The sequence below is a fragment of the Pithys albifrons genome, chromosome 2, assembly GCF_047495875.1.
Source record: "Pithys albifrons albifrons isolate INPA30051 chromosome 2, PitAlb_v1, whole genome shotgun sequence".
NCBI lineage: Eukaryota > Metazoa > Chordata > Aves > Passeriformes > Thamnophilidae > Pithys > Pithys albifrons.
Window position 1 is genome coordinate 107,399,953 of NC_092459.1, and position 143,479 is coordinate 107,543,431.

Consider the following 143,479-nt stretch of genomic DNA (forward strand, 5'->3'; position numbering starts at 1 on the left):
TGACCTTGCATAGGAGGTACCTGCACTCTCCTTGGTACAGGGCTGGTTCTGCGCCTTGGTCCTGGGAGGCACCACATGTTGCATCTGCCTCTGTGCTCAGCTGGGCACTGGGTCTCCACCAGTCCTATCATGAATTTATGTTGTGCATCTTGAAACATCCTTGGGAAAGAAAAGCATTTTTGTTCACTACTTTTTTAACACTTTTAAGTGTTGTTCATACTGTGTATGGCAAATCCAAACCTTGAAGCCAGTTTAAGAGAGACATGCAGTCTCATGAGTTAGATGTTTTTTAGATGGTGCAATAATGTTAAAGATTTTTTTAGTCTCTTTTCATCTGTATAAAAGCACTTTCGTTATCTGGATATTTCTAAGTAATGTTTTTCTCCCTTGTCCCTTACTGAGTGTTTATTACACATGCATAAATGGAAGTGAAGTGAATCTCTATTTTTCACATAGTTTAGACCTTTATTTCAGGTGTGGTCAGATGTGAGCAGATCTAGCAAAGGTTCACATCCCAGACTAGCTCAAGTACTCTGCTCCTTCAAACGTGCTGTAGTTCTCGTTGCTTTGGACCCAAGGTCGATGCTGATCTCTGCCACTGCGTTAAAGGGGTACCTGAACAACTGCATTTTAGCTTTATTTCATCCCTGGTCTAAACATCCCTCTGAACCTGCTCTTATGCAGATTGAGCTGAACGGGTTCATGTTCCTTCTGGAACAGCCACCTGGGAACATGTCCAATTTTATCTGCAGACAAAAGTGTAGCTGAAAATGATCAAAAGACTTTATTAAAATCTGGGTGACTTGTGACTTGGGAGGATTTCTAACACAGACCTCTGTGTTCATAGCTCTAGAGTGGTGTTTTTGCACTGGCCCTGATTTTCTTTATGTAGTCAGATATCAACTCTATGTACACCATGTAGGAAGAGTATTGCAAAGAACAGTTAGGACCACAACAGTGATAACCAAGTGGCAGCCATGGATTTCCCCACCTCTTCCTTCTTCTTTTTAGGTCATTAAGGGAAAAATAGCGGGATGAGCAATTGAGAAACATAACTCTTGTCAAATAGAGACAAATTGATAGAAAGGGTAGCTGTGCCTTAGAGAGGGGCACAAGCAGAAATCCCTGAAATTCTCTTTTCCCCCAGTGGCACAGGGCTGGTGCTCTCCACACTATCACACCAGAGAGTGCAAGAGATGTTCTGTGGGAAAAGTGCAACATGAGCCCATAGAGACTTACTGTGGCATGGAGGCTGTGGATGGGATCAACGTGCCTCCTGTAGTCCCAGCTCTAACCAAGACAGCTTCAGCTAAAGGCTGATGCTTCAAACTGTCTCCAGCAGACCAGGGACAGATGTGGAAAAGTCAGCCAGGCTTGCTAGGATGCTGGGTTCTCTTTAACCTGGCAGGGATGAAAATCTGGTGCCTGAGGGCTTCCAGCCAAAGGCCACCATCTTGCAAACATCCATATCTGTGCTCAGCTTTGTGCTGGCACTTTTAGGGCTTGTACAAAAAATAGAATAATGCTAGTATATGTGGACAGAAATCAAAGATGAGGCAAATAAATAACTGCTGGAAGCAGTTAAGAATAGGAGAAGAAAGATGTGTAAAGTTGGGACTTTTTCTGTTTGTTTTGTTTTGGATTTTTTTTTTTTGCTACAGCTCTATCAGCAGACATCTGCAGCCAAACTCACCCCCTACTCAGACTGCTACTGACTTTGTTCATGATACCAGCACAGAAGACCCTTAATACAGTTCAACAGCTGCAGCTATTCAACAGTTGAGCCTGTTACCTGCTAAAATCTTTTTCAGGCCAGTGAGGTTGCCTGGCTGGTCTGGGAGATTTTGCCTGGGGACTTTGCTGCAGCAAGGAAAGACTTCTTCTGCCCTGGCAGCCACAAGCCTTTGGAAACTGCTTCAGAGAGGCAGACTTCTCCAGAGCTGGTAACACCACCATTGCCATTTGGACTCTGTAATGCCAGGAGGGCTCTAAGAATTGAGACACAATGAGCACAGGAACCAACCGTATAACCTGTGTACACCAGCCTTTACTGGCATACTCAAGCTCCAAACTTAAGAATGAGAACTGTTGTAATCCCCCTTGGTTCTCAAAAAGTCAACAACCTGATGCCAGCCTTCACTGCCAGAAAGCTATAGCTAGGACAAGTAGGCCTTGCAAAATCTCAAGGACTCTTTTCCCCTCTCCTCATCTCTTTTGGAGGCAAGAAAGGAGATTTGGGGTTGTGTTTGTTCTGCTCAGCAACCTAGCTGAATGGGGTAATCAGGTGGCTTCTAGGCCGTATTTGAGTTGTGTTACTCCTGGCCATGGCTTTCTTTGAGGATAAAGGCAGTCAAAATTTGAGGGTGGGGTTGTTGTGGTGAATCATGAGCAAATTAAAACTGGGTCATGGAAAAGGATAATCAGACTTATGTGGAAGAAAAGCAGAGAAGGGCACCATTCCCAGAAGATTTCAAGGTCTGCAAATGCAGCAGCTAGGCTTTAAGGCCAAAGAATTTAAATTCATGCTTTATTTTTTTGACAACTTATTTGCTTGTTTTGTGAAAATCTGAGATCCTGAAAGGAGTGGGATTTGCCTATAAGTCTTTGATAGAAAACTTTTGAGTAATCCTTAAGCAAATCAAGTGAAAGTTGTAGTGCTCTCCATGCTCCTGTCTGGCACCAGGTGGCACACGTGCTGCTGCTTGGAATTTACGGCTTGCGCAAACTGAAAGAGGTATTCAAAACACAAGGAAGGAATATCGAACTACAGCAGCAATGCACTAACGCCAGCTTTACGAGGAAGAGTGTATTTATTCCTGTTTGTTACGTATAAAACACAGCTGAAAAGTTCAGAAGTGCCTGATAAACTCTGTATTATTAACCAAGCTAAAGTATCTGGTGAAATTTCTAGAACAGAAAAAAAAATTAGAAAACACTATTTATCTCTACCACTGCCAGAAGAAGCTTCATGGCATGTAGAGTAACTTCAAGTTTTTAATCTAACGTGAGGTGTTTTGTCTACCCAAACTCTGGGAAGTGAACAGTGAAACAGGCTCATTATATTGTAACTTACCTAGGGAATATAATGGGACCTGGCTTAGCACGACGATTACTTAGCAGGATGCAAAAACCTTTAGAAAAACACGATGTGCTAATTGGTATGCTGTAATCAGGAAATCTGGTCTTGCTTTGGTCTTATCCAAAGATCAAAGATAAGAAAAAACAAGAGAGCTGGTTTTTTTTCTTATTTTAAGCAAGATAAGACAGACACTGGCGTGCTCTATCAGTAAAACCATGAATCCACAAAAATGTGAAGTCATAAAATGCAATTTAAAGCATGTCTTGCGACCGGGCAATTAACCACGGAATGTATGGTACCCTTAGCGAAATTCACTATGTAAGCTGGCCGAAATTTTACTTCTACGAAGTTGCATTTGAAGGGTGGAGACTCACTGGTGTTAATAAAGGTACTTTGGCTTACATTCTGGCTGCGGGTCGATTCCTTTCAATCAGTAGAGTTGGTGCTCAGTTTGGCACTTCTTAAGGATGCCCAGACCTTGCCCTATAACAGGAGTTTTCAAACTGTGCTGGGAGGCTGCACCAAAGTGCCTAAAAGATTCTTCAAACCAGCAAAGAGCATGTCCCTGCTATGCACAGAGAATAAGCTCTGTGTTACTTGCTGTAAAATCTCACTACTCATTGTTGAGGGTTTGCACCACGAAGTACTGGTTAAATCTGGTTCTTAAAAGTTAATACGGAGGCAGAAGTGATACCAAAACTAGTAGCTCCACGTTGTGGTTACGACGGTGCTCGCAAGGCTGCCAAGCAAAGAGTGGATGTATACCGACTTAGAGTCATCTGATTTTGGGCAAAGAGGGGACAGGGGTGCTACACCTGTGTGTTTGGTGGTGCACGAGGACCCACACGGGTGCAGGGTGGCCCTGGGAGCACTGTGCTCTCAGTGGTGCGGGGTGCCTGGGGGTGCGGCGATCGCGGGGCCGCCCCGCCGGGGCAGCCCCACCCCGCAGGCGGTCTCACGCTCTCTCTCTCTCTCTCTCTCTCTCTCTCCCCGTCCCGGAGGGCCGGGACTGTTCGCCAGCCGGGCGCGGACGGGGCTCCTCGGGGCCTGGCGCGGTGCGGCCCCGACGGCGGCGCAGTACTGAGCCCATGACGCTGGCGGCTGCCCGAGCGCGGGTGCTGCGCGCCCTCAGCCCTCTGCACCCTCTGGGATGGGTCTCGGTCGCAGCCTGGCGCCGCTGCAGCCAGGCGGGGCCCCCCGCTGCGCTGCCACACGGAGGGTACCGGGCCTGGCAGGAGCAGGCGGCCCGCGACCCCGCCGGGTTCTGGGCGGACGTGGCGCGGGGGTGGCTGCGCTGGGACAGCCCTTTCCACACGGCCTGCCAGCCCGGCCGGCCCGCCGGCCCAGCCCGCTGGTTCCTCGGTGGCCGCCTCAACGTCTCGGGTAAGGCGTCCCTGGCGTCCACCCGCTGCTGCCGTCGGGCTGGCCGGGAGGCGACCCCCGGGCCAGGTTTCGGCAGCGCCTCTCTTTGCGGGGCGAGGGAGGGGGGCGGGAAACGAGTATTTCGTTCGGGCGGCTCTGGGAGGAAACCAGTGGGGAGTTGCGAAATGCTGGAAGCGGGAAGAAAATCCGAAGCCGGAATAAACCTGGCTAAGCCTCTTGCTCTGGCGCTGCCTTAGCGGCGGCCACCCTCCGATCTGCTTCTTTACTGTGGGGGACGGTGCGAATCCCAGTCTTTTGTGGCGGAACCCGCAGGGTGTTTTCTCTTTTAAACGAAGATCTTGTTCTTTTCCTCCGACTTCACCCTGTAACATGAAGCAAGAGTAAAATTTTCCATAACTGTCCTGACTACCCTTGAGTTTCCTCCTGGCCATATCTGCCTTGAAGTCTCTTCCGTGCCGTGGCCATGCCCAGTGGGAGTGAGCCACAGTCCCATCTAGGGTACAACTCAATAGTGAAGCCTTTTAATGGGGTTGTTGGTTTCTGGCTTAAGCTTAGCCAGTGGAGCCAAGGTGAGCTGAATCAGTGATGGCCTCTCATGGGGATGCCATCTCTAAAGAAGCTGTGCCAATTAAGTATAGTGTTTGTTGTGTAGCTTTACCCTACCCAACTGATGTTTCATCTTCTGCTAGCTTGACCAAGTTAAGTTTACAGAGAACTTGCATATGATCAAGCTTTGTTTAAACCTTTGGTTTTTTTACAGTAAACTGCTTGGATCAACATGTTGAAAAGTCTCCAAACAGAGTGGCTTTGATTTGGGAGAGAGATGAGCCTGGCACTGCAGTGCACGTCACGTACAGGTATGGCACTGTCTCAAGATGCTTTATGATGCCTGGCAGTGTGGGGGAGCAGGAAATTGGAACTGTGTGAAACTCTGCTTTCTTCCAGGGTACTCCAGCACAAAGAACATGGAACCACAGTGTTGTGTCTAGGTTATTGTGTCATGATGAGATAGCTCCTGAAAAGCAAAACCATGTTCCCACTGACAAATTATATTCTTCCCTTGGGTTCCTCATGGGGAGGGTTCCCTGATTTTAGACTCCTATATATAGTTATTATGCTGGTTCAAAGGTAAAGCGGCAGAAGAAATGAACACAACTCAAGTGAGATTACAAGTTAGAGTTACAGTTTACTTGAAAAGATTGCTATACATAAATGATACAGAGGAAAAGATTGGTTTTAACCCACAAAACCCAGATGTATAACTCAGCACCCTGTGCTGAGCCCCTGTGCTGAGTGCCACATGGTCCCACTGAGTCCAAAGTAAAAGGAAAGGAAAACCTGATGGTTGAGAGTGGCAGCTCAGTCCTGTTGAGGGTCTGGTTCTCCACTGGATCCATCATGTGGTACCAGAAGTCCCAAAACCCAAAGATTATATATGCTTAGGTTCAGATGAGAATGCCCAGGGTGGTGAGCTTCATAATGGCTGGTTTAACTGTGTGAGTCATGGGATATTTCTGGAATCTTTGATGGTCTAGGTCCTTGCAACTGCCTATTGTGCCAGTACCTAACAGTCCATTAGCAGACATGACCCCGCTGGCTGGGTGTAAAGGTGCCAACCCCTCCCCGGAGGGGAGTTACCACAGCTGAGTTGCTGGTGTGAAGACAGAAATGTTCCCATGCCTCAAAAGGTTCTTTAACACTCAGCTTGTAGCCTGAGGTGTCAGGTATGCCATGGACAGCTGCTGCAAACATCAGAAATTACACAGAGGGAGTGGAATACACAGTTTTGGTTACACCCACGAAGTGATAAACTGGTCCCAGCCCCTGTAAGTAGGAAAATTGTACAGGTTCAGAGGTAAGATGGATGTAAGTTAGTGACAGGTACTGAAAATTTCAGATTGAGATCTGGCATCATCTAGTTATGACCTTGATCAGGCCATCCTGTAGATTTCCACTTTCTTCAAGTGGTGGCTTTTAGAAGAGAAAGGCTTGGGGTTTTTTTACTTCAGGCTTATGTTCTCACCTTCCAATTTTCTTTTTGCTTGTTAGAGATATTCATGGGAAAATTTCTGTGAGCAGCTTTTAGTTTCAGCACAGCAGCACATGTCTTGGTGCAAACATCTTGTGTTGATGGTCAACAGCATGATACTGGCTGCTGGCTGGAGAGGATTTTAAGCTTCCTGTGTCCCATCTTTAGTGCAGTTTAGAGCAACCTTGAGGCTGGTCTGAGTGACACTGACTTGTAATTCCTGCTATAGATTGTAGGGTTTGGTAGAATATGGCAGTTTCCAAGTGTATTTCTCTTCTCCTTCCTATGTGCCTTCATTTAGGAGACAGTCCTGCCAGCAAAAATGCCTTTTATGTCATGTGTCTATCTACTGAGAGTTAAAGGTTTCCCAGATCTATGTTTCTCAGTGCATGTTTTAGGGAGCCAAATGTTTGACCTACTGAATATCAGGGAGTCAGATATTTGATATGATGGATCAGAAAGCAAAGGAGATGTAGAAAGTCCTGGTATCAGACCTTTACAGAATGTTTTCTGGAGCTTCTTGGGACTCCTAGAGGTCCTTAAATCTGAATAGGTTCTGGTGGTCTGGTTCACCTCCAGAGTTATTAAAGCACCTGAAAACATTATTCATGGGAGTGAGGAAGCTGGTCACGAGGGAGGAGTGACTGTACAAACAACTTTGAGAGGTTAGTGCTGTGTGGAACAGAAATAAACACTATCTCATATGAAGCTGTGGAAGAACTGCATTGGTTTTAATCTTGGTATTGTTATTTGACAGGGTGTTTAGCCATGTTATGATGTACCTATGTTGTAATGAACTGGGTATCTCGGCTAAATACTTTGAGTTTTGCTTTTGCTATTCTGGTGATGAAAAAGCTGATGGAACCAAAGGTTTTTCTCTTTAATTGTTAATGTATGGTGTGTTTTTCTTCCAGGTTTATGTACTTTTATCTCTCACTTTATGCTTCAGGCATGAAAATTGGGGGTAGGTCAAAGGTGTCAACTGTGCTCAGATAAGGAAAGCAGCCCAACAAACAGCACAGCCTCATTCAAGGCAACTCTAGCCTCTCCCTTAGACTGTGTTGCTTGAAATGGGCTGAGCTGTTCCAGACACTCAAACCATTTTCCCAAGGTCTCTGGAGATATCAAAAGGCCTTTCTTAACAGCAACAGAACTGGATTTTTTCCTGGCCATGCTAAAATGCTTTTGGAAGAAAGTGTGTTTTCAGCCTGTGGGTTTGTGCTTGCTGTGACGTGAAGATAAGTAACCCATGTCTAAACTCGTCTTCGTGCAGCCTTACAAAGATAGAGTAACTAGTACCAGAAAGGAGACTATCCAAGTGAAAGACAAGTTGGCAACCTCTATTTCCAAACTTCTGCCTGTGTTTGAGAGCCATGTTCCTGTTTCTGCCTGATGCTCTGGAGGAGATGTAACTGCATTTGAGTTTCTCAAGAGACTTTGGTCCTACCATGTGGTAAAACAGATCACTTGGTTCTCTTCTTTTCTCATTAAGCTAGGAATAGCATTGTTGAGAACAATCATATTGTATGGGTATTTACACAAGAAGAGAATAAAAAAACTTACATTTTATGTGATCATTGAGCTGCATTTTTACAGATTTGAAATGGCACAATAAGGTTTATCGCAGGAGTGTTGGCACTTACCTGCCTTTGATGTTGCAAAATTCTTGCAATAGTGCTTTATTTGAGCTAGAAATTTTGTGAGGGAAAACATATCAGAGAAAGAAGTTGCCCAGAAGCTGGGATGCTGGTGGAGTAGTTCCTCTGTGAGCCTTCTGTAGCAGGCTAGTCTCTGCACACCAGCCTCAATGTAAAGAGAGAATGAGAGGGTTGCTGGGCACCTGTCTGTGGTAGAGAAGGTATGCTCTTCTCATTAGGATCTGAATGTGCTGTTAATGGGATAGCAGCATTAGAGCAGCACTCTAGAAAGTGAAAGATTTTAATTTGGGCACTGCTTTATGAACTAGGTTTGGATAAGGTCTTCGAACCTCAGTTGGGAGAGGACTATTCAGGGCTTACGTGCAGAGTAGTGCATGGCACCATTTTTTTACATTATCTACTTTGCAAAGCCTGCTGCTTTGAGCTGCTTCTTGTTATGGATAAGCCCTGGGTGCAGCTTTTGACACAGGCACTCTGCCTACTTTGCAGAGTTGTTAGGGGCATAAAAACAGCTGAGTGCTGGCCCTGTTCCCATCTCAGCCTGCAAAGGAAGTAGGTGGCTATGCAGGAAAACGGCTGAAACAGGATCTCTCCTCCCCAAGGAAGGGGAAAGCCTCCATCAGTGGGATCTCCTCCATGCATTGGCAAGAAACACAGCTGCACTGGAAAGTGCTATCCCAGCTTGCTTATCCTTGGAAGAAATAAGAGCCTCCATTTGCCTCTGCTGCTGCACTAACTGCCTCACTTGCAGCAGGCAAAGAGCAGCTGGGCTGTGCCATGAGTCAGCCTACATCCCTGTGCAAACTTATCAGCAAGATGGGTTGTGTTTGTGCAGCACAGTTCAAGTGCTCTGTGCTAAGAGAAGAATCCAAACATCTCCTGACTGGCAAAAATACACAAAGCCATAGGTGAAACATTTCATTTTAGCATGAATAGTTGAGTATTGCCCTTACAAGCTCAGTTGTGATGATCTTTTTCACTGCTGAGTTTTGTCCTGTCTCTCTAGCTGATGGAACTCGGCCTTTCAGGAAAGAAGTTCCCAGGCCCGGCTTGCTTTTTCGTCCTTCTGGGTTTTATTTCAGTAAAGTGGAAATTTGACTAATTTTCAAATTATCTATGGTTTGAATGGGAAGGCAGAGGACTTGATTTTTTACTGCTTTATGACAAAAGGGAATACAACTTTCCAGGGATTTGGTGGCTACAGTCAGCAAAGTGAGGACAGAGCATGCCAGTCAGTTCTCAAAATGTCTGGCTCTCCAGAGGCTAAACCACCAAAAACTCATTGGTAAGGCAGTGGCTAAGTACCAGGACTGTGCTACTGTGAAATGAGAGCTGAATTTATTGGCAGAAAGGTCCAGCCAGGCTGGGAGTGTTTTGTCCTGCTCTGTGGATATTGCCAGGGCCCAGGGGCTTTGAAACCTTGCCGAGGAACTACCCAGCACATGTCTGAGCCTAGGTTTTAAAAGGAACTGTGCCTTATATAAGCAGGTGGAGTTGATGGCTGGAGCTGTTGTATTGCAGCCTTTGAAAGTTCAGACAGGGGATGTTAAAGACAGCAGGTAAAGTTATGCCCCTGTCCAACATGGGGTTATTAGTTCTGTCTGGTGGTCCCTGATTTACCACGGTCTCAAAACTTAATCCACTTGTGAGCCAGTGTATCCTAGCACTGCAAAATCCTAGAGCTATTGTCAATGGGAGCTGTGTGAAGTGGACAGCAGTATGCAGTAGCTAACATGTTTTTCAAAAGTGTTGCAAGCTGAGTCTCAGCAGAAGGATTTTAATTTACAAAGGAGTTCACTCTGGTGCAGAAAATGTTGTTGCCTGAGGGGATGTTCAAACTGCAAAATGGAAAGTAAGGAGAGGAAAACTGAAGGACCAGAAATTAGGGTCTTAGGTAGGCTAGAGAGAAGCGGTTGGATATCTTCATGAGCCACATGACAGCTATGCCTTTAGAACGCTAATGGATTCCTCAACCTGAGCTGAAATAATTGAACTTGTGTTAGAGATCACTGTGAATACTGCAGTTGGAAGCCATGTTGGTACTTACCATTGACAACAAACTCTTTTCTGTCTTTTCAGTGTTGGTTTTGTAAGTTGAAGTTTCAAGTAAATCTTGCCCAGGCTTCAGCTTTCCCCATTCAAGGCAGCTCATGGATTTTTCACTTTCTCACCTGAAAAAGGTTGCAAGAGATTTCCCTTGCCTTGAGTTCAGGAAGGCTGAGTGGTTGTGCTCAAATGCTACACAATTCTGTGGGGCAGCAATTCTGCAGGGTGCTTAGTCCTCCCCAAGATGTGCCTGAGTTAAGAACTGGCAATATATAACAATATTGACATGTACTAGTTGCCTGCCTGTTAGATAGCAAAGTGTGTTTGAAGGATTGAAGGAGTCAAGGAAAGGATTCCTGACACAGCATTTCTGTCAACTCCCTGTCTTGAACTGGAGGGGAAGCATGAGTTGTTGCTCAGGAGCCAGAAGACACACTTGATGCTTGGGGACTTGTGGATTTCTTTGTTGAAGTTCTTGGCTTCACCTCTTTGCCTTTGTGCCTTTTCCTCCGTGTGCTGAACCACCAAGGAACATTCAAGGCCTTCCTATCTTGGCATTTCAGACTACAAAGGAGAAGGCAAAGTGAATAGATGCATGGGTAAAGACTGCTCTGTATTCTCTATTAACTTGCTCATACACTCTCATTAAGCCAACATTAAATTGTAGTTAATAATAAAAAACAATGAGAGCTTCTGCCATCATGGTTACCAAATAAGCAAGTGAAACATGAAGTTGCTCAGAAAATACACCTTAGCCAGAGATACTCTGGCATTTTTGCTCAGGAGAAAGAGTCTGCAGCTCTGAAAGCGTTTGAATATTTTCCATTGCAGGTAAGTAGTTTTTATTTTACTTTCTCACAACTGCCTGTCTGGTGCTTGTTTCTCTTCCTCTGCTCTGCAGTTGAGCAGCAGCTTAGTTTTGTTTTGACTCTTTATTATTTATCCACATTGAGATTTTTCTCTATTGCAGCATCAGATAAATTCCAGACCAGAAAATGTGACCTTTTGGGACAAGGCACCAACCCAAACATTGGGTGGGAAATCATTATTGCGCAGAGTTGCTCAGTTCATGAACTCAGTAAAAGTAAGCAAAATAATAAATCTAATAGACTGTGCACTTATGTAGACAGTAGGAACATGCATGGTCATGAGGGGCTTGGGAAAGGGTATTGAATGTTTTGCTTTCGATTTAAGGCTGATCTCTAACTGTAAGGGATTAGGGGGAAATTCAGTCTGGGGTGCAGCCACTCTGTATCTGCTTTCTGCAGGATTGTGGTCTCTCTGCAATGGCACCTGTTGCCAGCTGCTGCCAGAGAACAGGCTCTTGAGCATGTCTGGCCACTTTTCTGAGTGCCTGTCCAGGAATGGACTATTTACTTGATACTACAGGAATAGTCTTTAAATAAATAATATAAAGTGCTGTGCCTTGGATTTGAGGCTTGTTTTCCTTGTCTTCTAAAAGATGGGAGGGAAGTGGTATTCATCCAGCCATCACTGGATCTGTCTTCAATGGCTGTGTTGCTTCATGCCCTCACAGTGCAGATGGAGTTTTATCTTATGGAAGTAATATGCCAAGTTATTGTAAGCCCATAGTTTTGATATGACATTTCCAAAGCAGAGCACTTGGACTTTCCCTATTTCCAACTTGCACTGGTTTAAAAAAAGGATCAAAACAATTCTTGATGAATGAGAAACAATTCTTCATTTTATTTGCAACTTAGCCACCAGCTGAAAATTGGTTTTGTTTGTCTTTTTCACAGCTATGGTCAGTTCTGTGAGAAGAGGTTACATGAGCTTATGGAATGCAGTCCCCCAAAACTAATTTGTTTGTTAACAGTTATAGGGGTCCCTGGTGACATAGCTTACAACCCCCTGAGAGTTCAGAGGTGACAGGTTGAAGATGAATTTCCTAGGGACTAGAAGATATCTCTCTCCTCTGGGTCTCAGTACTCAGAGAGTCTGTGAACCCAGAGGACAGTTTTCATTTTGGGTGGACCTGCCAGTTTCCTCCTCTGAGCTGATGATTGGTACAGAAGAAGTGCTCTGCTACCCTTCCTGAGGGTCACCTTCTTCTGAGACCATGAGACCACTTCTCACCTCGTACAGTATCTCTCATTCCTGAAGCCCTTCCACTGCAGTCATAGAGAGCTGTTCAGTTCATAACAGCATCTTGGACCCAGGTGTATCTGTAATCAACTTATGCTCTGTGCAGAATAAGTGTATGTGCAAGCCCTAGCCCACAAACTGCTTTTTCATTCCTTAGAGGAACGGTTTTGCTATTAAGTCAGCTTGTTGCAGTGGTGAGCCCCATGAAAAGAGCCTTTGTTCCTGTTCTCAGTGTTCCCAAGTTTCTCTGTACAAGAGTGGCTGCAGTTTTATTCAGAGCAGTACTTCTGTTCTGCAAGGCTGTTGCGCTCTGTGGCATGGCAGGGTGAAGTGACAACAGAGGAAGTTGGGCTGCAGTGATCCAGCTTTGATGAGAGTCTTGTAAAATCTACCCCTCACACTAGTGTCTTGGGACTTCTCCTTTTCTTTCTTGTTTATCCTTGCAATTGCAGGAGAATCTACTAGTTTTGGAGCACTTCCATCAGTTGCCCAACTTAAACAGTGTTTGGAGAACACTTCCATTTCACCTTGTGTTTATCCCACATGTGTTCCCAGTAGCTTCTGACTGAGCCTTGTGGATAAAAAAGTTATCAAGGATGGCCAAAATGGACACTGACTTCCGGAGGAAGCAGGACAGCTATGGGTTTGCTGGCTGCTCTACCCACATCACAGCCTGGAAGATCCAGGCAGTGCCTCTGCAGCTCTCTCTCACTCATCCTTGTGCAACAAGCACTGCTCTCTGCCCCTTTTTGTCCTCTCCAAAATGGCAGGAGCAGTCTGACTCTCACCATGCCCCAGGCCACTTTCTTTAAGTACTGCTGAGGTGAGGTCCAGAGGTGATCATGATACCTCGCTCATACACAATGAAAAGTTCATATTTTCTTCATTTACCCTGAATAAAATAGGTTGTGCAGTCAAATGACAACATTGCTTCTGTGCTGCAGGGAACTTCTGGATCTGACTTGCCGTCTTGCCAACACCCTGAAGAAATATGGGATACAGAAAGGAGACAAAGTGGCCATCTATATGCCTGTGTCTCCCTTGTCAGTGGCAGGCATGCTGGCTTGTGCCAGAATTGGTGCTGTTCATACTGTGGTTTTTGCTGGATTCAGCGCGGAGTCCTTAGCTGGGAGAATCATGGACTGTAAGTAGATGCAGACTGGGGAACAGACTCCTCTGGGACAGTGCTCCAAAACATATCCCAGTTTTGTGTTCAGTTCACTCTGGTCTGCAGAGTGCATTGGAAAACCTTTTCCTTAGTGAGAGATGCAGTAAAGTACTGGCCTTAAAGTACTTTATGAATTGATTAAGATTCAGTGTGCTTTGGATTACTGCCAGCCAGCAATAAAGCTGGAAGGAAAACCAGAGCTTAGGGATGGGGCCCAATTTATTCTTTTGCAGTGTAATTGCAGTGGTTTTTTCATACTGTTGCACAATACTAATTCTGCATTCTCTATTGTAATCCTGTGATTTATGTATTGTACTGGAAGTGTTGTCAGCCTGCACCTGCTCTGTGAGTCTTTGTACCAGCAGACAGAGCTGTTCTCAGCCCAAAGCACTTGAGTGATTAGGTAAAAAGTAATGCAAAAAATGCTGACAGAAGAGCAAAATAGCAAGTAGCTCATGTCCTAGCAGTCACATCAGTTTCATTATGCCTAACATGAGGGAATAAATCTTACAGAAATCTTCATGGTTTTCAACTCTTTTTAATAGAGTTAATCTATAGAGAGCAATATATGTTTTAGTTATCTCTTACTTTTGGCGTCTTGTGTGGAGGTGACGGAGTAAGAAGCCATTTCTCTGCAGCCACAGCTCTGTAACAGTGTGGTGCAATTTGAAGTGCTCTGCTAGAGTGCTTCTGTGTGCTGTGGCTTCCTGGAAGTACAGATGAGTTTCAAAAGGTTTCAGGTCTCTTAGAGCAGGGTAACACCTTCAAGAGGCTGCTGAGTTTTGTGCTGTCCATGTCAGTTTGTAATGAATGTTTACATGTAGCCTCAGAGAGAGGGGCAAAGGTGCTTGTTCACACAGGTCATAGAAAGTCCCACCCGGGTTTCGGTGCGTGAGCTGTTAGCCTAAAGCAGTAGCATTCACTGGAATACAGGTAACTGAGAGGAAGCTGTTCTGCATGTCAGCTTTGCTAGGCAGGAATGGAAGATTTAATTTGCAGTGAGTGATAGATACTTAGGGTAGATGTTGGGAAAGATTTTCTCCTATTCATGATAGGCATTGGAGTGGACTGGTGGGGAGAGGGTAGAATAGGTGCCATCGGAGCATTTTAGCATTTAGTTGTCAGAAGTGGTTTAACTGGAGTGGACCCTGCCTTGGGGTGAGGGAGATGGGCGAGATAACCTATAGAGTTTCCAGCTACTTATGATCTCTGTTGGTGGCTTTTGATGGATAGTGGTTCTGAGAATTTGTCACACATGTTGTCCTATACATCATCCTCAAAAGTAATGGAAGTAGGGTGTGCATACTAGCCTGGAAGGCAGGCTGGTATGTCTGCTAATTCTTTTTCTTCATAGCTGGATGCAAAGCAGTTATCACCTACAACCAGGGAGTCAGGGGAGGCCGAATCCTAGAGCTGAAGACGACTGTGGATGAAGCTGTAAAGAACTGTCCAAGCATCAAACATGTCTTTGTGGCTCAGAGGACAGATAACAAAGTCCATATGAGTGACTGTGATATTCCCCTTGAGGAGGTATGTGTTGTTGGTAAACCTTCCCTGTATTCCTGATGTTTTTTGAAGTATATGATGTTTACTGTGCCAGGGGAGAGAAATATAGTGAATTAATAAATGCAACAACCAGCTACCACAGGCATCTCTGAGAGGGCTGATGCAGGGTTGTTCAGAACATGTGTGGCAGTCTTCCTGAATGTGTAGATCATGTACACTGTTTAGCGTTGGTCTTTGTCTCATCTTTCCTGGCTGCCATTTCCTAGTGTAGCCTACAGCAGATCAGTCTCCATACTTTCCTTGAGTTGTGTGTGCTGAGCTTAAAAGCCTATGAAGCAGCTTGGCACTCTAGTGTAGCCATACCAGGCCTGACAGGGATGTCTGGCCTTTCTGCTGCCTCTGGAGCAGGTTTTTGGTGTGCTGTTTTTCCTGTGCTGCCACGGTATGCCAGTAGGTTAATGAGTACAACTCTGTTGGGGCGGTCCCGTGGTGTAATGGTGAGCACTCTGGACCCTGATCACAAAGTCGTAAGTTCGAGTCTCAGTGGAGACCGTACTGGGCAGTTCAATGCCTCCCTGCCATCCGATCCCGTCAGATCAAATCTCGGATGCTCAGCAGGGTCAGCCCCGGTTAGTACCCGGTGCTGTGACAGTCCTGAGGACTTCACTGTCACTGTCCAAGCTTGCTTGGCTGTGGCAGATGGACCTCGGGACTGAAACGGTGGGGGCCAGTTCTGCGCACGCTGTAAAAAATCCAGTGCGCAGGCTCAAAGGGCACACCCCCACCTGGGGAGTGCCCTTCCCAAATCTTCGTTTGCGAAGTTTGGCCATATACACATACATACACATTCACAACTCTGTTGCAGTCACTGTATGTCCTTGCTTTCACCTAGCTCTGCAGACGCTCACTGGCACTCCAGATTAACTTCTTTTAGGTCTGAGTGTTGGCTGGGGTAACCTTTCTCTCTGTCTGTGCCTTTTGGACTTGAGTTCTGCTCCTTATATCTTCTGAATCTTCATCCTCAAATGGATTGGCTGTATTTAGTCTCTTAGGATTGTAAGGTGAAGCAGCTCAATGTATGTCTGGTTTATCTCAGCATGGGCAGGTGTTATTCTGCTCCATTTTAGTAGTCTGGCATACAGTGCTTAGATTTAAGGAATGAATGTTTCCAGAGACTCAGAGGACACTGAGACCATTGTTGCTGTTTTTATTAGACTGTGTTCAGGCACTGTTATGGTTTGCATGTGCACTTGGATTGGATACTGTTGAAAGGCAGTGCAGAAATAATCAAGTTCCTAGAGAGGCTTAATACAGCCTTATGAACAGTATTGCCTCACAATGTGAGGACAGTGATGGCTTGGGAATATTTAGAACCTGTGCTTCCTGGTGAAGAAAACAGTTGTTATTTTTATGTGTATATCAGAAGTAGATTCATTTACCAGCTGCAGTTGACAGAAACTCCTTGTTCTAATAATATGTGGAAATCATCCATCTGCAGGCAAGATAATTGCTCAAGGGTCTGTGCTGGTCACATGAGATAAGTTAAACAGAGAAGGCAAGTTTTATTCAGAAATTGTCTTACTTGTTACCCTGTAAAGGACATTTTTGATGATTTTCCTTAGTCTGCCAGCAGCCTGAAGTGCTTTAGTGATATAAGACCTGAGCTCAGTCTGTTGTCAGTTGTAGGGTCTGAAACAAAATGATAATGAAACAGTTAATTCTGTTAACTCTGTTGCTACTTATCTTTACAGCAGTTGTGCTCCAGCTCCTGTGCAATGCCTTACTGCAAAATTTAAGCAGATGTTGTAATGGAACATTATGAGGACTCTGTTTCAAAAACTGACAAGTCAGCCTTAATTGGTAGTGCTGAAATGTCACAATAAATACCTGAGATGAGGAGCAGTGCTGTTAACTCAGAGGCTCAGAATTACACCAGACCATTAGCTCTTCATATTTTACTAAACTTTGTTTGTCAGACTGGACCTGCTGATAGTAGTGTTTGCTTGTGAATGCAGTGTATCTACAATGTATACTTGTAAAAAGACAGTACTTACAGAAATTCCTACAAGGAACCTCATAATAACCCTAGCAGGAATCATTCATCTAGGACAGTACAGGGCTCAAAAGACAAAAGCCAGCTGTGGTTGTTTTTTTTACAGCCATATGTTGAGCATTTGGAACACACATTGATTATTGCAAGTTTGTACATGGATAAGAAAAAAGTTCAGTCTCATCCAGAAAAATCTACAGCCTGGGTAAACAAGTCCTCTGCTGCTAAAATGTTTGGTGACCACTAGTATCTCTTTCAAAGCACATTATTTTCTGTTACTCTGCTGGACCAAAAGTTTGCTCTGATGTAGGAAGACGTTGCATTCTTCCCACCTGTGATTCTGACTGTAGGGGAAAGCAGAGGATCTCACCCAGCTGACCATGTGGAGTATGAACAGAGTGAAAGAGGCAGGAGAGTAAAGCATTCTCATCCTGGATAGAAGAAATTAGAATCTGAGGATGAAATGGACAGGACAGTCATCCACTGCTGGGGCCAGGGAAGGGAGATGATGCACAGTTTAAGTTTAGGACTGCATTTTTAAAAGGAAAAGGAAGGTCCTAAACAGTACCTCATCAGCCTTGCTGCTGCTGTCAAGTGTGATTCATGTTTGTGCTCACACTTTGGTTTTCTACCAGCAGCTTGTAAAGCCTTGAAATGTAAGTAGCTACGACACACCTTTTTTTTTTCTGAAATGTTATTTGGCCAGTTCTTCTTGACTTTTCCACCTAGCAGGGGTACTGGTGAAAAGGTTAGATGCTATGCATCCACAGGAACTTATTGTGGGGGTGAGTGTAAGTGCATCCCTTAAGGAAAGCTGTTTTGGAGTTCTACCTTAAAGAGAACAGAGCTACTTGGAGTATGTATGGTGGCTTGTGACCAATGAGAGGCTGTGGTGTATACAAAGTGAATTGGTTAACCAATTATGTGTTGGCATGTTGGATATGAGAGTGCTTAAAAGGTGTGGTTATTACTGCGTGAGAAAGAGATTTACTAGGATGTGAGAGTGAGTCAGATCTAGATCTACTGATGTAATAGGAACTAACTTCTACTATGAGCTTTGAGAACTGTCTGTTAACCTATCTGAATAAACTCCCTAAGTTGTGAGCCTTCTGATCAAGCCCTCTGATGTCTGCTGTGCCAGAGCTCTTCTGACCACCAGTCCACAACCCAGCTTAGTGTAGGGAGCTCCCCCTATAACTTTTCCACTAGGTGAGCCCATATAACCCATGATATATCCATGGCCATTTGTGAGAGGACAACAGCAATGGTGCTTCTTGTCTCTGGACACTGCTGATATGCTTACAGAGGGCATAATGGTTGGTTCCATATCTTTCTGGCATTACTACTTTTTATTCCTTAGGAGATGACCAAGGCAGCTTCTGTATGCACTCCAGAGAGCATGGACAGTGAAGATATGCTTTTCATGCTGTATACCTCAGGCAGCACTGGGAAACCCAAAGGAATCGTTCACACTCAGGCTGGATACCTGCTGTACGCTGCTTTCACACACAAGGTAACTCAGGTGCATCCTCTGGAACAAGTTCACTTACCTTTCAACAGTGCTAAAGAGAGAGACTTGGATTGATGAGGAGTGCTATGTTCTCTATTTGCTGCCCAGTTGGTTTATTCGGTGTAAACAGGCTGAAAAATATCTGAAACTGTGTAATTAATCTTCAGGATTTGTTCCTGGAGAATAAGATACTATGCAAACCTCGAACTAGAGTAATGAAAGTAAGGAAACGGCAGTGCTGGTTTTGCATTTAAAATGTGCCAGTGTTGGCTGGCCAGAATTTGTGGCTGAGGAGATACTGGTAAGTATGTTACTGGTATTGGTAGTGTGGATATTACTGTAGCATTTTGCGGTGAGGTGCTGGCCTTTTTTATTCCAGAGAGGATCTAGCCTCTTGAAACAGCCTCTTTGCATAGTACTTGTGTGAAGAACAAAATTGCATATCTACTCTAGTGGTTGCACCTCTGCACTGCTTTTCTTGGTGATCTAGACAAAATGTTTTAACCTCCCTTCTCTTGAAAAGGGTCAAGGCATGGCTTCATGAAGCTTCTGGTCTGAGCTCTGCATATTAAAAGATAATAGTGAAATGAGGAAGGGAGTGTGGTGAAAGATCTCCATCTGGCTTTAGTGATATTACCCTGTTTGTAATCACAGCAATTCAAGTGGAGGAGTTCTTTCTTTAGGCTGACACAGTTGAATTTTTAGAAGATTTGACTGTTCAAGTGTCAGACTTCTCTCATATCAAGGGCATTTGTTACATCAGCTTTTCTAAGTGGCAAAGTAATCTCAAAAGCAACTCTTTCTTAGTGCATAAGGCAGAACTTACCACCCTGGTGCATTTTCTCCACCTGCAGAGTGCCTGAGAGGAAAAGGCACTTGGAGAAGTTAGGTGAGAGCTGGCTTTCCTAGGTAGAGGGATCAGCTGACCTGTGTGTTCTCTGTGGTCTTTGCACACTCACATGTAACACTCTTGTCACACATTAATGGGTTTTTCTGTTAGTTCCAGTCTATAATGCTGACTTTGCCTTATGAATCAGGACCTCTTCACGATACAGTAGAGGTGTTTGTTTGACAGTGGGAAGCATTTTCCATAACCAAGACAAGATAATGAGGTTTTTTTGCAAAAGTAGTCAGGAGCCAGTAAGTCTTCTAGTTCCTCTGACTTGCTTCCTCACCTTGGACTGATCTTTGTGTTGCTGTGTCCTACTTGGTTGGCTCCACTTGCCCTGTGCGCTTTCTTTCTCCCATTTGGATGTCGAGTCCAGCACCTTACATTTAAGCTCTTTGCACCTACCAGCAGAAAGTCAGATGGCCTTACATTTATCTTTGCAGTATGTATTTGACTACCAGCAAAGCGATGTTTTTGGCTGTGTGGCTGACATTGGCTGGATCACAGGACACAGCTATGTTGTGTATGGACCACTCTGCAATGGAGCCACCTCTGTCCTCTTTGAAAGCACTCCAGTGTACCCTGACCCAGGTGAGAAAATGGTGAAAAAAGGTTTGGCTAGACATGGCAATGTAACAGAAGAGATTTAGAAACCTATCCAGTGTAACCTGCCTGCTCAGTAGAGGTAATCTCCATTTCTTTGGAACATGTGTCTGCAACACTGAGAAACATCTGTGCATCCAGAGTGGGGGGGAAAAAAAGTTATCATTGCTTTCGCTCTGTACTCACAGTAGTCACAGCTTCAGCTTTGGCTGTTAACCTTTCAGCTGAGCATCTGTAGCAGGATGTCAGTGCTATATGAATAAAAAGCCTGTTTGTGATTTTGCAGGTCGTTACTGGGAAGTGGTACAAAGGTTGAAAATTAATCAGTTTTATGCAGCACCTACTGCTATACGCTTGCTGCTGAATTATGGAGAAGAGTGGGTGAAGAAGTATGACAGATCTTCCTTGAAGACTTTGGGTTCAGGTAATGGATATGGAATCTTTATCTGAAAAAGACATTCTGCTTGTAGATCATTCATTCAGCTTATTGTGCATCAGAAGGGAGAAGGAACTGCCTGGAACCTCTTGAGTCTCAGGCCACTTTCTTGTTTTGGTCTAGTGGGAGAACCCATCAACAAGGAAGCTTGGCAGTGGTTCTACCAGGTGGTGGGAGAAGGGCGCTGCACCCTTGTGGACACGTGGTGGCAGACAGGTAAAAGGCATCCTTGGGGAGCAGGGGACCCTATTCATGGACAGATTGCTGGTGGTTAGAGAAGGATTAATGCATTTCAATTTGTTCCAACATGTCTCAAAAAAACCCTTCTGGCATTTTGATCAGCTTTTGAAAGTCATTGAGGAGTTTTAGAACATAATAGCAATGTAACAACATATAAAATCAGTAGCAATGTTTTTTGTTTTCCTTTGCCCTATAAATGTTCCTTTGTATTCTGAGTGCCAGAAAATATGAGTTGGTGCTAGAAACCTGAAGTAGAGATTGAATTTCTGATCAAAGCTGGCTGTAATCAACTTGAATTGCAAAACTCAATTATTTATCCAACTATGCAGACCTTGTGATGGTCTTGTCATGTTATGCAAAGGCATTTAAGGTACCATGTCTGTACTTAGATGCACTTTGTTTTCCTTCATGGGAATGGTCAGAGGAGGACAAAAAACTGAGCTGTGTAGTCAAAAGGACCTTGTGCAACTGCTTTGGCAGATTGGAAAGGAGTGAGTGGAGGTTTGCTGGCTGCCCATCAGGTGGCTTGAGCACAGTGGTTGTCAGCATGGCTGCTGGGGAGCACCTTCTCCAAGGAGTGAATTGGTATGCTGTAGTTGCTTTGGTCCTGAACCTTTGATGCTTCAAAAAGGATGCGCTTCTGTTTTGGAAACATGCTTGACCCAGCTGTGTGCATCTGTTAAGGCTTGTTTTCTGTTTACAGCCTGCTGGACAGACTGGCTGTCATTGATCCCAGCCTAGTTAGAGCCTCCTGGTCTCCCTGGCCAGCAGGGGTTGTGTTGCCAGGTGGGGTCCTCTGCTTGCAGGAGTCCTGCACCTCCTTCCTGGCTACTGCCTCAGCACCCAGTCTTTTCAGGGCATCAACATTCAGGAGTTGCTAAAGGTGTCTTGCAATATGTCTTTCTCAAGTTGTGAGATCCAGTTTGTCGTGGAGACAGCAGCACAGCTGCTGGCATTTTGCCTCTGCTGAAAAGTAGTCATCCCTACTCTGAAACTGCCATGGAACAGAATATTCATTCCCTTTCCAGTCAAGCTGCCCCTGATTTCATCCTTAGTCCTGCTAGCAGGCTCTCTGTCTCAATGTGATAAATTTTCTTTGGCACACAACCAAGTTCTATTTAATTCAGACAGACTTGCAGGCTCTCTTTCATTTTCAGTTTTGAAAAAACCACCTCAGGATTCAGAGAGCAATGTTAACTATTATCTACTTCAGTTAATGATCTCTTAAATCATCTGGGTCCCTAGACACTCAGCAGAAGGAAAGATGATTGGCCAGGTCTTTTCCTCATAACGTGTTTTCTTTCTCGCTGCTCTGAAAGAAAATACCATGGAGAAGCAGTTGGTTACTGTACATTGATATAATAGAGAAGAATCCATTTTAGTTGTAACATTTTTTTGGTTTGCTGTGTTAACAGTGTGCCTGCTGTGTCTTCTATTTCCTCCAAAGTACAGGGCTTGTATTAGACTGTATTTCTTCTGCAATTTTGAAGCAGGTGAGAGGTTAAAAATATTCACTGGACAGTTTGTTAGTGCAGAGTGCTTTGTCTTACCTTGAACCAGGCACAGTTTTTCAGGTAAACATTTACCAGCTCCTGGAAGCATAATATAGTGATAAATATTCATGAAACTGGTTTTGTTAGAAAGTAGAATCAATCTTTCTTCACAGGTGATGATTTTAATGAAAAGGAAGCCAAATTAGTCTTGGAAAGATTATATATGCCATTTGAAGTTAAATGTAGTGTGGAAAGAGATCACAGAAACAGTTTGATGGATGCTGCTTGTGGTCCTGCAGTGTCGCCTATCATATACAAGGTCAATATGTCTTGTTAATTATGTTGCTCTGTGCAGTGTCCTCTATGGTATGCTGTTCTCTGAAGCAGCAACCTGTTGCCAGCTAATAAAACCTGGTAGGCATAGAGATCAGCAGATGGTGTTTGAAGATTCCACTTGAAAGTCTTTGAATGAACAAATGAGTGAGACAGCAATTATTAGTAGCAATTTAAATAGTGTGGTGTGTGTAGATGAGACATGAAAAATTCTTATGGCTCTTACTGTTAAGACGTTAGTGTTGTGTTGTGATTGACTAATAAAACAGAATCAAAGCTGTGTTTGAGTTTTAGGTGTAGTTCTTCATGATGCAGAAAAGGCAGTCATTGATTTTATAAAAAAGTACAGCATGAACAAAAGCTGGTTTTGAAAGACATCTCTGAACAGGCCCTCAAAGCTTTTGTTGTTGGCATGGTCTTACAGCAGTTTAGGCTGAGCTGGTGCTTCTGAAACCCCAAAGTAGTCAGTCCAATCTATCTGTGGTGGCAGACAGCACATGCTCCATTCTGCTGCCAGACGGGATTTATCAATGGCTTCTGTGAATGCACCCCATCCTCTGCTCAGACAATGCTGGCCTTGCCTAAAGTTCAGGTGGATTTGCAGTATGTCCACAGTGTGGGCACAGGTAATGTGGACTCATGGCATTTCTCTGGCAGCTCTGCCTCTGAGGAGACCAACTTCATAAGGGCAGGATAGAGCCTAGAAGTCTTGCTAGCTGTCATCAGTCAGTGGCTAAAACTGGTACTTTTAAAACAATTGAAAATAGGTCTTCACCATGCAAATAATTTTTAAAGCACCCTGCTACCTGACAGCTCCTTTGGAATGTGACTGCTGCCTTATGTACAGCTGGCTGCAGGATGGGTAGGATATGTGTCCTAGTTCAGCAGGAGGGACCAGCTAACCCTGTGTGGGGGTGATCAAAGCTGTGTATTCTACCCCCTCTATTCATTCCCCAAGGTCAATGGGCCATTAGCAGCAGCTGCCCAGGGAGCCATTATCACTTCACACCCAGCCTGAGGGAGCGGAGCTGCTAATGGGCCATCAACAGCTTAACACCCCCTTGGCTCCCAGAGTTAATCACCCATTGTGTGAGTCCCCGCCCAGGGGGAGGGACTGAGAGCTCCCTGAGGGTACATAAGGGGTGGGTAAGAAGACCTCAGGAACCTCTCGTTGGATCCAGAGCAGCAGCAGGACCTTGACAGGAGGAGATCACCACTCTCGCCCAGACCACAGCCCTCGCCTGCACCAACAGGTTTTTCTTTTCCTTTTGCTCTGGACTTGGGGGAACCACTTGGGTCTCAGCACAAGGGCAAACAAACCCCCCTTGGGTTTGTGCCCCAGGACACTGGGTTATACTGCTGGGGTTTTGTGAGTTGAAAGCAATCTCCCTTGTGTGTTAGTGTTGTTATTGTAATACTATTATTAAATTTTAGGTCTGACTTATAATCTCTCTCGTGGTGAGTTCATTTCCCCTGCTGGTTCACCTTTAAACCAGCACATCTTTTGGCGCCCAACGTGGGGCCACGAGAGAGAAGTCAGAATTACAATTTCATTTTGTGTATTTGGATACAGAAACTCCCTGACTACCATGTTGCTTGATGTATTCATGTGGATGGTGTATCTGGGCCTGTTCATATTTCGACACATGGGGAACCATGTGCCTATTTTGATGCTCTCTTTAATACCAGGGAGAAGGATCAAAATTGCTTTATTAATATACTATGTTTATGTTGTCATAACATCAGAAGCAATGAATTTCATTGTGAATGTATATTCAGTCTGGTGTGCCTGTCCTGGTTTGGGTTGTTACCTCTGGGGTCTCATTAAAAATAGCACCCAGACTGTGGGGAAAACAGGCGGAGATGGTTACTTCCACCTTTTCACCTCTGCTACAACAATCATTGAAAATATTGAGCTTCCTTTTGATGTTAGGGACAGCATAATCCTACTGTTAGTGCTGTTAGTGTTGCTTTGAGTGGCACGGGAAGTGGGAAGATATGGGCCAGTATTTGGAGACCTTCTCTCCCCAAATGATCTGGAAATTCGCCCCAGAACAACTGCAGGACCCTGCCAAAATGCTAAGCTATGTGAAAGGAAGATGCTCTGGTAGTCCCAGAGAGGTGCAGCTCACAGCAACCTGCTGGGCCCTGGCCATTGCCTACCGCACACTGCTTGGGGTGGTACAGCATAATCAGGAGGAGGAGAAAAGGAGCAAATCCACAGGCACCATGTCCACCCAAACCACGGCTGAGTCAGAGAGGAAGAGAGATACATCAACCAGCAGCATGTCCACCCAGACCATGACTGAGCCAGAGAGGAGGAGAGATACATCAACCAGCACCATGTCCACCCAAACCATGGCCGAGTCAGAGAGAAGAGACACATCAACCAGCACCATGCCCACACAAACCACAGCTGAGCCAGAGAGAAAGGGAAACAAATCAACCAGCACCATGTCCACACAAACCATGGAGGAGCCAGAAGGACAACAGAAACCGATAGCAGTTGCCCCTGTCCAGAAAAGAAAATCAAAGACCAAATCAGTTCGTATAGCGCATGATGAGGAAGAGTCAGGACCTTCATCTCAAGCAGAAGAAATGGAGCCAGAAATAATCACCCGGTCCCTATCCCTGGGAGAGCTACGTGAGCTCCGGAGAGAGTTCACACGACAGGCAAATGAGTCCATCTTGACCTGGCTACTTCGAATCTGGGATGCTGCAGCCAATGATACAATTCTAGATGGGAGTGAGGCAAGGCAGCTGGGATCCCTTTCTTGAGATGTTGTCATTGATCAGGGCATTGGAAAGAGACAGGAAACTCTCAGCCTCTGGCGGCGACTGTTGTCAAGCGTGAGGGAGAGATATCTTTGTAAGGAGGACCTCCACGTACAGCAAGGACAGTGGAACACGATGGAACAAGGTATCCGGTGCTTAAGGGAATTAGCCGTACTGGAGATAATCTTTTCAGAGGATGAGAGATTCCCTAAAAGTCCAGATGGTGTCCAGTGCACATCCCAGATGTGGTTAAAATTTGCACGACTTGGGCCAGAAATGTATTCTCGCTACCTTGCAACATTGCAGTGGAGAGAGGGAGAAGACAAGGTGGGTACACTGGTCAGCAAACTCAGGATTTATGAAGACACTGTCACTGCTCCATTACGAGCCCATGTCTCAGCTGTGGAAACAAAACTGGCTGAACTGGAAGAGAAGATTAAGGACGGACTCTTTCATATCTCTCCAGAACAAACGAGAGTCTCTGCCATCAGAAGCAGGCGTCTTCCAGCTAAGGAGAAAGGGTACACTCCACGCGGCAATCTGTGGTTTTACCTCCATGAGCATGGAGAAGATATGAGGAAGTGGGATGGGAAACCCACCTCTTCCTTAGCAGCTCGGGTACGTGAATTGCAAAGAGGCACAACTAACACAGGGAATTCTTCAAGGTTGAAGGCTGCTCCGGTCTCTCGTGGGCAAGGCTCCAGACAGTATAGGAATGATGATGTTATGCCCGATCCTCTTGAAGGAACCTCCCGGTCATATTCACAGGGAGAGCGCAGTGAATACCATGACCAGAACTAGGGGGGCCCTGCCTCTAGCCAGGTAGAGGAGAGGGACAATCGGGTTTATTGGACTGTGTGGATTCGGTGGCCTGGCTCATCAGACCCACAGAAATACAAAGCTTTAGTGGACACTGGCGCACAATGCACGTTGATGCCATCAGGATACGTCGGGGCAGAATCCATCTCTATTTCTGGGGTAACAGGGGGATCCCAACAGCTGACTGTACTGGAAGCTGAAGTCAGCTTAACTGGGAAGGAATGGCATAGACACCCCATTGTGACTGGTCCAGAAGCCCCATGTATCCTTGGCATAGACTACCTGAGGAATGGATATTTCAAATACCCAAAGGGACTGCGTTGGGCCTTTGGCATAGCTGCTGTGGAGACAGAGGAAATCAGACAGCTGAGCACCTTGCCTGGCCTCTCAGAGGACCCTTCTGCTGTGGGACTGCTGAAAGTTGAAGAACAATTGGTACCGCTGGCCACAGCCACGGTGCACCGTCGGCAATACCGCACTGACCGAGACTCTGTGACCCCCATACACAAGATGATTCGTGAGCTGGAGAGCCACGGGGTGGTCAGCAAGACTCACTCACCCTTTAATAGCCCCATATGGCCAGTACGGAAGTCCAGTGGAGAGTGGAGGCTGACAGTGGATTACCGTGGTCTCAATGAGGTCACACCCCCCCTGAGTGCCGCTGTGCCGGACATGCTGGAGCTTCAGTATGAGCTGGAGTCCAAGGCAGCCAAGTGGTATGCCACCATTGACATTGCCAATGCCTTTTTCTCCATTCCGTTGGCAGCAGAGTGCAGGCCGCAGTTCGCTTTCACCTGGAAGGGGGTGCAGTACACCTGGAATCGACTGCCCCAGGGGTGGAAACAGAGTCCCACCATTTGCCATGGACTGATCCAGACTGCATTGGAAAAGGGTGAGGCTCCAGAACATCTACAGTACATCGATGACATCATTGTGTGGGGGAACACAGCAGGGGAGGTTTTTGAGAAAGGAAAGAAGATAATCCAGATTCTCCTAAGAGCTGGCTTTGCCATTAAACAAAGTAAGGTCAAGGGACCTGCTCAGGAAATTCAGTTCCTAGGAGTGAAGTGGCAAGACGGGCGTCGTCAGATTCCAACAGAGGTGATCTACAAAATAGCAGCTATGTCCCCACCGACCAGCAAGAAGGAAACTCAGGCTTTCCTAGGTGCCGTGGGCTTTTGGAGGATGCATATCCCAGAGTACAGTCAGATTGTAAGCCCTCTCTACCTTGTGACACGGAAGAAAAATGATTTCCAGTGGGGCCCTGAACAACAACAAGCCTTTGAGCAGATTAAACAGCAGATTACCCATGCAGTAGCCCTTGGGCCAGTCAGGACAGGACAGGATGTGAAGAATGTGCTCTACACTGCAGCCGGGGAGAATGGCCCATCCTGGAGCCTCTGGCAGAAAGTACCTGAGGAGACTCGAGGACGACCGCTGGGATTCTGGAGTCGGGGATACAAAGGATCTGAGGCCGGCTACACCCCAACTGAGAAAGAGATCCTGGCAGCTTATGAAGGAGTTCGAGCCGCCTCAGAAGTGATTGGCACTGAGGCACAGCTCATCCTGGCACCCCGACTACCAGTGTTGGGATGGATGTTCAAAGGAAAAGCTCCTTCTACCCATCACGCCACTGATGCCACATGGAGTAAGTGGATCGCTCTGATCACGCAGTAAACCCGGATAGGGAATCCTAATCGCCCTGGGATTTTGGAAATCATCACCAACTGGCCGGAAGGTGAGAGTTTCGGATTGTCCTCTGAAGAAGAAGAGGAGCAGGTGACACGAGCTGAGGAGGCCCCACCATATAACCAGCTACCAGAAGAGGAGAAGCGATATGCTCTCTTCACAGATGGCTCCTGCCGCATTGTAGGGACAAGCCGGAAATGGAAAGCAGCTGTATGGAGTCCTACACGTCGAGTTGCAGAAGCGACTGAAGGACAAGGTGGATCAAGTCAGGTTGCAGAGCTGAAAGCTGTTCAGCTGGCTTTGGATATCGCCGAACGAGAGAAGTGGCCAAGACTCTACCTTTACACTGACTTGTGGATGGTGGCCAATGCTCTGTGGGGATGGCTGGAGCGTTGGAGAAAGGCCGGCTGGCAGCGCAAAGGGAAACCCATCTGGGCGGCTGAGATGTGGCAGGACATCGCTGCCCGGGTAGAGAAGCTGAGTGTGAAGGTCCGTCACGTAGATGCTCATGTACCCAAGAGCCAGGCTAATGAGGAGCATCGTAACAACGAGCAGGTGGATCGAGCTGCCAGGATTGAAGTCTCTCAGGTAGATCTGGATTGGCAGCATAAAGGTGAATTGTTTCTTGCCCAATGGGCCCATGATGCCTCTGGTCATCAGGGCAGAGATGCGACATACAGGTGGGCTCGTGACTGAGGGGTGGATCTAACCATGGACAGTGTCTCACAGGTTATCCATGACTGTGACACATGTGCTGCCATCAAGCAGGCCAAGCGGGTGAAGCCTCTATGGTATGGTGGACGGTGGTCGAAATACAGGTATGGGGAAGCCTGGCAAGTTGACTACATCACACTTCCCCAAACACGCCAAGGCAAGCGCTACGTGCTGACCATGGTAGAGGCAACCACTGGATGGCTGGAGACATACCCCGTATCTCACGCCACTGCCCGGAATACCATCCTGGGCCTTGAGAAACAAGTCCTGTGGAGACACGGCACCCCAGAGAGAATAGAGTCTGACAACGGCACCCACTTCAAGAACAGCCTCATAGACACCTGGGCCAGAGAGCACGGCATTGAGTGGGTGTATCATATCCCCTACCATGCTCCAGCTGCTGGGAAAGTTGAGCGATGTAATGGACTACTGAAAACAACCTTGAAGGCGTTGGGTGGGGGAACTTTCAAACACTGGGAGCTGCATTTGGCAAAGGCCACCTGGTTGGTCAACACCCGGGGCTCCATCAATCGAGCTGGCCCTGCCCAATCAGAACTCTTGAATACTGTAGATGGAGATAAAGTCCCTGTGGTCCATATGAGAGGTATGTTAGAAAAGACTGTTTGGGTGAGTCCCACCTCAAACAAAGGCAAACCCATCCGAGGGATTGTCTTTGCTCAAGGACCTGGTTGCACTTGGTGGGTAATGCAAAAAGATGGAGAAACACGATGTGTACCACAAGGGGACCTAATTTTGAGCGAGAAGAGTTTGTAATGTTTCATCGTATATATGTGTATATATATGTATAGGTAAAAAGGGGATTAATTTGGGAATGACTAGATGGAGTAGAATAAGGGGTGGATAATGTCCTAGTTCAGCAGGAGGGACCAGCTAACCCTGTGTGGGGGTGATCAAAGCTGTGTATTCTACCCCCTCTATTCATTCCCCAAGGTCAATGGGCCATTAGCAGCAGCTGCCCAGGGAGCCATTATCACTTCACACCCAGCCTGAGGGAGCGGAGCTGCTAATGGGCCATCAACAGCTCAACACCCCCTGGCTCCCAGAGTTAATCACCCATTGTGTGAGTCCCCGCCCAGGGGGAGGGACTGAGAGCTCCCTGAGGGTACATAAGGGGTGGGTAAGAAGACCTCAGGAACCTCTCGTCGGATCCAGAGCAGCAGCAGGACCTTGACAGGAGGAGATCACCGCTCTCGCCCAGACCACAGCCCTCGCCTGCACCAACAGGTTTTTCTTTTCCTTTTGCTCTGGACTTGGGGGAACCACAGGGGTCTCAGCACAAGGGCAAACAAACCCCCTTGGGTTTGTGCCCTAGGACACTGGGTTATACTGCTGGGGTTTTGTGAGTTGAAAGCAATCTCCCTTGTGTGTCAGTGTTGTTATTGTAATATTATTATTAAATTTTAGGTCTGACTTATAATCTCTCTCGTGGTGAGTTCATTTCCCCTGCTGGTTCACCTTTAAACCAGCACAATATGGCAAACCTCATGTTGAAGCATAGCTTGCAGTGTTGTATTCAGGATGAGTGCTGGCTTAAGAAGAGTGACCTTCAGTTTAATCAGAGTTCCTGTTCTAATGCAGATTTATCTGTGCAAACAGAGAACACCAAGTTTCTGCGGTGCTTTTTCCTGAAAAAGTTCAAGTTCCCCTTTTCAAAATAAACAGAAACATGAAATGGATGCATGCCTATCAATGAAATGGGAAATAAGTCTATGTGTAAACTACATGTGAAACCCTTTGCTGCAGGTTTAAAGCTTTAGAGACCCTCAGAGAACCTTCCTCATAACTACATCAGGGCAGCTAGATGCAAATTCAGGGTCAAAGTCAGCCTTTCCAACCCCTGGTTTCAGTTTTCACAACCTCAGCAAAGCTGGTAGAAGAATGCACTCTCCATGTGGCAGAACATACCTTTATTTATGGAGTTGTGTTTTTAAAAGCCTCCTTTGGTTTAGTTTCTCTCTTGTGTTTCTGAACTAGTTTTAGAATAGTAAAGATCTCATTAAGGTTGGAATCTAATTTAATGTTCATCCCAGCAGGAATGAAAAAGGGTAGTTAAAAGGTTTAATTTTGACTAGACGATAAGCTCAATTTATGTGTAAGGGATTGGTTAATCTCATACTCTGTACTAATAGTAATTAGACTCCTGAAATGCTTTTCATAACCTTAGACAGCTGTAGAAACACTAATGGATGATAAATCCCATGATGTACTTATGCTTTCCCTGTAAAATCACTTCTGGTGTAGGAAATGGGGCTGGGTGAGTACAGCTCACACCAGGCCTGTGCTGCTTTCAGATTAGTGTGCTTCTTGGTGTTGCATAATTCCTTCCAAGTGGCTTTTTCCTTTGAGGTGACTTTGCTGTTTTCTTCTTGACCTAAGAACAGCCGGAATTTGCTTTCATCCAGCATTGGATGGACTACATATATTTTGTTCATTTGTATATCACTGGTCTTCCAGAAACTGGTGGCATCTGCATTGCCCCACGGCCTTCAGAAGAGAAAGCTGAGATCATTCCAGCTATGGCTATGAGACCTTTCTTTGGGATTGTACCTGTGCTGATGGATGAGAATGTGAGTTGAAGCTGTGCTGGGTACCCAAAAGAGAAGCTGGTATGTGTTTCTGCTTAATCACCTTTCGGATGGCAGAGGAACAGGATCCAGAAGGATGCTTGTTTCTCCATTGAAATGGTAGAATAGATGAGCAATTTGCATATATATATATATATAGCATATCTCAGTTGTCCATACAGATTTGCCATCTATGCATTGCAAGATCTCAGTGTTGTTTACATTTTCAACACCACTTTTATGATCTTGCACTACTTCCAATTAAGAGCTGCTGCCTCTATTTATGAGAGGAGTCAGAAGACTCACAGCTCCTGGGAACCAGGGGGCTGAACAGTTGGAACAGTGCATGCAACATTGACTGAGGTGACGGGACTGGAACAGCCAACGAGACCAGTGGAGTTTTCCAAGGAAAATGCAAGGCAGAAGGCATGTCTGTGAGAAAACTGGTGCTAGTCTGTGAAGCTGTGTGGAGTGACCCCCATCTGCACTCCAGTGCTCTGTTAAACAGTAAAGCATGACACTTCTTCCACATACAGTTTGGTAAGGGAATGTGGCAATTAGAAGAAGTGAAAGTTGAAGGCAGAGATCCATTTAATTCTCTGCTAGCCTCATCCCGGGCATCCTCTGGCTGCTTGGTACATCTTTGCTGGAATTGGCCTGAGGAGAATCACAAGAGTAACTTTTCTTTTAGTCTTATCTGCTGTACTGCTGGCCTCAAGGGCTGAGGAAGGCATGATACAGACAATGCAATGCATAATAGCTCCATGAGTGCATAAATTTTCTCCATCTGTGGCCTTCCACTGGCAGTCTGCAGTGAGCAATAGAGGGACTGACTCTTGCCAGATCAATGACACAGAAGCCCTTACTCTTTCTCTTTTGTTCACCTGATCATCCTTCCTGTGCTTGAACCTGCAGGGAAAGGTTATAGAGGGTAATGATGTGTCTGGGGCGCTCTGCATTGCCCAGCCGTGGCCTGGCATGGCAAGAACAATCTATAGAGATCACCAGCGATTTGTTGATGTCTATTTCAAAGCCTACCCAGGTAAGGAAAGTGCCAAGGGAAGGCAGTTTGTGCTGCAGTGTAAGCACACTATATTTTCAGCAGTACTTTGATATTTCTGTACTATCCTGATCATGGTGGCTTGGGGTATGTGTCACATGTTGCAAGGATGCACTGATGGTTTACGTAGTGTTGACCTTGCTAACTGTCAAAAGGACATGCATTTTTTAGAAAATTTTAATGCCTAAGCTTTTAAGTCCAAATAATTTTGTGTCCCACTTGGAAATAGGCATATTTGATGCGAAAGTACCTTCTGCATCACTAAATATTACACCTACTGTCACAGGCTGCATTACATTGTTCCTTTTTGAAATGTGGTCAAATTGTTCCTGGAAGTAATTAGAAGTTGCAGGGGAACATTTTTTGTGGGGGATTGAACAAAAGAGACCACTATCTTCACTCAGGAGGACAACTGAAATGGGTTTGAAAACTGTGGGGTAGGCAATAATTAGAGAGGCAATCCTAAAAATTGTACAAAATTGCTTGGATAATAAAAATGGAAATTGGTACAAGAAATTGAATGATCCCGTAGTCCTTTATTACTCAATACATGTTTACATCTGATGTCTTGTTGATATTTAGTAGACAGTTGTTTAATTGATCCAGAAGGGCAGATGACATGACTGAAAATCCATTAATTGGTCAATAATGCATCCTGGCAAGAATCACCTTCAGATTTCACAGCACTAGCTACCTGCTGCTGCTCAGATGTGTTACTGGATGCAGACATAGCTTTGGTGAAAAGCTAAAACAATCTGCATTACCAGATGTGTCCTCAGTGACACTGAGTTTCTGGGAAACTCTGAGTCTTTTAAGGTTTCCATCAAATGTTTTAGACCCTCCAAACAAACACCATGTTTATCATGGGGTGGTTTGGTGGTTATTTTTAGCTAATCTGATAGCTGTGTTTATTCTATACTGGAGACAGACTGTTATCTGGAATCTGAATCTTTTTTAACCAGGAGGGAAAATGGCTTTTCATCCTTCCCAGTGTAAGTGATTAAAAAAATTGGCAGTGTTCCCATGCACAAAATGTAATACAACTGCTTCCTTTCAGTTGAACAGTTGTAGTTTTCTATGAGTCTTAAGGTGTAGCTAGCAGCAGATCTGAGTTTAACAAATAACCTGTGGCATGATGGCAAATGGCATTTGAAGTGGTTTTAAATTAGTGCTGTATGTACCAGGCCTGAGCATGCAGTTGCTGTACAGCTCTAGGCATATAAAGCCTAGGGAGATCAGAGAGCCACCCTTGGTTCAGTAAATCCAACTAAGCATCACTGTGTTGTGTTGTTGGACTTGATTTTACTATCAGCCACTGGTTGCTGCTGATTGCCTACAGTGATTTTACCTACCTTGGCAGAGATCTGAGCTCCATTGTCTTGGTGCTATTCAGGTGCTTATACGAGCCAGAACAGCCCAGGCAGACTAGACAAAGGTTTGGGATAGCAGACAGAAGTGGGAAATGGTGTGAGAAAGGTCATGCAGCTGTAAGCTTAGGAGGGCTTGTGAGCTGCCCGATCTAATCTACCCTACTTGCCATCCTAGAGCATAGTTTGTTCTGCACCAGAACCCAAAACAATAGGCTGGCACACTTCCTGCTGCTGACCACCTCTGTATCTTTGCTGTAGGTTACTACTTCACAGGAGATGGCGCTTACAGGACCAAGAAAGGCTATTACCAGATAACGGGGCGCATGGATGATGTCATTAACATCAGTGGGCACAGGCTTGGGACGGCAGAGATAGAAGATGCAATGGTAAATTCCAAGCAGGTAGAGGTCCCTTGGCAGGCCATATCTGTGGGGTACAGTGACCCTTTCAAAGCAGCTTTGTGAATTTAAACAAGTGCAGGGTTTCTTGCCTTTGAACCCCTGCCCTTGCATACACACAGCTTGATGCACAATGTATAGCAAATGTGCAAGAGGAAATAGCTCCTTTTTATTTAGGGGACAACAAATGATCAAGTGAGAGAGAAGTCAAACTGTGGGCAATAACTGCAGTCAAACTGTCGGGGCTGTGTTTCCTCTTAGTGATGCCGCACTATTGCAGTTGTTTTGGATCTTCGTGGACTCTCCATAAATCCATTTGTTCCTTCCCCTCTGCTAACAGCTGACCTCTCCTTCCCAAACCTGTGGTTCTTGCTCATTCGAATTAGCTGAATATGCCTGGTAATTCAGAAGTGTTACAGATAAAGCAATCTAGATTTATGTCAGCTTCAAAGCTTATCTGTCATTTTGAGAGAAAATAATATTCGCTCAGGGAATTGAAAACAAAAGTCCTCAGAGCATTTATCTTTAAAGCTTGACCTGAATATTTATTTCTATATTATGTGTCTTGCCTGCAAATATCACTTAAATGTAATATCTGATAAACCTGAGCTGTGTTTGCATGGAACACAGGATACTACTTTCTCCTCTGTGAGTAATTCTTTTGTCTGTGTGTGTTTCTTATCACAGCATAGGATCCAGTTCCCTCACAATCTATGTGTGTGTATGCATGTGTATATGCAAATATATATGCTTAGATTGCTCTACAGTATTTTCCTTCATGTTTTAATCTAATTTAAGATAATACAATCCATTCTTTGATGTGAGATTCAGAGGTGATTTTTTTTCTGGTCTGTGCACCCAAACAGTTGCCTTACTGCAGAATAATGTTAACTTAAATTCTGAAGTGTAACAGAAGAAATTCTTGTAGTATAGCATAATAATAATAATGCAATTGCAAAGCAACCCTTCCCTCTTCTGGGAATGTGAAGAAGTCTGATTTTTGCCTTCTGGTGGGCTTTGGGCACTTATAGACACCAGTAAAATGTGGACTGTGATGTTGGCAGCTTCACTTTTGCTCTGCTGGTCATAGTTTCCTGTAGCACTGAGCATTGCAGGACTGGTTTTGCTTGTGATTTGTCTATGGCCAGTCACCACCTGGGACCACAGTCATACACAAAGAACCAGAAAGCAGGTTTCCAGCTGTTGAAATTCAGCTTGGTGTGCAGCAGGCTTAGCAGTGGATGTAAGAGTACTTATTGTGTGCATAAAAGCTGGGCAAGGTTACTCACTGATACGTGGCCATGGCCATAGCCAATAGCTGCCTATGCAGTCGAACATCAGCATCCAGTTTTCCTGTTGTGCTCTCAGCAGGATCTGTCAAGGGGAGAGCGAGATATGGCAGGATGCTTTGTTCCTACAGCAACTGGTGCAAACTTGTAGGGCTTGAGGCAGTTTTTATGATCTGTGTATTTTTTTTCACTTTTTGTGAAGGCTGATCACCCTGATGTCCCTGAGACAGCTGTGATTGGATATCCACATAAGATCAAAGGAGAAGGTATGTGAAAAGCAGTGTCCTGACATGACACGTATATACACTTCACTTAAATTCTAACCCAAGCACATGTTAGGAGATGCTAAGGGAATGGGAGGGCAGTTATCCCTAGTCTGACTGGTATTTCAGCCCCAAGAAGCAAAGACAGCCATGAAAATAGCTGCATTTCCTAAACTGGGTGCAGATGTTATTCCCTAAACTGTTCCAGCACATAGTGTTTTTTATGTATACGGCAGAACTTCCTTTTAAGGGATTATGCTTAGAGATGTCATTTGAACAGAATGGGAATAGTTGATTTGTGTTGGCCAGCTTTTGATCACAATGATACTTTTATTGACTTGTCATTGGCACTGAGATCAGTCTGATCCACAGATGCCAAGAAAAGGCTGGGTAACCATTTGAGGACTGGAATCTGACTTGCTTTTGTAAACAAAATCTATAGTTTTCTTGTCAGTCCCTACATTGTGCATAGGAATGATTTGAAACCTGCCTTGGCATTCAAATGAGAATCCCTGGGCTTGCCAGCCAGTATCTAAGATAAGGTTTGTGACTTCTGCTCATTTGTCTTCCAGGTGCCTTTGCTTTCGTCGTGCTAAAGGAGCAGACTGCTTACACAGACCATGTCAAAGAGGAGCTCAAAACCATAGTGGCTTCCAAGATAGCAAAATACGCTGTGCCTGACCACATTCTGGTAAGTGGGAGACTGAAATTGATACCAGGAGCAGGAATAGTCACATGGAGCAAGCTTCACTTTCCTGCCTGCAGTACTTCTCTGGTAGGACAAAGAAGCAGAAAAACAGAACTAGCTGGAGACATCCTAGGCAGGGAAGGGCAGGTACAGTGGTCTGCCTGTGATCCTTTCTCCATGCCTGTGTATTGGCAGTGACACTGAAGTGGCTGGGATTTTACAGCTGTTCCAGCCTGAGAGCGGTTTCTTGTGTTACAGAGTGTGTGTTAGAGCTTCCCTGATGCTGTTCCTCACGTGCTGAACAACCCCTTAAATGGATGCATAGACTGTTGAGAGCACTGTGTTTGGCAAGACCTCTTGCACAGGGAAACTCCAGGGCTACCATGTGTCTCAGTATACACTTGATGTCCCTGTTCACCAAGCAACAGTGTTGCTGCTCTATACAGCTCTTGCCCTCAGCTGAAGCAATGCAGCATTGCTCTCTGTGGCCCTGTGCAATGGATCAGATAAAACCAAACCAAATGCCACAAACTTCAGAGTCAGTGAGAGGCAGTGACACTTCCCACTGGCCAGCTAGTTTGCATTAATAATTAGCATCAACCTCAGATCTCAAAACAGTGGCTGTTTTCTGTTGCATAACAGGAAGCTGTTAGGCCTGGCACTGGAAGCACTGATGAGCTCCAGGCTCTATTTCAAGCCTCCTCATCTTTCAGAAGCTCCCTTTGTGTGTTAGAGGAGAGTTTACAATGCTGCCACTTAGCTGTCCCCCAAGGCCTACCTGCATCCTTTTCACTCTTCTTCTAGGCAGTGACCACACCACTTCTTTGAGCGGCTCTGCTTTAGCCACAGGCTTGCAAGGTGGACACCAAGGCACAGGAAAGAATACAACAGGAGCAGGCAAGGGTGGCTTACTGGGAACAGCCCAAAATATCCTCAGTGGATTGGAAAAGCTTCCAGAACTTGCAGGCTTGCAAGGAAATGCCTCCGTTTCCCTCTATTTAGGAGTAGTCCTGCAGAGAAGTCCTATAACTCACCTTGCATGTTAGTTAGTGCTTTAGAGTTTTACTGGCCTGATCATGTAGCAAAATATGAGACATGCATCTGTGTTCAGTGCCTGAAAGCTCTACACTAGGCTCAAATTTATGCTTAAGCCTTTGAATCTGCTGCTAAGTCCTTTGTAGGAGGCATAGGTGAGGCATTAACAGTGTTCTGATTATGAACGAAGGTGTGTAGGCCAACAGATATAACCAGGCAGAGAAAAACATCAGCAGATAGGAATTAGCCCCTTAGTAAGAGACCCTGTAGGTGGCATGCAGAATTGTGTGCTTTATATTCCTGCCCAATAAAGGGGAATATATATATATGTCTGTTCTGGTAATGCATTGAGATCTGTGTCACCATTAGTGCCTGAGTTTTCATGATTTCAGTAGTTAACACCTTATTCAGAACCTGATTCCCAAAAGAACTTTATGTCCTGCAACACACAGCCTAGACATACATGGCAATGGGGAACAAAGTCTACTTAAAATAACAATTAAAATTTAAATAATGATGTTGATGCTAGTTAGACTCCTTTTCTTGGACATAAACCAGTGTGCTCAATGTTTTTTTTTCCTAGGAGCCTCAAAGGAGCTGTGGCCGTGAAATAGTGTGCCATGCTTAGGATGGTTTAGCCAAATTTCCTTGTGGTTTCCAGCAGGACTCAGGTTCTATTAAAGGGATGTCTTTCTTTTCTTTACAGGTAGTAAAGCGTCTCCCTAAAACCCGATCAGGGAAGATCATGAGAAGGCTGCTGAGGAAAGTAGTCACTGAGCAATCAAATGACATGGGAGATGTCACCACACTTGATGATCCAAGTGTTGTCAAGGAGATATTGGATGCTTACCAGAAATACAAGGACAAGAGTTCCTCATAACACACAGCTCTGGAATCTCTCTCCTTCAGAATTGTGGAAGGTCTAAAACAACCAGGCAAATTACATAGTTCTTTCTTTGTGTTTTTTTTTAAACTGTTTTCCTTCTAGGGGAACAAGATTACTCACTCCACAACATATTTTGAGATGCATAGAGCTAAGAGCAATTTGCAGTTTCACACAGTCAGTGAGCTCCTTTTCATTGCTTTTAGGGCTGTTGTAAAGCAGCCATTGGTGGTTTCCATTAACTATGATGAAATTTAATACTAGCTAACGAAAGATGCAGATGTTAATGTTTCTCATTTCAATGTTACTGTACAGGGAAATGTTTTTTATACAATATTTCTTGATGTTTTAAAAGAAGACCTGGAATACAGTTCCTCAGTTTTAACTTCAGCTTGGATATCGGAGTTCAAGTAGCTGTATTTCACATGCAGCACTGCTGAAAAGATACTACAGTTGCAATTCTAGTAAATGTTTCACATGCATTATTAGAGAAATGAGAAGGACATGGCTAGTCTGATAATTCTTCCTTGACTTTACCCAGTTATTCTAGTACCTCCTTTGGCTTTCCTCATATGGATTTGGTTCTACCACTGTGTGTCTTGGGATATGCCAGAAATGGTGAGTCTGTGTCCCTTCAAGTTGCACCTAGGTAAACCCAACACTAGCACTTTCAGTTGCAAAGCTGAGCCACAAAGCCTGCTACTGGACTTCTACTACATGTCCTCAATGCATTGCCAGTTATGTAGGAGAGACCTGGTCCCATATGTTTTTGTTCTGCCTTGAGAAATCAAGATCACCAACTAAGCTTATAAAGTAACTGTTCTCGTCCTCATTAGTGATGATAGCTGGCTCAATGTTGTCCATTGTGGTTCACTTCTGCATATCAGGCGTAGTGGTCTACAGATGGTAGCTCTTTGTTTCCAGTCTGTGATTTGTGTAGGTGTCTTTGTTTCTTGAATTTGCTATGAAAAGAGGTGGTGTTTGTTTTCTGTCTGTCAGAGAAGCATTGGGAAACAAAATTCTGAAGTGCTTGGGAGAGGTTTGAAAGTGAAAGAGTTGTGATGGAGGGTTCATTGTGGCTTGCCAGGCTTTGTGATTTCTGACCAAGCCTGCTCCCAAATGGCTTGTAATCCTGTTTGCTCCAACAAAGACAGGCTGAGGCAGGTTCATTCTCTTGTCGTAAGTTATGACAATTCTTATCGTTTCAAGTGGGCCCTACCACATCTGCCCCTTCTGCATTCTGCCGTGCTGATTTTCCAGAGTTAAGTGCCATGTGGGTATCCACAAACTGCACAGTCCAGAAAAAAAAGTGCCTCCTAGATGCCTTTTGGAAAGCAACAGCAGCATTCCAGACCAACAACCTCAGAACAGCATGGAAGAAAAGCATTCGTCTTTTATATGCTTTCAAAATTGCAACTAATAAAGTAAATGTTTTATTTCTAGACTCATTTTTTCACATTCCAGTTGAAGCATTCCATATTTGAGCTGTTCAGAAGAACTTGCTAGTAGATCTTCTCTCCTCTACTATGCTACTGGAGGTTGTGGAAAAACCTGTAGTTGCCAAATGCCTTTGATATTTCTGCCACTGCTAAATTAGGTTTAAATGGTTTGATGGGTTCATGGTCGTTGGAGGGATCACAGAGCTTATCAGAGAGGCATGGCAGAGGCTTCCTCCCCTCCCTGGGTGCAAAAGCTCAAAGTGTACAGCAGCATAGCATGCATTGTGCTGATCCTGGGAGCGTGTGCCACAAGGGCTCCATCAGAGCTTCTAAGCCCAGAGGCTGCTAACCACCATTTCAGTGCTACAGTTCTGCCTCTGTCTCTCTCAGATGACAGTCAGCTTAGTTTCACAGAGCTGTATTTTAGTCCACCCTCCCCCCCCACCGAGAACTGTCAGAAGCGCCAGTTTTTTCTCTATTTTTACAGGGGTGACTTATTCCTGAATTTAATATGAGCAACACTGCCGCTTCCAGTGGGACTGAAAGACAATTTATGCACCTAACTGAAGGCAGGAAAGGCAAGTAGGACTGGGAAAGGAGTGGCCAGTTTTTTGGCCAACAGAGATTCCGCTACCACAGGCTGCTTGGAGTATGATTTGTGTTGTCATACATCCCAGAGTTCCTTTGGGTATGCTATCTGAATTTGCTTTTCTTTTTTTTTACTATTGTTTTAAATGTCTGTAGGCACTGGGTAATACAGTAGGGAATACCATGATTTGTTAAATATCCGATCCTTCTGACTACAATCCATTTTTATGTAAGGTAAGTAGAAACCTGGACAGTTGAAAGATCAGAGGGCTTGATAAAGTTGGCAGGATGTTAATATTTTTAGGAGATAGACACTACTTTATTGCCATTGCAAAAGAAAAAAAACCAGAGCCCGCTACCTTAAATGATTTTCAAGACCAGAGTTAACGCTTTTGACAGGAAAAGTAGACTCCCTTTGTGGGGTGATAGCCCTGATAAACTTTTGATGATGAGTTGAGGGAAACACCTCAGCCCCCTGGAGGGGTGCTCCCAGAACCATTGTCAGAGGACAAAATCATCCCAGTGTCTTTCCAAAAGTGCTAAAGCCAGACTGATAAGATTAACAAAGGGTGGAGTGTTGTGGAGATGACATGGCCATCCTTTGACATCTTCTGGGAACACAGGCAGTCAGCCTATGTTGTCAAGCCTATGTCATGGTCATCTGTCTATCACCCCAAAACCAATTATTGACTAAATCCACTCAAACGACCTACAAGAAAAAAAAGGTATAAAAGCAATTGGGCATGAGCAAAAATTGGGGAGAAATGCCATCATCTCTGCAGGAGTAGCTGAGTGGAGCTGCCTTGTCTCCTCCCACTGTTGCCCGTTCACAGAAACACAAACCGACAGAGTATCAGTTTATGCGGTGCTTTATTTGCTGGGCCCGGGAAACCTGGGGACTACTGTCCTAAGCCAGGATTCCAACGAGCCATTCTTGAAGACAGCTTTTATACTTTTTCTACAGCGTTGTACGTGCACAAAGACACACGGTCTCGTTCATAAATCAGTTACATAGGTTATATGTATACAATTGATGTCCGTCTCCAAGGGTTAAAAATCTACCACGCTCGTCTAACACAGGATTCTGGTTAATTAGGCCCCCATCACCAAACCTTTTACATATGTTGATTCTAATCTTATCTTTAAGCAACAGTTTGTTTTCTTCCTCAGGTTCTATTTACTTCACTGATTGCTTTAATTATTGTCCTGCTGTTCCTAGCAAGTTCCCAATAGTTTCTGGGCCCCCACTACTGTTTCAAGTTACCTCACCACAGGCCCAGTTAAACCCCGTAAACCTTAGCATAACTACTTCCACAATTAGATTTACAAATATATTTGTAACAACTCCCCCCTTTTGAGCATCCTTCGAGCTTCTTTTTCGCAAGGATGCTCAATCATTCAAATAGTTGCCTCCGAACAGGGCGGAGGAGCTGACATATTAGGCTTCAAAGCTCCTGGTATAATCATTTCTTTCCGAGTGACAGCCTTGATTACTTGGCGTGTGTGCTGACTTTCTTTTAGAATCATTCCTAAAAGACACTTATAAACAATTAAAACTGCCACAACAATTATTACGATTGATATTGCATACTGTATAATCGAGGAGAGCCAACCAGAGACCTGGATTCCTAGGGAACTAAAGATTTGTCCAATCCAGTTATGTTCTGCTTCTTCTTTTACCTCACATACCTTATTTTCGATTTGTCCCAATTGACGAATGTCATTCTCGACATCTTGAGTAACATTAGGGATGTGTATACAGCAGTGCTCATTTCTACCATGCAAATACCCACAAACACCGTGTTCTTTGAGAAGTATCATGTCCAAAGCCATTCTATTCTGTAAAGTCATCCTAGAAGTAGCCTGCAACTGGATATTTATAGCTTTGAATCCTTTCCTGGTTACCGCTGCCAATCTTTCAGTTGGACCCATTAATTTATACAACATCTCCCTATTCCGATAGGAGGCAACTGGTGCAAACAAAGATTCTAGAGCCCACCCAAATTTAACTCCCCCTGAGGGTTCATGCCAACCTTCTTTATCTAATCCTAAGTCCTGCAAATCCTGATCCACACTTCGTCTACTTCGTAGTTGTTTTTCTTCCTTAGTTAATTTTGATTCCTTCCAAAAAGGGCATAATGTAGGAATTCCTAAAGTAATTTGTGTAATCAGTCTATCTAAGGGCAAGTGAGTTGTCCATTGCCCGTGTCCTAGTACCCATACTAAATTTCCCAGGCTATGTACAGTTGAGTATTTACAATTAACAGCCTTCTCTTCCTGTTCTATAGTAATATAATGTTTATATCTTCTACACTCACATCCCCACTTCAATACCATTTTTACGGGAACAAGTCCTATCTGATCCTCTGGAGTGTCGCATGTAAATACTTGGGTACAATTCCATTCTTCTAGCTGCGTATGAAAATACCTGGAAGAGGTTTCAGTGGTAAAAACCTTTAGGTGTGACTGATCTTCTGTTCCCGTCCACTGTATACACCACTGCACCTTGCCAATATAGCTATAATGCTCCGAGATACTAGAACCCCAAGTAGTTTTCCATTTTTTTCCAGATATCAACATCATGAGTAACATTCCAGCATTCTATAGTATATTGTTTTTCCCATTTTATATTTTGTCGTGGTGCCCCAGTACGGGCATGATCACAGGGTTCATCAAAAGGGGGTTCGATATAACATCTACCTGTGTCCCTTAGCCATACATAATACGTAGGTTTCCTTTTGCACTCTGTTTCTGTCATTACCCGTTTAGTCAAACATATATCAGCCCCTTTCGATTCTGGTTGAGGTACTTTTCCAAATACTTTATGACATGTCCATGAAAAATTCTTGCCTGATAATGGCATAACGGTTACGGGGATTATCCCCCGCGGAATAGGATCACTTGCAGTCCGGGGCATAGGTAAACAGGCGGTAATCTGAGATACATTTTGTATCAAACCAAAATCTCTAATTAGACCTATCACTAAGTTTTCACGATGTCCATATTCCTTTTCCCAACCTACCCCTGAATTCGGGGAGTCAGTGACAGGTTCCTGATCAGAGGAACCTATCACCCGTAACTCTACATTTCCCTGGTCCCTACTACTTTGAACTGTTATTGTACATGTATAGTGTCCCGTCCACATTTTTGTAGCTTTCGGTATATGCATGATAGAAGTGCCCCTTCGCATCCTTTCATCCCAAGTCAATTTTGAAGTCAATTCTTGATCGTCATCGGCCCCATCCCATCGAGCTTTCCATCTAGCTTTAATTTCTCGGAAACCAACTCTCTGATCGCAAATAAATAAACAAGTTAGATTGACAGCGTTCCCTTCATGTACAGTTACATAAGATCTTGGAACTTCAACGTTACCACCCCTCCCACTGGAACAATCCACCACCATAATATCAGGGCTGACTTCGCAATATTAATCGGGTGGGTGACAGTGGTTCTACTGTCCATTTCAGAGGAACCTTTTTCACCCTGGTGTAATGGATCCAGTTGTCGATCCCTTGAACCTTGACGGCGGTATGTGTAGTCATGATCACTTGGTGAGGTCCGTCCCATCTCTCCTTCAACGGCTCCTCAGACCACTTTCGCACATTCACCTGGTCACCCGGAAGAATATCGTGTGCTGGATTCTCCAGGGGTAAAGGTCGATTCCACTGCAACATCCCTCTGATTGCTGTAAGAGTTTTATTCAGAGCCAAAACATAATTAAGCAACATTTGATCCCCAGTTAAATGAGGGTCCCCCTGATATGTAGCAGCATGATAGGGTTTCCCATACAAAATCTCATATGGGCTAACTCCCACCCTTTCCCTGGGTTTAATTCTGATTCTTAGCAGAGCTAAAGGCAATGCCTGCGGCCATTGTATTTCTGCTTCTTGGCAAATTTTTGTAATTTGATTTTTCAATGTTTGATTCATCCATTCTACCTGTCCGCTAGACTGAGGCCTCCAAGGGGTATGTAAATCCCAGGAAATTGCCAAAACTCTGGAAAGATCCTGAACAATCCCAGCCACAAAGTGGGGTCCCCCATCTGATGAAATTCCTAAAGGCACTCCAAACCTCGGAATAATCTCCTTTAACAACGTTTTAACCACCTCCTTTGCCTGATTAGTCCTGCAGGGAAAAGCCTCTGGCCATCCTGAAAAGGTACACACATAAACCAACAAATGTTTAAAATGTTGGGCTTTAGGAAACTCAGAAAAATCCACCTGCCAATAATCCCCAGGCTGTGGCCCCACTTTAATTATACCCATTTTTACCTGTTTCCTTACCACTGGATTGTTTTTAATACATACCGCACACATGGCATTGATCCTCTTTGCTAATGTTAACATCTGGTTTGAGAATATTTCATTCCTTAAAAATTTTACTAACGCCTCTGCACCCCAATGGCACTTATTGTGTTCCACTTCAAGCACCTGCTTCATGATTTTTACCGGCAGTATCACTTGACCAACAGGGGTTACATACCATCCTTTGATATTCTTCCGTGCACACATCATTTGTGCAAGTTTCTCGTCCACTGGAGGATAATGAGGCACTGTCTCCATATAAGATGCAGCAGGGTTTTCCCGGGTTGGTAATAATGCCATCTGAGCCCATACTTCGCGGGCAACCTGGCGCGCCACCTGGTCTGCTTGTTGATTACCTTGAAATTCTTTCCCCGAATCGTTTTGATGCCCTTTAACATGCATGATTGCTACTGCGGTAGGCTTATAAATAGCTTCCAACAACTGGAGGATTTCTTCTCGATGTTTTATCGAAGACCCCTGTGAATTAAGCAGTCCACGCTCTTTCCACAGGGCTCCATGCACATGCACTACTCCAAAGGCATACTTAGAATCGGTCCAAATGTTCACCCTTTTTCCTTGGCTTAAAATTAGAGCTCGCACCAAAGCCCAAACTTCAGCTTTTTGCGCTGAGGTACCCGGTGGTAGTGCTTTTGCTTCCACTGTCTGTCGCAGGGTGACCACTGCATATCCAGCATACCTGGTGCCGTTTTCCACAAAGCTGGATCCGTCTGTGAATAGTTCCCAGTCAGGGTCCGGTAATGGTTCATCTTTTAAGTCCTTGCGACTAGCGTAAACCTGTTCAATCACTTCGACACAGTCGTGGTCCAATTTCCCTTCCTCCTGAGTAGACAATAAAAATTCTGCCGGGTTAAGGTGGTTGGTTAGCTTTAGTTCGATATCGTCCTGCTCCCTTAGCAGGGCCTGATATTGGAGCATACGACTTGAGGAGAGCCAATGTCCCCCCTTTTGTTCCAACACAGTAATCACCATGTGGGGCACATAGACTGTCATATGTTTTCCCAAAGTCAATTTGCGAGCTTCCTGTATCAGTATCACGGTAGCTGCTACCGCCCTCAAGCACCCCGGCCAACCACTACTCACTGCGTCCAGCTGTTTAGAGAAATACCCCACTGGCCTCTTCCACGACCCCAGTTTCTGGGTGAGGACTCCCAACGCCAGCTGCTGTTTCTCATGCACATATAATTGAAAATCCTTGGTCAGGTCGGGCAGTCCCAAGGCCGGCGCTTCCTTAAGGGCTTGTTTCAATTCTTGAAACGCTTTTTCTTCTGCTGGCTCCCATGTAAACACCTGCTTCTTTACAGCCTCATACAATGGTTTAGCCATTAGTCAATAGTTAGGGATCCACAGCCGGCACCATCCAGTCATTCCTAGGAAAGATCTTAACTCATGGTGATTACGAGGCACTGGAATGTCACAGATTGCTTTTATGCGGTTCGTTCCCAATCTAGTACCCCTTGGGAAATTTCACAACCCAGGTAGATAACTTTCTGTTTTACCAACTGTGCCTTTTCCCTAGAAACTCGGTATCCCGCTTGCCCCAACATGTTCAATAGATCAATAGTCAGTTTACAACAGAGTTCTCGTTCTGTAGCTCCCAGGAATATATCGTCTGTGTATTGTAGAATTACATATGAAAAAGGTGAATCTTTTACCTGGGTAGTTCTCCATTCTTCCAATTCTTTGGCTAGCTGATTACCAAATATAGTAGGTGACATTTGAATCCTTGAGGCAGTCTGGTCCAAGCCAGTTGGCACTTCCGTCCCGTGTCTGGATTTTCCCATTCGAATGCAAAGATGTGCTGAGTCTCAAGTGCCAGGGGTATGCAGAAAAAGGCGTCTTTCAAGTCAATTACAGTAAACCACTGAAATTTCTCAGAGACAGATGTTAACAGCATATACGGACTAGCTACCACAGGATATATATCTTTAGTGATTGCGTTAACTGCCCTTAAATCCTGCACCAGTCTGTATTTTCCATTTGGCTTCACTATTGGAAAAATAGGGGTATTATATTCTGATTCACATTCCCTTAATATTCCCAATTTCACAAACTGATCAATCATTGGAGCTATTCCCTTTCTTGCTTCAAGCCTTATTGGGTATTGTTTCACCCTTACCGGTTGCGCTCCTTCCTTCAGTTTTACTACTACCGGCTCAGCCGCTTTCGATTTACCAGGGATCCCGTCTCCCACACCCACGGAGCCACAGCCTGCTCTGTCACCTCTGGTATCGTCTCTGGTTCTACTTCCTTAATCATAAACATTTTGCTAAGTTTTCTTCTGGTATTTCCAATTTTACCCTATCCTTATCAAATATTATTCTTGCTTGTAAAACCGAAAGCAAATCTCTTCCAAGTAGTGACTCTGGGCTGTTCGGCATATATAAAAATTGATGATCAAATTCCTTCCCCCCAAATTTAATATCAAGCGGCCGCAGGAATGTCTTTTCCTCCCCTTCCAACTTTTGCAACTTCTTCCTAATATCCTCCTGCGATTGTCCCATAAATATCAAGGCCAGCTGAAGTTTACCAGATTCTGACTCTACATCCAAGTTAGTATATTTTCGAGCAGTATCCTTCAACCTTTCCAAAAAGTGCCGACGGAGATTCCCCCTTCTCCTGTCTCACCGAGTATAGCTTTGACCAATTCAAAGTTTTAGGAATACCATCACGAATTCCTTCAACCAACATCATCAAATCATCAAATCGCTAGGTGAAAACGGGACCTTAACTATAACCCTTTCACTATCTGCCCCCACCGCCTCCCGTAGAGGTGCCGTCAATTTAGGTCGCACGTCCCCCTCCTTCCCCTTTTGCCTTCCCCGGCGTGTGCGTCCAGCTAATGGGGTTCTTTGTACATCACCCCTATTATCTAGCTCCGACTCTTCGTCTGAAGAGGGGGGAGCAGAGGTCTTTTCTTATTTTAAGGCTTTCAAGAGAGGGACACGGAGGTGCACTAGGGGAGACCAACAACGACACATCGTCCTCCGGGGGCTCAATAAAGCGCAACTTTCGCTCTTTACGACCCACACATTCATTATTAATAGTTTCCAAAACCAGCATACCACATTCTTTTAACCATTCAGTTTTTCCTTTTAAATGATAGTCATTGTACCATTCCATGGCCATTGCATTCCCCCCGTTTTATATTCTGGCCAAACATGATTACAGTAATCAATCAAGTTCTTTTTCTTCATAGTTTGTTCAAAATTCCCCGTTTTCCAGTGCTTCAACAAACACCCGAGGGGGGAATCCTCGGGAATATCCTTATCGTTAGAAGACATTATCCCACAGCTCCTGAATGACAACATATATAACAGAAACACGTACGACGCTGCGACTAACCACCAACCTATATCCCCAACTTGCCAATTCTAGTCGCTATCGAATGGCAAGTACCGGACCTGCACGAATTCTATGTACGTGTCTTACGGCCGGTGCCCAGGCTTCCAATACCAACCAACCAATCTTACCACCCCCTTTCAGAATAAAGCCACCCCCCTTTCAAAATAAAGCACCTTCGGGCTCACCTCTATGTAGTTGTCCGACGGGCGCGGGGCCGGGCACGAACTGATGACTCCCCGAGGAAAATTCTCGGTGCCGGCTTGGAGTGGATCAGGACGCGAACCGCCCCAGCAGCCCTCGGAGCCCCACGTTGGGCGCCAGAAAACTGTTGCCCGTTCACAGAAACACAAACCGACAGAGTATCAGTTTATGCGGTGCTTTATTTGCTGGGCCCGGGAAACCTGGGGACTACTGTCCTAAGCCAGGATTCCAACGAGCCATTCTTGAAGACAGCTTTTATACTTTTTCTACAGCGTTGTACGTGCACAAAGACACACAGTCTCGTTCATAAATCAGTTACATAGGTTATATGTATACAATTGATGTCCGTCTCCAAGGGTTAAAAATCTACCACGCTCGTCTAACACAGGATTCTGGTTAATTAGGCCCCCATCACCAAACCTTTTACATATGTTGATTCTAATCTTATCTTTAAGCAACAGTTTGTTTTCTTCCTCAGGTTCTATTTACTTCACTGATTGCTTTAATTATTGTCCTGCTGTTCCTAGCAAGTTCCCAATAGTTTCTGGGCCCCCACTACTGTTTCAAGTTACCTCACCACAGGCCCAGTTAAACCCCGTAAACCTTAGCATAACTACTTCCACAATTAGATTTACAAATATATTTGTAACACCACCTCTTCGGACAATGTAGGGGTGAGAAAACCATGTACTCTTATTTTATATCTTAAATCTTATTTTATATTTTATATCTTACAATGTTGTCTTGGGCTGAGCTGGCAAAATGCCAACTGCCCAACACAGAGTCAGTCTCTCTCTCTTCCACACTGAGAAAAGGGAGAAAGGGAAAAAAACGCCCTCAAACTAGGTTTAAACTTAAACTAACTATATGTATTTATACAGAAAAGAGAAAATTAAAACTATAACACACACACAAGTTAGATATAAGAACAATTTTCTACCTTCCACTGAAAACAGATTCCATCACTCTAGATCCATAAGCAACTCAAAAGGCACCCAGCAAGAAACAGAAATTATAACAACAAAATGTTTCTACTTCCCTGAACTCAAACAAAATGCAAAAGTAGCAGCAGGGCCCAAGACAGCAGCTGCATGTCTTGCCTCTACTTCAGCCATGATGGAACTGAACTAGCCACTCCTACACCGGCTCCTCCACTTTGAGATGATGTCGGAATATGGTATGGAATACTATTGGCCAGTAATCAGCTAGCCCAGCCCAGCTCAAGTCAGCTGATAGTCTCAGGCCTAGTCTGACATCTAAAGCCTAAATTTAGGCCTACCTAGCTAAACCCATAACACATGCTATTACTTTATACATTCTATCTTATAGTATGCCTGTTATGTTATACCTTATATTCTTACAACGTGCTTTCACTTTTACCTCACAGCTACTTTGATGCTAATTTCACTGGAATATATCTTTACTCTAAAGGCACCTTATTTACTAACTGTGTTTTGCTACTTTAATACTAATAATTATAACTTGCCTTACACCTCGTAACTTCAATATATATATATATCTTACTCTATATTGGTTGGTGTGTTCTTTTAAGGTGTGTAGTTTGTTTTTTTAACATGGTAATGGGAAACAGCTATATTCTTTCCTTTTGCTTTGTGTTACAGAGAAGGTTGGGTGTAGTTCATTTTGTTGCTCTGTGTTACCGAGGGAGTTCTAGATTTGTGTTTTAGGTGGTTGTGCTTCTGGTTAGTAGTTTTCTGATGTTACTTAACTCTGTCATGGGAGATCTGCATTGAAACTCAAATGTGGTATGCTTGTCTGTAGAATGTGGTTTTGTGCTGGTTTCTCTTGGGTTTTTTTTTGTCATCAATTAAATACAATCATGCAGCTAAATGTTATCACCAGCAATGCAAAACCCACAATAACTGTCACATACTTGTATTAATAAAAGTTATTTTGGGCACTGCTATAGAGAAGGTTCTTTTCTTGCTATTAAGTGTGATCCTCACAGCAGAGTGTCAAAGACCCTTCCAGCCCGTGTGCTGCCCAGTGTTAGGCAGGCAGTGCTAGGTTCATAAGACTTCTATGTTCTGGGATGGTTATAGCTAATAAGTTTTCCCTGGCTAAAGTGTGGTCCTTACAGGAAGGCCAAAAATCTTTCCAGCCTGTGTTCTGTCCAGTGTCAGGCAGGCAGTGTTGGGTTCATAAAGTTTTGATTGTTCCGAGGACACTTAGAGCCATTAACTTTATATTAATACAGGTGGGACAAGACATTGTCTTAGTTTGAGGGAAGAAACCAAAATGTTTACCACAAAAAGCAGAGGAGAGGATTCCTCTACAATAATCATGTCACTCTTTATTAAATTTAAGAAAAAGTTTAATTCGAAAATGGATATATATATATGTAGATATAGATATAACTGTAAACAGACCAGAGCAAACTACTCCCCCCAACACCACAAGTAAAAACAAAAGAGAACAACCCCCAAAACAGTAGGTTCCTCCTGGAACAGTTATATTTATGGACAGAGTCAGTGTCACACCTTGGTTAGCTGCAGGGTGAGTTCTCAGTCTTTTCCCAGCGAGGCAGAGACGAGCGGTGAGCACTCAGATGAATTCTCTCTCTCCTTGTCCTTTGTCCCAAATGAAGAAGGAAAGCTGGGTGTGGAGAGCTGCAGCATGTCCCAAAAGTCAGCTTGACTCCTCTTTCTCGGGTCGCTGCCGCAGTGGGGTGGGTGGCCGTGACACTGCTGGCGACGGTGAGGCTGGAGCGGTGACCAGGGCCCCAAATGCCAAAAACCAGGAGAAACAGCAGTGGCAAGAAAAAAACTAACTTACTCCACAGGAGCAGCGAGGAGCAGCCAAACAGTTTTCTCTCTGACAGACAACACATACAGCTCCAACCTTCCCCCAGAGCTATGTGATGTCCCACCCAAAATGATCAAGAAGAAATTGGTAATAGTTAACTGCTTCTTTTGTTAACTAATGGCATGGGGAGTTAGTGGCAGGGAGAGAATTTACATCAAAACTACAACAGACATCTTTGTATTTCTGCCCTTCCTTTTCATGTGACACCCTTGTTTAAACAAGTTGTGTCCACGCAATCTGAAATGCAGTGTGGAGGAAAAAAAAATTACTTTTGAACAAGAGTAGAGACTTTCCTTTTAGTCAAGAAAGCATTTCCCATACTATGGTCATAGAATTTGCTTGCCTTATTGACCTGATATTTTCATGCTAAGGTGTGACCCAGTGGTCAGAGACACATGATGTAGTTCATCTGTGCTGTCTCTCAAACACTGTGTGAAGAGCAATGTGCTTTGGTGCATTGAGACATTTGCCATCCAATTCCTTTGCTAAGGGAAAACAGGAGAAAGGTGCACTCCCTCACCTGCATCCCTGTTGTCTCAACTTGTATGGACATAGGCACCATGTCTGCCAGGGAGGTTACAGTCTGACCAGGTAGCTGCAGAACTCCAGTAAATACATAGGTGTACCAGCTATGGTGCAGATGGGAAGTTGTGGATGCCCCATCCTGGAAAGTATTGAAGGGCAGGCTGGATGGGGCTTGAAGCAATCTGGTCCCATGAAAGGTGTCCTTGTCCATGACAGGGAGGTTGTTGCTAGATGATCTTTGAGTTCCTTTCCATCCAAGCCTCATTTCCACAGCTGAGCTGTGGTCTTTGGGATGTCCATCTGCTCAGAGGCCCCCTTGGGGTATTCAAAGAGAGCACGTGATGCTGTTGTGCTGCCCATATGGTGTTCTGCAGTGGACACAGCTTGCACTGAGCAGCCTCAGTCTGTAAAACTTCACTTACGCAGGTGTACCAGCACTGGCTCTTGGAGCTAACAGCCTGTGGTCAGCTCTTACAATAGCACTCTGAGTCTGGTAGAAACAGAACTAGGCAGGACTTGGAACTAGCACTTAATGCACTTTAAGAAGGATACTGTGCTTCACTGAATAGGCTATTCATAGAAAGCTAAAATTAAAATTGCAAGTTTTCCTTCCAGAGACTAAATTTTCCATCCAGAGAAGTCTCCATTTCTTCTTTTTATCCATGATCTCTGCTATATGATGCCGAAGGGGTTTTTTGATTTTTCAGTTTTCATATTTTGTAGATTTTAGGAACACAGTAAATGTAACGCTGTAGATTTTAGTGAATTAATATTTAGCAGCTTATAGTATAAAGTCCTTCTATCTCTACCCCTGCTGCAGAACAGGCAGCTAAGATCTGTCAGCTATTTAGTCTCTTTCTCAAAGTACCAGATAAAAGAATATCAGAGAGAACATAAACATGGAGCAGTGTGACTCGAAGCCCTGGAGAGCGTCCAAAGAACCTTTGTGTGCTGAAGAAGAGGAGGTGGATGAAGACAGAGGGTCCCAACGACCCCAGCCCCAATTCAAGAGGGGTGGGAACTGGGAGGGGAGGGAGGTGGAACTGGACATGTGGACAGTAGTGATTTGATAGATTATATTATAAAAACTACAGAATTTAGAGCTTGCACACGCGCGCGTCTATGTATTCCTGGATGAGCGGGGTTGCTCATTCAAAGTGCCTGCCCTTTATCTTATCTCCTACAAAACTTGGCTTGGAGTCTTTTTTACAGACTTTTACGGCAACAATATGCAGCAGTTTCCTCTTCACTGCATGCCCGAGTTGAGCTTTGCCATTTTCACAAACAGCACTGGTGTGTGCTGACAGTGCTTTCTACTTCGCATGCAACATTTTCACACCCCCTTCCTCAGGCTCCTTGTGGTTCAGGGAGGGATTCAGCCCAAAGAACTAGCACGGACTTCCTCAGTAGCTAGCGAAGGACAACAGGCCTGCAGTCTTAAGACCTGATCTTCACTAATCAGTGAATGAGGCAGATGTCTGTGGGATGGTGGGACAAACTTGGGGGCAATTGCTTCATTTAGAAAAGCAGAGCTGTTGGATTCTTGTTGGAACCTTTATGTGGCCATGAGTGATATATGGGTTATTTGTCAGATATAGCCTTCATCAGAAGTGATCCAGAGTCAATTTTACCTGTTGCAATTTGTTGCAAAGGGCAAATGTGCTTACTTTTGTTTTCCCACTAAGTTTTGTCAGTGAAACCTGGTTGTGGTGCCTTTTCCACCACTAGAGACACAGAGCATGTTTTTCATCATTTTAGAAAGGAAAAGTTCATCTATCTAGAAGTGCGTTTTATACGGTCTAATGTTAAGTCTTTAACTGAATTTTGTTTACTTGTAATCATGCTTAAGATACATTTATTGCCCTTGACAGTTTCTTCAAAGATCTCTGTATTCATATTTTCATTAAAGGAAGTAGGTGTTATGGGTTGGCTTTGCATCATTGGTGCCAGGCCCTCCATCACCTAAGGAGTCTGTGGCTTTCTCAGTTCTTTGAACTTTCAAAGAAAGGCAAAGGAGTTAGGGATCAGGACAAGTCATCTAGGGATCCAAATTACTGTTTTGCTTTGCTCCTTTTTTTGAAACAGTAGCTCACAGGAAATAAGTTAATGACAGAAAGAACTAGTTGAAGAACTAGCATTTTGATGTCAGTAATCTGCATGTCTCATGTAAATCCAGAGGTCCTACTGCTCTACACAAAACAATTATTTGGAACAATTAATTACCATGAGTTGATATGGATAGTTAAGCTACTAATCTCCTTGCTTTGTGCACACCTTGCAAAAGTAGAAAAGGAGTGAAAACAGGATGTGTGTGGGGAACATGAGAGACAGCTATGTAAAAAGTGCATAGCTGTTCCAGAGTTGAGCAGATGAGAAGAAATTTCTTTCCCAGTGGCATGGATTGTTTTGTAAGTGCCAGGAACACATGCTCTGCAGGGTGTCCGGTCCATTATGAAGCGAGGAAGACTGTTTCGGCTTCTGTGTACCACATGGGTAACACTGTAGCTGTAATGCCAGGACAGACACTGCATTACCCACTTCTGCTACCTCCAGCAGCTGCTTCTGGAAAGGTTCCAATGCCACTGAGCTGTTGCAACCCTCTGGCAAGTCACAGAAAGGTTTAGACAGAAAAGCAGGTATCCATCTTCTCACTTTGTGTCTCAATGGTGCAGCTACCCCGATTTATTTACTGAGAATTTACTGGTAAAATGGAGACTGTTTTCTGACCTTATGCAATTATATTCATGGACTGTCTCTGTGGCCAATTAAAGCCACAGAAATTGATTTCAGCAACAAGTTTCTGTTTTTAAACTAAGCAGGAATAGATGATCGTTTTTCATCTTGAAAGCAGACACTTTTGGACAGAGAATTGTCTCCTGGCTGAGTCTAGAGGGGAAGCATGTTTTTCAGTTAGTCCAGGCCTGTTTTGTCCTGGATAGAAGGATTGGGAAACATAACCACCTTTTGGGGTGGAAGTGGTCACAGCTGTGCAAAAATCACCAGCCTACAAACATTGGTAATAAAATCTGCCAGGGCAGATCAGTCTTGCTTTTGCTTCTGTTCATCTGTAGCTGTTGAGTATCTGCCTGGACTCCTTGTGTTTGCAGTGATGAAGCTTGCTTTGGCTTTTTGATATGTTGAGGCTGGGAAAGTAGAAACCCAATGCATTTTAGTGCTCATTCTGCACCTGGCAGAAGACTCAATTAAATTTCTTTTTCTATCTACAGGGCTTTGGGGATGTCATTTTACTTTTCTATGCCTTAGCCATCTGCACTCCCAGGAATGACAGCAGCCCCATGGCAGAGTTAGAAGAGGTTGTGGAATACTAGTCACAAGGTCCTGGGATGAGCTGGTTGTTCAGGAAAGCAGATGTCTTTAGGGAACAGTGCTGCTCAGCTCTGTTGCAGCTGCTGAGCCTTCTGTCTGAATGCAACCCGGACAGCAAGAAAAGGCGCTCTTGAAAAGCCTCCATTTGCTGGCTGTGGACCCTCTCCTTGGAAAGCTCACATATTTTGTTTTCTAGGCAAGATGCCAAATAGCCTTCCCCATTCCTTGGCAGTGTGCAGCTGGGGCAGTCCCCTGTTCCATCGAGCCCTTGTCTGTGGAGCTGCTCTTTCTAAACGATGTTTTTTGCAGGGTTAACAAAGCCATGGGTCTGATCTCTGCACTGACACCCAGGTCCTTTCCATAACACTGCAGCTCTGGAGGAAGGCAAGACAAAAAAAATCTCAGCATGTTGGGTTTGCCACCCAAGTGGCTCTCTGCTTTCATGTCCCACCAGAGACCATTTTGCCTGCTGCTCCGGTGAAATCCATCCTCTCCTTCCCGCCACTCCCTCTCCCACCCTAGTGGTTTCCTGGCACCATCTTGAAGGTGCTGGGGCTCGGCCTTGCTGTGCTCACTCAAAGGCTGTGATAAGCAGATACAAACACACTGAAATTTTTGTATGATTTCAATGTCCATCTTTTGTCCATGCTATCTGCTTTCAGTCTTGACAAGATTATAAAACCACAAGAAGAAAAGAGCATGAAAACGTTCTGCTTTGGTAGTACCTAAAGGGTTTGAGGAAGAGGGTTTGTGAGGGTTACTCACCCAAAGGGACTGACAGAAAGTGATGAATAGTAAAAAATGGTTTTGAAGGAAAACTTGAGAAATTAGCAGCTAGCACCTCAGACATATGAGGAGCAAAAGCCAATCCTCTACCCAATAGTTGCCTGGGCATCTTCAGATTCTGTTGGTGTGGTCATGGGAAGAAAGGGCAGGGAGCATATTAATGCTTATCCTACCAGCCCATGAAATCCCCATTCTCATTTGTGTGCAATGGTGATTCTGCTTTAGACTCAACTTGCGGAGCTGCTCCTTGTGAGTTGCTTGCATACAGCCAAAGTGGTCCTGCAGTAGTTGTCCTGCAGACAGGGTTATGCAGCACCTCTGAGGCCACCAAGAACTGTAGGAGGAAGCGCTCCCAGGATCTGGTAAGATGATGGAGTTGCTGAGGATTCTTTGGTTAGACGGAATGGGGTGGGTGGAATGAGTATGACAGGGATCAACACTCCCCCTCCATGCAGTGTTTTCTAGCGCTGTGTGAGGAACTGTGTGGATTGATATGGAGGCTTCTCTTAGTTTAGCTAATGAAGGCCACAGAACAAATCAGACACTGGGGTGAGGGAAGGGGTATGTGGGAAGGGGGTCAGAGGTAAACCCAGTATAGGCATTTCTCTTTAAGAGGGGCTCGCAGAGAGAGAAAGGAGACAAGAAGAGACTTTCCTATCTCCCAACATTCCCTTTCCTCCCTCAGTAGCCGTATTCCAATCAATACACACTATAGTTTATGTGATCACTTTTATGCCAGGGAGCACAAAGAACTTGAATCTTGCTGGAGCCCAACCCTGCCTGCTCATCTTGGGACAGGGGGGAAGATGAAGAATTCCGGCAGAGCTTGAGAGGAAATGGCATTTTGCTGCTTCTGATTTCCTCACAGCTTTTGCAGCAGGGCGAAAACTCTGTCCCTGCAAGCTTCTCACCTTTTGAATGCACACACATTCAAACTTTCACGGTGGCACTTTGAGGTCACTGCCGCCGTTTGGAACAGGAGCTGTTGTTTCATTTTTTGGGTTGCTTAACACCTTCACATCTGCAATAAAGCAAGTTAGTAAGTCACAAAAAGATTACCCTAGAAGAAGGGACCAAAAGCTTGGAAAGGTTGAAACACTTTGATTAAAGGAAAAAAAGATGTATTTTTGTCTGGAAATTAACACCCCCTCACTCCCCCCAGATTTGCCGGCTGATGATGCTGTTTCCATGGGATGAAGTGCTGGCACTCTGAGGAGAGAAACCAGAAACCGACGGTTATTTGGACAAGTCCATGCTGTCCACCCTGTCCCACCATCCGCAGTGCCCAGGCCATGCTGCTGCTGGCCGTGCTCAGAGCCTAAACCTCTCAATTCGCTGTCCATTTTGGAGGACAACAGGAAGGCGGCACATGTGCCAGCCACCTCCTTCCAGAGAACCACGGGAGATCCACCTCCTCCCCAGCTGCAAGAGCAGAATGCTCCTATGCCCGCTGCCATCTTCCAAATCCCCTTCCCCTACCCGTGCCATGAAGCTGGGTACGCACCTCAAGAGACCCACTGCTGGAAGAGAAGCTGATCCCTAATGATATCCTTGTCCATCCTGAAGGGGATATCCCCACAGACCACGGCCTGGGTAGCACTGGAAGTGGATCCACTCCACAGATAGTCCCAGCACTTTCCGATCTGGTCCAGGCACTAGGTAGAATCATAGTTAAATGTTTCTGGAAAGGTACTCTAGACCCCCGCGACCGCAGGGCAGCTGTCCGCACTGCCCGCCGCGACAACGAGCGCGGCGCCAGCCCAGGGAACGGGGGCGGTGTTGAGCGGGCCTGGGGGCGCGGCTTGGGGGTGACGGCCGGGGGCGTGGCCCGGGCGTGGGGGCGTGACCTGGAGGTTTTGGGGGTGGGGTCGCGGTTCCGGTATGCGGCGGCGGCAGCACCGGGATGAATGAGGTGGAGGGTCTGCGGCAGCGGCGGCTGCTTCGCCTGCAGGTTATCACCGACGACAGCCCGGCGCAGGAGACCAAGGAGGGCAGGTGTGTTCCGTCATAATGCCGCCCGGCAGGGCGGGCAGAAGGCCTGCCGTGACGCCGTAGTTGGGCCCGGCCCGGCCCGAGGAATATTTGCCGGGGGAGTGTGCTGGGAGGAGACGGGCTTTGCCTGCCTGGTTCGACCCCAGCGAGGGAGCAGCAGGTCTGGGTCAGAGTGCGCAGGGAGGAGCTGGAAGAGATTGGCTGAATGCCCCGGGGCTGAACAGAGAGCGCCGGGGGCGTGCGGCTTGGGGTCGCATTTCCTCTCGCTTGACTGGAGGCACGGGTTGGGGCTGGGTACCCGCGGGTGTCAGCTTGTGGATACCTGCAGCACCCCGGCTCTCCCCAGTGCTCTGCTGCTACTCGACTCGAGCTGGCTGACGGTGAGGAGGGGTTGGGACAGCGCCTGCGCAACTGCTCTGCCGAGCTGCAGGAAGAGCTTTTAACAAAAAGTTTCATTTGTAGCTGCTTTCTTGTTTTTTGTTGTTTGTTTTTGTTTTCTTTTGTTTGCGTTTGTTTTGGTTTTTGTTTGTTTTTAATAGAGATCTGTTTAGGTACTGTTTATCTTTTGCTGTTGAAGACATAACAGTTATCCCACTGTGGCTTGCACAGGTTTATTGTGGGTTTAAGTCCTGTACAGCTGAGGGTAGTCTTGGCAATAGTATGTCTTGGCAATAGTTTCACGACAATTCTACATCTGTCTGAGACAGAATAACCTTATGAACACTCTTTTTGTTTGTGACTAAGTTAAAAAAGATTACATTTGCAATTTTCTGTTTAGGAATTTTATAAATAAAATAGCCTCACTGTAACTAAAGGCAATAGTTGCTATAAGAAAGCCGTAGTGTTTGCTTTGCCTCTCATTAAGTAACGTAGTTGATGACTTTTAATACTTTTCTTCACCATCTTTTATGTCTCTCCTGATTTCAGTACTTCGCAGATTCTTATATCTGCCCTTCAGAGTCATCAGAATGAAAGACTGTCTGATGGCTTGCACATATAGTCCCTATTTTTGGAGAAGAGCATAAGCATATCTGAGCTTGACGCTGCTTCTTCTGGCTTCAGCCTCTCTTGGTTACTGTACACAAATCAGTTAAATTTCTAGGCCTCCATCAATGATCCAGAGTATTCACAGGTCCTGTTCTCATGAGTCTGTCCTGCATGAAAACAGTGGAGGAAATTCTAGGACCTGTCCTTTTCATGGCTGGGAGCCATGGCAGAAACTCTTGAGGACAGTTGCTTTTCCCTCCAGCCCAGCAGTTCTTCTGCCAAGAGGATGAGACAGCCTGGACTGCTGGCTATGGTGACCCATGGTGTTGTCTTGCCAGCCTACTCTGTGTCTTCAAGAGCTGGTTTAATGGCTTCTCTTTTTAGTTCGTAGTGTCAGCTAAATTGCTGTTATCATAGCTGGAGTCCTGCTAAGTTGCATTATTGAGTTATGTTACTGCAGGCTGTGTAGGATTAATTATCAGAGGCATAATTAACTAAGACTTTCTATTTGGCTTATCACTGTTGGTGAACTTTTACTTCAGCGGTTCTTTCCAGTGACTTAAGGGTTGTCACTATGCTATATTTGTACTTTGATATAGATTCTGAACAGCTGATGAGGTTTTTTAAAAGTTTTTGGGTTTTATTTAAATTCTTGTGGTTTCAGCAGTGTCTAAACTAGGTCTTGCAATTTGCAGCCTTGAAGTGTGAGTTTGCTTTTCACCTTATTCTTCATGACTTTTCCCTTTATTCTCAGTTCCTTGCAAGTTTGAATGATGATTGGAAATATGATTTTTACTTAAATTAGGTTTTCAGGAGCTTTAATTAAGCTGTGGTAGATGAGTTCCCAATTAAGTTGGCTGTGGTAGATGAGTTCCCATTCATCTTTATCTGCTTCCTTTTGTGTGAGCTGTTCTCAGCTGTCACAAAGATGCTCAGGTATCTGCTGACAGTACTTTTAATCTTAGAGTGTTGAGCCTTCATCTTTTGAAGGACTGTGGAAAGACAGGGTCAGCAGCCAAAGTCTTTGTGTAAACTTGGAGATTGCCTTTTATGCTCTCAAATCCAAATCCAAGGAGAGGTTATTGCTTCCTCAAGACATCTACTGTTAAAGCAGGAAGTGCTGAATCATTCCAATTAATGGTAAGGACAGTGTGGCTCTTGAGAAGTACAGAGAGGTCAGTGCAAGCAAGAAAGCTTGCTTGAAGCAATTTCTCAGCCTGATAAAGCTCAAATGGAGACAAGCTGAGTGCTGTAACACTACTGAAGTTCAGGATGTGAATGCTGTACTCTTGAGACCAAGAACTAAAATTTATTTTTGAATATATCCCAGAGCAGGAATACTTGTGCATGCTAATGGAACGGAATTAGGCTCAGGTGGTGAGTACCTTAGGGAAGCTGAGGAAAATTTGGTGTCTTAACAGCACTTCTCAAAATAGACTGAACTGTCTGTCATGGCAGGCTGTCAGCATCGTTGTGACAGTCACCTTGTCACAGCTTGGTGGTTTGTGTGGTGGCTTTTGGCAGCCCACTGAGTGCTATGCAGGGCTGGGGAAACTGGAGCAGAACTTCGTCCGAACTGTCTACATCTGCTGCCAAGAGAGAGGGGCTGACAGCAGTTTGCCATCAGAAAAGAGATGGGATCGATTAGGAATGTTCCAGGTTCTATAGTTGTGCTTCCAGGCCTAGTTCTGACCTTGCTGGTTTAGCTGATAGTCCCAAAGGTTACCTTGATGCTGATATCAGTACTACAAGTACATGTTGTTAGCTCCACAGCTGTGATATTTGTGCTCTGGTTAGTAGCTGTTATAGTTTAGAAGAAAACTAAGGTATTTATATGGACCTGAAAAGAAGGGCCCCCCAAAAAAATCACCACAGCTTTGAAATTTAGGAGTTTTAATCAGAAAAATGTACAGAAAAAAAGGATAACAGTTCTTAACTACAAATATATATAACCAAAACTAGGACAGAACAAACAATTACAGTGTACCTCCCCCCCCCGAAGAAAAAAAGAACAAATCCTTTAAACGAAACTGAGTTTTGGCTCTACTCCCTTTTGGTGCAATTATATTTATGGACAGCAGGGGCCACTGCTGCGCCTCGCCTGGCTGCAAAGTCACTCACAAAGCTCCAGTAAAACAAAGGCAAAAGTTGAGGCGTGGGGTGCTGACTCCTCTGAATAACTTGCGTGGGAGATGAAGGCCACAAAAGAGGATGGGATGGAACCCTCTGACAGGCAATGCAGAGTCCTCTCCCCTGGTCAGTGATGAGAGGCTGGGTACAGGGGCTGGTGGTGGTGGTACTCAACCACTCCCCTGCAGACAGAAAGCTGGCTCAGGAAAGGGATCTGTAGCAGAATCCAAGCCTTCCTCCCTCTGATGAGCAGCATGGAGCACCAGAGCTGAGCTGGGATCCTAAGTGACCGAACTGGGGCAACTCAGCTCCCTCCAAATGCCTATACAAGTCCAGCAAATGGCGGCTTCCACTCACCGCAGCTGCCCAGAAAGTGACATCCAACCCCTCCAGAGAAACCTCTCCCTCACCCCTCATCTCCTTAGCAATCAAGGTGGAATTCAAAGCAGTTGGCCATCCCTTTGTTATCTAGTGACATGGGGGGTTGGGCATTAGCTCCCAAATTCTGTGTTGATAGGCAGAGAGAATTCCATTAAGGTCCAAAACTGCAACAGTAGTTCATGTTTCCTACTGTCTAGATGATTGGCTAATGAGGCCCAATAGAAGTAGTCCAAGGATCAGTGCAGAACCATCCAGCACTGTTTGCTTTTATTAACTAATACTGCAAAGAGACTGGCTGGCTGGGCCAATGATTGGTTCAGAACAGCTAAAATTGTGAGAGCTGCTTTATGAGTTCAAGGCTGGGATTTGTTGAGTTTAACTCTGTGCTTTCCTTTGTGAATGCCTGATTGATTCTTCTGAACTTTTTGAGAACTGCCATGGTTGAAACCTAGCTGGGAATTTAACTCCAAATAAGCTACCCCCACCCCCCTTCCCCCTGCCTGCCTCCGATGAGAGAGGACAAAGGCAGAAACTGTGGGTTGAGATAACAGTTTACTGAAAACAAACAGTAATGGGATGAGAAATGAATAGCAACAATATTAATAACAGGAGTATACAAAAGAGAGGATGATTTTACACACCAAAAGGTGCTCGCTACCTCAGCTTAGTTCTGTGTGGCTGCCAGGACAAAGACAAATGGCAGACGTTCCTGCAGCTCAGCAGTGACATGTGGTTATTCCCAAGACACAGACAAGGTGGTGGATGTTTCTGTGGCTAGCACCTCATGGTGTCCTGATGGTGGATGCTCTCTGCAGCTGGCCTTCCCCATCCCTGAGCTGGAGACAATGAAAAACAATAATGGACAAACACCCCAAAAAGGTGGATTGTTCATGTCGTGCCATGCTGCCCTCTCCCCTTAGCTGTGTTTGCCACTTCAGAGCTGCCTCCACGACTTGGCTGTCTTCGGCAGTATTCAGCCGTATTTGGCTGGGCTCATCTTGACTCAGTTCACCAGTGCGCTGTTCTGCACAGCTGCTTCTGGCATTGGCGCTCCTAGCAGGCACACTCCACTGGGCTCAGCTGCATTTGCCACCTGGAACTTCATTCTCCTGAGGGATAGGAAGGGACAGGAGAGGCACAGGGTCCGCAGCACTGGTCCCAGCAATTTCCCCAAGGAAGAAATGGAACAAAATGGCACATGTCCAGTATATGTTCACCTTTTTCTTCCCCCCAAAACCATACCCCCTAGTGATGACGTGGGTTATAAAGAATAGCAATGTAGCCAAACCCACATAGCTCTAGCTTCCACCCAACCTTCACCTAGGGCAAGAACAAACCTGGTCTACTCCTGTGGAAGAGCAGTTTTTGCTTTTTTTTGTTGTGTGCTTTGATGGGTAAATAGAACATACTTCCTTTGTTTTGTGTGCTGTCTTGAGTTTCAAACCAGTGTTCACTACGTTAAGCAACCGTTCATTTCAGTTCCTCTATGTTGTTGTTTCAGTGGGACTTTGAATGAAAAGTTTGTGTTGGGATGGAAACCATTGCTAAAACTGAAGATCAAGTTCAAAAAACCCAACCGAACAACTTCTTTTTTGGTTTTTTTTTTTTAGCCAGCTCCAACTTGTAGCTTGCATGAAACCTGCACATGAAAATACTCTGCCTCATATGATGCCGGTATGCTGAGACCTTTCTCTTATCCTAATGTGTTTAAATTGAACCTTGAAGGTCAGAATGGTGTTTGGGCATAAGTGTTTCTGTGTCCTTTTCTGAAGAAACTAGACTGCTACATAATTTTTAAGGACTCTTGCATCTGTAAATAGCTTAACATGTTAATCCTATTTCTTGTCTGATTTTGACAGTACTTACAGCAGCAAGGTGTTCCGTGTTACCTTCTTGACTTTGGCTGCATCTCTGACTGTGCCACTGCTTGGAGTAACTGTTCTACTGGATTGTCCTATAGATCCTCAGCCTATAAGGTAAACTGTTGCTTTGTTTTGAAGTAAGTGTTCCTGAAACACAACTTCTCCTACGTGTAGTTTTGTTTCAACAAACAGGAGTTAACATCTTAAAGTGGTTCTAACTGGATTAAGAAACTGGGGAGTGATTGCAGTATTATTCATACCCAGTCTGTTTCTGAAACATCTTGTGTAGTTGTGTCACTGCTGATCATTGAAGGAGCTGAATTACTTTCTTGGATCATTAATCTAGAAAATTTTCTGCTGTCCAGGCTGTCAGTGGAGCTTGGATTACATATGTGCACTCTTGCCTTCTGTGAGACGAGAATTGCATTTTCAATAAGGACCAAGCTGTATTCCTGATGTTATGGTTATGGCAAAGAGCAGCTGTTTATCTGAGGATGAAAATTGAAAATAGATAACCTGACTGAGTTGATTTGATGCTTTGTATCAGGGGAATCATATGATGATGTTATTTTTAAATGCAGATCTCATAAAGCCATGCAGCTAGGTGTCTGAATTCATAAGTATCTGAATTGAGGTCTGTGTCACATGTGAGTCAACTACATAAGAAGATGTGACATATATTGTGAGTTATGTGCTAAGTACTTTGACAGCTACCCTAGGGTGGAGTCAGGCTGTTTAATGTCTCTGGCATTTTGAACTAGGTAAAAATGCTCAGTCTGATAAATATTTATGATCAACTCGATAATTCCTTACTGAAAAGGAGTAACAACACTGTAAACATCTCTAAAGTTGAAAGAAACTGTTAATGTGGTAGGGTAGTACTTGCAAGTCTTGTCAATAGGCTGTTAGACATAATCTGCCTCAATGCAAATCATAATGAAATACTTTATACTGTGGTTGGGTTTAACAAATCCCAATTCCCTGAAATGCATTGCAACTGAACAGTAATTCCGAAAGCCAATTGGAACATACTGTCCAGAGAGATTGTGAAAAATAGAAATCTCATTTGCTAATAGTGATGTTGTAAGCCACTGGAATCTATAAGGAATAAGATGGGGGAGAAAAAAGCAGATGCAATCTATGAAACTACCTGTGAAATTCCTGCAGCTCTGGCTTATTTCAAATTCTTTTCCTATGGGTCTGTATTGGATAATATTGATCCCAGGGAGGTTTCTCTGCTTGCAAACAACTGTCCAAAGTTTCCAGCAAATGAGTTCCTTATCTGAATCCTCTGATACTGTGAGAGAGACCCCACCAAAACAGGACTCTGAGCCACCTTAGTATGGGATAAGATAAAAAGTAAAGGTCCTTTAATACCAGACTGAAGGACCACAGGAATACATGATGACATGCACGTGCTCCCCAGTTCTAGTTTCCATGGCTTTTATAATATGATCCCTCCAATCATTACTTTACACATTTCTCAGTCCAGCCCCAGTTCCACCCCTGGTCCAACCCTGCTGGAATTGAGGCTGGGGTCGGCAAGACCCTCTGTCTTCATCGTCTCCTCTTCCCCGGGCTCCTGGAGTTCTTCCAGTTTTGACTTCTAGGTCACTCTGACCTGTGTTTATGTCTCATTCTGTAGGCCTTTCTGATATCCTCCAGCTCTTTACCTTGAAGAGAGTCTAAACAAGATTAAATAACTAAAGGAATTTGAGCTCCCCATTCTGGGACAGGGATAGTGATAGAAAGACATTAAACTTAAGCCAGAAATATTAACCTACTAAAAATCTACTTTGCTACAGCTACAAGTACTTTTAAAATCTATAAAATGTGAAAATCAAAACTCAAAAACCCCTTCGGCATCACCTCTTATCCTAATCTGAAACTTTCTAAGCTTGAAAGAATGGATGGAAAACAAATTTGTGTTAGCATTGTGAAGACAACTCTGCTGTAATTCCCCTCTGGACAGGAGCTAATAATTCAGTTGTTTTTGTCACTGCAGTAATATATACTTAAAGGAAAATTTGCTGTCTATAACCAGACAGATAGGAGTATATATTTTTCTCTCTTTCTGAATTATTTGTGTTGTCAACCTGTTTTCCTTAATTGTCATGGCTTTTATAGTCGGCAGTTTCAGTTGACTTTTTTTTCCCAGTCACTGAAGCTTTAGAAATTATGATGATTTTCACCATATGAGCAGTAGGTTTGCAGTGTGGTTGGTGACAAATAGGTCCTGGATCCTGTGAACATGGGTAAATTTTGAAGTCAGACTTCATCTTTTTAAGATTCTCTGGGTGTAAGGCATTTGCTTATGGTCATATAAAGAGTTATTAGAAGAAAAAAAAATTGAGAAATTATTTCAAAACTCGGCTTAGATATCTTTAGCATACTGTTGTGAATGAATAACTTGAAATCCTTAACTTACCGAAGCAGAGGCTTATGTGTGAGTGTTTAAGAACCTAAGAGACTAAAACACATTTGAGTTCATCAGCACAGTTAAAACTGGTTTTGGAAACTGGTATTTATTTATCTTACTACTTTCTCTGTAGTTGGAATCCTAGTTGGCTTGAACCTGACTGTTTATGTGAATAAAGGCTTGCAAGATTAGAGCTTATTTTGTCATTTTGAGATTTCAGTTCAATACCCTTTAAGTTCATATGCAACTTACTCCTTTGAGTTGGTCTTTCTCTAAGGGCCTGCATTCATGTCAGGAACAATAACAAATTTCAATATGGTATGAAAGCATGTGTGTCCTAGTGCTGAAGCTACTGGGACACTTTTTCCCCTAGTTGTATTCTAATTAGTAATTAAGCTATTTTTTCTCTCTGGTGCAAGTGCTATGCAGTGTCAGATCTCAGTGTTACATGCCAGGCTTTTAATTTTTAAAATTTTTTACTTATGAATTTGTACATACCTACTTAGGAAGAATATTCTGGTACAATCAACTCATTCAGCTGAGTAAGAAAACCGCTATTTTGTGTTGTGGCAATTCAGAAATCCTTTGCATTTGTGTAAGATAGATGAACTGTTGAACTTGAAGGTGTATTTCTTAGGAACATGTAACAGCAAATTTTCTGATCAGCAGAACCAGGAAATTATGATGCCTGATGAACAAGAGTCAATATTTCTGCTTGTTAGCTGTGGGTGTTTTTGAAATATGCTTTATGTAAAGCATAGGTCATGTTTGCAAGAGTTGGCAAACTAGGAGAAAAATGATCCAATATTTTGCTCAAGAATCCTTTACATTTTGTGCAAAGGATCAGGAGGCATGTGTTCTGTTTTGTAGTTTGAAGGAACCTCCCCTCCTGACCGGTGTACTAGAGCCCAATATCAAGTTACGAAAAGCTGAGCGGTTGTGGGAAAACCAGCTGTACGGACCAGAGTCCATTGTCAATATCGGGGGTAAGCACTGACAAAAGAATCTTTCAAAAAAGGGTCTTTAAATGTTGTTCCATTGATAAGACTTTGTTCAGCAGTATATGCCTTAGATAACAAACTCTGGGAGTTATTTCTAATGGTGTGACACCCTCTTAGTAGGAACCCAGCATTGTGCAGGGGTTGTTTCTTGTGCTTCCTGAAGGAGAGGTAAGTCTAGAAATTACTCTCGACACAAATCCTGGACTGTTATTCTCTGAAAGGGAAAGGGTGTGGGAGTTGCAAGCAAGGCTCTTACTGAAAGATCCTTCAGTACAAGAGGTGCTCGTAGTCATAAAATTTATTTTCCATCTGCTTTATCTTCTAAAAAATGAGAAAAATATTTGTAAGAAATTATTTTACCCAGTAAGAAACTACTTTAAATTCCTTCCTTAGATTACACTTTATCTATCTCTGTTTACAGTGTGCTGAAGTGATTACCTGAAGCTGTTGATTCTTTTATGTTGCCTGGTTTTGTCAGTCTCATTGGAAACTCTTTAAGGAAACCTTCCTCCAAGGGACTGTGGCTGTGGCTGATTGGAATAAGTCTTCTATGAATAAATGTTGGAGTCTTCTTATTCCCTTTTAAAAATGTAATTAGCAAACGTAAAACATCACTTAAATTAGAGATGTAAAAGTTCAAACAGTGGGCTCTACTAATCTAACAGTCTTTCATTTAGTTTGGTTGTATGGAAAAGCTTGTGTTGTTAGTATTCAGTGAATGTCTTATGCTATCACACAGCTTGGCAAAAATACAGTAATTTGGCAATGATTTTTATTTGTGTGGTTGTTCAATTGCCATAGTTTTTGTAATTCATCTCCAGAACTGATAAAATATGAGCATTGGCAGGTGCCCAGCAGCCAATGTGGACTGTATCTGAATGAGAAGGTTTATCTAGTCAGTCTCTCACTGAAGAGTGATAAGTGAAGTGTCTGACCAAATGTTGTGATGACGTAGAAATTTACCCAGAGGGATCAATCCAGTGACTGGCCATTAAGTTGTTATGTCCACCTTTAACTAAGAACTCAGACCACTTGTGGGTGAAAAGCTTCATATCCTATATACATAACTCCTAAGGTTTAAATTCTTTCCCTTCTTGAGTTGGAAGAAATGCAACCAAATGGTCTTAATTTGCCTTCTCTTTTACCCCTTCCTTGTTCTTTGCTTTTGCTATGACTGAAGAACTCTGTCACTTCACTGTATCTTAAACATCAATTCTGCTTCATGCTAGTAGAAGAGTCATGTAGAAGGATGTTTGCTACTATGGTTTTATGGTCAAGCTAATCACGCCAGTTGTTTTTTGCAGATGTGCTATTTACTGGGACAGCTGATGGGAAGATTATCAAAATTGAAGATGGGGAAATACAAACAATAGCCAGAATTGGCCATGGTCCTTGTGGTGAGTGACAGCTCCTGAACCTAGTCTACCTGAAGATGTCTGGGGCAAGGGTACGCGTTGATTAAACTGTGTTCAGTCTGGATTGCTCATGCAAGGGCTTATTTTCCTCTATAGAAAATTTGTAACAGAAATATTAATGTATGTGTCTTGGGTTGAGCTGGCAAAACGCCAGCTGTCCAGGACAGAGTGAAAAGGGTTCCTCCCCCCAACCAGCTAAGGGGAAAAGAAGAGTGAGAGGAAAAAAAAACTTCAAACTAGGTTTATGGTGAAACTAACTACATGTATTTATACAGAAAAGAGAAAATTAAAAGAAAACTACAATATAACACACACACAAGTTATGTATAGTATAACAAGAAATAACTTCCCACTCCCCAGTTAATGCAAAGTGTATTACTCTAAATCTATAAGTACTAGTTTTCTGTACTCTAAGAGAAACCCTGAAAGAAAGAGAAGGTATAACAACAAAATGTTTCTACTTCCCTGAACTCAAACAAGATGCAAGCAGCAGCCTAGCTAAAACCACTACAGTATGAAAGAAATATGAGTGGAGATATATACATTGAAAGGAAGAGTGGAACAGAGGGCCAAAAGGATGGGAATGGGTGCTCTTAGATGACAAAACAGTTTCCAGCAGTAGAATTTAGAAATGTGGGGTTTCTTGTCTCATGACTACAAGGCCTGCACTCTTGTAAGGCTGCAGCATGGATGATTTGCTGGTAGAGGATCCTGCATCTTAATATCAGGAGAAAGACGAGGTTGAAGTGCAGCTCAAATAATACTCCTTTTCCTGTTAGTCCATCTAGAAAAAACATCCCTTTTAAGAAAATTGGCCTAATGTTTGTGGAAGCTGAAGTCAGCAAGATTCTGAGGTGAAGGGCCACCTCATAAAAACTGAGGACTCCTAAACAAGTGTGAGTGAAGGAAATCTGAGATAATGTGTGAGTGGGAAAGGTCAACTTATTTACAAAATTTTGACTTGCATTTTGTTGTACCTATTTCCCTTCCTTTGTGAGTACAGTGCGAAATTGTGGCTGCACTTTAGCAGAGCTCTTGCATTGGTCATGATTTTTTGTTTTCTCACTGCTAATTGCAGTTCTTGTTGAATTCTACACTTCTTTCTGAATTATTTCCTTTATTTAACAGGATTTCTGGGGCTGAGTGAGGAAAAACTGGTAGCAGGTTGTTTATTAACAGAACCATTTCTGTGGGAAGGTTAATGCTGGCCATCTCAGTAGTGCCTGGGCAGTTTGAGAAGCCTCACTGGTGTTTGCTGGGAGCGTGGGCAGTTTTGTTTGTGGTAACAATGTAGAAGCTTACCTGAGGTCTGCAGCCCAGTGCTGGTTGACAGAAATCATGGTCAGAAACTCTTGCTGTCCTTATTAGCTCTCATTAACGCATTCATCATTTTACCTCTATGATTTTATGTGTGTGTTCACATGATTAGACTCTGGACTGATTTGGAAGCACCCTCTTGGCTGCCTACTTGAAACAGCTAGTTACTAGCCTGGCAGATTATATGATCCTTCCTAGACTGGTAAAAACATGACATGGGGATCTGTTTCACTCAGATCTAGAAAAGTAGGAATTTTTAGTTTAGCGAATGAATGTATGTGCCATATGTACACCATAGAGATTTTTAAGCTACAGTTTGACCCAGGTGCCCACCAAGCTGCTCTATCATTCCTGTCCTCAGCAGGATGGGGGAAGAAAGTAAGATAGAAAAAAACCTCCTAGGTTGAGGTATAGATAGTTTACTCAAACAAAAACAGAGGTCACATGTGCCAGGAAAGTTAAAAAAAACCAAACTCAAATGTTTTATTCTCTACTTCCCATCAGCAAATGATGTCTGACTGCTTCCTGGGAAGCAGGGCTTCAGCACATGTAGAGACTGCTTTGAAAGGCAAATGAATGCCTTCCCTTTGTCCTCCTTTCTTTTAGCTTTTATATTTGACCTAATACCATATGGTGTAGGATATCCCTTTGGTCAGTTTGGGTCAACTGTTCTGGTTATGTCAAGATCTTGCCCAATCCCAGCCTACTGGAGGGGAGAATGTTGGAGAGAGCATTGATGCTGTCCCAGCACTGCTTAGCAGTGGCCAAACACTGGTGTGTTACGGACACCTTTCTAGCTGCTGATAAAGCACAGCACTATGAGGGCTACTGTGTGGAAAATTAACTCCAGCTCAACCAGATCAATATAGTTATGTAGGTAGCCTGAATGCCTTGTATTTATTTCTATTTAGAAAACCATTTTAAAACTGTTTCCTAAGGAACCCGTGAAGATGAGCCAACATGTGGAAGACCACTTGGCATCAGAGCGGGGCCAAATAACACTCTTTTTGTGGCAGATGCTTATTATGGACTCTATGAAGTTGATCCTGATACAGGTATGACTTTTGTGCTCCAAAGTTCCCTTCCACTGACAAATGTGGGTTTCATTTGCAGTTTTGTTGGACACTGCAGGCCAGAAAACAATGCCTGTCTTTTTTGTAAAGTAATTTGGAGCTTTCTGGATTAAATGAGCCATGCAAGAACTTCATATTTATTTTCCTGTAGCAATCACTTCCTCTCTGTATTTGTCTGTCTAGATCAGAGTTACCAGTAACTAATCTTCTTATGTTTCATATTTTGGTTGTCAAAATTGGTACCTCAGAACCCATGAATAAAACTCTGTGTAGCTGTTTGAGTTTTCATAAAAGGAAAGAAAAAAAGACTGTTCTTACATAAACTTTTTGTTGAGTTTGCTGTACTTTTATTTCTGCCTTGATCTTGCCGTGGTAGTGAAAAGCTGTTAACTTCCCTGTAACCCAAATCTACACAAAGTGAAGAAAGATGTATTTTGGTGCAGCTGTAGAACAAGTAGCTTGTTCTTGCTGAGTAAGGCACAATGCCTTTCATTGTGTCCCTGAGGCAGATCTCAGCTTTAGGAACTCTGCTGTCAGAAAGTAATAGTTGTTTTTGTGTAGGGTTGATTTTTCTGTCAGTTTACCTCTCTGCATTGGCTTCAGGTGAGGAGAGGAAGGCTGGCCAAATGCTAGGTGAGATGTAATAGAAGGACTCAGACTGTGTTGCTCTGGGAGGGTACAATCAAGGTCTCCCCTTTGGATAGCAGACAGCTGTCCCAATAGCTCAGTCATGACAAAAACAAGCATACACACAACCCCAAACCCTGTGCCTGAAGATGACTTCATTAGATTTTCATTGATTTTTTTTAAGATTTGACCTTAATAATTGGTCTGGTAATATGTGGCAGAGCAGTTCAGTGAACCTGCTGATGTTTTAATGCTTTGAAACTTGAATGCTTACATTGTTCTTACAGGTTTGTGGGGAAAGAGGGAGTAGTGATTGGCTTGCCTGCATGCTTCTACAAGGCTGGGACCCGAGTTTACCCTTTGTTTCATATGAGCTTCAGAAATGTGAAAATTTTGACACTTATCAATAACGACATCATCTACTGTTTCAGTTTTTCTGGGGAGTATTTTCTCCTGGCCATTCATGTTGAGTTGTTCCATTACAAGCTGAAACCTTACAGTGTAACAAGAGGCAGGAATGGGAAGAAAAGTGCCTGCTAATTTCATGTTAGTATTTGCTCATTTCCAGAGCAGGACATACAATGTTTGTCTTGTATTTTTTTTCTCTTTTTGTGACCAGGTGAAATGAAAATGCTTGTGTCAACCAAAACATTAATTGAAGGTCAGAAGTTGTCATTTGTGAATGATCTTACAGTGACCCGGGATGGGAGGAAAATCTACTTCACTGACTCCAGTAGCAAATGGCAAAGACGGGACTACTTATTCTTGATTATGGAAGGCACAGATGATGGGCGGCAAGTATCTCTTCCCTGAGGCATTTAACTTACTGTAGCCTCAGTTGTAGGAATGGACTTCTCTGCTTCCTTGGTCTTCAAATTTTTTATCTTTATAAAACACCTGTGCAAACACTGCACTGCTAACAGAGGGTGAGAGAATGTGTGGATGTTGCTAATGAGACCTGCAGCAAAAGAAATGAGATTCTTCTTTTTTCTTTAAGAGGACTTGCATGGAACATGTCTTTTAAAAGTGAAAGTGTTAGCATTACCTTCAACTCAAATCCTTCATGGATGCTGCCAGTCTCAAGTGACTTACTATTTCTCGTGTATTCATAAACAAATGATTCCTGGTTTTTCTGCCTTTTTCACTTAAGTGACCTGTATGTGAGGAAAGAGGAATTGCCTGGAGAATGAAACAGAGATGAATAAATATTCGTCTTCACTCAAAAATGCTTTCTTTTTAGTCTCCTTGAATATGACACAGTAACAAAGGAAGTGAAAGTCTTAATGGTGGGGCTGAGGTTTCCCAATGGTGTACAGCTCTCTCCTTCAGAAGACTTTGTCCTGGTGCAGGAGACAACCATGGCTAGAATCAGGAGGTGAGTATGACTTTGCTGAAATTATTACTGATCTCTGTTTAGATATTTTTTAAATAAATGAGTGAAATGACAAAAGAAACCCTGCACTTTATTTATGCCTAGTTATAAATGACATAGGTAGCCTTCCTTGATACTTGATTTTTTTATTTTGCTGTAAACATCTGGACTACATAATTTTTCCATCATGGGCTACTTACATGTAGTGGAGTAAGCTGACTTTTTTCCTGATGAGAAGAGTGTAGCTATGCTGTATTTACCTGAACCAAAATAATGAAAAAAATACTATTTCTTAAAATGAATTAATTTTGGGAATTTTATTTATTTTTTAGACTACTTGAGTTAGGATGTCCTAATCTACTATCTGTAACTTTCAGGTATTATGTGTCTGGGCTGATGAAAGGTGGAGCAGATATGTTTGTTGAGAATATGCCTGGTCTTCCAGATAATATCAAGTTAAGCAGTTCTGGAGGATATTGGGTAGCTATGTCAGCTGTCCGGCACAATCCTGGATTTTCTTTGTTGGATTTCTTGTCTGAAAAACCATGGATTAAAAGGACGATATTTAAGGTAAAAAAAATATAATGTTAGGTGACTTTTTTAAGAAAATATTTTTTTAATATAGAAATGGAAGTGATAAATATTTGCTTGTCCCGTTTCTTTCTCTTCATAGGAAGACTTAAAAAATATTCAGTGTTGTGGTTAAAACTGTTGTCACTGTCCCCAGGTAAAACAGTCCTTATATATTCATAGGTAGTAAAACAGAATATTCTGAGTTGGGATGGACCCACAAGGATCATCTAGTCCAACTCTTAAGTGAATGGCCTGTATGGGGATCAAACCTGTGACTGTGGCATTACAGTACCATGTTCTAACCAACTGAGTTAGTCTGTGTTCTGTAGAACTAACATTTGCTTCTCTGAGTAGCAGGTAAATATCTCTTGTCTTCCATCCTGGTCTCAGAAAAGACAAGGGTCTATCTCTACTTTAGCCATGCAGCAACACAGGATCTACATTTGGATATGTGAAGGCTTCACCTTTGTACCTGATGTGCCTAAACTATTTATTGCCAGGTGTCTGAAGAGCATTTGGGAAGTCTAAGCTGTTCTAATGACTACCTTAGGCATCCTGGGAGATAGCGTGTATGTTATGGATGGTGTTAGGTGTCATTTTATTATGATTCAGTATGCCTGTTGTTGTGTCACACCCCGCTTTAAGATGAGCAAGAATAAGTATATTGTAAGGGCTATCTGATGCTGAAGAAACAGCATGGTGCTTTGTAAACAATACTAGACATAAAAATATTCTGTCCTTGAAAAAATAAAAATCAAAAAACAGTGCTTAGGATGGAAGTGACATTTCAGCTAAACAAGCTCTGTGCTGTCTCTCTCTCCTGGTCCAGTGCAGGAGCCTTAACAAAAAGTGATGCTATGGGCAGCAGAGCATGATGACTCTTTGGCATCAGCTGCGCTAGAATAAGCTGATGTCTCCTGTGTGGGCAACCTTTCAGCCTAGCTCTGGAGTAGAGTAACCTTCTGCTGTTACATTTTGGTTTTTTTTTCTTTTAAAATTGCCTTTTCAGATGGTGTTAACCTTGTGTAACAGTGCTTACTCAAAATGTGTGCTTATGTTATTAGCTGCTTCTTCCAAGGAGTGTGGAATGGTCTTTGCCTGTATAAATGGCTGAGATATAATTGTGGAGAACAAAATCTTTTGTTAATTGTAATTTTTTTTCTTTTTCTTTCAGTTGCTGAGTCAGGAAACTGTGATAAATTTTGTACCCAAATATAGCCTTGTTGTTGAACTTACTGAGACAGGATCTTACAGAAGAAGCTTTCATGATCCCAATGGAGTGATGGTAGCTTATGTTAGCGAGGCATATGAACACAATGGATATCTTTACCTGGGTTCCTACCGGTCTCCGTATATTTGCAGACTTAATCTTCAGCATGTTTGACCGTCCATCCATCATGAAGTCCCACTGTCCTGTAATACTCCAGACATACAAAGGAAGGATCTGCTTGAGGCAGTTCGTGACCAAGGACAAAAAGTGAAAGAAAGTCTTAACATGCACTGTTGCCATAAAAAACCATACAGTTTGATGTATCTGTTCTCTTCTTGGTTTGACTGCTTATGCTTTGGAGTAGGTGTGCATAATTGTTAATATCTGAGGAGTATGGTAGGGTGTCTTCATTCATTATTTGTTCCTCAAAGAACATCCACTGCTTTTCCATGCTCAGCCCTGTTTGAAGTCATCTTAAACAGACATCATGTTGTCTTTAATGCAACTAGATGTCTTCTTAACCTGGAAGGATTTGTGATGTATGGAATTTAAGAATGTATGATTTGAATTGGAGACAATGGCTTGCATGTGTTTATTTCTGTTTTAGAACCTGCTGTTTAGGAGTGATTACAGTAATATATGCTAATGTCATACCATGGTGCTGTGGTAGAGGCAGCAACATCCAGAAATCAACAACATGCCTAGAACTGTAGTTATACCATTGGGTTTCTTCAATTCCTACCTGTGTAAGTAACATAAGACACTACAATTAGCTGTTAATCAACATGCAGAATCAAATTTGATTGTTACCTTGTGGGCTCCTGTGTTTCTTTATAGCATTGTGGTCATATGATGAATGAAAGTTGCATTTTCTATGTTATCATACTGGTTTAAAGGTAAACTGGCAGGAGAAATGAACCCAACTCAAACGAGATTAGAGATCAGAGTTACAATTTAATAAAAATATTACAATAAATGCAGTGATACAAAGAATAACTTGTTTCAACCCACAAAAACCAGAAGTATAACCCAGCACCCTGGGGCACAAATGGAATGGTGTTCATTGGCCCCTGTGCTGAGCCCCATGTGGTCCCCAAGAGTCCAAACTGAAAGGAAAGGAAAACCTGTTTGTGAGGATGATGGTTGCAGTCTGGTCAAGACGGGCAGTGACAGTCCTGTTGAGGTTCTGGTCCTCCTCTGGATCTGAGAGTAGTACCAAAAGTCCCCAAAACCCAAGACTGAACTGCCCAGGGCAAGGAGTTTCACAAGGGGTGATTTACTCTGTGAGTAATGGGGTATTTTTGAGTCCTTGGTGGCCCATTAGCAGACATGACCCATCAGGCTGAGTGTGAAGGTATTGACTCCCTGGTGCGGAGTTATCACACCTGAGTCATTGGTGTGGAGCCCCTACCTCCCAGTGTTCTGTAACACTCAGTTTGTAGCCTGAGGTGTCAGGGGTGCCCTGGGCAGTGGCTACAAATGATCCATTATTAACAGTTGATGAGAAATGACAGAGAGAGTGTAGAATACACAGTTTTGGTCACACCAACACAGTGATAAACTCCTCCCAGCTGCAGAACTAGGACAGTTTTTAAGGGCTAGTTTCAGCAGGTTTAAAAGACATCATTTGTACTATTTCCTCCATGTTTACCAGGTCCTGTAAGTCTCCTGTTCATTATCTATGTGCATGCTCCTCAGAGACCTGTGAGAGAAGAGGCCAGTTGCAGGAATCCTCTTCAACATCCTTTTCATGGAGAAATGGTAAAGATTTTGGGGAAGACTGGTGCCTGAAGATGGATGTGAACTCAAAGGGCCCCTGTAAAATCTAGTAATGGTAGATAAGGAAGGCTTTGGTGGAAGATTTTTAGAATGCAATAATAACTCATAGATGCTTTTTGGCATCTCCAAAGGGAATAATATTCTGTTAACATGTACTCTGCTTGGTAAGTCCAGATAATGCTTTTCTGTTAACTGTTGCAAAGGAAAACCCATGCTATTACATTTTGTGGCTGGAGAGCTGGCAGCACAAAGGAATTCCAGCCACCCCAGATAGTAAATCGTCATGTATGTACGTATGTATGGCCAAACTTCGCGAACGAAGATTTGGGAAGGGCTCTCCCCAGGTGGGGGTGTGCCCTTCGAGCCTGCGCAGTGGATTTTTTAGGTGAGGCACAGCGTGCGCAGAACTGGCCCCACCGTTTCAGTCCTGAGGTCCATCTGCCACGGCCGAGCGAGCTTGGACAGTGACAGTGAAGTCCTCGAGACTGTCACAGTACCCAGTACTAACTGGGGCTGACCCTGCTGAGCATCCAAGGTCTGACGGGATCGGATGGCAGGGAGGCATTTAACTGCCCGGTACGGTCTCCACTGAGACTCGAACTCACGACCTTGTGATCCAGAGTCCGGAGTGCTCACCATTACACCACGTGACTGCCCTGTTAAATCGTCATAGGCCTAACATAAATGCCTCTATGCAAATGCACACACCATGGGGAATAAGAAAGAGTTAGAGATCTACACACCTGCATTTGATCTCATTGGCATCACAGAAAAGTTGTGGAATGGCTCCTATGACCGGAGCATTGAAAGAATATAGGATCTTGAGAAAGGACAGGCAGGGGGGATGAGGTGGGGGTGTTGCCCTGTGTCAGTGACCAGCTGAAGTGTGTGGAGCTCCTCCTGGGTATGGATGAAGAGCTGACTGAAGGTTTAAAGGTCAGAATTAAAGGGACAGCAGAGACAGATGACATTATAGTGGGGGTCTGCTACAGGCCACCCTACCAGGAAGACTGAGTGAATGTAGCCTTCTCTAGGACAGGAGTGGCCTCAAGTTCACAGTTCCTGATTCTCATGGGGGATTTCAATCATCCTGACATCTGCTGGAGGGACAACACAGCAGGGGAAAAGCAGTCCTCAAGGTTCCTGGAGTGCATTGACAGTAACTTCCTTCTCTAAGGGACAGAGGAGCCAAGGAGAAGTGCTATGCTGGACCTTATGCTCACCAACAAGGAAGGGCTGGTGGGGAATGTGAAGCTGAAAGGCAGCCTTGGCTCCAGGGACCATGAAGGGTTGTACTTCAAGATCCTTAGGGCAGTGAGGAGGGCACATAGTGAGCTTGCTGCTCTGGACTTCAAGAGACTTTGGCCTCTTCAGGGATCTGCTTGGTAGAGTACAATGGGATAAAGCCCTGGAGGGAAGAAAGGCCCAAGAAAGCTGGTTGGTATTCAAGGATCACCTACTCCAGGCTCTGGAGTGATGCATCCCCACAGAGAAGAAGTTTGACAAAAATGGCAGGAGGCCTGAGTGGATGAACAAGGAGCTCCTGAATAAATTCAAACACTAAGTAGAAGCCTATAGAGGGTGGAAAAAGGGGCAGGTAGCCTGAGAGTAATATGGGAAGACTGAGTAGCCAAGATCAGATTAGAAAAGCCAGAGCCCTGAGAGAATTAAACCTGGCCAACAACATCAAGGGCAATAAGAAAAGCTTCCATATGTATGTTGATGTTAAAATGAAGACTAGGAATGATGTGAGCCCTCTCTAGAAGGAAAGGGAATGCCTAGTTACTGGAACATGGAGAATGCTGAGGTACTCAGCGTTTTGCCTGTCTTCACCAGCAAGTGCTTCAGACACACTGCCTGAGTTGTAGAAGGCAAAGACAGGGACTGGGAGAATGAACCAGTCCACTGTAGGAAAGACCAAGACCATCTAAGGAACATGAAGGTGCACAGGACCTGTTGAAATGTATCCAAGGGTTCTGAGGGAGCTACTGCATGAAGTTGCGAAGTCACTATCCATCATATTGGAGAAGTTGTGGCAGTTTGGTTAAGTTTCCACCAACTAGAAAAGGGGGGAGATAACCCACATTTTAAAAAAGGGAGGAAAAGGAAGACCTGGGTAACGACAGGCCAGTTAGTCTCACCTTTGTGCCTGACAGGATCATGGAGCACAGAGAGAATGGAATGTGTTGCCGAGAGAAGTTGTGGATGCCCCACCCCTGGAAGTGTTCAAGGCCAGGGTGTATGGGGCTTTGAGCAACTTGGTCTAACGGAAGGTGTCCCTGATGATGATTTTAAGGCCCCTTCCAACACAAAGGATACTATGGTTTTAAATAAGAGATCTTGCATCTTGGAGAGCTAGATGGATTGTTTTGGCAGTTGTGTGATTTAGTGCATTGATTCGCACTTTGGAATTGATACCTTTGCTACTCTCTCCTTTTCTGCCACTGGATGACAGTCAAACATAAACTTATGTTGTTGCTCAATTTCCCTATCTTTGAAAAGGAAATAAATGAGACTTGTTATATATATAATGCAAAGAACCATAGAAGGGGAAGATGATAAAAATGTCATCTGCTTTCACTGGCCTTCTGCACTTCTCTCTGTGAATGGAGGGCTCTGAAAATAAAAGCGATTCTTTCTTGTCAGTCCCTCTGTAACCTTGTTCTTTGTTAATTCCAGGCTGCAGCAGTCCTGTGGCAAGTAGCTGATGGTTGCTGGAGCAGGCTGATTTGTTCCTGTACAAGCCAGGAGCTGTATGGCCTGGTGGTTACTCAATTTTGGAAGGTGTTCAGTAAGTTCCAGAAGAGGCCTAGTAGATTAGTTGCTGCAGGCTCTGATCTTTGATGCAGCTGAGCCCTATCTTAACAGTTTGTGGATAGAGATGGAGTGATACTGTGTAAGTCTGAACGGCTGGAGAGGTGTGACCACTACAGGCACCGTCAGACTTACTGCTGTGGGAACTCTGAAGAAGGGCTGAGAATGGGACATTGTCACGTTAAAGGGAGGAGGGAGACAAAAATACAGAGATTTCTAGTCTTAACTGTAGTAATAAGAAATTATTAGCTATAAGCGCTTCTAGACAATCAGATCCTTATGTCCCCAACACTGTCTGTCTCTTAACTGACAGCACACAGATTGGAAGGGTTTCTGACCTCTGACATGAAGCCAATACTTAAACCAGGGAGAAATTATTAGCTATAAGCGTCCTCGGAGTAATCAAAACTTTATGAACCCAGCACTGCCCAGCGGACTCTGGACAGAACACAGGCTGGAAGGATTTTTGACTCCCCTATGAGGACCACACTTAATAGCAACAAGAGAAAAGAACCTTTTCTCACGATAGCTCCCGAAATAACATTTATTAATACGGGTACGTGACAATAACTATATGGGTTACTTAGTCGGCGATAACATTTAGCTGCAAGATTGTACAAAATACCCCCAAAGACACATTTCAAGGGCCACCCCAGCAGTATACCACTCCCATAGCAAACTTAACTAACAGAAGGTTACTAAGCAGAAACACAACAGTTCAACACCACCAGTAAACACACTCAATAACCCAAAAGAAAAGCAACAGGAAAAATATAGCCACTTCTCATTAATACACATACACCCAGAGAGCTATAGCAAATTATAATTAATAAGGTATAAGAAAATAAGAATTCCATTGCTTACCCCTGCAATGCTGATGGAATGGGGAAGACAGGGTAGGTCTTAGGTTGCCCTCCCAGAGGTGGAAGTTTTTCTCCACAAGTTGCAGTTAAATGGCACTTCTTTTATATCTTTTTCTTTCTTCTCCAGGTGTTTATGTGACTAATAGTCAATCTATTGTGTGGGGGGAGGATGCAGATGCCTGAGGTGAGGTGGGTCCTTGAGCAGTCATAGAAGATATCGCAAAGAAAGGCCGTGCTATTTCTTAACACTCCATCCTTTGTTAATCTTATCAGTTTGCCTTGCTTTTGTCTTCTGCAGGGAACACCTCCCCAGGGGGCTGAGGCATCTCCCTCAACCCATCAGGCCTTTCAGCTCATCACCCCACAGACATGCTTGCAATAACTCTTTTAGGGAAAACTCAGCCCAGGGCAGGCTGCTTCAGCATCAGCTGATTAATGCTGCTCTGCCAGCCCTTAGAACTATTTGTACTATTCTGGTGGGACATGAAAGTTGATCCTGATGGCATCTGAAGTTGGGGTTGAAAAAGCAAGTCTGTTGTAGTGATTCTTTTATGCTGATGCTTTGGTACCCTTGGAACAAGTACGACTTTGCCTTTTGATACATAGTTATCTCTAGTGATTCCTTTGGCAAAGTATGTAACTTAGAAACTTTTCCTGACTTTTGCAATGAAGTAGTCTACCGTTTTGACATGCCAAATGTCGTGGCTTTTGTGTGATTAATTCCCTTCTAAGACACTTTCCCTGAAGTTATTAAGTGGAAAAGCAAATAAGTTGTAGTGCTATTGGTGCTCAAGAGGGTAAGACATACGAAAACTCGTCTCTAGGAATTTTTTTGTTATTGTTCTTTGTCTACTCTTCTAACCCCTCTCTCCTTCCTGGCCACTATTAGAAACTTAGTACACTGATGATCCTGTAGTCTTGTCTTTTTTAGTTCTCTTTGAGGTTTGAAGCAAGTACAGCAGACCCAAAGATTATCAAATAACTTGTTTTTCTTGGGGAAGGAGACAAGAGAATGCCAAATATAGGTGGTATCTAACAGAGTCTGGTGTGACTTTGGAGCGGTATAGTCCAAGATGTGCCCAGGTGTATCTCAGGGGCAGATGCAAGAAGACTAGAAATCTTTATGGCAGAACTGAAGCCCTGAAGCAACTTCTCCTAACCTGAACATAGCTAATACCCTTATTTGTTGGAAACTTCTTTAAATCCTGTGATAGCAAGGAGGGTCGTTCTCCCAGATGCCGCAGTCAGAAAAGAAGACTGGGCACTATGAACGTATTGGAACAGTATGCACAAGAGTCTTCCTAGGGGGGATCAACTGACCTATAAAATCTGGTAAGTCAGTGGTGAAAGCTAGTGCTGTAGCATGGAAGAAGCTGAGCTAATGGCTTGGGCTCTTGGGTTCTTTGTTGTGCCTGTTGTCTCATGGGAGGTTAGCCAACTGCTTTTCCATTTTGGCTAGTGGTACAGGTTTGTTGATGGCCTGACCTGTCCAGCTGTAAAAGTGTGCCTCTAACCACAGCTGCAATAGAAATAACTGCAGGCAGACACCTCACTGCCCTGAGAGCAGGAGGTGAATTCTGGTCATAGGGGTCAGAGGCAAGCAGGAATTTGTGCCCATAAAAGTCTTCATAGTTTCTGATGTTCATCCCTACCTGTTGTTGGTCCACTTTGGGCAACAGAAATTTTTCATTCTTCTTGTCTGTTCTTCTTTGGAAAATAGATGAATAACTGTTAGTCTAAATGAGTTTGCCTAAAGGTTAATCCTTTGGACAAAGTGCAATTTTCAGTTAAATTCCTCAGAATGAATAAAGCCTGTCTGTCCAACCCATAAAAATAGAGGGATTTCATTGGGCACAAGTCCAGTCAGTCAGCAGTACCTTGAAAAAACCATAAAGACTGCTGAAAGCCTGTAAAGCCCCAAATATAAACTGTGGTAGGTAGCACAGCTTTAAGCAGCAAACTTTGCATGGTGACAGGCTGCTTAACTAGGCCATTGGCATTTAATTTGTCATAAGAAACTTAACACTTTGTTTTATCTGAAGCTTTGTCCATGTAAATAAACTATGTCTGGCCCTGAAAGTTAGAGGTCAACTTGAAGCATAGTGGGATGGGGGTATGTGAGGCACCAAGGTTTAGGAGAAAGCCAGCATGCTTGATACTTTCTATTGAGAGAGATTGCTGATACTTCCATGGCCACTAAAACTGGAAGGAGGCCAATTAGTGTCATGATGACTACAAAATTGGTGGGGGACCAGAGTGGAACTGCAGGACCAGATAGAGGTGTCATTGTGCAGTTTAAGGATCTTATGACAAGTACCTGAATGCAGGGTCTGCATACCTTCAGTCCAAGGAGACCTAAAGCCTTCAGAGGCTGAAATGAGGTGTTGTCTCAGTTTGAGGGGCAAAAACCAAAATGTTTACCCACAAGCAGAGGAGGGGGATTTCCTCCACAATAATCACACCACTCTTTATCAAATTTAAGAAAAAGGAACTTTAATCAGACAATGGATACAAGAAGGATAACTGTTCTTAACTGCTATATACATATATATATATATGTAGGTATAGGTATAACTATAAACAGAGCAGAGCAAAACTGCTTCCTCAACACCACAGGAAAAAACCAACAACCCCCACAACAACAACCCCCACACCGACAAGTTTCCTCCTGGAGAAAAGTTATACTTATGAGCAGTATCAGTGTCACAGCCCAGCTGGCGGCAGGGTGAGCTCCCAAATGAACTCTCTCTCTCTGTGTCTCCTGCGTTCCAAATGAAGAAGGAAAACTGGAAGCGACGAACCGCTGTGTGTCCTGGCAAAAAAGCAGCTACAAGTTCTCTCTCCCTGGTCGCTGCCCCAGCCAGGGTGGGCAGGGCGTGATGCTGCAAGTAGCGGTGAGACTGGAGCAGAGGCCGGGACCCCAGATGCAGGAACCAGGAGAACAGCCGCGGCAAGTAGAAAAGAAGCGGCTCAGCAAGCAGCAGCAGCAGCAAGAGGAGCAGGAGAAAAAGCTTCCCTCCTCAGCAACACACACTTACACACCCCTCCTGCGTTCTGCTGAGCTAAGAATGGAAAAATGTCCCCAAAAACAAAAGAGACAAGCTGCCCCCACCCAAGCGATCAAGAGGAAGATGGTAGCAGTTGCAGTTAACTACCTCTTTTTGTTAACTAATGGCCTGGGCAGTTAGTGGCAGGGGAGAGAATTTACATAATAATTCCAAACTACAACAGGTGTCTTTCCTGAGAGCTGGTGGTGTTACCTCCCATTCCTGTCACTGTGCTGGATCCTGATAATGCAGAAGTTGGGTGATGTGTTTTAAAACCCAGATGGAACAGGTTAACTGACACATAGGTTTCCCATTACTCAGCATAAGGGGTTCCTAAGGACAGTATTTTTCTAGAAACTCAAGGTTTCAGTTCCTAAAATGCAATCCTCCCAGAGTAAAACAGCAACACTGAAATGCCTGTGGAATAAACAAACTGGCATAAACTCCTCTTGATGCTTCTGTGAAGACTAGTTTTACAGACTTGTTCCACTTCCACAGAGGCGTGAGTCAATGACATGTCTGTTTCAGGTACACAGTGACATACCTGCCTTGTGCAAGGAGAAACACTGAACAAGTCAGGGTTTGAAAAAAAGCAGCCAGTCTTCTTTCTTGATGATATCAGTGCAGAAACATGAGACCTTTGCAGCTCTGGGACTGGCTCTTCTCTAGTGTGAATATATTGCCCTACTGGAAGAAGCAAGAGCAGGGTGGAAACCCTCTCTGCAGAACTCCCAGAGGAACCCAAGGCCGCTTCCTGTGTCTTACCTAAGCTTCTTTTGGGACAGACTATGGCATATGAGAGAATATTGCCCTGTCTCCTGAAGGGCTTGGAGAAATTTTTACTTTAGCATAAAGCCCTGTCATAAAACAACTTCAGGAAATTAACTGAGCTGGAGTACACCACAGATGCACATTTTAAAGATGTGTTTTGTTTTGCCTTGTTGGTGAAACATATTTCTGCAGGACACAAGTATCGAGAAGATTTTCTTGAAGCTATTTAAAGTATTATTCCACAACTAACTGCCCTGTCCCTTTTCTGGAGCAAACTTCTATAGCAGAGCTGCTGGAAGATAACTCATGTATGCCCCTGACACTTTTATGCAAAGTTGGTTTCTCAGTGTAAATAGCTGATGAAAGTGATCGGAGAGCCGTGACATAAATCTGATTCCTTTAAATCTGTGTCTGCTTTGTGTCAGTAACCTTTGAGGAGAGATAATGACCTCCTAAGCTTCTAGGTCTGTCTGATCAGTGATTACAACGGACATCTCATGATGCTGACACTTGGGCCTTCTTATCTATCTGCAAATAAGCACATAGGGCAGCTAATTTTTGCTAATTTGTTTGAGGTAGGAACTGAAAAATTTAGCAGTAATTGATTGTAGTTTGCTATATACAAGGCTTTTTCCTTGTAGACAGAAGCAGTCATGTCTCCTTATCTATCAGCTGCAAGTTAAACTTTGTCTTGGTTCTATGCAACTGCACGTGTGACTCCCTCAACTGTCAGTGAGTTCTGAAAGTCAGTCAAGCTGTAATATTGGGTGCACCTGGTATATGCAGGACTTCCAAGTCCTTGATGCAGAGCTGCTGATGTGAAGAGAATGCAAAGGGGAAAATCTGTCAGTCAGTGATGCTTTATATTTTGGTGGCAGGCAGTTTGTTTCCTATGCAATTTCAAAAGTGGAAGTATGAGAGGAAGTATTTGCATAGCAAAGTGTGCTGATTTAAAAGTAAACTGACAAGAGAAATGAACCAAACTCAAAAAGAGATTATAAGTCAGAGTTAAAATTTAATAAAAATATTACAATAAATGCAATGATACAAAGAGAAATTGGTTTTAACCCACAAACCCCAGAAGTATAACCCAGCACCCTGGGGCACAGACAGAATGTTGTTTGTTAGCCCCTGTGCTGAGTGCCATGTTGTTCCCCTGAGTCCAAAGTAAAATGAAGGGAGAAAACCTGTTGGCACAGATGATGGTCACAGTCTAGTCAAGAGTGGTGGTTGCAGTCCTGTTGAGGTTCTGATCCTTCTCTGGATCCAACAAGTGGTACCAGAAGTCCCCAGGCCCCAAGGTTATATATCCTCAGGTTCAGGTGGGAATGCCCAGTACCTCCCCCAGGGTGGGGAGTTCCACAATGGGTGATCTAACTCTGTGAGTCATGGAATATTTTTGGAATTTTTGATGGCCTATTAGCAGACATGACCCCTCAGACTGTGTGTGAAGGTGCTAATGCCTCGTCGGAGGGGAGTTATCACAATTCCTATCTCACAGTCTTCTTTAACACCCAGCTTGTAGCCTGAGGGGTCAGGTGTGCTCTGGGCAGCGGCTGCAAATGATCAATTGTTAACAGTTAATGAGAAATGACATAGAGGGTGTGAAATACACAGCTTTGGTCACACCCACACAGTGATTAACTCATCCTGGCCACTGAACTAGGAGACAAAGCTTTTGAGCAAATGCAGATCTCCATTTCAGGATCACTGGGCACTATGAAACTCTGCTGAAACTCAGGCTTAGCTTGATTTGAATAGTACTGTGTGCATGGAACTCTTTCAGTGTGCAGCCAGCTCTTTCATGTGGCAGACTGTTTGGGATCTCCTCTTCATATGCAGCTAAGTATCCTCATAAGTAGATGAGCCAAGAAATTGTATCATGCATTGAGCCCACTGCTTCCAGCATCCTGGAGACAGATCTGAAGCTAAAGTAAGCCACACTTTCATCTTGTTTGTACCAGTCCTGCATGAACCCATACTTCTGAAGCACTAGCTTTGGTTGTTCTACAAGCTCTTAATGTCACTGCAGGGATTGTTCCTTTTTTCTGCAGTATTCAGGGCTGGCATGAGCAAGTTTTCCTTTTCACCTTATGCCCTAAATATTTACTAGAAATATTTAATTGCCAATGTAACCTGGAATAGATGTCAGAGCCTCAGTAAGCTCTGCAAGAGTATGAACTCCTTGGAGTGAGTTGAACCATTAACCTTGGCGTAAATTCTAGCAAAGATGCAGAGAGAAAGACATTGGCTTTTTGACTGCCACATCATTGTGATTAAATGGTATTTAGCTCCAGTTCTTTAGTTCAGTTCTGGCAGTGTCCTTCTCTTTAATTGCTCAAATCCTTCCTTAGTGAAGTGCTCTGGACTAGTACAAAAAGTTTAGTTTACTTTAGCTCTGCTCCTTTCTTTAGTGCTCGTGAGAGTTCTGTTATCTACCTGGGAGGATGGTGGCTTCTGAAATTTCAGTGTGCCTTTTTTATTATAATATCTAATGAACACTTTGATGCAGCTTTAAATGTAAGACTGACCTATCTTTCTCAGAATGTACTTGTCTGTTTCGATAGAGAGGTCCAAATGATCTTGCTGAGAGAGCAAGAAGAGTGTGTTGGGTTTGTCAGCCTGCATGATGCCATTATTAGAGAGCATTATTAAGCTATTAGAGAGTATCCAAAAGAGGGCAATGAAGATAGTGAAGGGCCTTGAGGGGAAGCTGTAAGAGGAGTGGCTGAGGTCACATGGTCTGTTCAACCTGGAGAAGAGGAGACTGAGGGGAGACTTCATTGCAGACTGTAACTTCCTCATGAGAGGAACAGGATGGTCAAACAGTGATCTCTTCTCTGTGGTTACCAGTGACAGAACCCAAAGAAATGGCCTTAAGCTGTGTCAGGGGGGGTTTAGGTTGGATATTAGAAAAAGGTTCTTCACCCAAAGGGTGGCTGGGCACTGGAACAGGCTCTCCAGGGCAGTGGTCACAGCACTGATCCTGCCAGAGTTCAAGAAGCATTTGGACAATGCTTTCAGGCATGTGATGTGACTCTTGGGGGTGGTCCTGTGCAGGGCCAAGATTTGGACTCAATGATCCTTGTGGGTCCCTTCCAACTCAGTATATTCTGTGATTTTGTAAAGTTTACCTCGTTTTAACTTTTTTTGCTCTGACAAATGGAGAATTGACTCGACGAGGAGTATGAGATGAAGTCCCTTGTGCTGGGGCCTAGAGGGTCACACATGGGCCACTGTTTTGTGGTGCACTTACTGCCTGCATGTGTCTCTGCACAGACCTGAGCTGACAGTGTTCTGCCTTTTCACCCCCACTGTGGCATGGTGTGAGCACCAGGCTGTCCTGCTGGCTGAAGGAAGCAACCTGGATCTGTCCAGAATCTTCTGGGCTGGGCTAGACTTTCTAGAGCTGACAGCCTGGTTGGAAGCCCTTGGCATTGTGTGAAGCAACCAGCTGAAGTGAAAAAGGGATTGAGAATATTCCTAACTATTATGGTTACAAGCCAGGGAAGGGACTTATAGCAATGAATATTCATACCATTAAGTCATCTGAAGGGGGCATGATGCATTAGAGGAGGTGTTTTTCTGTGGGGAAAGTTGGTCCAGGGTCTCAGCTGTGGCCAGAAACCATCCCTGCCTTGCTGGGACAGCAGCAAAACTGGGAGCTGCTGACTCACCGTGTTGTGCTGAGATCGAAGCAGCCCAGTGGTCGTCCCCGCCCCAGCTGCCACACTGCCACAGTCCCACCAGAACTGCTGGAGTGCTGCCCTGGCCTGCCACTGCCAGAGTGCTACATGGGACTGCCGTCACTTGCTTTTGCTGCTCACTCACTGTGTAGAACTGCTGCTGGTGCCAGAGCCCTTGCTGCTGCTACACAGTCCAGTCAAGCCAAGTGGGCCAATGCACTGTGCCTTGGGTAACACGTGGCAGGGAACAAGGAGATTCTGAACTGGCACCACCACTGCAGTGAAGACCTGAACCTAACTGGGTGGCATCGAGTTGCCAGTTTGGTAGTGTGGCTTTTGTGAGCAGTGCATTTCTCCTGGGTTTTTGCTTTGGCCCGTGTTCTGCCATTGTTTTCTTTTGTTTGGTTGGGCAGATGGGTGTGGTTGGCAGGGAGGACCCTCTGCGATTTTCTTTCCCCTTTGTTCCTCGGGAACCATGTGATACAGTGAACTCTTTTTTGGGTAAGCCGTTTCCCTTGTAACTTTGTGTGCTGCTATTTTTCCTTGTTAGTAAACTGTTATTTTTTAATTTATAACCTCCTTACATCTTTTTTTTTGTCTCTCTGTATTAAGGAGGAGGGGGGAATAAAAAAGGGATGGACTTCAGTTTATTAGAGTCACCTTCCCAGTATTTGTCTATAAACCAAGATACACCTTTGAGATTTGAAGAGCACTCCTGGCTTCTTGCCATCCTACAAACTTAGCTGTGGCTTGGCTTTTCTGCTTTGTGAACAAGTCAAGTCACTAGAGTTGGCTTGCTTTTTCCTTGTCTTTGGTACCAGACTTTCAGTGGTGGCTTGTGTGATGAGTGAATGTAGCACCCCATTACATCCTTTTATGACCCTTCAGGAGCTTTCTTTTGAACACTGCCTTTTTTTTTTCCCAGCCAAGATACTGCTGTTCCCCAAGATAAGATGCAGTACAGCTGTCTCTTCAGCACTGGATACTGAATTTGAGCTGCTGCTGGGCCACCTGCTCATCACAAATGATGTTTCTGAAGCAGGACTTCAGACTAGCTCAGCTTGCAAAGGTTTGCTTTGGGGTTACTTGGAGCAGAGACCTCAGCTATGCTATTAATAGACCCATCTTAAGATCCCCACACCTTGGCCTAGAGCCCTTCACTGGCCTTTCTTGACCAAATGGTTGTTTTAAATGCTGTAATTGTTAATAGTAGTTGCAATATTGCTGCAGAATGACAACAACTCTTAAAAAAAAGGGGTGTTTGTGGAAAAAAATGTACTCTTTGTGGCTTAGGTCAGGGCTCTATTCATTTAGAAGTGCTTATCTGTGTATGAGTGAGCATGGGCTCAGACTTTTTTGCTGTTTCCTTGCTAATAAGGACCTTAGTCCAGTGTAAGCAATAATCAGCCCATGGATGAAGAATGAAGGCTGAAGGAATTTTAGATGCCCACCTTGAGAAGACCGTCATTTTACTGAACCTGAATATAATCTCTGTTCTGCTGGAGATTAAATATCATGTATTAACCCACATGAAGTTATGTTGTTTAACCTCAGCAGAATTATGCTTTAGTAATATGATAACATTTATTCGTCTTGGCATTTGCAGTGATGCCCTTTCGTTGTGTAGATTAGCTTTTGATTAAAGTAGAAGCACTAGTTAGACTGTGTTGTTTCTGGGCTGTCTGTGTTTTGAAACATTTTTATCCATACTCCTGTCTTGAAAAAAGTACAATTCTACCTCTTGCATTCTTGACAGATATGTCTAATCTTTCCCCCAGCACTGGAGACTCTTAAAACTTGTGCATGTGTGTATCCCCTGGCAAACTATTCTGCTGTTGTAAAGCTTTCCTTGGTGTTGTAGTGGCACATGTTGTGGTTTAGACTTGCTTCCATCATGGCTTTGTGAAGGTTTATCACAGAAGAAGGCAAGCGCAACAACAGTTCTCTGGGTGTGCCTGGAAATGCAGCCAGAGCATGGATGGCTCTTTATTGAATCAATGACTTGTGTTCATGTGCAGTTTAGTTTTGGAAAAACAGATACACAACTGGATATCAATACATTCAGTCGAGGCAGGTCTTTGTCACTTTTGAGCATCTTTCTCAAGTTAAAACCAACCATGTCCTTCGAGGGAAAAGCTCTGTGATGATTCTGTACGGCCATTACCCACTTCAATATTGAGGCTGACAGTCCAGGCAAGGAAAAACTCATGGTGGTAAATCCCCTGTAAGTCAGGCTCTCATGGGGAAAGGTGTTGGTGACAGTGGACAACAGGGACATGTACTTTATGTAACCAAGGTGTTATCCAGACCTCAAAATAGCATGTCAGCATCTGCAAATAAAAACAGAATTGGCGAGAAAGTTCAGTTGACTGTGGGTTGGTCTCAGGCCATGATGGGGCAGAAGAGAACTTTATCCTAGAGAAATTACTGTTTGCTAAGTAATCATGTCTAGTGGGAACGCCTGTGTAAGGATTTCCCCCACCCAGAAAGTGTCTGTTTAGCACCTACTGTATTTTTGCACATTTTCACCCAGGGATATGAACTAGGTGCCTGTGCTCGGTTCAACTCCTTGCAGATAAGAGCTGGCCCTAGATGCATGAGAGGTTATAATCCTGCCTCACCCCAGCTGGCTTTGCAGAGAAGAGGCTTGTACCTCTCTGGGGACTTGGCAGAGCAGGTCTGAAGGTGATTATACAGCTAGAGATGGCAAAGAATCCCCTGCAGTTACTGGGTACTGCAAAGTAATTGGACATACCTGTTGCAGGCTTTTTTTCCTCTGGAAATGACAGCCATCCAGGCTGGAGTGCTCCCTCTTCTCGCACACAGTGCGTTTGATTTCCACGTGGAGCATATATTTCAGCCCTCTGACAATCTAGAGAAAGTAGTTTCCTCCTTTAAAGTAAGGGCAGGGGAAAGAGATGCCAAAATTTTGGCAAAATGAAATGCTACATCTGAGAAATGTGTGTCACCTACACAGAGCCTTCCTGTGTGGCAGAAGGACACAGGGACAGCTTTAGGCATTCATATCCTCCTTCATCCTGAGGAGGATAAGAGCCACCATGTCTTGGGTGTGCTGTAGGAAGGTCAATTAAAAATGGGTTGAAGGACCATCAGAAATCTGCTCTTCTTACCTGTACCATGGCTTTGTTTATTTGTGAATCCTTAAAGAGAAAGAGATCATTGGAACTGTTGTTGTATCTATAAACCCCAAATCGAGCTGCCTTGCGAACCCCAGGGTTGTTGATGTTCACTGGGATGGGGGAGCCAGGCTTCATGGTTGAATGAGGTGGTGGTACACGTGTGTCTGAAACAACACAAAACACCAGTGTAAAACACATCAGCTTCCTGAAAGGGTGGGACCTTCAGCCTTCTGAACCTTCTTACTTGCCCAGTGCTTTTGTGCTTCAGAAGGACTCTGCTCATATCTGGTAAAAAAAATCCTGTGGAATGAAGTGACATAAAAAGCCACTGCCAGAAGTGGTAGCAGAGTTCAAACTGACTTAGAAGAAGCCAGAGTATCATGAATATTTTTTCAAGGTTCTCTGGTGCAACTCCCAGTTTATAGAAGGACTGACTCTGAATCTACTTATAAAGAGAGATCATATTGCTTAGAGTACAATGTAGTTTTGATAACGTATCAAATGCTGGCTTAGAGAGCCCTGCTTCTTTTAGTTTGCATATCTGATCTTGCAGATATAAGTTCTTACCCACCCACCCCAACCTCAAGCCTTTGATGGCATCTCGAGGTTTTTATGTTAGAAGCATTTAGGTGGTGATCCAGACAAGGGGAAGATGCCTTCATTCTATGTGCTGACAAAGAGAGGTTGTCCCTATTCTCCAGCTGAGTAGTGAAGGGCCTGGGGCAGAACTTGGACCAGCTTATCACTGTAAAATGGACTGCTTTGGGTATTGAAGTGCTGTTACCTTGAACAAAATGTCAGGGACCATATTCTGTTAATGTCAAGATCCCACTTGGAGTACTGCATCAAGGGTCTGGGACCTCCAGCATAAGCAGGACATAGACCTGTTGAAGCAAGTCCAGAGGAGGGCCATGAAGGTGATTAGAGGGTTGCAGCACCTTTCTGTCAGGAAAGGCTGAGAGAATTGGGATTGTTTAGCCTGGAGAAGGCTCTTAAGTGACCTTATTGCCTTTCAGTACATGAAGGGAGCCTACAAGAGACATGGAGAAGGACTTTTGGCAATGACATGTAGTGACAGGACAAGGGTTAATAGCTTTAAACTGACAGAGGCCAGGTTTAGATTAGATATTAGGAAGAAATTCCTCACTGAAAGGGGTGGTAAGACAATGAAACATGTTACCCAGAGAAGTTGTGGATACCCCATCCCTGACAGTGTTCAAGGCAAGACTGGATGGGGTTTGGAGAAACCTTATCTAGTGGAGGGTGTGTCTGCCCATGACAGGGTGGTTGGAAGTAGATAATCTTTAAGGTCCCTTCCAAACCAAACCATTCTATGATTATCAAGGTCATGAAGTGGAGAAGCAAGCTGTGTAGGATACGAAAACTGGGGGATGTGAAGGTTAACCCATGGCCTTTCAGATTACAGCACTTCATAGAATCATTTACTGTATATTTTTAGTTATGTAGCTATTTCCCTATGCCCTGCTTGCTTTTCAGTAATTGAAAAGAACCTTGAAGCTTACAGTTGATGTCATTATTTCATCCCCTTTTACACCTGCTTCCCCCTCCATTTTCCCACTTCTGAAATCAAAGAAGAGGAAAAAATCCTCAAACTGCACAAGGTGCTGTGCAGCTACTGCTAATGTCAAGACCTGCCAGTGCAGTAGGTGATCCTCAAGTTCGTGCTGTGTGTGTGTGCAGGTAGTGAGCCTGTGCATACTTGTGCACACAAATGTGCACACAGAACTTGGCCTTGTACTAAATCTGCTAGGAAAGTCAAGCTTTTTATCTCTTCTACCATTTTTTTCTCAGCTAGATCTCTTACCCACAGCCAGTTAGTACAGAGCATAGACTCTCTATTTAAGCCAATTTGCATTGAGAAACTAAGTAGAATACAGGGGTAACTTGGTGACTTGGAGACTATTTAAAAATGAACCAAACCAAACCAGCATTACATGTCATCATCAGCATAGAAGTTTGCAAAGATTTATCTTACAAGTTGCTTATGTATGTCCTAGTTACATATGTACCTAGCTACACATTGTCCTACAAAGGCGTCAATTGCTTCACCTACTTGTAGCTTGTTCAAGGATTTACATTTTGAAGTGCAAAGAAAACACTCAATTCTACATCCCTCCTCAACCCACGATGTTCCAAATTCCTATCGCTTCCTGGCTGATACCACAGCTTCCTTAATGACCTCCATGTTCTCTTGCAGGTGGGAGCTGAGAGACGGTGTGTCTGAGAGGAGCGGATGTTCTGCACGTGGCTTTGCATCTGGTGTGGAGGTGATGAGCTTTCCTTGTCCCATGTCTCGGTTCTATGTTGGGACTGGGTATGCAGCCAGTGCTGGACAATCTGCCAGTGTTTTTTCACCTAACCATCCACAATCCACTTGTAGGTCCCAAGATGAGTCTCTATGGGATGGTATTTTTCCACTGCAGCAAGGGAGGGATTCAAGAGTCACAGAAGCTCATGACCATGCAGCCTTGGACTGAAAGTATTTCTTAGGTGAGCACATCTTACCCAGTTCTCAAAGGAGGCTAGGATCCACAGATGATTTAAGAGGGCCATGCGGGACCTGCCTGAAGTCAGAAAGGACACTTGAGGCAGAGCTGGGCTTTGGTTTGCCCATAAGGCCAGCTATCCTCTCTCTCAGGAGTACCATGCTATTTCCTGCACCATCAACACCAACCCAATAGCTTATAGGAACCAGCTTTTTCCTGAGCTCACCTAGCAACTGAGATAGTCTGCCAAGGTAAGAGTGGGTCACTGCCTTGGGCTCTTCTTGCTGTTCACCAGGACCTTGCTTGAATCTGTGCTTTCAAACATGTTGGAAAGTCAGGTGTGGCAGTGATGGGGTGTTGACATCACATACTCTTCTTTGTAGTAGAAACCACAGACTTCTTCAATCTTAAGAAAAGGTCCTTTTGTGGCTTTTGAGAGCCCTCAACACCTCTTGAGTCATGGGGATGCCTTTTATAGGCATGGGGTGCCAGGGTGAGTGAGACTGACTGCACTCACGCTGTTTATGGGAAAAGAACTATCACATGTGTTACTCAAACTGAGTCAGAGTCCAAATTGACCTTGTTCCTGACTCCATTGCCTGGTAGATTCATCAGTGTCACATGTGGCTATGCCTCTGAAATGCATCACCTGGAAAAGTTTATCATCCTGTTTTCCTTTTTTGACCCCGATTATTGAAGGTTGGGGTTTGGTTTTCTTTATGTGCTTTGCTTCTCCTTCAAGGTGGTCACTTCATGGCACACACACTGGTCTGAAATCACTTTTACTCTTTGAAATAGTTTTCAGTACTATATTTCCAAAACTCAGAAACTTTCTGGTGTGAGGCACCTGTACTCTCTGCAATCTTTTCTGACTGCTTCTTCCCTAGCTTGGGCCTTGAGTGCTATTACCTTAAAAAGCTGAATTTGTGTAAGGTAAGGTCCCAGCTCCAGTCACAAGGCAGAATAGGTCAGATAGCAGTGCAGGGCTCTAGGCATACCAGCATTGATGAAACACTTGTCATCCAGACCTGGGCAGGAGCAGAGGCACTGCATGACCTGGCCACACATCTACAATACTTGGAGGCCCAGAGGATGTGTTCTCATGACCTGGGCAGATAACTCTTGCTGCTCTGCTGGGAGATACTTAGGGTCAGAAGAGCATTCATACTTCAGACCCTATGCTTGCTTCTGGATTTGTAAATGTGAAGAGAGAGAGAGACAATGAGAAGTCAGCCCTCCTCCTGCTCCTTCTGTTGGATGATGGTATGGTTAGATTCTTTTCTTGCTTAAACTTAACAGGAAATCCCTGTTAGTTTTTTTTCCCCCATCAGTTGCTTTCAAAACCTTCTCTCCATTACCAGAAGCAAGGCTAGGGCTTATCTTTACACTGAAGATGAAACAGAGTTCCTGCATGCCTCTGCAATACTCAGAGGAAACCACAACAGAAAGAAAAAGCTACTGGCTAACCAAATGTATGCATCAGTATTTTCTGCGTATGGGAGGCAAAGTGAAACTGAAGTAGAACTAAAACCTTCAGAGAAAAACACTCCTGACTGCAGCTCCCATTCTAAAGATTTAAAAGGAGCTGCAATAAAGAGAGTTTCCTTGCTCTGCAAAGAAAGAAATGATACAGAATAAGGCATCATTAAAGTCAGCTGATCGGCACTCAAGTGTCCATCTGTACTTAGCAGTCAAATTGTTACCCACAATCTTTTGATGTAATATTTAAGGTCATGCAGAGTTTAAACACTGACAAATGAGTTAAAACCGTAAGTTGACTTTAAAATCCCTAAATGATATCCATGGAGATAGCTTGTTTAACTACAAGGAAAGCCTTTTAAGCAGTTGGATTTTCAACTGCAGTCTGAATCCTGCAGTGCTGAGCCAGCACAGGCAGCAGTTGGAGAAGGGCTGTTATTTACCAGTGCATTAGGTAGCAGCTCTCACAGAACCTAAAACACAAGGAAAAGAGCAATTTTATTCCACTCTTACTACCTGAAGTCCTGCTGAAGCTCCAGAATGTTAAGCAGCAAAGAGCGATACAGGTGCAGATGAAATTCACTGCCATGTCCACCACTTCACAGGAGCCTGCCAGCCAGAGGAGTGACTTCCCTGCTTCCTGCCAGAGAAGATATGCCTCTGTGAGTGCTCTTATTGGCTGTGGGGGAAAGAAAAAATCACCCTAAAACCCTCTCAGTCATCAGAGCTCTGACGTAGACTTTGCCTCCTGCTGATGACCACATACATGGAAACCCAGCCACAAAGCTCTGGCTTGGTGATAGCAGCACCAGCCCTGCATTAGACAGCGACTTTTGCTTTGTGATCCTCAGGGGTTGTGCAGAAGCATGGGCAAAGAATATGTGACATAACACTGAGAAATGGTGTTGGGGGTGAGGAGAGTAAAAGTCATATGCTTTACGATTCAGGGGGAAACTTAATCCCTAAGAAATGGGCAATGAGCCCTGTGAATGTAGCTCTTGGCTTGTATATATGCATGTGTATATATGTGGAGAAGCCTGACAGAGATGATGATGCCTTGCTTTTCCTGATGTGAAGATGTAGAGTTTGGGTGAAGGAGACATGACAGTTTTAGGGCTATCTAGGCAAGGGGAATGTGTAGAGCAAAGCCAGTAGAAAAAAGATTTTGGTTTTGATGGTAGAGGAGGAAATCATGCCCTATGTTTACAGAAGGTGTAATGACAAGAGGAAAGGGCTGTATTAGGTTCAGAGATCATGAGGTTTTCTCTAGGTGCTCTCCAGAAAGCAGGGGAAACATGGGGAGAGGGGTATTATGTTTCTCTGTGTCTTGCAGAGCTTTTAATCTCTGAGGTGGATTCTCCAGTGTCAGTACTTGGTTTTCAGAAAGGTCCTCCCTAAACAGTGTTGGCCCCTGCTTAGAAGCTTGAAAATCTGGAGAAAGGGCTTAGTTGCCAAACCTTCTGGTGCACCTGTGTTATGGGCTTAGCTAGGCCTAACTTTAGGCTTTAGTTTTCAGAGTAGGCCTAGGCTGGGTTAGGCCAGCTGACAGCTGACTTCTACTGGCCAGTGGTAATCCATACCATATTCTGATGTCACCTCAAGTAGAAATACAGTCGAGTAGAAGGAGTTTGGTCTCTTCTGATCATGGCTGAAGTAGAGACAGGACTCTGCTGCTGTCCTCTGCCACGTTAGGCCCAGCACCACCGCACTACTATGTTATCTACAGGGAAGTAAATGTTTATTCTTAGTTTTCTCTGCTTGGGTCTGTCCCTCAGGGAATTGAGTTCTTTTGGGGTGTTTTGTAGTTGGAAGTAATGAGATTTGTATTCAGAGGGATTAAATTTCTGTTGGGTGGGGAGGTGAAGGAATTATTTGTTATATCTAACTTGTGTAGGTGTGTGTTATATTGTAGTCTACATTTAATCTTCCCTTTCTCATGTAAGTATATATCCCAGTTTCTGTTTCAAGCTCAAGTGTCCAGTGTTATTTCTTCCTTTCCTCAGTTGGGGGGAGAAGGGAGTCTTTGTTGCTCTGGTTTATACTTGGAATTTTGCCAAATTATTTAAACCAAAACAATTTTTGTTGGCCCATACAGGGAAGAATGAAGGACCAATAGACCTTGACAAGTTTCCCCAGAGCTTGGCTGTTTTCCTGGGAATTATTTATATAAACACCACTGATTTATCTATATGTTGTCTGTACATGGAGAACAAAAACGTAAGCAATGGTTTCTCACTGGAAGTTTGTGTTAACCCATCTTTTGACTATCTTTCTGAGTCCGATACCTTTCCTGTGTCAAGATGCTGAGAATATGAATACGAATATGAATACAGCCCAAGAGACCTGTCTTTCTCTCCTGCCCCACCCCAATGGAGAGCAAACCCCAAGTGGTGAACTGTGGTTCTTCCTGTGTGACCCCGGTGAAGACATGAGGAGGTGGAACAGTGAGTCTACTTCTATGCTTGAAGCCTGTGTATGAGTATTAAAACAGAAGAAAGCTGGTAAAAAGGCTGTCCACATAGTTGAAGCAGAGACCCTAAAAAAGAGCCAATAACAGCAAAAGGCTGCCCTGCCTCCAGCCAGGAGAAAGAGAGGGACAACCGAGTACCGAGTCTATTGGACATTACTGAACAAGATAGGTGGCCAAGGCTTTATCTCTACACTGACTTTTGGATGATAGCCAATGCCTTGTGGGAGTGGCTAGACCAATGGAAGAAGACTTATTAGAAGCATGGAGTGGCCCATGTGGGTTGCTGATATGTGGCGGGACATTGCTGCTTGAGTAGAATCTGTGGAGATTCGTCATGTGGATGCTCATGTGCCCAAAAGTCGAGCTAATGAGGAACATCACACCTGGACTAGCAATATGATGGAGAGTTGCTCCTGGCTCAGTGGGCCCATGATGCCTCTGGCCATCAAAGCAAAGATGACACCTATAGGTGGGTGCCAGGCTGAGGGATGGATTTAACCGTGGACACTATTTCTAAGGTTATCCGTGATTGTGAAACGTGTTGTGATTAAACAAGCCAAAAGAGTGAAACCCATGTAGTATAGTGGGCTGGAGATCCCCGAGAAGGGGATGGAGACCCTAGTGAGGGTATGGTGACCCCTGAGAAAGAGATGGAACTATCCCAGTGTGTGCCTCAAGGACATTTAACCTTGAAAAAACAAAATAACTTGCATTTTGAGTTGTGTGTTGCAGGAGATAAACCATCGGATGTAGAAAACCTGAGCTGAACCGGCGTTGGTGTCCAATGATGAACTGCTTTTCTTGTTTGAAGTATCCACCCCATCCTAATGGACTTAGGCCACATATTCCCAACTGCGGCCACTACTGTTGATGTAATGTTACATAGGGACATATGCTCTGTACCATTTTCCTCTTTCCCTGGTACAACACCAAACTTGTTCAGCCATACACCTGCTCAGAAGGATATCAAGTATTCTGTGGCTTGTCCAGGTTACCCTGTACCGTAAAGCAGCTGCTATATGAACTGCATGTCTTTCCACTGAAAAAGGCAGGCTGGCAAGATATTCTTGCTGTAGGAAGGTAGAGGAGCAGCTGAGTCCTCACCTCAATTCTTTATCTTAATACTTCTTTCCTGAATTGTCTTTTCTCTTGATGCCGAAGGAGTTTTTGATTTTTGATTTTCATATTTTGTAGATTTTAGAAATACAGTAGCAGTAGCTGTAGATTTTTAGCAACTTAAGTGTAAGGTCTTTCTATCTCTACCCCTGCTCCAGAATTGGCAGCTAAGATCTGCTAGCTGTTTAGTCTCTTTCTCAAGGTACAAGACTGGAGAATATCAGAGGAAAACATAAGTACGAAGCAGAGTGACCCAGAACACTGGAAAGCGTCCAGGAGACCTTTGTGTGCTGAAGAAGAGGAGATGATGAAGACAGAGGGTCTCGATGACCCCAGCCCCAGTTCCACAGGGGGTGGGGACTGGGAGGGGACAGACACGGAACTGGACATGTGTCAAGTAGTGATTGGATAGATTATATTATAAAAGCTATGGAAATCAAAGCTTGCACACGCACGCGTCTATATATTCCTGGATGAGCCGGAGCGCTCATTAAAGTAACTACCCGTTATCTCCTACTAAAAGCAGGCTCGGAGTCTTTTTTTACAGACTTCTAAGGCAACACTCTGAGCCTCAACATATTTTGGCTTCTGCAAAGTGCAGGTCTTGAGTATGAAAGACATCATACCCACCTCTTTTGAGTTTAAGGCTTAAAAACTGAAAATTAAATATTGTTGGTGCAGGGCTAGATACCTATTGCATTTACAGGAGTATAATTCTGACAGGATCCTTTGCAGATCAAGTTGGCATTATTCCAGGAAGCCATGGTAGCAACTGCTGGGTTGTGCTGTGTGGACAAAGATCTGGCCCTAAATAATGGAAACAAAAAGTGATGATAAAAATGTCCATCTCATGCACCAAATGTCATTAAAATCAAGTTTCAAGTACTGTGGTTTTTTCATCTTCAGTATATCCTTGGATTATGGATAATAGAAATTTGGTGGGTTTTTTTGTTTTAATCAGAAAAGTCTCCACAGTTACCCACTGTTTCCAAAGCCTCTAGTAACCCACATCAACAGTGAGAGAGAGAAGGCAATGACTCTGGAAATCTCCTTGCAGAAAAGAGAGCAGACTTGCTATAAACATCTTCTGCTCACAGAGAAAAACAAACATGAGGATTTTCATGTGTGTGTGCAAGTCTTTTAAAGCCTGTATAATCCAGCTTAATACAGAAAGATCACAAGTTTGATTTAGACTGGCTCAGAACTAGCTATTTGATTAAAGCAAATACTCTGTTTACCCTGGGATAATCAGGGAGTCTTTCCTTGCCCACTTGTTCTCATTCTCTCCCTGTTCAGGATGTCTGTTCACACAAAAACAGCCACATAATGGGAAATCTAGTGACTCTTAGAGTGCCCCACATGCCTTGTTCTGGAGTGCAGGAGGTGAACTACACATGTGTTCCAAGAAAGGTGATGAAATTCCTGTCAGAGACCCCGAGGAAGCTTCAATGATAAAAATATTTGACTCCAGGGTTGTATGTCAGAGAAGACATCATGCTCCTCCAGTCCTCCTGTAGATGGATTTGGGGCACAGAGCAGTATCCCAGGAAATGACACCTGTCTGGAGTCAGACATAGTAAAGGGACAATAGTCCCAGTCTCCAGACACAGATCTGTCCAAAGAACAAAAATTTCCAAGAAAAAATAACAAGTATATGCATGTAGAGGAGTTTGCTATTGTTTGCTTTGTTATTGGGAGGCAAGGTGGGATTTTTGGTATCATGTTCTGTGTGCTTTTTACATAGAGGTACGTAGCACTATTAATACTACTGCTCGTTAGTAAGCACTCTGTTACTTTCTAGAAGAAAAGAACTGGATAAATTTCCTCAACAAAATCATAAAAGGGACAATAGTAAAGGAAAACTTGATATGGAAGAGCAGTAAATGATTAATTTTATGTAAAGGAGAGATGGAAGAAGGCAGGAAAAATGTGTCCTCTGAAGTGGGAGGCTGGACTCCAGCACCTGGAATTACCACCTGGTGCCCTCTAGTGCCATCACAGAATTGAGGTGGCCTTATGACTCCACAGCTACATGGCACCACAGTTCCACGCACATCAGCGCCTGCCCAGCTCTGCTAGTCACTGTCCCCACTCACACCAAACTCTGCCAAAGGGCTGCTCATGGTGACCCAGTCACTTGTGTAAAGTGAGGAAAGAATCTGTATTCCAGAAAGATCTCCCTCAAATTGCTCACAGTAGGCCCCTTTCAACTCAAATCAAAAGGCTGAGAGCACACTAAGAAGTAAAAGGAGATGAGATGGAACCCTTTCTGGTGCATCATGTGGTAGGGAGATACACTGTGGTCTGATGACTAGGGTCCCAGCCATGTCTTTCTTGCATGTTAGAGGACCCAAATAGAGGCTTAAGAAGACACTCTCCCAGTGTCTCTCAGTGAGGTAGGAACTGTAGAGCACACTTCTTCAGGAGAAAGGGAGACATGAAGATACATGATTGAGTCCCTACCTGTGCCACAGTCCTGGGGTAGACTACTATGTCAGCTCAATAAAAAAAAGAACAGGGAGGGGAAGGGGACAAAACCAGCTCAATGTTTTCCTTGTCATTCTGTCTCAATGTTTTTCACAGGATTTGGAGTCTGACTCAGCAGACTATGCAAGAAGGGCTGGTGATAAATATGACACATCATTCTTGCCCAATTTCAAAAGAGTGGTTACCTAATCCCTTCCTACAAGGAAACACTAAGATGATTTTCCTCCAGCCTCTTATGCACCATAGACATTGCCCTGCATTAGGACTTTACCTGAGGCAGTCTTTGCTCAAAAAGGAGCAGGATTCATTGTTGGAGCAAGTGAAAGGCAGCCATCACCTTACTGTTCACCTGTGATAGGAGAAATAGAAATGTTACTCATAGCATTCTGGTATGCCCAAACAAGGAACAATAGGATGAAAAGGAGAAATGAGTGAGCTGGCCTCAAGCCAGAGAATTTGTCTCATACTCACTTGACTTTTCTGCCAGATGCTCTGTAGCTCACCAGCAACTCAGTTGTGCCTTTCTCTGCAGAAGTAACCAATTTTTCAAAGGCATCAAGTCAAATACAGTTGCATGTTTTTTTCAATTTTCTACCAGCAATAACTTCAATTTCCATTAACTATGAAAGTGGTCTCAAAGACTTGAAGATAATCTGGTTAACATACATTTCTAGAAAAAAGACCTGAGAAGTGAATAAGAAATTACTGGCTGGGCTGAGGAGCACAACTGTGACATTATTCAGTTTATCTGCCAGCACCACTGTCAGCTTCTGTGCAGAGATTGGCTATAGATTGCACTGTGGACTCTTTATAGGGGATGGGTGTATGTATAGACCTCTCCGTGGTTTACCTTGCAGCTGTTCTAATAATTTTGAGATGAACAAACCTTCCATCCTCTCCCTCTGAAGAGCCCAGGAGCATTAGTTCTGTTAGCTGGCTAGAGTCCTGTTTGGAGACCAACCTAGTTACACATGTCTTATCACATTGGAAACTGCCTGCGCAAGCCACAGGCTTAGGCAGACACCTAATCACAGAATATTCTGAGATGGAAGCTACCCATTGAGTCCAACTCTTCAGTGAATGGCCCATATGTGGATCAAACCATGACCTCAGTGTTATTAGCACCATGATTTAACCAGCTGAGCTAATCTTGGGGTCAGTGTTGCTAAATGCTTTAGTTTCAGCAGTATTGGAGTTCCTGCTGTGAACTAGTCTATTGTGCAAGAGGTCCATAGAAAACACCCACCAAATGAACTTGTGAACTTCGTTAAACACCAGTGGCGACATGAGTCAACTAAGAGTAGTTAGCAAGTCTTTTATCAAAGTCATCCATGAGAACACTTGCAGCTGTTGATTACAGATGCTTTTCCTCCCTCTGAGGCACCGTGGAGGGAGCAAGCCACTGTTTCTTTGAAAAGAGGGAAGCAGTTGTCTCAGCAGCAGAGGCGGCAGGTTGTGTGATATGAACTTAAGAGGGGAAGCTGCAAAGGTTTAGAGCTGCGAAAAAGTCATTCAAAATGGCCAAACTAGGGGTCACAGTGAGAGACTGTCTCAGGTTGGCAGCTGTCAAGGATTGCTTTTCAGATGAACACTGAGTTTTCTGTATTCAGGATTAGTCCTAACACAAGCCATGAAGAAGCAAATGCAAGACACAGCGAAACATATTATTACTGCAATGTAGCCCTGTGTCTGTAATGCAGCTCATTCTGCAGGTCTCCCATGAAGCAGTAAAGCTAACTTTTCTAATTTAATAATTGGCAGTTGGCATTAAATCCTTGGTTTGGAATTGTAATTAGAATCAGGTTTATGTGATAGCCTGATCTGTCAAATTCAGTAGCTGGCAGTTAAGTACTGTGAAAAACAGAGACTCAGGCCGGTATGGGTTTTCGAATTATCATGGCTAGGCTTTGCGAATGAAGATTTGGGAAGAACGCTTGCTGCAAGCATTCTGGTGGTTAAAAAGGCCACGCAGGATAGGCAAGTTCGGTCACAAAAGACACAGCAAAGAGCTTCCTTAGGCGATATTGGTATGAAATGGTTCTTTCTGCATTGTCTTTTCTCCTCGAGACTCTGCATGCATTCTCAAAGGAAGTAGCAGCGTCGTGAATGGTGTGTCTCTGTGAATCCCAACTGAAGGCCAGAGTGGACCATTAAGGGCAGTCAATATGGCCAAAGCTCAGATATTGTTTCAGGGAGTCATATCTCCTCTTCAGGACTCCTTTCTTGCGGCAGCCGGAGGTGAGTTCACCATACAGCACAATCTTTGGGAGGCGGTGATCCTCCATCCTGGAGATGTGCCCTGAGCAGCGCAGCTGTGTTCTCATCAGCATGGCCTCAATACTGGTGACCCCTGCCTGTTCAAGAACAGACACATTAGTCACATAATCAGTCCAGTGGATGTTTAGGATTGTATAGAGGAAACACTGATGGAAGCATTCGAGGAGCCACAGGTGGTGGTGGTAGATGACCCAGGATTCAGACCCATATGAAAGAGTAGACAGTACAATGGCTCTGTAGACACTGATCTTTGTGCTTTTCTTCTATGTTTCAGTCTATGGGTAACTGTAGTTATAAGTTGTTAGTTGTATTTGTATGGTTATTTACCTTGTATGTATGCTCATCAGAACTAACTGTTAAAAGTGAAAATCAGAAAAATCTTGCCTGGAAACTAATCAAAGTGTTTGCAAAAATATGGAATCATACTGATCAAGGTATTTGTATCACTTTCCCTGAATCTACTGAACAAGGATTGCGGTTTTTTATGATACCATTGAATTTATCTTTTGTTTTTAACATGACAAGTGTGACAGCCCCTTTACCCCTATCTGAGCAGTGGACAAACAAGACCAATGGAGCTCAAATACTCTGGAAAGGTATTCCTATAGTGCATGACCTATACCAAACTTACATCCCACCTCCTAATATAACTCTTAACTGGTTGTCACACAGCAAATATTGCAAAACTAATCGTCCAGAAGTAAATGTAACTATCTTATCTCAAATTAAATCCCCTCACACATCTATTAAATCAAGTAAAGGTGAATTTAAACCTGGAACAATAACCTTTGAGGAATACAGTGCTAGACAACCCTGCCTTGTTTATTCATGGGATCCCCTCTTTGACCCCTTATACATGCCAGATGTATATGAAAGTAAGTATGCCACAATTTTTAGTCCCTTCTGGTGTGTACAACTCCGTAATATAACAAATATAACTCCAATTGACCGAAAAAACTTAATGTGGGCATGGTCTGTACAACAATTTCTTAAATCCAAATTTAAAGAACCCAAATTTACTGTGTCTCAAGTAGAAGACAGTCCTCTATTCAATTGCTCAAAGGTTATAACATGCAAAGAAGGACCAGGAGATCCCCCAGAAACCTGGTTTATGCTTAGAATTAGAACATTAATAAGAGACATGTGTACTTGTTGGAGATACCCCTCTAAAGGCTGGAAAAATCAGGATGAATCCTGTAACTCAACCTCCAAATATCTCCTTAATCACTGAGGTATTCCCTATACTCACTACCCAATCCACGGCACTCCAATAAATACTAAACCTAAAATCACCATCCTTGATCATGTGGACAATACTGATTGTAAAACTGCAAAATATATAGCCCCTCTGGGAATGGCCTGGGGGTGCTCTGATGGAAAGTTTTATTCGCATTTTTCACTACAGCAGCATGCTGGGCTTAGATGTGGACCGGGAATTCCCTCTCTCTGCCCCAGACGTGTCTTTACTTTTGCTAAAGAGTTTAAAGAACGTCACCAACGCAGTGTTATTCCCTCTCCAAAAGCAACACAAAGACCACAATGGGCAATTAAAGGAATTGACTTTCCAGATTATTATACAACTGGACAAAAAGCCTCCCTTTTTCTTGAAAATTTCTTTATCCCCTTTGTCACCTTAAAAAGACACCAATTTATATTAGAAGATATTACCTGGCAATTAAGTGTTTTAAGCAATTGGACACAGCATGCTTTTGAAGAATTAAACACTCAAGTCCAGCAAACTTCTAAGATGACATTGCAAAACCGATTAGCATTAGATACATTACTGTTAAAAGAACAAGGTGTATGTGGAATGTTAAATTTGTCAGAAACTGAATGCTGTGTAACAATTTATAATGCTTCAACCTCCATTGAAGAAGCACGAACCACAATGAGAGAAATAAGTAATCACACTAGAAATTTGTTTTATGCAATGCAACCACATGAAGTGTTTAGTGAATCGTGGTTTACTAACATCCTGGACTCTTTTGGACTCACGGGATGGGGAAAATGGATTATACAAATTGGAATAGCAATTGTCATTGGAATTGTATTCTTAATTATTGGCATTGGCCTAGTTAAATGCATGATCAATCGTTTGCTTATTTCATTCTCTCCCTCTGTCCGCTATATTCATATTACCACCACTGAGGAAAGCTACATTGATGTGCCGAAGAACAATGTCGAATCATCGGGGTGGAATATGTAGCGGGTAAACAAGTCAAAAATATGTTTCTCCATTGTTTTCTGCCTCTCAATACATTCTGCTAACATTGCCATGTCAGCTTTAGTGGAAAAGCTTTCTCAAGGAAATACTTCCTGCCAGAAAATCCTGCTTTTGTGATCAGTTTCCCACATCTGGACCTGACTATGTGCCAAACAACATGTGTAGAGGTTGAGAAAGCATTATAAAAACCTGAAGATGAATTCAGAAGTTGGAGGAACAAGAGACAAGGAGAAACTAGGAAGCCTCGCCTAGTCTTCTTCGGATCTCTCCTCTCAGCTCGTCTTACCTTTCTTCCAACACCACCAGCTGTCATCTGCCTCGAAGGAGACACTGCTTGTCAGCCTGGGAAGGGCATCGGCCTGGAGTGAGACTGCCCGGCAGCTTGAATAGTCTGTGACTGTCTGTGGAGGTATATCCTTTCTCTGAATTTTTCTCTTACAGGCTAAAATAAAGCACCCTCTTTTGCAGCTACACCAGAAGCCAGCCGGTCCGGTCGTGAGGGGAAATAACTGCATTTTGCAGTTCAAAGACTCACCATCCTCTTGCAGTCAAGAGATAACATCGTGGCAGAAACAGAGAGAGCATCTGCATCTCCCCCCCCTTCCTCTCAGTTACATGGATAAGGCACTCAAGTAGTTTTTCATGGTGGTATCTTTTCTCTGCTTCTATAAATAATCTTAAGCATTTTTCCTAACTTTTCTTATTTTTCCTCTTTTCCTTTCGCATCTCTCTCTCGCAATCAATTAATAAAAATCAGTTTTTGGTATTTACAGATAACTTGTTTGAGTTTTAATTTTGCTCAAGAGAATGATTCGAACTCGTAGTTCAATCTGCATAAAAAATTAAGCAGATCTGAACGTCACAAGGGCCTCATAGAATCCTCTTTGGTCACCCAAATCTGCGAATAGTTGAGTCTTTTCTGCTGGGTTGAGCCACCATTTGTTTTGGATGTCTTGAAGTTTTTGTTGGAGCTTACTGCATGCAAGACAAAAGGTGGCTTTTCTTACATGGCTAGATGGCTGAGCAAGGTGTGCTTGGTGAGCAGTTCTCTTCTTCTTCAACAATTCCTGGATCTCTTGATTGTTTTCATCAAACCAGTCTTTGTTTTTCTTGGAGGGGAATCCTAAAGATTCTTCAGAGGACTGCAGGATGCTATTTTTAATATGTTGCCAAAGCGCCTCAGGAGAGGGATCTATGGGATTATCTTTAAGTCTAGTTTGAAGGTTTACCTGGAAGCTGTCTCTCACTGTAGTCGTTTGAAGATTTTAAACTTGGAGCCTCCTCCTTGCAATGCTGCCTCTCTTAGGTTTGGGCTTAAAGTGGAGGTTAAGTTTGCAACGCACCTGTTTGACATTCTACACTAGGCATCACTTGGGTATGATGGACATCGCTAAGATTTCTCTGTTGCACTAAGACATAGTCAGTGAGGTGCCAGTGCTTGGATTGAGGATGCATCCAGGTTGTCTTCAGACTGTCTTTCTGTTGAAAGATAATGGTGAGCTGCTGTTCTGCACAAAACTCTAGCAGGAGGCGTCTATTGTTGCAGTTTCCAACACCGTGCTTGCCCAGTGCTCCTTTCCAGGCTTCACAGTTCTTACCTACTCTTGCGTTGAAGACACCAAGGATTATTATCATCTGCAAGAACCTTTTGGGTGAGGCAGCACAGGTCAGTGTAGAATTTGTCTTTTTCCACTGGACCATCTTGGAGAGTTGGGGTATATACGCTAAAAACAACATGTTGCTTGTTGTGTAATGGGAGGTGTAAGGACATAATGCAATCGGAATGACTTGTTGACAAATTTTCAAGTTTGGAGGTGATGGAGTTTTAATCATGAAGCCAACTCCTGAAAGGTGACTTTTGGTTTTGGGTTTGCCTGACCAGTAGAGTGTGTAGCCAGCACCACGTTCTTTAAGGCTGCCTTCCTCATGAAGATGAACTTCACTGAGAGCAGCAATGTTGCTGTTGAGTTGTGACAGTTTGTGGGCAATTAGAGCAGAATGACGCTCAGGACATCCACTATCCGCAGGATCAAGCATGGTTCTGATGTTCCAACATGCAAGTATCAATTTGAAAACACCTTTGGAGGCAGGTGTGACTTTGTTTTTGTTTGACTGCATCAGAAGATACCAGTTGGCTGCAGTTATCCAACGGGGTATAGAGATGAGCTTTGTTTGGGCTACCTTTCCTAGGCCCCTCTCCATGTCAGGCAAGCAGAGTTGTGCTTAAAAAAGGCTTCTTGGTCATTCAGGATGCTGCCTCATGAGACTGTCATCTCCGGGGTCAAGTCTTGAATGACCAATATCCTGAACCACCTGCATGCAGGGTTGGGTCTGTGGCTTTCAGCACTTCCTATCACCTGCCGTTTCAACCCTCGCCTGTCGCTACAGGGCTTTGCAATGTGGGTGAACCCTTTGAGCCTGCACAGTGGATTTTTTAGGTGAGACACAGCATGCCCTGTGTTCAGCATGCCCTGAACTGGCCGCACCCTTTACTCCTAAGTTTCATCTGCCAGGGCCTAGCAAGCTTGGACAGTGACAGCGAATACCTCAGGATGTAGGTTTGGTTAGAGTACCCTTCTCTTATATCGATAGCCTTACAGGGCTAAGTGAGCTCCATCTGCCCAGGTTTGGAGTTAGAGGATGGTTGCTGGGGGCTAGCGAGCCCATCCTGCCCATGGACACACTTTGTCTGACCCTTCAGCTGAGACCTGTCTGTCATGGGAGACCCTACTGGAGGCACATACCACCGCCAGCATAGCACACAACCTCATGAGGGCACACAAGCTTCTCCCCTGTGACAAGGGGATGTCTCCAGAGAAGGGGGTTTCGAATAAGAGTTTATTATATGGTAAAAGCAAGCAGTGCTGAGTGCACGGGGGAGTCTCTGCTCTGCCAATCCCACACACCAGGTACAATGTATGCCTGGCATTTATTCAGTTACTTCATACATATTCATTATGTCATATACATATACATTGCATGGTATTATGCAAAGCATATATTTCCTTATATGGCTATAGCTAAGTTATTATTTCAGTTCTGTTCATCATCTTTACACCCTCGGCAATGGCTTCACTGTAATTCATGTATTTCCTGACAAAAGGTTTAGGAAACTAGTAACTTAACAACTGTCTTGTTATAATTCATGTATTTCCTGACAAGGTCATAGGGAACTAGTGATTTAACAGCAATCCATTTATTTCTATATGGGGGTATGACTCACCAACCATCCGTTTGTTTTTGTTTCTTTATGGGGCCACAATGGTCCATTTGTTTCTTTACTGGCACAAATCGTATCTATACTTACTGCAATCCCTCCCCTCTTCTATCAACTTATTGATTCTTGTCTTTTGCTCCAACCTTGACTTAGCACACTCTTCATTTTGGGTTATTGGATTCTAGGTAACTAATAACACTTTGGCTCCTTGTGCAGCTTTTGGATCTATTGGCATAGCAGATACTAGCATTCCTCGTACTATAGAGACTTTTAATTTTATAAAGCAAGGAATTAAGCATGGAAAGAATATAACACTTGCAAGAGCACAGAATAAAAAGAATTCCCCTTTCTTCCACCAGGCCTTTCCTAATAAATTATCCCACCAGTTACTATCTAACATAGAATTCCACTTTTGTACTGGCACATGGGTCAGTTTCCTGATGTCTATTGCAATATCCATAATGGCTTGACTATTATCATCAATTTGTAAACAACAGTCTGAGGTATTGAATTTTCCATATACCACTCCTTCCTCAGCTAGCAGATAATCTAAGGCAAGTTTATTTTGATACACTGCTGCTTGAGTTTTAGATTGTTGGCTCATAATTAAGTCTATAGTTTGGACTGTTCTATTAGCTACTATTTTCATGATTGCTTGAACTCATATAATTCGATTTAACATGTATGTGGGAGTCCTATAACCTCAACTCCCACCTTGAGTTCAAGTGGCTGGTCTGTATTTTGGAATGATGAGTTTGGGAGGCTGTTTGTCTTTATACCATCTCTGAGTTTCCCCAGTTTCAGTTGTCTTCCTTCGGTGCACCGCTCCATAGTCATCATATAATGGTACCCCTAGGTTTATCCCTTTTTCAAGGGACATCAAGAAAAATCCCAGCTGGAGAGTTCTCAGGGAACAAACTCCTCTCCAGTCTTTGGGGAGCAGTGTATATGCTTGTTTTACACATATCCAGAACAGTCCCTCTGGTGCTACCCAGCTCAGACTAGTGCTATTTGCTTGGTCCCAATATTTCTTCAACTCTTCTATGCCTTCAAAGGCATTACTAGGATTTGTTCTGTTGCACCACCAGCTATTGGTATGTCTTGGGTTGAGCTGGCAAAATTCCAACTGCCCAATATAGAGTGTCAGAACCTCCCTCCCTGCCGAGAAAAGGGAGGAAAAGAAACCTCTGGAAATTCAAACTAGGTTTAAACCCAAACTAATTATATATATGTCCTAGTTCAGCAGGAGGGACCAGCTAACCCTGTGTGGGGGTGATCAAAGCTGTGTATTCTACCCCCTCTATTCATTCCCCAAGGTCAATGGGCCATTAGCAGCAGCTGCCCAGGGAGCCATTATCACCTTCACACCCAGCCTGAGGGGGGAGGAGCTGCTAAGGGGCCATCAACAGCTCAACACCCCCTGGCTCCCAGAGTTAATCACCCATTGTGTGAGTCCCCGCCCAGGGGGAGGGACTGAGTGCTCCCTGAGGGTACATAAGTGGTGGGTAAGAAGACCTCGGGAACCTCTCGTCGGATCCAGAGCAGCAGCAGGACCTCGACAGGAGGAGATCACCGCTCTCGCCCAGACCACAGCCCTTGCCTGCACCTACAGGTTTTTCTTTTCCTTTTGCTCTGGACTTGGGGGAACCACAGGGGTCTCAGCACAAGGGCAAACAAACCCCCTTGGGTTTGTGCCCCAGAACACTGGGTTATACTGCTGGGGTTTTGTGAGTTGAAAGCAATTTCCCTTGTGTGTCAGTGTTGCTATTGTAATATTATTATTAAATTTTAGGTCTGACTTATAATCTCTCTCGTGGTGAGTTCATTTCCCCTGCTGGTTCACCTTTAAACCAGCACAATATATTTATACAGAAAAGAGAAAATTAATAGAAAAATACAATATAACACACACTTACACAAGTTAGAAATAGCAAAACATAACTCTCCACTTCCCATCAAACACAAATCCCACCATTCTAACTACAAATCACTCTGGAGAACTCAGTTCCCCAGAGACAGACCCAAGAAGAGAGAAAGACTAAGAACAAACATTTTACTTCCCTAAGATAACATGGTGGTAAGCTGGTGCTGGGCCTGGTCCTCCTGTCCCTCCTGGGATGGCACAGTGCGTCGTCCTGGGACTAAGGCAAAGACCAAAAAGAGGCACTTCTTGACATTTCCTGATGATGCCAGATGATATGAAATACCTCTTTGGTTGCTTAAGTCAGGTGATATTTGTCCCTTCTAATCTATGTCACATCCTTTGGGCCTACTGAATTGAGGCCTAGCTGAAACTAAAGCCAAAACTACCACATTATGCTGAGTACAACCTGCAGTCTCATTGTTACTCCAATATTCTGATGGTTTTTGAGGCCACCACCATTACCCTGTAGTATTTATAATTTTTACTGAGAGGCAAGGGGACTCCCCTACTTTAGTCTTTTATGTTTCTCTACCCCTTTTTTCAATTTATTCTTGTCTGATTACATCAGAAGTTAATATCCAGCCCTGGGGCCGAGACTCTGATGCTCCTTGGGAATGATTACACTTTAAAATTTCCCAGGGGGTGAAGCTTGTTCTTTTCTAAGGCCAATCCTCTGTCATGAGGGGTCCACTACAAATCTAGCAAATAGATACATTCAGTGGCTGACTAATACATTCCATTAAATCTATGTACAGATTGGTCCCATAGCCTGGGAATTGCCAATACTCTCCTAGTTTGTTTTTTAATTTTTTTATATAAATCACCTGTATTGGAAGGTTTTTTTCTGTACATTTCATTTGAATATAGTCTGTACTTTTTGTTGTACTATTTCCTCTTTCTTTAAATCTTGTACTTCGCCCTCGTCAGAAATGTCCCAATGGCCTGCTTGGGTAAAGCAAATCCATTCTTCTTCCCAAAGGCAACCAAGTCCCAATCTGGTTCCCCCTTTTTCTGAATTTTGGGCTACCCCAGAGCTGCTGAGACTTGATTTTGCAGGTTTTGAGCCATCTAGGGTTATGACATACCTTGTTCATGATCGAGGGGTAACTTAAGCTTTGAATCATTCAGCCTCCATACTGCACAGTCTGGTAACACTTTGCACAGTTGTTGGAAAGGGTCTGAGCCCAGAGATAGCAAAATACCCAAAAGGGTCCAGTACAACATGAGTTTCCATGGCCCATGCCCATCCAGGGTTGCCGCCTGTGGCCAGCTATCAGTGGCAGACTCAGAGCTTAATCTGGTCTTGCCCTTTCAGGGTCTTCAATCCTTATGAAAGTTCAATTCTTACCCCCTTCCAGGCAAACCTCACTTTACTCTTCAAAACAGTGTCTTCCTAAAGTAAACAATAAATACACAGAAGAATAAGGACACCACACACCAGACCAATGTGATCAAGCAAATGCCCTTTATTACACACTGCACACAGTTTATATAGGGTTAAGGCTATGTTCAGATGGCTAAATTGAATCTCACACGATCTAACTGCACTCTAATTGGTTATAATCCATATCTCACAAGTCCAGTGTTTTAGTGAAATCATCCTGACTCTTTTCAGGAATATCTCCGGTGTCCTGTGGGAAACCTGAGGAGTTCTTATGAGAAACTTCTGGGGAGTTGCTAAGAACTCCCAGGAAGTGGTTTCTCCTTTACTGGACAACAGCAGCTGTGGCCTTGCTGCTTCTCAGCTGATATCTGCCTTCAGTCTCACAGGGTCTATATAGATCTGAATTGCTCACCTTTGACTTTTCTGTACCAACATCTTCCCAGCAATTTTCAGGAACTTCCCAAAATTTGGATAACAGTAATTCACACTCACAAAAGATTTTCTGAACTTTTACCCCTATAAGCTGATCAGCACATAGAGGTTCCCAGCCATTGTGACATTTCCTACATTGAGCTTGTCTTTTATAAAAAATAGAAACCCAATGTTGTCCACAATCTTTACACTTAGACTTTACCCAGCTATAGTGATCTGAGTGGGGATGTTTTATGCAAGGCAGATGGAGTGATGGATAATTATCAGGTAGGGGTATACCAGGAGGATCCCCATTATGAAGTTCACATACAAGAGGGAATAACTAAGTTATAGGAATAGTCCAATAAAGTCCAGATCCTCCAATCTGGAGAGGAATTATTCCCTCATGCCATGGGGTATATTGTGCAGGTATAAGGGATAGCTGATGAGGTATACCGAACCACTGGCTGAGCATTGCCAGTGTCTTATTGCCAGTGTGTGTTGTCAGTGTCTTATTTTTTTTACTTATCCTTAATCTTAAGTCTCCAGGGTTCGATGTTACTTTCGACTTGTGAGGTGATTCTACTGGTCCTTTCACTCTAATCATGTGGGTCCATCCCTGTTCTCAGTGTGGATTGCGGTTTCTGTTGTGAGCAATACCTGGAAAGGACCTTCCCAATATGGCTTTAAAGAGATTTCTTTACATTTTTTTATTAAGACCCAATCCCCAGGATTTATTTTGTGGATTTTGAAATCTAATGGTCCAGTCTGGGCCAAGGCTCCTCACCCCTTTTCTCTCTTAACCTTTTTGCAAATGCTTGTGTATATGGTCTTAATTTGATGTCAACATTATTATAGTCATCTATTACATCCTTTAACCAGAGATAGGGCATTCCATAGAGTATTTCATACGGTGACAAACTGAGGTCCGCTTTAGGCTGGGTACGGATTGCAATAAAGCTAGTGGCAAACATTTGACCTATGACATCTGTGTTCCAATCGTCAATTTAGTTAGAGCCTGCTTCAGAGTCTGGTTCATTCACTTGATCCTTCCTGAACTCTGAGGATGCCAGGGAGTATGGTATTCCTTCTTGATTCTGAAAGCAGTCCTTATTTGTTTGAGTATCTTCAAGGTAAAATGAGTACCCCTATCGGAATCTATACTGTATATGATTCCATATCTAGGGATTATAACCTCGAATAACACTTTCACTACAAAGTTCGCTGTGGCTCTTCCAGTACGAACTGCTTCTACCCAATGTGTCAGATGGTCTGTTATTACTAACAGATATTTCCATCTGTTTATGGGTGGGAGTTCTGTAAAATCTACTTCGATTTGTTCAAAGGACCAATATGCAATGTTTAATCCCCCTGTAGGAGTATTTCTCACAACTTTCTTGTTTACCTTCTGACATGTTAAACAGTGGCTTGTAACTTGTTTAGCAAGTTCAAAAACTCCTATATACCCATAGTTCTGTAAGAACTGATCATGTAAGGGTTGGGTTCCCCAGTGGGTTGCTTGATGCAACTTTACTAATATTGTTTGTGCTATTGGTTTAGAGATCATTTCTCTCCTGTCTGCCAGGACCCACTTTCTTTCCTCATCCTATTTTGCACCTAGTCATATTAATTCTCCTTCTTCTTTCTTTGAAAATACAGGTACTTCTGTACCCTTATGCTGTTGTGAGTTTAATATGTGCAATTTGGTTGTCTCTTCTTTTTTGGCTGTCTCTTTTGCTACTTTATCTGCTAAGTTGTTTCCCTGGATCACAAAGGATAAACCTTTTTCATACCCTGTCACATGCACTACTGCTATTTCTAAAGGTTTCTTTAGTGCCTCTAAGACTTGATTTACTAATTCTTCATGTATTAATGATTTACCTCTTGTGCTTATCAGTCCCCTTTCCATCTAGATTTTTCCAAATGTATGTACTACTCTATAAGCATACTTTTGAGTCTGTGAAGACAGTTCCCTTTCTTCCTATTAATAACTTGAGAACTTGGTGAAGAGAATATAACTCACAGGCCTGTGCTGACCAAGTCAGACTAAGTGTCTCAAATTCTATGTTTGTCATGTCACCTCCATCAATTATAGCGTATCTAGAAATTCTCTTCCCATCCTTACATCTGGAGGAGCCACTGATAAAATATTTCTCACCTCCCTGTAATTCTACTTCTTCCAGGTCCTCTTGGACTTTAGTTTGTAGCTGGATCAGCCCCAAACAATCATGTTCTAAACCTTTAGTCAGTTCACACGGTTCTTCATACAAAAATTGTGCAGAATTTTGTATTGTACTCTGTATTTGTTACTGTGAGTTCCAGCTCTGGACTATGAATTAATATAGCTTCATACTATAAGATGTGGGCATCAGTTAACCACTTTTCTACTTTCTGATTCAAAATCACGTGTACAGTATCAGGCGTGTATACCACAATCTTTTCTCTGAAAGTGCTTTTCCAACTTTCTTCTATTAATACAGTGGTAGCTCCTACCACTTGTAAGCATGCAGGCCAACTTTTGCTGACTGGGTCTAGTAATTTTGACAAATGTGCTACTGGTTTTCGGTGTCCTCTTTTTTGTTGTGTGAGTACTTCCTATACAACTTGTTGTTTGTTGTAGTTTGGGATTATTATGTAAATTCTCTCCCCTGCCACTTAACTGCCCAGGCCAGCGGTTAACAAAAGAAGCAGTTAACTGTTGATCGCTTGGGTGGGGGCAGGTTTGTCTCTTTTGGGGTTTTTTTTGGATATTCTTCCCAGTCTTGGCTCGGCGGAACGCGGGAGTGGGGGCTTCAAGGAGGCAGGCTGCCCTGCTGGTTACTGCTGGGGTTTTCCTGTCTGTCTCGCTGCTGCCTACCCCGGACTGCTTTTCGTGCCGTGCTGCTGCTGCTACCTGCCTTGGATTTGCTTCTGGTTGCTCGTACCTTTCTGCTTCTTGGACGGGGAACACAGGGGGAAGAGACTGAGTCCATCTGAAAGCTCACTGCTCGTCTGTCTCGCTGGAGAGGGACTGAAACTCACTCTGCAGCCAGCCGGGCTGTGACATGGGCACTTAAGTATAACCTTTCCTCCCGGAGGAAAACCTGCTGGATTTTGTTGTTGTTTTGTTTTTTTTTCTTTCTCTTGTGGTGTTGGGGAAGTGGGTTGCACTAGTCTGTATAGATAGATAGATAGATAGATAGATAGATAGATAGATAGATAGATAGATATCAGTTATCCTTCTTGTATTAAAATTCCTTTTCTTAAATTTGATAAAGAGTGGTGTGATTATTGTGGAGGAGGCCCCTCCCCTGCTTGTGGGTAAAACATTTTGGTTTTTTCCCCTCAAACCGAGACATTGTTCTACATTCATGAACAAGTAAAATGGTTGCTTTAATTCAGGGAGAGTCAGAACTGGTGTTTTCATTAGAGCTCTCTTAATTTCCCCCAGTTTTTCTTCATCTCTTTCATCCCTTTTTACTACCTCCTGGGTAAGTTTTTCATATAAAAACTTCACCAGCCCGCTATATCCATCAATCCACAACCTACAATACTCCAGCAATCCCAACAATTTTCTTACATCTCGCTTGGTTTTTGGAGTGGATATGGATAGTATTCCTCTCACTCTTTCAGTGTCTAATAGCCTAGTCCCCTTGTCTAGCCAGTGGCCTAAACACTTCTTGTTTTACAAACTTTAATTTCCTTTCTGAAACTTTTAGCTCTTTTTCCCCTAGGAAGTTTATGAGTTTTATTTTAGTTTCTTTGACATCCCCTTTGCTCTTGCCAGTGAGCAATAAATCATCCACATATTGTATAATTTCTACCCTGGAAGGTTTAGAAAACTCTAACAGTCCCTGTAGGCCCTGCCCTAACAAATTCAGGGATTCTTTAAATCCCTGAGATAACACTGTCCATCTTAATTGCTGTCTTCTCCATGTCTGTGGATCATTCCACTCAAATGCGAATATATTTCTACTCTCTTCCTCTAATGGACAAGCCCAAAAGGCATCTTTCAAATCTATGACACTATACCAAGTATACTTAGGGGTGTATGACTCAAAAGTGTGTATGGATGAGAAACTATCAGGAACTGGACAATGGTCCTTTTTTTTTACTTAAATCCTGGACTAGCCGAAAGGTACCATCATTCTTTATAACTGGGAGGATGGGGGTATTATGAGGAGACATACAAAGCTCTAGGGTGCCATTTGTCGGTAGCTTATCTATTATGGGCTTAAGGCCCAATCTTCCTTCTTGAGAAATAGGATATTGTGTTACCTGAATTGGGTGATCGGGTTCAATAATTTTTACTTTTATTGAGTCGATTTTTAATTTCCCTACTTGGTCTTCTGAGGCCCATACATTAGGATTAATTCTGCTTTCATCCTTCTCTTTGGGTCATTATTTTGTCTTTCATGTCAGGTACTACTCCTATTCCAAGGGAAACTTGGAGGTCCCTTCCCAGAAGGTTATAACCTGCTTCAGGTACTAGCAGTAAATCTTCTGCTATTATTTTTATTTCTCCCTCAATTTGGACTTGTTTCACAAGAGGCACTTGAAATTCCTCTCCCTTTGCTCCAATCACTTTGATTGTATCTTTGCTAGTTTTACAACCCTGGGGAACCCTGATTATACACGTCCAATTGGCCCCAGTATCTACTAAGAATTCATACTCTCCATCCTGAGGTCCCAATTTTAGTTTTATCAAGGGCTCATTACAATGTTTTGTCCCCAGGAAATACAGCCCTGACACCCCTAATCTCATTCAGCTTCCTCAAACAATTTTAAACCTTTCTGTCTTTTCAAACAATTCCTTTTCAGATGGCTTTTTTTCCCCCAATAAAAACATTCTCCTGCCTGAACCCTTGGAACTATTCCCTGGGGCCACTTGCCCTCACTTCTCTTTTAAGTCTTGCTTTCTTATCTTAACTTACATCTTTCTGTGACTCTTGGATAGCAGCCACTAGGACCTTTGCCTTTTTGGGCTTCTCTCAGAAGATCTTCAAGTCCCCTGTTCTGCCAGTCACCTAATTTTTCTAATTTTTTCTAATATCACTCCAGGCATGGCTTACTAAATGGACTTTCAACACTACTTGACCAGCTGGGGTATCAGGATCAATGTCTGAATATTGTTGTAGATTTTTCCTCAGCCTTTCTAATCATGCACCAGGAGTTTCATCCTTCACCTGCAGATTCTCAAATGCTTTTATGACATTTCCCCATGAGGGACAGCTTCCTTAATTCCTCAGATCAATAAAGTATGGTAATCAGCCATGTTCTCTCGATCCATGGCTAGGTTATGATCCCAGTTGGGAGGGGTAATAGGCATTTTGTTATCCCCTGAAGGTCCTTGTTGGTTTTCCCTCTACCATATGCATATCCCTGTCATTTGAATCATCTGTCTCTCTTCAGATGTGAATAAAATACCCATAATAGATTTCATTTCCCCCCAGGTATAGATATTGGGTCCTAAAAATTGGTCTAACTATTCTGCTACTCCTAAGGGATCTTCTAGAAGCCTGCTTACGTCTTTCTTAAATGTTCTTACATCACCTGCACTTAGGAAACTGATTCCACTTTGGGCTCCTCTCAAGGGTACTTCTCTAAGTGGGTATAATTTCTGCATTGTTTCTAAACTTTCATCCTCCTCACTAGAGATTTTCTGCTCTACTAAGAAGGCTCTGACTTGTCTCAAGGTTGCCTGTTTCCTCCTTCGGGCCCTAGTTCCTTCAGGAATCCCATGTCCCTGATTTGGTGGGGCAGTGAGATCCACAGCCAGAGGGGTTTGTAAAGGGGGAGGGGGATTATTTAGTGGGGCAGTGGGAGCAGCAGGTGAAGGAGGTTGTAAAAGGGGAGGGGGATCATAGAGGGAAGGTCGGTTATCTAACGATTCCCATTTCACCTCTATGGACTCTTCTTTTGTTGGTCCTTTTCTTGTTAACTTATAAATCTTAACAAATTCTGGCCAAATCTCACATTTCCAGCAAGCAGCATACTCACTTTCCTCTTGGTTAAATGGCTTTTGCTATTTACATAAATGTTGAGGGCTTGGCATATCCAACCCTCGAGTGATCCATACAGAGGCCAAGAGAGGATGTCAGGCCTGATTTTTTGTTTGGTCCCCTCACTCATACAAAATTGAATAATTTTTAATTTATCCCTATCTCTTGTACTCTCAGTATCTTTCCAATTTGATATCATTACCCCTAAAGGAATGTCTGGCAATGTCTGTTTTCTCCCTTTCCTCTTGGGGCTACCCTTTTTACAAATTCCTTGCTTAATGGTGTCCAAGGTCCCTTCTGAATCCTTCCACTGACCCACAGAGATCCACTCAATGATTCAACCACTTTGTTCCTTCACTTCCTGTTTCCCTCACAGGGTGAAAGAATCGAGGTTAGAAGGATTCTGCACTCATGGTGTGGCTGTACCATGTCTCATTCATTCTTTCGTCCGTTCAGCTGAGTGATACTTACAGTCCGATGTTTTCACCCAGGTCTTCATGCATGAGAATTATGGGCCCTTGCTGCAGCAATCTGGGAGCTTAGCAGTTCCTTGCTTTTACCATGCAGCATGTTACCCCAGTCCTGCTGGAAAACTAGGCTCCAAATGGGTTGCTGAAATCAGCAGGGCACCTCTCGTTTTGGGCACTAAGAGATCCAGCAGGGCTTGGAGGTATCACATCTGGGTCACCAAATTTGTGAGAAACAGTCTCAGGCCAGTATGGGTTTTCGAATAAGAGTTTATTATATGGTAAAAGTAAGCAGTGCTGAGTGCGGGGGGGAGTCTCCACTCTGCCAACCTGCACAACAGGTACAGTGTGTGCCTGGCATTTATCCAGTTACTTCATACATATTCATTATGTCATATACACATACATTTCACAGAATTATGCAAAGCAAATATTTCCTTATATGGCTATAGCTAAGTTATTATCTCAGTTCTGTTCATTGTCTTTACAGCCTCGGCAATGGCTTCACTATAATTCATGTATTTCCTTATAAAAGGTTTAGGGAAACTAGTAACCTAACAGCTGTCTTGCTATAATTCAGGTATTTCCTGACAAGGTCATAGGGAATTAGTGATTTAACAGCAATTCGTTTATTTCTTTATGGAGGTATGACTCACCAACCATCCGTTTGTTTTTGTTTCTTTATGGGGCCACAATGATCCATTTGTTTCTTTACTGGCATGAATCATATCTATACTTATCACTGTACCAAACTGTTTGGGCTTATAGTAAGTGTTTTGTCTCTGAGTATTGGACTTTGGCTCAAGAATAATACAGAGCAACTCCTGAAACTGAACCTTAACAAAGGTTGTTCAATCTGGTAATGCCAAGAAAAGGCTGGAATGAATATTGTTAAAAGTTTTATCTATTAGCAGAAGATATTTATTTGCTGTGCAGGGGAAGTGAAGCAGTTAATACTGCTGAAGGCTGACTTCCAACTTTTGGTAGGAATTCAGGGGATGTTATACGGTGTTAGTTTGGGGTGACAACACTTTACATGCATATTCGTAACAGGTGGAGTTTTAGGCGGATTTAGAGGAGGAGTTTTGCTAGAATCTTTTTTAAGGGGACATATCTAGGGGTCATTCTGGTCTTCAGCCTCTCCTGGTGGTCTTACTTATCTTCCTCGTCTTGAACTTTTCAACTTTTTGTTCACTTGACTTATGGCGCTTGACATTATTAGGGAGTTCTTCTGATTCATGTTCTCTTAAGTGAACATCTTATCAATCTATTACTATAAGGATGTTTAAAGTACATTCCTGACATCAACCTTAAGATAGAACAAGCTCTCTGGTATTTACATAATGCTGGTGGTACTTGGTAGAGCGAGGCACAGTTCTTAACATGGAATGTGCGCTTTACAACATCTCAGTTAACTCTTCAAAGCCAAATGCCTGTTTCACTGGTTGCAGTAAAAGTAGTTATTTAGGACCTGGCCCCAGACTGTCAAAGAGATCCCCCCAACTAGAACAACACAAGGGAGCCTGCGTGAGGATGAGGGTTGGATAGTTTAGCTGAGGAAGACCTCCAGACGAGACCTCCCCACTATGGATGAAGTCAAGAATGCGATCCCCACAGTACCAGAGTGCACAAGTGTGAACTGACTGGTGTTGTACAACCAGAAGGAGCCACCTATCTCATAATGCATGAGATGTTAATTAAGACTGGACTTAAAAGACTGATAATTCCTTTGTTTGGTGGAGTGGGCTTGGAGGAGTTAACCCTCTCACTCCTGGAGCCTAAATAAACTTGCTATCCATAGGCAAAAATCTCTGGGTAGTTTTTTTGGCTGATTATCGGCATCACCCAGTATGAAGGACAATAAATATGTGCTCTCTAACTGTGTTTGAAAATCCCATTCACAACTTAATGGAGCTTCTTTGTCAGGCAGGCACCCAGCTATTCAGCACTGATGAGACTAGTATCTGACAGCCCCAGTCTGTGTTCTCCCACAGAGAACAGAAAAATGTGTCCTGAATAAAATTTAAACCAAGCAGACCAGGGTGCTTTACACTGATACACTTTGCAATGCCCCTTTTCCCTGTGAAGCATCTGTGGAGCCCAGGCTGAGGTCAGCAAAAAAGTCTCTCTCTCCTCCCAGCCACTTGGCATCTCCCTACAGTTTGGGCAGAGGCTGAAGAGTCGCACAAATGTTATCTGCTGAAATCCATTGTTTAAAATGTGGCTAAGCCAGTTCTGTGGAGACAAAATTGAGGAATCAATAAGGGCTTAATGATTTCTCCCTGAATGCAAGAAGGCTTGCTTAATAGCAATTCAAATCCCTGACCTGAAAAGTAGTACATGTGTTTTCCTTTATTCAGCTTTTTCCCCATTTAACAGCAGATAATCAGCGTACTAGAGAAATGATTACAACAGAATTGTAATGGAGAAAAATATCATGAGAGAAAAAAGAAGCTTCCACTCTTTGTATTTGGAGAGTTTAGTGTGTGTGTGTGAATGAACAGTAACATCTTTCTCTGTGAAGGAGCATTTGGGACTGCTCATAGAGCCTGTGCCATCCACTGCCTGTAGAAGTGAGAGATGAATAAAATTTGAGGAAGGTTTTGAACACTGGCAGTAAGCTAAAGCTTCAAGGCCCTTTCTGCAGACAAAAGGGAGTTCTCAAAAACAGCTCCACCTGAGAGGACAGTTATGAAATGTTGGACTCAACACCCAAAACTCATACCCCCCATGTTCCTTCTCTGTCTCTGTGTGTTTTTTCCCTGAGTCCCACCTATCTCCTGCTTGCAGCCCCGTGGTTTCTCCCCCTCCAGAATGTCCCCGTGTGGTTCCTCCCAGTACCTAAGCCTAATCCTGCCCTCAGATGTACTGTCCAATTCCCTCCAAACAGCACCCCTATCCAAACCCTTAAATCTCCACCCCAACTGGAAATAAAGGCTTTTGGTGATTCACAACCCCTGCCTGTGTTTGGATTATTCCAGGAGCCATGTCCCAACCCAGTCCTGAGAATGAAGAGCACCTGCTTTGTTAGTAGCTATGAAGTAAACCAGGTAGTTAATGATGGAAGAGTTGTGCTTAAGTTTTGTAAAAGGATCCAGAAATGACACTAGCCTCCATGCTAGGCACCATGTGAGCTGAGCAGTGGTGGCCAGGGAAAATGTGATGCCTGGTTACCCTGTCCTGTAGAATTTCTGTACTTTTCTTGGAAGAAGCAGATGCTGCTTACTATTGTTTACTGGCAGAATGAATTTAACCATGCTGGAGGCGCTGGTTGGGAATTTTCTGTGGAAAAAGGTTTTTTTGCAATGCCAAAATATAAACAAAGCTGTTTCAGTGCCTCAAGGGAGCTGTGATAAGACATGCTGTGTGCAGGATGTAGGAAGGGGTCAAACTTTGTGTTAACTTTGATCTCCCTCTGGGACTGTATTGGCTTTCCAGCATACCTAATACACTTAATTTTTGCAGTATGTTCCCTGGGTGCAGCCAAGCTCCATTGTAGGTCCATGACCAGAGTCCTTGCACTGGTTAAAAGATGTGTCTTTTGTATAAGACCAATGGAGTGGGAAGCTGTGTGTCACTGGTATTGCCCTATGGTCCTTCAAATTGGTTTTGCTGCTGTCCCTGAGGGTGAAAGCTAAAAAATAAGGAGCTATCTCTAGCAATGGGAGCAGAGGCGGAGGAGGGGAACACACCTCCATGAAGCTGAGTCTGTAGTGATCAGATCTTCCCCTAACATTCTACAGGCTTCTGCCCTTTCTGAAACAGTGGGATGTCAGGTTTAGAGAGATTCAGCAGAAATCAGTGACCAGCTTTCTCTGTCAGAAACATCTTTCTCCTACAGAAAGTAACTATGGTTACTTTGCCCACAAGCTGCCTGAGACAAAATGAGACTGAGACCCTGCAGATTTCCTTTGTGAGGTGGAAAGAGCTAGAGAACTTAACATTAAGACTGAGGTATGAGGACACTCTGGGAAGTTGCTCTTTTCCTCTTTGCTGGGCAGCCCAACATCATCAGCCAAGCATAAGGAGCCAGAGAAGACGGGAACAACAGGCATGGGACACCCACCAATGAGCAATTGCTCTTTGTGTAATGCCAGTGGTTTGGTTCCCATCTCTTTCTCATTATATATGAGCCAGCAGTGCTCAGCTGACAGAGAAGGTGGGCAGGCAGCCTGTGGACTTTACACTGCTGAGGGGAAGCCCAGAGTAATGTCATGGCTGTGGCTGCTAGCACTGAAGATAAGTGGTGAGGAGAGCGTCAGCCAGGCTTGAGGCATTGAACTAATATCATCTCATGATCCAGTCAGTACAGACTTTGATGAAAGGCTCCTGAGCTGAGGCTCCTGAGAGGGAAAAGGAGTTGTCCACAATAAATACCCTGTGAAGGTAATGATAGCAGAGGTGAAAAGGGATCTGACACTTGCAAGGCAGCATGGTGCAATTACAAGTTTTCCACCAGTTCCCTGGAGAAATAAAATCCTCAAACTTGGAGGTTAACAGCATAGATGTACAAGTGCTTAAAAGGCTTAGGCAAGAGTAGTTTTTTTTCTGTGGAAATATAAATGTCTTTAGCATAGGAACCCTCATCTTGCAGTATGTATATGGTTTTGCCTAATGAGACTCCTTGTCAACTAACTTGAACAGACACTTTCTTATCAAGGGCTGCTTGGCTGTAGGAAGACATCATTCAGAAAGACAAAGAACCAAGATATTTGCATGAAAACTCAGGGAAGCAGTTGTGTCACTGAGGAGCTGGGGACACCTGTCTTTTCTTTCTTGTGGGAATATATTTTCCTTTGTAAAACAGCTGGGTAAAAAGTAAAAGGAGGAGAAGAGCTGAAGTAGGTATCTATAATCTGCACTTCTGTTCTGAATGTGGCTGAGGGTCCAGGACCCTCAGCATCCCGTGCACTGTGGACAGACGTTCCTCTTGAGGTTAATAAAAGATGACATGTGACCTTGGAGCAGGCAGAGCTTGGCACAAAAGGCTAGGCTTTTTTTGGATTCATGCAGAAGCAAAGGAGTTAATATTCCTCCTCTGGCCTCCCAGGTGTGGAATGGGAGCTACATCTTTCACAAAAGCTCTTGGTGTCGAGCTGAAAATAAAACTCCTGTTGACATAAATGTAGTTTCCATCCCAGAGCTTCCTTTATATATAATGAGTGTCAAATGTTAAATCATTTCCAATAGCTTGATATGTAGACCAAACTTCAGCTCTGGGACTACAGTACTAAACTCTGCAGACCTGCAAGAAAGCCAGAGTCAGTAAAGAGGACGGACCCTTAAGACAGCATCTGTTTCATTCTATTTTACTGTCTATCTTCTGTAGATCAGTTTAAATGGGAGGAGCAACCATGTACTGAAAGTGAGTTCGTGAAAGGTTCAGGCTAGCTTTTTTGCTTTGGTTTGGATTTGTTCATGTTGTTACACATAAACAGCAGCTCTCTATCTTCTCTGAGTGTCCACTTAATCTTTATTTATGACTACGGAGGTGCTTGGAGTACATTCCTAACACCATCTATTTAGTCAGAAGGACAGAACAAGTTATCAAAGGTTCACACAGTACTTTTGCAGAGCAAGGCACTAACATTAGAATTTTTAAGGCCTTGTTCTTGTTTCAAAAGGCAAAGTGTATTTTCTATTTCAGCCTTGTCAACAAAGTGTCCCCAACACAATTTGTGACCTTCCTGTTCTCTTTCATGACATGGTTGCCAATGGAATGGTCTCTTACTGATGTAGTTTCCCAATTCAAACTGAGCATGGCCCTGTGAACATTATTATTGTAATTTTCCCATCCCTTTTACAGTTTTCTGTCTTGTATTTTGATCTATCCACACTGAGAAAAATAAACCCCCAAAATTCACTGTGACCCACACAAACATGGAGCATGCAGTATCTTTTTTTTTTTTGGTAATCATATTGAGTAAACTTAAAGAGAAATGCTGTGTAATTTTCATCTATATTTTCATCTCCATTTTATAGTCAGATCATTAAAATGAGAGAGTAAAACCCTTCAGAATAAAAATGACAGCCACAAAAGAAGGTCTTTAAATTATAGCAGCTTTAAAAATATTATTTGATAATATTCCATGTTGACTTTTGACTGCAGATGCCTTTTATAAAATTCAAAATTTTAGATCTTAATCTTTTACTGTGCACTACCATGAAAATATAACACAGCTATTGCTAGAGCAATTGGACTTCTATACCCTTAGCAAAAATGTCCATTCCTTAGTTGCTATATGCTATCAAAAGGGATATGATTTTATTTATCAGTCAACAAAGTTGTTTCCCATTTTCATGGTAATATGCCTGAAAGAAGTTGTTTTTACTCACTATAGCCTATAAAAATGTCACTGTTTAGGTACATGTTGAGGCTATTGAAATTTTTAAAAAGGTGTTTTCTGCAAATCTTGTCAACTCAGCCACCATGGCTGTGCTTCTGCAGAGGGACAAGAAGGATCTTCCAAGTCCCATGTGCTGGGCTGTCTGGGACTGTCACCTGTCTCATGACAAAGAATGGGGACAGCACTGCCAGCTGGACAGCTGCCAGCAGGATTGTGCATGTCTGTCCATGCATAATGTTCTATGTACAGTCCCTGCTGCAGGAAGAAATGCTTCCTGTAGGGTCCTTTCTTTTGTTGCTGCCTCTGGCTGTGTCTAGGAAGCCATAAAGTATGAAATGTGAGAAATAGCCCTATGTTGCTCATAAACACTTAACCCTGCTTTTCAAGAGAAGTCTCTTCCAGCTTGGGTCATAAATGAGCCTTTTAGCAAGGGTTAAGTGGAGCACATAGAGAATTGCTGCAATTTCCACTGGCTGAGTAACTAGTGGTAATGATGGTTCTTACACAACTCCATCTCATCAGTAAGGTAGGTCTAAAAAGACACTTATTTCCTGGAACAGAATGGGGCACAACCCTGGTAATGTTACTGATGATAAAATGATAAATTCAGTCCTCTTCCAGTGCTTCTTTTTAAAGCACTCTGACCGTCCTGTCAGAAAAGAGAGCAGAAGTGCCTCCAGAGTCATGCCTTTCCTCTAGTTTGTTCTTGAAAGGTGCCTACCTTTCTCTTCCTGCAGTGAGCATAGAAGTAGAAATTAGCCTCATAACTCACATCTTGAGCACCTCCACTTTTACATTGTCTTTATAAGTCAGGCTGGTGAGGTGTGAATGACACAGAGGTATTAATTTAAACAACCATGGTGTAAACCACATGCTAGGATAAGTGCAGACCATACTCCAGAGGAATATGCAAACGTATGAATAGTTGATCAGACCAGAGATGAGCATGGAGACATGGAGAGAGAGGGATGCAGACCTGCATCTCAGCAAGCAACTCTGGGCCATTGCCCTGCTGTAATTTATCTGGGAAACTCAGGGTGGTTTAGTTTGTGTGGGTGCTGTTCTGTTTGAGCAGTCAGGAAGGAACACAGCTTTGCAGACCCTCGGACTGCATGTGCCTGGATGAACATCAGCATCAGGGAAGAAGAAACTGCTGCCATTAGAAACTAATTGGTTCTGTGTCAGTAGATGACAGACTTGCTGCTTCTGACAACAGTAAGCATGCTGACACATTGCTGGGAAGTTAAACACAGGCACAAGGTGTTTCACAGAGAAGGGCATCTTTACCTTCCAGAAGAATGGTAGCATGCTTGCATAAGTCTGTGCGAGGCTTTACTCAGCTTTCTGGGGGACTTTCCTTCATGATCATACCCCAAGGTTTCATTTGGGCTATTAGCAACTCAGATGCTATTGGAAGTGCAGTAGCAGATGTGGAGATTAACATTATGCCTGCAGCAAGCTGTGGAAAGAGGAAATAGCCATGAATAAAAACATCAGCATCTGGCCCAAAGAGACTCCCATGTAGCCAGCAGGGTGACAGCAGTGAAGTCCAGCCAGAACAGCAGTAGTTAATTTGACTCATTGGTCATGGCAGGGTGCTGATCTAAATTTGTCTGCAGTGCAAAGCCCCAGGCAAAGAAAGTGTGAATGTTTGCTAAAAAAATAAACATAATCCTTTAGAGTTAAGAAGGTGCACAGAGTGAGTTGGGTTTGGGGCTGTTGACATTGAGACCAATTTGCAGAACAGGGAGGATGTTCTGCCTCCAAGTCCTCAGTGACGCAAATAGTGACAACTGTTCTAGGCCTACTCCCTGAAATGGTTCATCTTGCGGTGCAGGGAGGTTCTGATCCTGCAATGGGCTCTGGACAGGGACAGCAGCATACTTATATGAGTCAACTTACAGGATCAGGATTTTATCTTGAGTTTAATTCTGAAGTACATTGGTGATGTGCCTTTACACACTGTTGGTGCCTGGGCAGAGAACACTCAGGAGGTCTTATCAGGGAAGAAGTTTCCTTGAGCCCATTCTGCAATGACACTGAACACTGCACTGGCCATGGGTTTGGGTTTTTTTTTAATGATTCTATGCATTCTCCAAAGAGAAGAAGCCAAAGCACGGGTCCAAAATCTCATTGCAGAGGAGTAGCTGTATTTCTCAGTGTTTACACTGAGTCAGTCAGTCCCTATGGCACAACAAAGAACTCTCTTATAGTCCATCTTTAGACTGATACCTGTAGTTCACAGAAGATAAATCAGCAAGGTCTTTTCCAAAAGCAGCTAAAAATAAAGCCTGTTTAATAGGAAGCTCCAGGTAACTGGGGCTTCCAAGGAGGAAGTTGCTTTTAAATGTGCAGAGCCTGTCTTGCTCAAGAGAGACCTCAGATGCTCCCAGTGCATGCAACTACCATGCCCTGTGTGGGGTGATAGCCCCAATAAACTCTGGATGAGTTGAGGGAAACACCTCAGCCCCCTGGAGGGGTACTCCCAGAACCATTGTCAGAGGACAAAGACATCCCAGTGGCTTTCCAAAAGTGCTAAAGCCAGACTGATAAGACTAACAAAGGGTGGAGTGTTGTGGAGATGACATGGCCATCCTTTGACATCTTCTGGGAACATAGGGAGTCAACCCTCAGGCCTATGTCATGGTCATCTGTCTATCACCCCAAAACCAATGATTGACTAAAGTCACTGAAACCACCTGTGCTGGTTTAAAGGTGAACCAGCAGGGGAAATGAACTCACCATGAGAGATTATAAGTCAGAGCTAAAATTTAATAATAATATTACAATAAATACACTGACACAAAAGGGAAATTGCTTTCAACTCACAAAACCCCAGCAGTATAACCCAGTGCCCAGGGTCACAAACCCTGTTTGGCCTTGTGCTGAGACCCCTGTGGCTCCCCCAAGTCCAGAGAAAAAAGGAAATGAAAAACCTGTTGGTGCAGGTGAGGGCTGTGGTCTGGGTGAGAGCGGTGATCTCCTCCTGTCGAGGTCCTGCTGCTCCTCTGGATCCAACAAGAAGTTTCCAAGGTCTTCTTACCCACCACTTATGTACCCTCAGGGAGCACCCAGTACCTCCCCCTGAGCGGAGACTCACACAATGGGTGATTAACTCGGAACCAGGGGGTATTGTTGAACTGTTGATGGCCCATTAGCAGTTCTGCCCCCTCAGGCTGAGTGTGAAGGTGATAATGACTCCCTGGGCAGCTGCTGCTAATGGCCCATTGTCTTTGGGGAATGAATAGAGGGGGTAGAATACACAGCTTTGGTCACCCCCACACAGTGTCAACTGGTCCCTCCTGCTCAACTAGGACACCACCTAAAGGAAAAAAGTATAAAAGAGATTGGGCATGAGCAAAAATTGTGGAGAAATGCCATCATCTTTGTGAGGGTAGCTGAGAAGAGCTGCCCTGTCTCCCCCCACCTCTTTGGACAATGTAGGGGTAAGAAAACCATGTACTCTCTATATTTTGTATCTTATACTTTACTCTCTTACAATGCCTATTACTTTATCCCTTCTATTTTATACCCTTATAATATGCTTTCACTTTTACCTTGCAGCTACTTTGATGCTAATTTCACTGGGATATATCTTTACTCTAAAGGCGCCTTGTTTACTAACTGTGTTTTGCTACTTTATTACTAATGATTATAACTTGCCTTACACCTCATAACTTACTGGGTGTATATCTTACTTTATAGTGATTGTTGTGTTCCTTTAAGGTATGTAGTTCTTCTTTTAACATGTGTGTTAATGGGAAACAGCTATATTCTTCCCTTTTTCTTTGTGTTACAGAGAAGGTTGGGTGCAGTTAATTTTGTTGCTCTGTGTTACTGAGGGAGTTCTAGATTTGTGTTTTAGGTTGTGTTTCTGGTTAGTAGTTTTCTGATGTTACTTAACTCTGTCATGGAGGATAAACTGCTCAAATTCTGTATTGAAATTTAACTTTGGTGTGCTTGTCTGTAGAATGTGCTTTTATGCTGATTTCTTTTGGGACTTTTTGTCATCAGTTAAATACAATCATCCAGCTAAATGTTATCACCAGCGATGCAAAACCCACAATAACTGTCACATACTTGTATTAATAAAAGTTATTTTGGGAGCTGCTGTACAGAAAGTTATTCCTTGCTATTAAGTGTGGTCTCATGTCAGAGTGTTGATGACCCATCCAGTCTGTGTTCTGTCGAGTGTTAGGCAGACAGTGCTGGGTTCATATGGCTTCGATTGTTCTGGGGCGCTTATAGCTAATAACTTTATATTAATACAGGTGGGACAAGAAATCTTTGCATTTCTGCCCCACCTTTTCACATGACACACTGTCACCTTATGAGAAATAAATAAATGGATTTTTTCCAAGCAAATGAATTAAACAACGGTTACTAACAAAAAAGGGAATGCATGCATTTTAAGAGGTTTTTCTTTTTTTTTACTAACCTATAGTTGTAAGGTTCCTGAACATGTCTGGGCAGGTACCAGGGAAACATGCGATTGGGAATCAGGGCATTGCAAAATAAATGTAAATACAGCAATCCCTCACCACGAGGTCAGCCATGGGGCTGCCATGATGGCCGGAGCCCCACCTCTCAATACAACTTTACCAATCAGAGAGGAGGGAATGCCCCTTTCATTACATAAAAGGGGTGGGATGTTAGAAGTTTTGAGAAGGGGAGTTTTGATTTCAGAGGTGTGCTTTGGGATTGGAAACATAACTAGAGCACCTGACACGTGTTTGTAAGTAAACTTTTCTGCTTGTTGTTTTTCTTTGTTTCATGGACTTTGTTATTCTTGTAAAATTCAATAAATAGAGAAATTTTCTTACAATCTCAGCAGGGTAGCGAATGCTGGGTGCCTAGTTAATATGCCCTAAGATAAAGTTGTGTGCATACCTCAAAGGGGGAGAGGATGATTCATCTCTCCTTTTCTTAGTTGCCCTTCTGTGAAATGGCAATCTTCTCCTCCAGGCTTCAGCCCAGCAACCTATGCAAGATCAGGCTGGAAAATAGATGAGATACTTCCATGCAGTCTGCCATTTACTGGGATTTTGTCTGTGTCAGAGCCTAAAGATCCAGATTCCCTCATGCTGGCAGTTGTGCAGGGAATGGGCAGTCTCATACTTGGTGCTGCTGCAGTTTCTGCCCATTGTAATAATGTTCTGTTTGCTCCCTAAAGTCACAAACAGTTCCTGACCCAGCTTCTTAAATTCCCATAATGGCATGACAAACACAGCTTTTGTGGTTTTTTGCAGCCTGTTTCACAGGCCATCTGGTAGGCCTGGCTGTTGGTTTATAGGTGGATGGAGAGCAGACATTCAGCTCTGAAGACTTCACTTTAAAGGGGACTTGCTAAAATCACGCACTCTGACCAGGAGTAATGACAGCATCTGCCAGTGAATATTAGGCTTGGAAAAATGAAACAAGCAAAGCAACAACTATAAAACCAAAAGAAGAAAAGACCTGATCTGTACTTCTAAAGGTTCTTTGGTTTTGCTTCTGTGTGTTGCCATGAGAGACCCCAGCAAAGCAGGACTCTGAGCCAAGTTAGTGTGAGATAAGATAAAAAGTGAAAAGTCCTTTAATATCAGGCTTAAGGACCACAGGAATACATATTGATGCGCACTCTGAACACTGATCTCTATGGTTTTTATAATATTGTCTACCCAATCTCCAGATCACACATCTCTCAGTCCAGCCCTGTTTGCCACTTGTCACACCTCCTCAGAATTTGAGTTAGGGGTCAGTGGGACTCTCTCTTCATCATTTTCTTCTTCCTCAGCACACATAGGGCTTGGAGGTTTTCCACTGTTCTTAGACCAAAGGTTGTTGGCTCATGTTTATGTCTCATTCTACAGGCCTTTCTGATATTCTTCAGCTTTCTACCTTGGAAACAAGACTAAACAGCTAAAAGAATTTGAACTACTGATATGTGGCAGAGGTTGACATGTATAAACATTGAACTTAAGCTGTTAGAAATATTAACACACTAAATTTGCCTTCTACTACAGTTACAAGTACTTCTAAAATCTATAAAAACGAAAAATCAAAAAAATAAAAAACCCCTTAGGCATCAGTTGCAAAGCAGAAATGAACTCCGTACTACCAAGACAGACTGCAAACAGGCGACAGAGAGCTAAGCAAACAGCAGGCAATTCATATAGTGCTGAACTAAGCCATCTACAATTATTTTTCCATTGCCAGCAGGAGACCAGGATGCCCAAATGCCAGGCCCTGCAAAGGGCTTGCCAACAAAGATTTATGCCCCTTTTATAGCTTTCTGACTGTGATTGCTTAGCAAGAGGGAGAGGTGACAACAATTTATGTCATTGACTGGAAGCCTGGGATCCATATGCACAGCATCTCCTCCTGTCAGCTGTGGATGAACTTCAAGTAGTTAAAGTTGATGTAAATGGGCTGTACTGTGAGGTTGGAAAAGCAGGACAGGCTGCTGGAGATGTGGATGAACTGCAGTTTATTGTCAATAAAGTTTTAGTTTCAGTTGTCTGTGACTTTTGCTCACCCCAAACGTGTCTCTGCTGTTCACATCCTCAATGGTCTGAGGTCAAGGCAGCTTTGCTGGAGGACTGCACTAGCTGACCCATGGATACTTGGGGCTGTGAAGCTGGGGATGTCCTTGGGATGGTTATTACTTTGGGGAATGAGGGCAGGAGGGAGAGAAATGATTTTTGGTGTGACATAGGCAAGTGGTGCCCAGCAGGCCAAGAACCACCACTTTTTTTTTAATTTCCTCAGCCTGTCTACAACCACTTCTTGAATCCTATATTGCACAACATCTTGTACCAGCCCCAAGGATGGGGGACTCCAGCCAAAATCATGCTATTAGTCAGAAAGATTGTGCTGCAAGGAAAAAGTGGAGTGTCCTGTGAATAGTGAGCTGCACCATGCTCTGTCACTAGTTTTGATATTGGGAACTCTGCTCCTTGTGGCACACAGAGTAATAAATTTAATGGTGCCAGTCAACAGTTCCCGGCACTTGCCATCACTGTTGCTATTACATTTTTAACAAGGTGAAGGCCAACCTAATTCTTCATTCTTAGTCATGAGCTTTGTAGATGAAAACCAGGTGGAAGAATATTATTATGGGTCTCATAGAAAGAGCAAACCTGCGAGAGAACACTTCAGGATGCTTTCTGTAAAGGTTTTTATTTTTAAAGGGATTGTAGGAATGTCCGATACATTATGGTATGTTTAAGGGAAGGGCCAAGGCAGGGAAAGGAGATACCAAAGTGAATTGAGAGAATGGTTAAGAGAGGGAATGAAGTATTTTAAATATGTGTAAGTGGGTACTGATGAATGTGCTTTTCTGTCTTAACTCTGTGTCTGCATTTCAGCCTGTCCTGTCCTCCTATTAAGCATGGCTTATAGTTCTTTTATTCCCTCTCTGTCTCAGTGCATGTACAGTTCACTGGCAAACTTCAGACTCAACTAGCTGGTGATTAGTAAGGGAAACACATATCTTCATATGGAATCTGGATGAAGTAAGTGTCTGGGAGTGGAGGTTTCTGCTGATGCATCTGTTGCCTGTGGAAGAAAAGAATGAGAAATGGTGTATGTGAAATGGTAACCTTCAGTCCTGATCAACTGGTGCAGAAGAGCAGAACAGATGGGGCTGCTCCTGTTGTTTATGTGAGTAAACTGGTGTTTTTGTGGGGACCAGTAAAGGCACTTTTCTTTGTTTGTGTTGTTCTCTGTGGTCAGTTCCTTGTGTTTTACGTAAATGTGCATCTCTAAAATATAGGCTGTGCTTTGTGGAGACACCCACAAACCAGGAACATGGTAATTAGGCTGGTGAGGAAAAACTCCTTAGGTATTCAAGCCCACTGGATTCCACTTCTAACATGATGCTTTCTAGAACCATCTTTAGAAAATACTTTTCTTCACTATCAGAAAGCATCTCACCCTTGTACCATGGTGGCTTTCATGGATGATTTGTTACAAGAGAAACACATTTCTGCAGAATAGGCAGTTTCAAGGTGGAGTCATCATCTTGGTGTTGTTAAAGGGACAAGATAACAAGAGTTACCTGTGTAACCTGATGGACCATTTATATTGTCCTAGTTCAGCAGGTGGAACCAGTTTATCACTGTGTGGGTGTGGCCAAAGCTATGTATTCCACACCCTCTATTAATTTCCCATGAACTGTTAATAATGGACCATTTGCAGTAGCTGCCCAGGGCACACCTGCCCAGGGCACCCCTCGGGCTGTGAGTTGGGCGTGAAAGAAGCCTGTGAGATAAGACCTGTGATAACTCCCTTCCAGCAAGTTGTTAGCACCTCCACACCCAGCCTGAGGTGTCATGTCTGCTAATGGGCCATCAATGATTCCAAATTCCCTATGACTCACAGAGTGAGATTTCTCATTGTGCAATTCCCCACCCTGAGGGAGGTACTGGGCAGTCCCGCCTGGACCTGAGGGGATAGTATCTTGGAGGTTTAAGGACTTGGGACCATTTGTCGGATCCAGAGGAGGACCAGAACCTCAATAGGAGACCACCACTTTCAACCAGACTGCAACTGTCAGCTGCACCAACAGGTTTTTTCACTTCCTTTTACTTTGGACTTTGGGGAACCATGTGGGGTTCAGCACAGGGGCTAACAAACCCCTTTGTGTTTGTGCCCCAGGATGCTGGGTCATACTTCTGTGTTTTGTGGGTTAAAACCAATTTATCTTCATCCCATTGCATTTATTGTAATATTGTCATTAAATTTTAACTCTGACTTATAATCTCTTTTATGTTGGGTTCATTTCTCCTGCCAGTTTACCTTTTAAACCAGCACATCTTTTGGTGCCCAACATGGGGCCTGAGACAGACAATTTCATTTTAAACATTTGTGTAGTTGGATACAGAAACTCACTGATCACTCTGTTGCGTGATATATTCACATGGATTTTGTTTCTGAGCCTGTTCATATTTCCGTATATGGGGAACTATTTGCCTTTTTTGATGCTGTTTTTAAGACCAGAGAGAGGGATCAAAATTGCTTTATTCATATATTATGTTTATGTCATCTTAACATCAGAAGCAGTGAGTTTCATTATGAATGTATATTCAGTCTTGTTTGCCTGTCCTTTGGGGCCTCCTGAAAAGTAATACCCAGCCTGTGGGGGGAACAGGAGGGAATGGTTATTTTGACCCTTTCACCTCCTTCTCACCCTTCAGACCCGCTACAACAGTCTTTGAGAATACTGAATTTCCTTTTGATGCTAAGGATAGCATAATGTTGTTGTTAGTGTTGCTTTCTCTTGTCTGTACCATCTACAACATGCTTAGGGGCAGAACAGGGCCTTCTAGGGGGCTTTTCTGGAGGCCTGCTCTGGGAGTTGATAATGCTGAGTGGCACAGAAAGTGGGAGAATGTGGGCCAGTATTTGGAGAGTTTCTCTCCTCCAATGATATGGAAATTCACCTCTGGAAAACTGCAGAACCCTGACAAAATCATGGACTATGTGAAAGGCAAATGGTCTGACAGCCCCGTAGATGGGCAGCTCACAGCAACCTGTTGGGCCCTGTCCACTGCCTACTGGACACTGCTTGGTGAGGCACAGCACTGTCAGGAGGAGGAGAAAAGGAGCAAATCCACAGGAACCATGTCCATCCAAACCACAGCTGAGACACAGGGAACAAGGAATACATCAACTAGCACCATGTCCACCCAAACCACAGCTGAACCAGAGAGGAAAAGAAATACATCAACCAGCACCATGTCCACACAGACCACGGCTGAGCCAGAGGGAAAAAGGAATACATCAACCAGCACCATGTCCACACAGACCACGGCTGAGCCAGAGGGAAAAAGGAATACATCAACCAGCACCATGTCCACACAGACCACGGCTGAGCCAGAGGGAAAAAGGAATACATCAACCAGCACCATGTCCACACAGACCACGGCTGAGCCAGAGGGAAAAAGGAATACATCAACCAGCACCATGTCCACACAGACCACGGCTGAGCCAGAAGGACAACTGAAACCAATAGTAGTCGCCCCTGTCCAGAAAAGGAAATCAAAGACCAAATCAGTTCGTATAGTGAATGATGAGGAAGAGGCAGGACCTTCACATCCAGTGAAAGAAATGGAACCTGAAATAATCACCCTGTTCCTACCCCTGGGCGAGCTGCGTGAGCTCCAGAGAGAGTTCACATGACAGGCAAATTAGTCCATCTTGACCTGGCTGCTCTGAATCTGGGATGCCGTGGCCAATGATACAATTCTAGACGGGAGTGAGGCAAGGCAGCTGGGATCCCTGTCTCAAGATATGGTCATTGATCGGGGCATTGGAAAGAGCCAGGAAACTCTCAGCCTCTGGTGGTGACTGTTGTCAAGTATGAGGGAGAGATATCTTTGTAAGGAGGACCTCCATGTACAGCAAGGACAGTGGAACACGATGGAACAAGGTATCCGATGCTTAAGGGTTCTGATGCCGTGGGTGACCCCCCCCCCCCCCCCAAAACAGAACTCCGAGCCACTTTAGTGTAGGGTAAGATAAAAAGTAAAGGTCCTTTAATATCACAGGCCTACAGCCCACAGGAATACATGATGACATGCATGTGCCCCAGTTCTTGTTTCCATGGCTTTTATAATAAGATCCCTCCAATCATTGCTTTACACATTTCTCAGTCCAGCCCTGGTTCCACCCCTGGTCCAACCCCTGGAATTGGGTCTGGGGTCGTCAAGACCCTCTGTCTTCATCAGTTCCTCTTCCTCAGGCACACAAAGGTCTCTTGGAGTTCATCCAGTTCTGACTTCTGCATCACTCTGACCTGTGTTTATGTTTCGTTTTGTAGGCCTTCTGATATCCTTCAGCTCTTTACCTTGAAAAAGAGACTAAGCAACTAAGAGAAGTTGAGCTACTGATTAATGCTAAGGGTTAGGATGTATAAACAATGAACTTAGGCTGCCAGAATATTAGCACATTACATCTACATTTGCTACAGTTACTGTGCTCCTAAAATCTACAAAATGTGAAAATCAGAACAAAAACCCCTTTGGCAACAAGGGCAACATGGGAATTAGCCATACTGGAGATAATCTTTTCAGAGGATGAGAGATTCCCTAAAAGTCTGGATGGTGGACAATACACATCCCAGATGTGGTTAAAATTTTCACAGCTTGGGCCAGAAATGTATTCTCGCTTCCTCGTAATGTTGCAGTGGAGAGAGGGAGAGAACAAGGTGGGAGCACTGGTTAGCAAGCTTGGGATTTATGAAGAGACTGTCACTGTCCCATTATAAGCCCATGTATCAGCAGTGGAAACAAAACTGACTGAACTGGAAGAGAAGATTAAGGAAGGACTCTTCCATATCTCTCCAAAATGAGAGTCTCTGCCATCAGGAGCAGGTGTCCCCCAGTTAAGGAGAAAGGGTCCACTTCACGTGGCAATCTATGGTTTTACCTCCATGAGCATGGAGAAGAGTTGAGGAAGTGGAATGGAAACCGCACCTCTTCCTAAGCAGCATGGTTACGTGAATTGCAAAGAGGCACAACTACCACAGGGAATTCATCAAGGTTACATGCTGCTCTGGTCTCTCGTGGGCAAGGCTCCAGACAGTATAGAAATGATGATGTCATGTCCAATCCTCCTGAGGGAACCTCCAGGTCATATTTGCAAGGAGAGTGCAGTGAGTACCATGACCAGAACAAGGGGGGGCTTGCCTCTAACCAGGTAAAGGAGAGGGACAATCGAGTTTATTGGACTGTGTGGATTCGGTGGCCTGGCACATCAGACCCACAGAGATACAAGGCTGTAGTTGACACTGGCGCACAATGTACTTTGACGTCATCAAGATACGTAGGGGCAGAATTGTCTTGGTTTGAGGGGAAAAAAACCAAAATGTTTACCCACAAGCGGGGGAGGGGCCTCCTCCACAATAATCACACCACTCTTTATCAAATTTAAGAAAAGGAATTTTAATACAAGAAGGATAACTGATATATATGTAAACAGACTAGTGCAACCCACTTCCCCAACACCACAAGAGAAAGAAAAAAAAAACAAACGACAACAAAACCCAGCAGATTTTCCTCTGGGAGGAAAAGTTTTACTTAAGTGTCCATGTCACAGCCCGGCTGGCTGCAGAGTGAGCTTCAGTCCCTTTCCAGCGAGACAGACGAGCAGTGAGCTTTTCAGATGGACTCTGTCTCTTCCCCCTGTGTTCCCCGTCCAAGAAGCAGAAAAGCACGAGCAGCCAGAAGCAATTCCAGGGCAGGCAGCAGCAGCCGCGTGGCCAGAAAGCAGTCAGGGGCAGGCAGCAGCAGCAGCCACGTGGCCAGAAAGCAGTCCAGGCACAGCGGCAGCGAGACAGCCAGGAAAGCCCCAGCAGTAACCAGCAGGGCAGCCTGCCTCCGCGGAGCCCCCACTCCCGCGTTCCACTGAGCCAAGACTGGAAAGAATATCCAAAAAAACCCCAAAAGAGACAAACCTGCCCCCACCCAAGTGATCAACAGTTAACTACTTCTTTTGTTAACTGCTGGCCTGGGCAGTTAAGTGGCAGGGGAGGGAATTTACATAATAATCCCAAACTACAACATTATCCACCCCTAAATTCTCTTCCATGCCAATACTCTACATTAAACTTAAATTTTCTTTCAAATAATTAAGTGTTTACAAATACAGTAATATGAGTCGTTTACCCAGAGATAAGTTCCCCTTGAGGTACACATCGTGTCTCTCCATCTTCCTGCATCACCCACCAGGTGGAACCAGATCCTTGAGCAAAGACAACCCCACGAATGGGTTTGCCTTTGCCTGAGGCAGGGTTAATCCAGACTGTTTTCCCTAGCATTCCTCTCAGATGTATTACAGGGACTTTATCTCCATCTACAGTGTGAAGGGGTTCTGATTGGGCAGGACCGGCTCGATTGACAGAGCCTCTAGTGTTGACTAGCCATGTAGCCTTTGCTAAGTGTTGATCCCAGTGTTTGAAAGTCCCTCCACCCAACGCCTTCAAAGTGATTTTCAACAGTCCATTACACCGTTCAACTTTCCCGGCAGCTGGTGCATGGTAGGGGATATGATACACCCACTCAATGCCGTGCTCTCTCGCCCAGGTAGCAACTAAGCTGTTCTTGAAATGAGGTCCATTATCTGACTCAATTCGCTCTGGGGTGCCATGTCGCCACAGGACTTGTTTTTCCAGGCCTAGGATGGTGTTCCAGGCAGTGGCGTGAGGCACTGGGTGTGTCTCCAGCCACCCTGTGGTTGTTTCCACCATGGTGAGCACATAGCACTTGCCTTTGTGGGTCTGTGGCAATGTGATGTAGTCAGCCTGCCAGGCCTCCCCGTACTTATACTTATCCCAGCGTCCACCATACCACAGGGGCTTCACTCTCTTAGCCTGCTTAATGGCAGCACATGTCTCACAGTCATGGATAACCTGAGAGATAATGTCCATGGTTAAATCCACCCCTCGGTCTCGTGCCCATTTATAAGTGGCATCTCTGCCCTGATGGCCCGAGGCATCATGGGCCCATCGAGCCAAGAACAGCTCTCCCTTGTGCTGCCAGTCCAGATCTGTCTGTGATACTTTCACTTGCGCAGCTCGGTCTGCCTGTTGGTTGTTGTGATGTTCCTCATTGGCTCGATTTTTGGGCACGTGTGCGTCTACGTGGCGGACTCTCACAATCAGCTTCTCTACTCGGGTGGCGATGTCTTGCCATATATTGCACCCCAAATGGGTTTCCCTCTGCGTTTCGAATTGGTTTTCTTCCATCAGTCTAACCATCCCCAGAGAGCATGGGCCACCATCCATGAGTCGGTGTAGAGGTAAAGCTTTGGCCATTTCTCTCGTTCAGCAATGTCCAGGGCCAACTGCACGGCTTTAAGCTCTGCAAACTGACTTGACCCACCTTCTCCTTCAGTAGCTTCTGCAACTTGTCGGGTGGGACTCCATACAGCTGCTTTCCATTTGCGATTAGTCCATACAATGCGACAGGAGCCATCGGTGAACAGGGCGTAGCATATTTCTTCTTCTGGCAATTGATTGCATGGTGGAGCTTCTTCTGCACGTGTCACCTGCTCTTCCTCTTCATCTGCTAGACCAGAATTTTCACCTTCAGGCCAGTTCGTGATGATTTCCAGGATCCCAGGGCGATTTGATTTTCCTATACAGGCGCGCTGCGTAATCAGGGCAATCCACTTGCTCCAGGTAGCATCAGTGGCATGATGTGCAGAGGCAGCCTGTCCTGACAACATCCACTTCAGCACTGGTAGTCGAGGTGCCAGAAAGAGCTGTGCTTCTGTGCCAATCACCTCTGAGGCAGCTTGAACTCCTTCATAGGCAGCTAGGATCTCTTTCTCTGTTGGGGTATAGTTGGCTTCAGATCCTCTGTAGCCTCGGCTCCAGAATCCAAGTGGTTGGCCTCGAGTCTCACCAGGCACCTTCTGCCAAACGCTCCAAGACAGGCCATTATTCCCGGCAGCGGAGTAGAGCATGTTCTGTATGTCTGGTCCTGTCCTGACTGGTCCAAGGGCTACAGCCTGAGCAATCTCATGCTTGATCTGGTCAAAGGCTTGTTGCTGCTCAGGGCCCCAGGGGAAATCATTCTTCTTACGGGTTACCAAGTAGAGAAGGTTTACGATCTGACTGTATGCTGGGATATGCATCCTCCAGAACCCTATGGCACCCAGGAAGGCATGTGTTTCCTTTTTGCTGGTAGGTGGAGACATTGCTGTGATCTTATTGATGACTTCTGTTGGAATCTGACGGTGTCCATCCTGCCACTTCACTCCCAGGAACTGGATCTCTTGGGCTGGTCCCTTCACCTTATTCTGTTTGATGGCAAAGCCAGCTCCCAAAAGGATCTGGATGATTTTCTCTCCTTTCTGAAAAACCTCTTCTGCTGTTTCCCCCCTCACAATGATGTCATCAATGTATTGCAGGTGTTCTGGAGCCTCACCCTTCTCCAGTGCAGTCTGGATCAGTCCATGACAGATGGTGGGACTGTGTTTCCATCCCTGGGGTAGTCGGTTCCAGGTGTACTGCACGCCCCTCCACGTAAAAGCAAACTGTGACCTGCACTCTGGTGCCAGAGGAATGGAGAAGAACGCATTAGCAATGTCAATAGTGGCATACCACTTTGCTGCCTGGGACTCCAGCTCATACTGGAGCTCCAGCATGTCCGGCACAGCGGCACTCAGTGGTGGAGTAACTTCATTCAAGCCATGATAGTCCACAGTCAATCTCCATTCTCCATCAGACTTACGCACAGGCCAGATGGGGCTGTTGAAGGGTGAGTGGGTTTTGCTGACCACCCCTTGGCTCTCCAGTTCACGGATTATCTTATGGATGGGAATCACAGCATCACGGTTCGTTCGGTATTGCCGACGGTGCACTGTTGTGGTGGCGATTGGCACCTGCTGTTCCTCAACTTTCAACAGTCCGACAGCAGAAGGACTTTCTGAGAGACCTGGCAATGAGTTCAATTGTTCAATCCCTTCTGTCTGTACAGTGGCTATTCCAAAAGCCCATCTATGCCCCTTTGGGTCCTTAAAATATCCATTCCTGAGGTAGTCAATGCCCAGGATACATGGGGCGGCTGGACCAGTCACAATGGGGTGTTTCTGCCAATCTCTCCCTGTCAAGCTCACTTCAGCTTCTAGCACAGTCAACTCTTGAGATCCCCCTGTCACCCCAGAAATAGAAATAGTTTCTGAGCCCACATGTCCTGATGGCATTAATGTGCATTGAGCGCTGGTATCAACCAAAGCCTTATACTTTTGTGGGTCTGATGTGCCAGGCCATCGAATCCACACAGTCCAATAGACATGGTCGTCCCATGCCTCTACCTGGCTAGAGGCAGGGCCCCTCTAACACTGATCCTGGTCATAGCGGTCAGAACCTTTTCTCGATGAGTACACCTGGGAGGTGCCCTCCTGTGGGTCAGATTCTTGCCCATGGGAAACTGGGACTGCACTTACTCTCACTGACCTTCTTCCATTCTCCTTCAGTTCTTGTACTCGGGCTGCAAGGGCACGGGTGGGTTTCCCATCCCACCGTCCCATGTCTTCTCCATGTTTGGCCAGGAAGTACCACATCTCAGTTCATGAGGTCTGTCCACTTTCTCTGGTTGGGGGGCGTCTGGCTCTTACTTCAGAGGTTCTCATTCGCACTGGTGCCACTTGGAGACTTTCCCTAATTTCCTCTCTGATCGCTTTTACCTCTGCAGGCAGCGTCTTAAGACTCTCAACCAATGTCTCTACAGCAGAAATATGGGCCTGCATTGGGCTGTGGGTCATGCCTTCATATATCCGCAGCTTATTTGCTACAGCGCCCACTGTTTCTTGGTTCTCTTCCCTATACATGGATGCCAGGAAATCGGTGTATTCAGCTGGCCCCATGTGTGAAAGGTTCCACCACATATGTGGTGTGCATCTGACCTTGTCAGGGTCATTATTGGTTTGCCCACCCCTTCCAAAGAGCACGTCCATCATTGCCATCTCCCTCAGACGTAAAATTCCTTCTTCCATCGTCTTCCAAGTCTTCTTAATGTGATGTTCCTGCAGGATTTCTCTTTAAACAAACTTCTCTCTTACACTCATTAGAAGTCGTGCCCAGAGTGAAAGGGGCTTTGATTCCCTCACGAACACTTGTTCAATAGCCACATCCTGGGTCAGAGCCCCCAAAAACCTGGCTTCAGCACCATCCAGTTGTAAGGTTTCACCCATAAGGTCCCAAACTCGGATCAACCAAGTCAGGATGGGCTCGGCCGGGTGTCGAGCAATGTCTTTCCACAAACTACGGAGATTATCAAATGACGATGATCTCAGGCTCTGGGTCTGCTTGCTGTGGAGGTGCAGCAGCCCCCTCATCGTCCGCTGGATGGTCTGATTTGGTCTTATATTTCCTTTTCTGGATAGGGGCAACTTCCATAGGCTTGGCCTGTCCTCCTGGTTTAGCCTCATCCTGCATCACTGTAACATCAGAGGTTTTACCCTCTTCCTTCTCCCTCTTCACTGTAACGTCAGGGGTTTTATTCTCTTCCTTTTCCCTCTTCACTGTGGCATCAGGGGTTTTATTCTCTTGCTTTTCCCCCTTCACTGGGCTAGGCTTCTGAATGCGTTCTCAAAAAACCCTGGCCCTACCTTCAAACATTCTGTAAGCCGCAGGGATACAACCTTGCAGAAAAACCATAAAGAGCAAGATATCTCTGGCATCCAGGGAGAATTTAAACATCTCAAAAGCTGTTGTAGCAGACTTGAATGGGGAATGGACAAAGGGGTGGGAGAAAAAATTCCCCTTTGTTCCTTCCCAAGAGTCCATACTATTATCACTGAATCCCCAGAGGTAGCAGCTTAGGTTGCGGCAGGAAAACAGCCTGGAGAACACCACCCACATGACATCCAAAGGCATCGAATTCATGGCACCATAAATCCAGAGTAAGAACTCAAAAATAATTGCGGCTATTTGAGTTTTACTCATTGATTTGTTGATAAGACTTAAACCTGCCGCTCCTTTTGGCATGAATTTGTACCAACAAAAAGCCAATATATTATACAGAATGGTCCTGATGAACCCTAAACTCAAGACCCACATGGTGCCACACAAAAAAAAAAAGCAGTTATCCTTCTTTGTTTACAAGCTGCCCCACGTTGGGCGCCAAGAAATATCTTGGTTTGAGAGAAAAAATCCAAAATGTTTTACCCACAAGCGGGGGAGGGGCCTCCTCCACAATAATCACGCCACTCTTTATCAAATTTAAGAAAAGGAATTTTAATACAAGAAGGATAACTGATATATATATATATATATATGTAAACAGACTAGTGCAACCCACTTCCCCAACACCACAAGAGAAAGAAAAAAAACCAAACAACAACAAAACCCAGCAGGTTTCCTCTGGGAGGAAAAGTTATACTTAAGCGTCAATGTCACAGCCCGGCTGGCTGCAGAGTGAGTTTCAATCCCTTTCCAGTGAGACAGACGAGCAGTGAGCTTTTCAGATGGACTCCGTCTCTTCCCCCTGTGTTCCCCGTCCAAGAAGCAGAAAAGCACGAGCAGCCAGAAGCAATTCCAGGGCAGGTAGCAGCAGCCGCGTGGCCAGAAAGCAGTCAGGGGCAGGCAGCAGCAGCCTCCTCGGAGCCCCCACTCCCGTGTTCCGCTGAGCCAAGACTGGAAAGAATATCCAAAAAAACCCCAAAAGAGACAAACCTGCCCCCACCCAAGTGATCAACAGTTAACTACTTCTTTTGTTAACTGCTGGCCTGGGCAGTTAAGTGGCAGGGGAGAGAATTTACATAATAATCCCAAACTACAACACTGGCGCGCAATGTACTTTGACGTCATCAAGATACGTAGGGGCAGAATCCCAACAGCTGACTGTACTGGAAGCTGAAGTCAGCTTGACTAGGTAAAAATGGCATAGACGCCCCATTGTGACTGGTCCAGAGGCCCTGTGTATCCTTGGCATAGATTACCTGAGGAGTGGGCATTTCAAAGACCCGAAAGGACTTCATTGGGCCTTTGGCATAGCTGCTGTGGAGACAGAGGAGATCAGACAGTAGAGCACCTTGCCTGGCCTCTCAGAGGACCCTTCTGCTGTGGGACTGCTGAAAGTTGAAGAACAACTGGTACCAATAGCCACAGCAACAGTGCACTGTTGGCAATACCGCACTAACCGAGACTCTGTGACCCCCATACACAAGATGATTCGTGAGCTGGAGAGCCAAAGGGTGGTCAGCAAGACAGGCTCACCTTTTAATAGCTCCATATGGCCAGTGCGGAAGTTCAGTGGAGAGTGGAAACTGATGGTGGATTACCGTGGCCTCAATGAGGTCACACCCCCCCTTAGTGTTGCTGTGCCAGACATGCTGGAGCTTCACTATGAGCTGGAGTCCCAGGCAACCAAGTGGTATGCCACCATTGACATTGCCAATGCCTTTTTCTCCATTCTGTTGGCAGCAGAGTGCAGGCCGCAGTTCGCTTTCACCTGGAAGGGTGTGCAGTACACCTGGAATCGACTGCCCCAGGGGTGGAAACACAGTTCCACCATTTGCCATGGACTGATCCAGACTGCACTGGAAAAGGGTGAGGCTCCAGAACATCTACAGTACATCGATGACATCATTGTATGGGGGAACACAGCAGGGAAAGTTTTTGAGAAAGGAAAGAAGAGAATCCAGATTCTCCTAAGAGCTGGTTTTGTCATTAAATGAAGTAAGGTCAAGGAACCTGCTCAGGAAATTCAGTTCCTAGGAGTGAAGTGGCAAGACGGACGTTGTCAGATTACAACAGAAGTGATCAACAAAATAGCAGCTA

At 44.0% G+C, this 143,479-nt stretch overlaps 3 protein-coding genes and 1 long non-coding RNA gene across 7 annotated transcripts; 2 read left to right on the forward strand and 2 right to left on the reverse strand.

Moving 5' to 3' along the window:
* Positions 1–4,043: 4,043 nt before the first annotated feature.
* Positions 4,044–49,919, forward strand: ACSS1 (acyl-CoA synthetase short chain family member 1). Of its 4 annotated transcripts, XR_011700078.1 has the most exons (15): positions 4,045–4,462; positions 5,223–5,319; positions 13,246–13,445; positions 14,824–14,999; positions 18,386–18,538; positions 19,868–20,015; positions 20,314–20,451; positions 20,587–20,679; positions 31,002–31,114; positions 32,027–32,153; positions 33,800–33,942; positions 35,431–35,494; positions 36,064–36,182; positions 37,921–40,114; positions 40,281–49,919. XR_011700078.1 is itself a non-coding variant. In XM_071581950.1 (14 exons), exons 1-14 carry the CDS (start codon positions 4,168–4,170, stop codon positions 38,092–38,094), a joined length of 2,040 nt encoding a protein of 679 aa, XP_071438051.1. In that variant the 5' UTR covers positions 4,045–4,167; the 3' UTR covers positions 38,095–49,919. The 4 variants fall into 4 exon arrangements, 3 of the variants coding, with proteins under 3 accessions (XP_071438054.1, XP_071438051.1, XP_071438052.1); XM_071581950.1 differs by having other exon boundaries at positions 37,921–49,919; XM_071581951.1 differs by having other exon boundaries at positions 4,047–4,462; positions 33,800–33,927; positions 37,921–49,919.
* Positions 49,920–50,165: 246 nt separating this feature from the next.
* On the reverse strand, positions 50,166–57,219 carry LOC139685285 (uncharacterized). Its single transcript, XR_011700079.1, has 3 exons — positions 56,961–57,219; positions 56,368–56,477; positions 50,166–55,044 (listed from the first exon to the last, which is right to left on the reverse strand). It is a non-coding gene; the product is annotated as an uncharacterized lncRNA (long non-coding RNA).
* Positions 57,220–57,301: 82 nt separating this feature from the next.
* On the forward strand, positions 57,302–74,791 carry APMAP (adipocyte plasma membrane associated protein). The gene is made up of 9 exons (XM_071581954.1): positions 57,302–57,451; positions 62,806–62,922; positions 66,098–66,213; positions 67,533–67,625; positions 69,899–70,015; positions 71,280–71,454; positions 71,901–72,035; positions 72,410–72,602; positions 73,780–74,791. Exons 1-9 carry the CDS (start codon positions 57,360–57,362, stop codon positions 73,987–73,989), a joined length of 1,248 nt encoding a protein of 415 aa, XP_071438055.1. The 5' UTR covers positions 57,302–57,359; the 3' UTR covers positions 73,990–74,791.
* A 13,935-nt stretch (positions 74,792–88,726) lies between these two features.
* On the reverse strand, positions 88,727–94,531 carry CST7 (cystatin F). Its single transcript, XM_071548079.1, has 4 exons — positions 94,418–94,531; positions 89,907–90,079; positions 89,531–89,647; positions 88,727–89,105 (listed from the first exon to the last, which is right to left on the reverse strand). The coding sequence occupies exons 1-4, from the start codon at positions 94,488–94,490 to the stop codon at positions 89,013–89,015; spliced, it is 456 nt and encodes a 151-aa protein (XP_071404180.1). The 5' UTR covers positions 94,491–94,531; the 3' UTR covers positions 88,727–89,012.
* Positions 94,532–143,479: the final 48,948 nt, after the last annotated feature.

Coding starts and splice junctions, on each gene's coding strand:
- CST7 (XM_071548079.1), bottom strand. CDS start 94,490: ATGGCAGTGAATTTCATCTGCACCTGTATCGCTCTTTGCTGCTTAACA. Junction 89,648..89,906: donor TAAACAAAGCCATGGTACAG/GTAAGAAGAGCA, acceptor TACTTTCTCTAG/ATTGTCAGAGGGCTGAAATA. Junction 89,106..89,530: donor GGAAAAAAAGCCTGCAACAG/GTATGTCCAATT, acceptor TTTTATTTGCAG/ATGCTGACATGCTATTTTGA.
- ACSS1 (XM_071581950.1), top strand. CDS start 4,168: ATGACGCTGGCGGCTGCCCGAGCGCGGGTGCTGCGCGCCCTCAGCCCT. Junction 20,680..31,001: donor GGACACGTGGTGGCAGACAG/GTAAAAGGCATC, acceptor CTGGTCTTCCAG/AAACTGGTGGCATCTGCATT. Junction 32,154..33,799: donor CTATTTCAAAGCCTACCCAG/GTAAGGAAAGTG, acceptor TCTTTGCTGTAG/GTTACTACTTCACAGGAGAT.
- APMAP (XM_071581954.1), top strand. CDS start 57,360: ATGAATGAGGTGGAGGGTCTGCGGCAGCGGCGGCTGCTTCGCCTGCAG. Junction 70,016..71,279: donor TGAAGTTGATCCTGATACAG/GTATGACTTTTG, acceptor TTTTGTGACCAG/GTGAAATGAAAATGCTTGTG. Junction 71,455..71,900: donor GAAGGCACAGATGATGGGCG/GCAAGTATCTCT, acceptor CTTTCTTTTTAG/TCTCCTTGAATATGACACAG.